Source organism: Coccinella septempunctata, chromosome 3, assembly GCF_907165205.1.
Source record: "Coccinella septempunctata chromosome 3, icCocSept1.1, whole genome shotgun sequence".
In the NCBI taxonomy this organism is placed as follows: Eukaryota; Metazoa; Arthropoda; class Insecta; order Coleoptera; family Coccinellidae; genus Coccinella; species Coccinella septempunctata.
The window spans coordinates 10,440,668-10,584,846 of record NC_058191.1 but is presented as its reverse complement, the minus strand read 5'-3'; the positions used below and the strand labels follow the sequence as shown (position 1 = coordinate 10,584,846).

The window sequence follows — 144,179 nt, the reverse complement described above, 5'->3', positions numbered from 1 at the left end:
AATAATACTATCTGCAGTTCCATATTATTCTCGGAATATTTCAATAAAATTCAAATGTTCTGGAGATAAACAAACGAAACAAGAAAATTAGAATTATGGACAATTTTCGAAATATTTCTGGAACATATTTGTCTCTATCAGATCAAAAAGATCAGTCAAATTTCGACATCTATTCCTAGGGATAAACAATCGCAGTAATAAATTAATTTCAAGAAAAATTTCTGGAATATTTTGTCTGCAATAAGTGGTTAGGTACTTTCAGAGCCAAATGTTTAGTCAAACTCTAAAACTACTTTCTCAATACTATTTTAAATGAAATTCAACTCACCATTTTCAGATATATGCACAAAACACAACACGAAACTTCAAATTTGACAATGAGACAAGCACTTTACTCTTCAAAGTATCGGTATAAAATGAGAAAGCTACCCCTATCTAATTTACTTTTTCTACCTGCCAGCCTTTCGGAGTGGTAGTTACCCCTTCTCTTCTATGACTGTACTGTTAGTAAAGGAATCACTTGTCAGATGCGCTAGCGTATCTTGATTTTGCAAGCTTAACTTTTCTGATAATTTGTTCCCATAATTATTGTTTCTTCTTTTTTTTTAATGAAGTGGAAAGTTACCCAATAAAAATATCTCATTGTTAAATTGGCGAAAATCCTATTGGTTTCTGTACAACACATATTTCATTAGGTACCATTGTTATATTCAATATAAGTCTCTGAAATAATATATAATAACTTTTGAATCTTTTTTATTTCCATCAATTGGAAATATTGATTAATCATTAAAACAACACCTTCCATGTGTTCCACTGTTCCAATTACTGGATTCCATATTTGTCTGTTGAGTAATTATGGATTATACTTTCTGAGCATTCATTTGGAAATATGAATTCGTTTTTGATCAACATAAAAATGTTGATATAGAACAAACTGACTAGAAAATGGATTTCACTGTCGCAGCTTTTTTTAGTGTGTGTTCCGATTAGAAACAAATAAAAAGATACAGATAAAGTATAGAAAAAATTATTTTATTGAAAACAAAGATGAATAGCAAATGTTGAGTTATATTTCTGGAGATATTCCTTCTGTTGTTTCATTATATATTTTTCCATATACTCGTGCAAATAAAAAAAAATTATGGTGTATATACATTTTTTCGATAAAACTGTGATGAAGCATTCCTGTTAGAATTATTCTTTATAACAACTGATATTTCTTATACTGAATTCGAATTTATAAATTGTGAATATGAAACAGAAAACTAACAGAGATAAAATTGAGCAGATGACAGTGTTGTGGTTTCTGAGAAAAAAGTTGCTTCCCAGGTGCCATTTTAAAGGGGCTGCTGAAAAAAATATATAAGTAATTCCCAATAATTATACAGGGTGTCTGTAAACAAATGTGAAGGACTTAGGGAGATGATTCCTCGATGAAAATAAGCAAGGGTAGTTCCTATAAATTTTTTTCGAAATCGACCTCCCAAGACACAGCCTTTGGAAGGCAATGACGAGTTGACAGTTTTTAATTTTTTGTGCGGGTTTCAAAAAACACTCACTCTGACTTATAAAACTGTACATAATATGAAGCAATAAGTAGATGTTACTCACAGAATTTTTTTAGATCTCATAACTTTATTATTACGGTTGGAAAATAACAACCCCTTATGATTTTCTTTTCGTGGGATAGATTTTCGAAAAATAAATTCTCTTATGGTTTCCCATTCAATAATGGAGCAAAAAAGTTTCTTGCAAAATTTCGATAGAGTCGATATTTTTCTCGGAATAAATAAAAATATACAAGCAGTTCTGATCACTGTTAGTTCAATCCATTTCATCGTATAAGTATTCCATATAATGACTACCTCCCGCTAAAATACATGCATCAACTCTCTGCTTCATACACCTTCGCATACTGCTTGTAAGTTTTTACTTATTCCGAGAAATGTATCGACTGTATCGACATTCTGCAGGAGACTTATTTTCTCCAAAATTGAATGGGAAACCATAAGAGAAAACAATTTTTGAAGGAAAATCATAAGGAGTTGTTATTTTCAACCCCTAATAATAAAGTTATGAGATTTAAAAAAAGTGTGTGAGTAATATCTACTCAGTGCTTCATATTATGTATAGTTTTATGACTAACGGCCGGTTTCATGATCAAACCTAAAGTCGCTTTAATTCTAAAGCTTTCTTTAACCCTACTAAAAATGACACTAAAGGAAGCTTTAAGCTTAAAGTGACTTTGAATTTGATTATGAAACTGGACGTCAGTGTTTTCTAGAACCCGTAAAAAAATTAAAAACTGTATCTTGGAAGGGAGGTTGATTTCGAAAAAAATTTATAGGAATCATCTCCGTAAGTCCTCCGCATTTGTTAACAGACACCTAGTATAATTCACTATGTCAAAGCTTGAATATTCATGAATATATTTGCCGCTTCAACAAAACTCAATGATTATTTAAATTTTTAAAAGAAGTGGAAAATGAAATTACTCATATTTTATGCTTGTTTTTCATTCAAAAACCAAAATATATGTACACAACACTTAAAATTAATAGCGAAATGATTCTACACTTACTTTAGATATATACAATTATTTACAAGAATTTTCATGAATCAGGGAACTATTCATTTCTTTTTCTCTTGATTCCGCGGTGCAAATGTGTATTTGCGTGAACGGCAAGGGGTGATAGAGGTTGTTTGAATTTGCAATATCTGTTATTCCTTTTCATTCTGTTGATTCCACATAACTTCGCGATTTCCATGTCCGATGATTTTTTACTTTTGGTCCCCCGGGCGGTATTTTCCAAAATTTGCTTTATAATTCGGGCATTATTCAATTTTTTTGTTAGAATCGCCAATTTTTCGTTTGAATCGATGATGTTTTTCGATTCAGTACTGGCATAATATCTGATGTCTTCTACACGTCTCTGGACACTCTCATTTTGTTTCATTAGGTTTTCTATCACCACCAATTTTTGAAGGTCGTCCTCTTGGCAGTACTCAAGTTTTTCAACGGTGGACAGTGCTATCTTCGTTGGTAGGATGAATGTTTCCCAGCAAGACATTTTCGAAATTTCCAAAGACTGAAATAAACGAAGTAAAAATATTATTTTCCATCATTCACATATTATTTGATAGAATGTGAAAATTCTAGAAATAAACGTTTGAAATGATAACGGAAAGAGTTGTGAAGAAATTTATTTTTGTGTATCCCAAGAATAAAAAGATGAAATAAATCAATTGAATTCAACTCACCAAATTTGTTTTCACAGGACACAAAAGTTCATTTCCAACTTCAACTTCAAGAAAAATATGATCAACTTCACTCATCGAACCATACGAATAGAATTTAAATATGTACCTGAATTTTTCCCTTCAAGTACCTACCTGTCATTTGGCAGTTTACGCGCGAACCCCCACTCTCCTGCAATGATGTAGTAAACGGCGGAGTTCAAATTTATCATTTTTGCTACATTACAAATTGTTTCTAGAATTACAAAATGATAAATATTTTCCAGAATTGCAAAAAGGCATCGAAATTTTAAAGCGACGTTGGACTGATTGTATCACTCTAGAAGGAAATTATTTTGATGAATGACCAAAATAAAATAAATACTATAGTAAATAATAATATATAAGTGAAGCAATAAAACTATATGTGCGATCATTTTAAAAGAAGCATTCGGTGAAACAGATTGATGTATTTTGTTGTGATGACTCGATTCCTGTGAAATCATTAATCCTTGATAAAGGTCCGATTTGATACCGAAACGTCGGTGTTTATGTGAAAAGGAGTATCGATTAATATACAAACTATCCAAATACCTGAAGGAGTTTTCATTATTATATAATACGGATGATAATATAAACCGTAATTTATAATTAGTGCCACACAGATAAATCTTTCCCAGAATTACAGTGACAAATTGTTCCCAGTATTAAAGTCAGATATTATATACTTACTAATTAGTGTTAACTTTTTATTCATATTTATTCTTGCTTTTGAAAGATCGGTTGGGTGGATGAAACTACTATAGATGGTTGAAAATTATATGTATCCTCGACCTGTTTATATCCAACATACAATTCTCAACTGCTGCACAAAACTGCTCCACAGAGATTGTCGTTAAAAAAAACAGATAATCTTAAATAATATAACATTACGATGCATGACATTTAAACTAGAGTTAGTAGATTCAGAAAAATTATAATTCAGCTTAGCAATCTAACGAAGGAGCAAGCTGTTAAATTTGCATATGTTATTATGCCTATACTGAAATTCAGTCAATTTTACTATGGGGAGTTTTTTGTTCATTATTCGAAAAACGATAAACTATCCCAAATCAAAATAGCATAAAATAAATCTCAGTTTTCTGGTTTCTGAAAAAAAATTGAAAATTGCTTTTTTTAATCATCTTTAACTGTGTCAGTGTCCTGGAAATGGAATGTTCAAAATAAATTAATGAAAAACTCACACTTTTTGACATGGAATCATCCCTTAAATTTTCTAACAGCTGCTCATTTATACTCTGTGTTTTATTATATCAGTTCAGCCTTCAACGCTGTCACAAGGGAGCAGAGTAGTTTTATGTGCTTTAATAAAACACTTTTGTAAAAAACTTACCATTGTCTATGAATGCGAATTCGGATTTGAATAATCCCGAATGTTTTTCACATCAATTTCACTTTATTCGAAAAACTCATTATACGTATTATATGTATCAACCTATATTTAAACCATACAAATATTACTGAGAGATTTTTGTATAGGAGAAGTAAATCAGTCAACGTCTTCAGTATTCGTTTTTGAATTCATTTCATCCATCTGGGTATTCATGTTTATTGAACAACAAGTATCTAACCACCTTGAGGGATGCTTTATTCTCTTAATGGTGCTGATAACGCATTTGAAGGAACAAAATTGGGTCCTTCAGTTCTTATTATACAGAGCCATTATATATTTTCAGGAATAGGATAATCAAATATGACTTATTCAGAAAAGAATCCGCAAAAATCAACATATCTTTGATAATTCTCAGAAAAAATCATTCAGATGTTTTGCTTCTAATTTTTTTTTGTAAAATCGAAATAAATGAGCAGTCCCTAAAGTTGAGAGGATGTATATTGAAAAAAAGCATTCAGTATCTTTTCTCGTACTGTTGCATAGTATATTTTTCTTTTCAGAAATTGATAACAGAAATAAAGGAAAAACTGAATTCATTTGATTATTAATGTGATATAGATATTTATATGCAAATTTCGATTCACCACTTTCATATTGACAAGAAGAACTTCTTAGGATTTTGAAGTGGTACACTGCCAACAATATATTTTGAACTTCTCTCTTCAAAGTTTTGGTATACGCTGAAGTATGTTCCTAAAATTTTGCAAATTTTACTTGCCTGACTTTCAATAAACAGCCCCTGCAAAATGTCAGATAAAGCTTCAGATCTGTGCTTAACATCAGAATTATAGATGTACATACAATATTGAATCATTAGATGTATATTTCACTAGTTATCGACTTTGAAAATTATAGTTGATTTACGAAAATTTTGAATGAAACCGATATGAGTCCAAATTTTCTTCTATATCTAGTTAGCTCAGAACTATGGGATATTTTTTATTATGCTACTGTGCTTGAACTGATCGGTTTTGAGATGATTAATACGTTGATTATCTCATATTTTTCTCTTCGTTTTGAAAGGTTCCAATTCGGAATTATATTTTATATCTGATTTTGTTCAACGAAAGTCGGAAATAAATAAAGTGTCTAAATTGTTCGCTTTTTAGCTATACCTTCAGAATGTGTATGCCCTATCCAATTCTTAAACGAATCGTCGAATTTCCATTCCTTATTTCACAAAGTAGACGATAAGATCAATAAATATTTTTGCATGCTGAATTTAGTTGTGATACTTTGGCAAAGTGATAAGCTTAAAAAAATGTGTGTATAACATCGAAATAAAAATCGGGAACAGAGATATTTCTTCCAGTACTGTAATTAATGAACGCTACAATATTCACAAAATAATGAATCCCAAAATTTTGGAAATATTCTGATCTCATCCATGTCTTTTCATTTTCATGTCCTCAACTTAAAAATCAAATCCAAGTTGTGTATGGTAACAACTAACAATTTATCAACATTCTTTCGATTCACCGATTGAGAAATTAATAAATAAAAAAACAACTATATCAACAACTCAGGTGAATTAATTTCTTGAATGGATAAATTAACGGTTGTTTTTAGAAATATTGAATTCAGACATTTTGGTGCAATCCAAATAAAATGAAAGTAAGAAAAATGAAATCAGTCAATGTCTTCATCAGTATTCGTTTGCCACTTCTTTTCATTCAGCTGGGTATTCATGTTTATTGAACAAGTATCTAACCACCTTGGGGGATGCATTATTTTCTCAATGGTGCTGATAACGCATTCGAATAACTTCTGGGAATCACTAATACTTTTATTGCTTCAGCAGGTACTCTGGTAATATGAAGGAACAATATTGGGTCCTTTGAAGCATATCACTAATTGGAATCATAAATCCAAACAAAGAAAATCTTTCTGTCAGTTCGAAAGGAATTCCTAAATTTCATTACTGCATACTTCAATTTATTTTGAATAGTTTCCATGAATTTTCATTTTCAGTTCTTATTATACAGAGCCATTATATTTTTTCAGGAATATTATAATCAAATATGACTTATTCGAAAGAAAAATCCGCAAAGCTCAACATATCTTTTATACTTCATAGAAAAAATTATTTGGATGTTTTGCTCCTAATTTTTTTTTGTATAATCTAAATAGTTGAGCAATCCCTAAAGTTAAGAGAATGTATATTGAAAAAAGTATCTTTTCTGGTACTGTTGAATAGTATATTTTTCTTTTCGAATTTCTCCCTTACTTACCTGCAAGAGCACTTTTTCTTGTATACATTCACATGCCTTCTCGAATTTATTCTATTATAATGTGTACTTCAATGACTAATCTTTGGAATTTCGATTATATATGACGAATTAAATCGCAATGATTCATATCTTTTTGAGGCATTTATATCTTATTTCATGGGGCATAGGGCTGAATTTTTTTTTGCGAAAATTTAAATATCCTTATTGATTTGCAAGAGAGAACAATGCTTTCGATACATATTTGAAATGACACCTAATAACTCAAAATTTTCATATAAGGATTAGTCAATAAATTATATTTTCGTTTCCAGAGAAGCTACTTAAGACTCGATGAACACCAAAAATAAAGCTTCAACTTCAATTGATCAATTTTGATATTATTTCATATATTATTTTTAGAATTCGTGAAAAAAATCATTTTTCATATAAAATTTATTTATAAAACTATGAATAATACAGAACAATATATGTACAATCAATTCAAATACATTATTTACATATTTACAATTCAAATAAAAACCTATCACGAAAAATCATTTGTCAGTTAATTTTTTTCCACTATTTTTTCTGTGCTTCTTCTTTCCTTTTCTTCTGCGATTTGGGCAATTATAAGAAGACGCAGCAAGGGGAGAAGTAGTGGATATAAAATTGTGATGCCTGAATTCAACTTGCTTCTTCCTCTCTTCACATAATTCTGCCAATTCGTTATGCGCCTTTTCTGCATCCCCTTGTACAGCCTCTTCTAAAATACTCTTCATACGTAATGCCTTCTCCAGTTTTTCTTTGAGAAGGCCTGGAGACTTTTTCTTCGTTGCTGAACTGTTCGGTGGGCTTGATAAATTTTTTAGCTCTTTCAGCAGACTCGCCTTATTTTCAATGAAGTTTCCGACAACAACCACATTTCTCAAATTTCCTGCTTTTAAGGTTTCTAAAGTGGAAATTGCCACCTTTGTTAAATTAATGGAAATTTTCGGTTTGCTGATCCCATTCTTCTTCGAGATTTTGGTCGTCTGAAACAAAAATATAAATTATAACATAACTATGAACAAAAAATTGATTTTAAAAGATCCATTCAAAACGACCCATTACAAATTCCAACATCCAAATAATACTATCTGCAGTTCCATATTATTCTCGGAATATTTCAATAAAATTCAAATGTTCTGGAGATAAACAAACGAAACAAGAAAATTAGAATTATGGACAATTTTCGAAATATTTCTGGAACATATTTGTCTCTATCAGATCAAAAAGATCAGTCAAATTTCTACATCTATTCCTAGGGATAAACAATCGCAGTAATAAATTAATTTCAAGAACAATTTCTGGAATATTTTGTCTGCAATAAGTGGTTAGGTACTTTCAGAGCCAAATGTTTAGTCAAACTCTAAAACTACTTTCTCAATACTATTTTAAATGAAATTCAACTCACCATTTTCAGATATATGCACAAAACACAACACGAAACTTCAAATTTGACAATGAGACAAGCACTTTACTCTTCAAAGTATCGGTATAAAATGAGAAAGCTACCCCTATCTAATTTACTTTTTCTACCTGCCAGCCTTTCGGAGTGGTAGTTACCCCTTCTCTTCTATGACTGTACTGTTGGTAAAGGAATCACTTGTCAGATGCGCTAGCGTATCTTAATTTTGCAAGTTTAACTTTTCTGATAATTTGTTCCCATACTTATTGTTTCTTCTTTTTTTTTAATGAAGTGGAAAGTTACCCAATAAAAATATCTCATTGTTAAATTGGCGAAAATCCTACTGGTTTCTGTACATCACATATTTCATTAGGTACCATTGTTATATTCAATATAAGTCTCTGAAATAATATATAATAACTTTTGAATCTTTTTTATTTCCATCAATTGGAAATATTGATTAATCATTAAAACAACACCTTCCACGTGTTCCACTGTTTCAATTACTGGATTCCATATTTGTCTGTTGAGTAATTATGGATTATACTCTCTGAGCATTCATTTGGAAATATGAATTCGTTTTTGATCAACATAAAAATGTTGATATAGAACAAACTGACTAGAAAATGGATTTCACTGTCGCAGCTTTTTTTAGTGTGTGTTCCGATTAGAAACAAATAAAAAAATACAGATAAAGTATAGAAAAAATTATTTTATTGAAAACAAAGATGAATAGCAAATGTTGAGTTATATTTCTGGAGATATTCCTTCTGTTGTTTCATTATATATTTTTCCATATACTCGTGCAAATAAAAAAAAATTATGGTGTATATACATTTTTTCGATAAAACTGTGATGAAGCATTCCTGTTAGAATTATTCTTCATAACAACTGATATTTCTTATACTGAATTCGAATTTATAAATTGTGAATATGAAACAGAAAACTAACAGAGATAAAATTGAGCAGATGACAGTGTTGTGGTTTCTGAGAAAAAAGTTGCTTCCCAGGTGCCATTTTAAAGGGGCTGCTGAAAAAAATATATAAGTAATTCCCAATAATTATACAGGGTGTCTGTAAACAAATGTGAAGGACTTAGGGAGATGATTCCTCGATGAAAATAAGCAAGGGTAGTTCCTATAAATTTTTTTCGAAATCGACCTCCCAAGACACAGCCTTTGGAAGGCAATGACGAGTTGACAGTTTTTAATTTTTTGTGCGGGTTTCAAAAAACACTCACTCTGACTTATAAAACTGTACATAATATGAAGCAATAAGTAGATGTTACTCACAGAATTTTTTTAGATCTCATAACTTTATTATTACGGTTGGAAAATAACAACCCCTTATGATTTTCTTTCAAGAATTGTTTTCGTGGGATAGATTTTCGAAAAATAAATTCTCTTATGGTTTCCCATTCAATAATGGAGCAAAAAAGTTTCTTGCAAAATTTCGATAGAGTCGATATTTTTCTCGGAATAAATAAAAATATACAAGCAGTTCTGATCACTGTTAGTTCAATCCATTTCATCGTATAAGTATTCCATATAATGACTACCTCCCGCTAAAATACATCAATACATGCATCAACTCTCTGCTTCATACACCTTCGCATACTGCTTGTAAGTTTTTACTTATTCCGAGAAATGTATCGACTGTATCGACATTCTGCAAGAGACTTTTTTTCTCCAAAATTGAATGGGAAACCATAAGAGAAAACAATTTTTGAAGGAAAATCATAAGGAGTTGTTATTTTCAACCCCTAATAATAAAGTTATGAGATTTAAAAAAAATGTGTGAGTAATATCTAGTCAGTGCTTCATATTATGTATAGTTTTATGACTAACGGCCGGTTTCATAATCAAACCTAAAGTCGCTTTAATTCTAAAGCTTTCTTTAACCCTACTAAAAATGACACTAAAGGAAGCTTTAAGCTTAAAGTGACTTTGAATTTGATTATGAAACTGGACGTCAGTGTTTTCTAGAACCCGTAAAAAAATTAAAAACTGTATCTTGGAAGGGAGGTTGATTTCGAAAAAAATTTATAGGAATCATCTCCGTAAGTCCTTCGCATTTGTTAACAGACACCTAGTATAATTCACTATGTGAAAGCTTGAATATTCATGAATACATTTGCCGCTTCAACAAAACTCAATGATTATTTAAATTTTTAAAAGAAGTGGAAAATGAAATTACTCATATTTTATGCTTGTTTTTCATTCAAAAACCAAAATATATGTACACAACACTTAAAATTAATAGCGAAATGATTCTACACTTACTTTAGATATATACAATTATTTACAAGAATTTTCATGAATCAGGGAACTATTCATTTCTTTTTCTCTTTATTCCGCGGTGCAAATGTGTATTTGCGTGAACGGCAAGGGGTGATAGAGGTTGTTTGAATTTGCAATATCTGTTATTCCTTTTCATTCTGTTGATTCCACATAACTTCGCGATTTCCATGTCCGATGATTTTTTACTTTTGGTCCCCCGGGCGGTATTTTCCAAAATTTGCTTTATAATTCGGGCATTATTCAATTTTTTTGTTAGAATCGCCAATTTTTCGTTTGAATCGATGATGTTTTTCGATTCAGTACTGGCATAATATCTGATGTCTTCTACACGTCTCTGGACACTCTCATTTTTTTTCATTAGGTTTTCTATCACCACCAATTTTTGAAGGTCATCCTCTTGGCAGTACTCAAGTTTTTCAACGGTGGACAGTGCTATCTTCTTTGGTAGGATGAATGTTTCCCAGCAAGACATTTTCGAAATTTCCAAAGACTGAAATAAACGAAGTAAAAATATTATTTTCCATCATTCACATATTATTTGATAGAATGTGAAAATTCTAGAAATAAACGTTTGAAATGATAACGGAAAGAGTTGTGAAGAAATTTATTTTTGTGTATCCCAAGAATAAAAAGATGAACTTAATCAATTGAATTCAACTCACCAAATTTGTTTTCACAGGACACAAAAGTTCATTTCCAACTTCAACTTCAAGAAAAATATGATCAACTTCACTCATCGAACCATACGAATAGAATTTAAATATGTACCTGAATTTTTCCCTTCAAGTACCTACCTGTCATTTGGCAGTTTACGCGCGAACCCCCACTCTCCTGCAATGATGTAGTAAACGGCGGAGTTCAAATTTATCATTTTTGCTACATTACAAATTGTTTCTAGAATTACAAAATGATAAATATTTTCCAGAATTGCAAAAAGGCATCGAAATTTTAAAGCGACGTTGGACTGATTGTATCACTCTAGAAGGAAATTATTTTGATGAATGACCAAAATAAAATAAATACTATAGTAAATAATAATATATAAGTGAAGCAATAAAACTATATGTGCGATCATTTTAAAAGAAGCATTCGGTGAAACAGATTGATGTATTTTGTTGTGATGACTCGATTCCTGTGAAATCATTAATCCTTGATAAAGGTCCGATTTGATACCGAAACGTCGGTGTTTATGTAAAAAGGAGTATCGATTAATATACAAACTATCGAAATACCTGAAGGAGTTTTCATTATTATATAATACGGATGATAATATAAACCGTAATTTATAATTAGTGCCACGCAGATAAATCTTTCCCAGAATTACAGTGACAAATTGTTCCCAGTATTAAAGTCAGATATTATATACTTACTAATTAGTGTTAACTTTTTATTCATATTTATTCTTGCTTTTGAAAGATCGGTTGGGTGGATGAAACTACTATAGATGGTTGAAAATTATATGTATCCTCGACCTGTTTATATCCAACATACAATTCTCAACTGCTGCACAAAACTGCTCCACAGAGATTGTCGTTAAAAAAAACAGATAATCTTAAATAATATAACATAACGATGCATGACATTTAAACTAGAGTTAGTAGATTCAGAAAAATTATAATTCAGCTTAGCAATCTAACGAAAGAGCAAGCTGTTAAATTTGCATATGTTATTATGCCTATACTGAAATTCAGTCAATTTTACTATGGGGAGTTTTTTGTTCATTATTCGAAAAACGATAAACTATCCCAAATCAAAATGGCATAAAATAAATCTCAGTTTTCTGGTTTCTGAAAAAAAAATTGAAAATTGCTTTTTTTAATCATCTTCAGCTGTGTCAGTGTCCTGGAAATGGAATGTTCAAAATAAATTAATGAAAAACTCGCACTTTTTGACATGGAATCATCCCTTGAATTTTCTAACAGCTGCTCATTTATACTCTGTGTTTTATTATATCAGTTCAGCCTTCAACGCTGTCACAAGGGAGCAGAGTAGTTTTATGTGCTTTAATAAAAGCAATGTAATGCTTTAAAAACTGAGTTTGCTCATCGGCTGAATTTCAAATGTCAAGGCTCGCTGGGGTCGAAAAATAGTTCATTCGAAGTTTAGTTTGGAATTTTTAACACTTTTGTAAAAAACTTACCATTGTCTATGAATGCGAATTCGGATTTGAATAATCCCGAATGTTCATATTTTCACATCAATTTCACTTTATTCGAAAAACTCATTATACGTATTATATGTATCAACCTACATTTAAACCATACAAATATTACTGAGAGATTTTTGTATAGGAGAAGTAAATCAGTCAACGTCTTCAGTATTCGTTTTCGAATTCGTTTCATCCATCTGGGTATTCATGTTTATTGAACAACAAGTATCTAACCATCTTGAGGGATGCTTTATTCTCTTAATGGTGCTGATAACGCATTTGAATAATTTCTGGTATTCACTAATACTTTTATCACTTCAGCAGGTACTCTGACAATATGAAGGAACAAAATTGGGTCCTTCAGTTCTTATTATACAGAGCCATTATATGTTTTCAGGAATAGGATAATCAAATATGACTTATTCAGAAAAGAATCCGCAAAAATCAACATATCTTTGATAATTTTCAGAAAAAATTATTCAGATGTTTTGCTTCTAATTTTTTTTGTAAAATCGAAATAAATGAGCAGTCCCTAAAGTTGAGAGGATGTATATTGAAAAAAAGCATTCAGTATCTTTTCTCTTACTGTTGCATAGTATATTTTTCTTTTCAGAAATTGATAACAGAAATAAAGGAAAAACTGAATTCATTTGATTATTAATGTGATATAGATATTTATATACAAATTTCGATTCACCACTTTCATATTGACAAGAAGAACTTCTTAGGATTTTGAAGTGGTACACTGCCAACAATATATTTTGAACTTCTCTCTTCAAAGTTTTGGTATACGCTGAAGTATGTTCCTAAAATTTTGCAACTTTTACTTGCCTGACTTTCAATAAACAGCCCCTGCAAAATGTCAGATAAAGCTTCAGATCTGTGCTTAACATCAGAATTATAGATGTACATACAATATTGAAACATTAGATGTATATTTAACTAGTTATCGACTTTGAAAATTATAGTTGATTTACGAAAATTTTGAATGAAACCGATATGCGTCCAAATTTTCTTCTATACCTATTTAGCTCAGAACTATGGGATATTTTTTATTATGCTACTGTGCTTGAACTGATCGGTTTTGAGATGATTAATACGTTGATTATCTCATATTTTTCTCTTCGTTTTGAAAGGTTCCAATTCGGAATTATATTTTATATCTGATTTTGTTCAACGAAAGTCGGAAATAAATAAAGTGTCTAAATTGTTCGCTTTTTAGCTATACCTTCAGAATGTGTATGCCCTATCCAATTCTTAAACGAATCGTCGAATTTCAATTCCTTATTTCACAAAGTACACGATAAGATCAATAAATATTTTTGCATGCTGAATTTAGTTGTGATACTTTGGCAAAGTGATAAGCTTAAAAAAATGTGTGTATAACATCGAAATAAAAATCGGGAACAGAGATATTTCTTTCAGTACTGTAATTAATGAACGCTACAATATTCACAAAATAATGAATCCCAAAATTTTGGAAATATTCTGATCTCATCCATGTCTTTTCATTTTCATGTCCTCAACTTAAAAATCAAATCCAAGTTGTGTATGGTAACAACTAACAATTTATCAACATTCTTTCGATTCACCGATTGAGAAATTAATAAATAAAAAAAACAACTGTATCAACAACTCAGGTGAATTAATTTCTTGAATGGATAAATTAACGGTTGTTTTTAGAAATATTGAATTCAGACATTTTGGTTCAATCCAAATAAAATGAAAGTAAGAAAAATGAAATCAGTCAATGTCTTCATCAGTATTCGTTTGCCACTTCTTTTCATTCAGCTGGGTATTCATGTTTATTGAACAAGTATCTAACCACCTTGGGGGATGCATTATTTTCTCAATGGTGCTGATAACGCATTCGAATAACTTCTGGGAATCACTAATACTTTTATTACTTCAGCAGGTACTCTGGTAATATGAAGGAACAATATTGGGTCCTTTGAAGCATATCACTAATTGGAATCATAAATCCAAACAAAGAAAAACTTTCTGTCAGTCCGAAAGGAATTCCTAAATTTCATTACTGCATACTTCAATTTATTTTGAATAGTTTCCATGAATTTTCATTTTCAGTTCTTATTATACAGAGCCATTATATTTTTTCAGGAATATTATAATCAAATATGACTTATTCAAAAAAAAATCCGCAAAGGTCAACATATCTTTTATACTTCATAGAAAAAATTATTTGGATGTTTTACTCCTAATTTTTTTTTTGTACAATCTTAATAATTGAGCAATCCCTAAAGTTAAGAGAATGTATATTCAAAAAAGTATCTTTTCTCGTACTGTTGAATAGTATATTTTTCTTTTCGAATTTCTGCCTTACTTACCTGCAAGAGCATTTTTTCTTGTATACATTCACATGCCTTCTCGAATTTATTCTATTATAATGTGTACCTCAATGACTAATCTTTGAAATTTCGATTATATATGACGAATTAAATCGCAATGATTCACATCTTTTTGAGGCATTTATATCTTATTTCATGAGGCATAGGGCTGAATTTTTTTTTTTGCGAAAATTTAAATATCCTAATTGATCTGCAAGAGAGAACAATGCTTTCGATACATATTTGAAATAACACCTAATAACTCAAAATTTTCAAATAAGGATTAGTCAATAAATTATATTTTCGTTTCCAGAGAAGCTACTTAGACTCGATGAATACCAAAAATAAAGCTTCAACTTCAATTGATCAATTTTGATATTATTTCATATATTAGTTTTAGAATTCGTGAAAAAAAATCATTTTTCATATAAAATTTATTTATAAAACTATGAATAATACAGAACAATATATGTACAATCAATTCAAATACATTATTTACATATTTACAATTCAAATAAAAACCTATCACGAAAAATCATTTGTCAGTTAAGTTTTTTTCCACTATTTTTTCTGTGCTTCTTTTTTCCTTTTCTTCTGCGATTTGGGCAATTATAAGTAGACGCAGCAAGGGGAGAAGTAGTGGATATAAAATTGTGATGCCTGAATTCAACTTGCTTCTTCCTCTCTTCACATAATTCTGCCAATTCGTTATGCGCCTTTTCTGCATCCCCTTGTACAGCCTCTTCTAAAATACTCTTCATACGTAATGCCTTCTCCAGTTTTTCTTTGAGAAGGCCTGGAGACTTTTTCTTCGTTGCTGAACTGTTCGGTGGGCTTGATAAATTTTTTAGCTCTTTCAGCTAGTTATTTTCAATGAAGTTTCCGACAACAACCACATTTCTCAAATTTCCTGCTTTTAAGGTTTCTAAAGTGGAAATTGCCACCTTTGTTGAATTAATGGAAATTTTCGGTTTGCTGATCCCATTCTTCTTCGAGATTTTGGTCGTCTGAAACAAAAATATAAATTATAACATAACTATGAACAAAAAATTGATTTTAAAAGATCCATTCAAAACGACCCATTACAAATTCCAACATCCAAATAATACTATCTGCAGTTCCATATTATTCTCGGAATATTTCAATAAAATTCAAATGTTCTGGAGATAAACAAACGAAACAAGAAAATTAGAATTATGGACAATTTTCGAAATATTTCTGGAACATATTTGTCTCTATCAGATCAAAAAGATCAGTCAAATTTCTACATCTATTCCTAGGGATAAACAATCGCAGTAATAAATTAATTTCAAGAACAATTTCTGGAATATTTTGTCTGCAATAAGTGGTTAGGTACTTTCAGAGCCAAATGTTTAGTCAAACTCTAAAACTACATTCTCAATACTATTTTAAATGAAATTCAACTCACCATTTTCAGATATATGCACAAAACACAACACGAAACTTCAAATTTGACAATGAGACAAGCACTTTACTCTTCAAAGTGTCGGTATAATATGAGAAAGCTACCCCTATCTAATTTACTTTTTCTACCTGCCAGCCTTTCGGAGTGGTAGTTACCCCTTCTCTTCTATGACTGTACTGTTAGTAAAGGAATCACTTGTCAGATGCGCTAGCGTATCTTAATTTTGCAAGTTTAACTTTTCTGATAATTTGTTCCCATACTTATTGTTTCTTCTTTTTTTTTAATGAAGTGGAAAGTTACCCAATAAAAATATCTCATTGTTAAATTGGCGAAAATCCTATTGGTTTCTGTACATCACATATTTCATTAGGTACCATTGTTATATTCAATATAAGTCTCTGAAATAATATATAATAACTTTTGAATCTTTTTTATTTCCATCAATTGGAAATATTGATTAATCATTAAAACAACACCTTCCATGTGTTCCACTGTTTCAATTACTGGATTCCATATTTGTCTGTTGAGTAATTATGGATTATACTCTCTGAGCATTCATTTGGAAATATGAATTCGTTTTTGATCAACATAAAAATGTTGATATAGAACAAACTGACTAGAAAATGGATTTCACTGTCGCAGCTTTATTTAGTGTGTGTTCCGATTAGAAACAAATAAAAAAATACAGATAAAGTATAGAAAAAATTATTTTATTGAAAACTAAGATGAATAGCAAATGTTGAGTTATATTTCTGGAGATATTCCTTCTGTTGTTTCATTATATATTTTTCCATATACTCATGCAAATAAAAAAAAATTATGGTGTATATACATTTTTTCGATAAAACTGTGATGGAGCATTCCTGTTAGAATTATTCTTTATAACAACTGATATTTCTTATACTGAATTCGAATTTATAAATTGTGAATATGAAACAGAAAACTAACAGAGATAAAAATGAGCAGATGACAGTGTTGTGGTTTCTGAGAAAAAAGTTGCTTCCCAGGTGCCATTTTAAAGGGGCTGCTGAAAAAAATATATAAGTAATTCCCAATAATTATACAGGGTGTCTGTAAACAAATGTGAAGGACTTAGGGAGATGATTCCTCGATGAAAATAAGCAAGGGTAGTTCCTATAAATTTTTTTCGAAATCGACCTCCCAGGACACAGCCTTTGGAAAGCAATGACGAGTTGACAGTTTTTAATTTTTTGTGCGGGTTTCAAAAAACACTCACTCTGACTTATAAAACTGTACATAATATGAAGCAATAAGTAGATGTTACTCACAGAATTTTTTTAGATCTCATAACTTTATTATTACGGTTGGAAAATAACAACCCCTTATGATTTTCTTTCAAGAATTGTTTTCGTGGGATAGATTTTCGACAAATAAATTCTCTTATGGTTTCTCATTCAATAATGGAGCAAAAAAGTTTCTTGCAAAATTTCGATAGAGTCGATATTTTTCTCGGAATAAATAAAAATATACAAGCAGTTCTGATCACTGTTAGTTCAATCCATTTCATCGTATAAGTATTCCATATAATGACTACCTCACGCTAAAATACATGCATCAACTCTCTGCTTCATACACCTTCGCATACTGCTTGTAAGTTTTTACTTATTCCGAGAAATGTATCGACTGTATCGACATTCTGCAAGAGACTTTTTTTCTCCAAAATTGAATTGGAAACCATAAGAGAATTTTGTTTTTCGAAAATCTATCTCACGAAAACAATTTTTGAAGGAAAATCATAAGGAGTTGATATTTTCAACCCCTAATAATAAAGTTATGAGATTTAAAAAAAGTGTGTGAGTAATATCTACTCAGTGCTTCATATTATGTATAGTTTTATGACTAACGGCCGGTTTCATAATCAAACCTAAAGTCGCTTTAATTCTAAAGCTTTCTTTAACCCTACTAAAAATGACACTAAAGGAAGCTTTAAGCTTAAAGTGACTTTGAATTTGATTATGAAATTGGACGTCAGTGTTTTCTAGAACCCGTAAAATAATTAAAAACTGTATCTTGGAAGGGAGGTTGATTTCGAAAAAAATTTATAGGAATCATCTCCGTGAGTCCTTCGCATTTGTTAACAGACACCTAGTATAATTCACTATGTCAAAGCTTGAATATTCATGAATACATTTGCCGCTTCAACAAAACTCAATGATTATTTAAATTTTTAAAAAAAGTGGAAAATGAAATTACTCATATTTTATGCTTGTTTTTCATTCAAAAACTAAAATATATGTACACAACACTTAAAATTAATAGCGAAATGATTCTACACTTACTTTAGATATATACAATTATTCACAAGAATTTTCATGAATCAGGGAACTATTCATTTCTTTTTCTCTTGATTCCGCGGTGCAAATGTGTATTTGCGTGAACGGCAAGGGGTGATAGAGGTTGTTTGAATTTGCAATATCTGTTATTCCTTTTCATTCTGTTGATTCCACATAACTTCGCGATTTCCATGTCCGATGATTTTTTACTTTTGGTCCCTCGGGCGGTATTTTCCAAAATTTGCTTTATAATTCGGGCATTATTCAATTTTTTGTTAGAATCGCCAATTTTTCGTTTGAATCGATGATGTTTTTCGATTCAGTACTGGCATAATATCTGATGTCTTCTACACGTCTCTGGACACTCTCATTTTGTTTCATTAGGTTTTCTATCACCACCAATTTTTGAAGGTCGTCCTCTTGGCAGTACTCAAGTTTTTCAACGGTGGACAGTGCTATCTTCGTTGGTAGGATGAATGTTTCCCAGCAAGACATTTTCGAAATTTCCAAACACTGAAATAAACGAAGTAAAAATATTATTTTCCATCATTCACATATTATTTGATAGAATGTGAAAATTCTAGAAATAAACGTTTGAAATGATAACGGAAAGAGTTGTAAAGAAATTTATTTTTGTGTATCCCAAGAATAAAAAGATGAAATTAATCAATTGAATTCAACTCACCAAATTTGTTTTCACAGGACACAAAAGTTCATTTCCAACTTCAACTTCAAGAAAAATATGATCAACTTCACTCATCGAACCATACGAATAGAATTTAAATATGTACCTGAATTTTTCCCTTCAAGTACCTACCTGTCATTTGGCAGTTTACGCGCGAACCCCCACTCTCCTGCATTGATGTAGTAAACGGCGGAGTTCAAATTTATCATTTTTGCTACATTACAAATTGTTTCTAGAATTACAAAATGATAAATATTTTCCAGAATTGCAAAAAGGCATCGAAATTTTAAAGCGACGTTGGACTGATTGTATCACTCTAGAAGGAAATTATTTTGATGAATGACCAAAATAAAATAAATACTATAGCGAATAATAATATATAAGTGAAGCAATAAAACTATATGTGTGTATTTTAAAAGAAGCATTCGGTGAAACAGATTGATGTATTTTGTTGTGATGACTCGATTCCTGTGAAATCATTAATCCTTGATAAAGGTCCGATTTGATACCGAAACGTCGGTGTTTATGTAAAAAGGAGTATCGATTAATATACAAACTATCCAAATACCTGAAGGAGTTTTCATTATTATATAATACGGATGATAATATAAACCGTAATGGAGTCCGATTCGACAGTGATGGTGAACACATGTGAATCTTTCGTTCCGCGTAATTTGCGATATTCTACCTGAATTTGTTTCATAAATACGATAATTTCGACGAAGACCAGTGAAGCAATCGACAGGAATGTAAATCAGTTTTTGGTTTCACATTATTATCGCGCATAGACGCTATAAAGTGATCGCCAATCTTTTGGCTTTGTATTCAGACCTGACTTTTTTGTGATTATTATTGTTATTTATCGGGTGATAAGCGATAACCTCAGCCTATCTCACAGATTCTTTCATTTTCTTTGAATAGGCAACCAACAATACATCTGTGGAGTATTGCTGGTTGTCAAACCAACAATTCATCATTCCGAATAAATTGCCTTTGACTACATCGGCAAAATAATCAAACAAACATGAACTCATCCAATATCTCACCTGTAACCAACAACCAAAACACCTCGTCCTATGTAGCTGCAGCAAAGGCAACCCCAAAACCTAATTTTCCGAAGAAAGAACAAGCAACACTGTTCCATTGTGAAGAGTCTTTGAAACTTTTCGATTATGTAAAAGCTATAGGCAAAATCATCGGCCCCAAAAATATCTGCTTCGCATCTAGAATTTCTAATAATAGAATTTGCATATACCTGAGCAAAATCGAATATGTAGACCAATTAATGGAAAATAATAGAATCATTAAAGTCGAAGAATACGACCTTGCTATCCGAAGACTCGTCACACCAGCCAAAAGAGTGATAATATCCAATGTTTGCCCGTCTATACCTCACAATCTCATAGAAGAAGCCTTAAAAAGCATGGAGCTCCAGTTGGTATCTCCTATAACATTCCTGAGAGCTGGTATTCCAGATGATGAATATAACCATATCCTCTCCTTTAGGCGCCAAGTCTATGTCATTCCGCCATCCGAATCTTTCACCTTACAGACTTCCAAACTAATTAACTTCGAGGAAAACGAACATCGAATTTTCTTCTCCACAGACAAAATGGAATGTTATATATGCAAGCAAACGGGACACATAGCTGCAAATTGTCCAAATACAAATTCAACTAGAGACACCGAAATGCCTCTCACACCAACACCAATATCAAGTACAGAAGTGTTTGCCTCTACATCTCTCCTTACTCCTCAACAAGAGAACCTGCCCGAACCACCTGAAGCAACAGAGACTACCGTCCCAGAAGAATCAGCGACAGTACTCAGCCTAAAAAGAGTACTTTCTAGCTCAACTGAACAAGATGATCCTCCTTCCCCATTGACTCATAGCCCATCAGAAAGTCCTCAGATGCCTCCACCAGTTGCCCCTGCTAAGAAACCTGCCGCAAAACACACCAAGAAGAAAGCAAAAAAAGAGGACTCCAAAATGTCTGATCACTCAAGGCAAACTATCGAACAATTATACAAAAATGACCCTAGCTCTTTCAATATACCCATACAAAACCTTCTAGCTTTTCTTGAAAATTCCCATGGTAGCAACAACCCTTTGAAAGAAGCACAGGAAATAACAAATGATATCAAACTACTACTTATAGATCTCCACATCATATATCAGTCCTTGTCTGACCGATCACTTAAAAATAGAATTACAAGAATGACAAAAAAAATCAGGAAAGAACTGAACATTCCTGAGCTAGATAACAATTACTCAGAATCCTCCCAAGAACCAACAGAAGAGGATTGCTACTCAGACAACTCCCAGATGTGAATTCCAATTAAACAACGCTCTTCAATCTTATTCAGTGGAATTGCGAAGGTTTCTACCCCCGCCTCGAGTATATTCAACACCTAATATCCGAGGCTTCCCCTGATATTTTATGTCTACAGGAAACGAACTTCAAGAAAGAACATAACCCCAAACTAAAAGGATTCCACGGCTACCACCATATAAGAACTGTCTGTAACAGAGCCAGCGGGGGAACCTCCATTTTCGTCACCGACAACATCTACTCTAGTAATATACTACTCAAAACGAGCTTGGAAGCAGTAGCCATATCTGTTTGGAGTCCCTACAAAGTCGCCATATGCTCCCTTTACATCCCACCGGACTATGACCTAGCCTTGACAGAGCTTATAGACCTGATCGATCAACTTCCTTCTCCATTCATTATCGTAGGAGATTTTAATGCACACAATAAAATGTGGGGATCTGAAAAAACGTTTGGCAAAGGCAAGATAATTGAAAGCCTTCTCAACAATTCCTCCATATGCTTACTAAACACTGGCAGTAACACTCATTTCAACCCATCAACAGGAAGTTTCTCTGCTATTGATCTTAGCCTCTGTGACCCCAATCTAACATACAGGTTATCTTGGTGTCCTTTTGACAACCTATTCGGGAGTGATCATTACCCAATCTTGATAACTGACAAAAATGACTCTCAATCAAGGAAAATAATCAAATGGAACATCACAAAAGCTGACTGGAACAACTATAAGGCACACACTGACGAACATCTTGCAGAACTTCAACTATCGGAAGACATTGATGAAGCCCTTTACCGGGTTAATCATTGTATCGTTTCAGCAGCCGAAATGTACGTGGGCACAAGCAGCAGCACTAATAAACGCAGAAGTGTGCCCTGGTGGAACGATAACTGCCATAAAACAGTTAGCGACAGCAAAGCGGCCCTCAACAAATACCGTAGAACCAGAAACGCAGAAGATCTAATCAATTTCAAAAAACTGAGAGCTATAGCAAGGCGCACCCTCAAAAAGAGCAAAAAAGACTCATGGCGCAATTACGTATCCTCAATAACCAGCGACACTCCTGCCTCCGAGGTTTGGCGGAAAATAAAACGGATGAATGGCACTAAAATACATAACACGATACCAGCTATCATACTTCAAAACACAGTACTGAATGATGACCAAGAGATAGCAAACACACTCGCCGATCACTTCCAAGAAAGGTTCAAGAACAGCAACGCGACTGAATACGATCGTATGGACCCAAGTCCAACAACTCTAAACCATGGTGAAGTCGATGACCACACTTTCCTGAATCAACCCATCACCTTCCACGAACTGACAAACGCCCTTAAGAAGTGCAAAAACTCTGCTGCTGGTCCTGACAATATTCCCTTCATTTTTCTGAAGAAACTGTCTGAGAAAGGCCTTGAAAAATTGCTTGAGCTGTTTAACAATATATGGACTAATCAAAAATTCCCAAAACTATGGCAAAAATCGATCATTCTACCAATACATAAGCCCGATCAACCGCCCGACCGCGCTAACTCATACAGACCTATAGCCTTAACCTGCACCATGTGTAAACTTATCGAAAAAATCATTACCCTAAGACTTCAGTGGTTTCTACAAAAATATAATATAATCTCCCCCAACCAATCAGGTTTCCGCCCTCATCGCTGCACACTTGACAACCTGGCATCCCTGCACGATTACATTTCAGAAGCTTTCAACATGAGACAAGATGTAATAGCCGCAATTTTTGATATTGAAAGTGCCTTCGACCGTCTATTCAAACACGTCATTTTAAATTGCCTATCAAAACATCACTTCAGTGGGAACATCTACAAATTCGTGGACAACTTTCTAACAAATCGTAAATTTGTGGTGAATGTTAATGGAAAAACTTCTGTTGAGATGCCGCAAGTACATGGATTACCACAGGGATCTGTCCTTAGCCCAATTCTTTTCATACTGGCCATAAACGACATCTCAAAATCAATTATCTGTCCTGTACAGTTTGGCCTATACGCGGATGACCTAATAATATATTGCCGAGGTAAAAGTACTAAAACCACATCTTTACAGATCCAAGCCACAATAGATCAACTACAACAATGGTCAAATAATATCGGACTAAAATTCTCCACAACCAAATCAAAAATTATCAAGTTCAGCAGAAGAACTACCAGCACAATATCCCCACATATACTTCTAAATGGTGTCCCACTTCCAGTTGTCGAAACCCACAAAATACTCGGTGTGATATTTGACAGCAAACTCACATGGAAAGAGCATATCGTGAATCTCAAAACTAACTGCATGAGGAAACTCAACATCTTAAAGACGCTATCCCACACACAATGGGACTCAGAAGAAGAAGTACTACTAAGATTGTACAGAACCCTCATCAGATCGAAACTCGACTACGGCAGCATAATATACCTCTCAGCCTCCAAAACCAATCTTAAATCACTAGACGCCATTCACAACACCGGACTCCGACTTTGCTTAGGAGCTTTCAGGTCGAGCCCAGCTGAGAGCATTTATATTGAAGCAAACGAACTCCCCCTCCAACTGAGGAGGCAACAACTACTGCTTACATACGCAGCACGCGTATCTGCTGATGCTCACAACCCTCTATACCCCCATCTCTTCTCTTCTGTATCAACGGTTCAAACTCCTGTGCACAACCACCCACTGGCATATACTCTCAAAAGTCTAATACCCGATATTGATTTTTCAAATACCTTACCATACCCAATCCCCCTGACTCCACCATGGCAAAAATCAGTTCCACCTGTTGACACATCCCTATCTAAGCTGCCTAAGCATGTAACACAAAGTCGCCTAATCCAACAGAAATTTATGCAAAAAATTGAAGAGGGGTCATACGACATTGTCTACTTCACTGACGCCTCGAAAAGTGATGCTGGACTGTTTTGCTCTGTGGCTACTGAGAATAGTGTTCTACAACAATACCAACTACCAAACTATGCAAGTGTTCTTACGGGGGAACTATATGCCATCCTCAAAGCAATAAAAAACATAAATACCAACCACCATAATGTTGCTATATGCACCGACTCAGCGTCTTCCGTAGAGCTCATCAAAGACCGACACACTCAGCATCCTATCGCCCAAAATATCCACGACCACTATCAACAGCTAATTAATACCCATCACCGCCTGACAATAATTTGGACACCTTCACATGTAGGCATAGCTGGAAACGAACTCGCCGACAAAGCCGCTAAGAGCGCCTCCAAGCACCTCACCGAAACACCCAACATCACCACACAAAAAGATCTACAAGCACTCCTAACGTCCAAAATTCAGGAAAGATGGCAACAAGAATGGGACCGCAATTCCTCTAAGCTACATGATATCCACCCAAGCGTGAAACCTCTCAAGTTCACCATATCAGACAGACGGACCACAGTCATAATGAGAAGACTCAGAATTGGACACACCAGATACACCCACGGTTACCTTATGGCTTCATCTGCGCCCCCGCTATGTGAACACTGCAACACAGTGCTCACTGTCAAGCACATCCTAATGGACTGCTCCTTCCACTCTGCGAACCGAGAATTACATGGCCTCCAGGGAAACTTAAGTGCAGACCTCACCAAGCCGGACTTCAGTGTTAACATAGTGAACTTTCTTGATAGTCTATCCATTGCTCATTGTATTTAATTTACCTCATTGTTGATTTTAATGTCCCTTTGTGTCAATGACCATAGCAGTCGAGACACCTTCTTTTAATAAAAAAAAAAAAAAATAAACCGTAATTTATAATTAGTGCCACACAGATAAATCTTTCCCAGAATTACAGTGACAAATTGTTCCCAGTATTAAAGTCAGATATTATATACTTACTAATTAGTGTTAACTTTTTATCCATATTTATTCTTGCTTTTGAAAGATCGGTTGGGTGGATAAAACTACTATAGATGGTTGAAAATTATATGTATCCTCGACCTGTTTATATCCAACATACAATTCTCAACTGCTGCACAAAACTGCTCCACAGAGATTGTCGTTAAAAAAAACAGATAATCTTAAATAATATAACATTACGATGCATGACATTTAAACTAGAGTTAGTAGATTCAGAAAAATTATAATTCAGCTTAGCAATCTAACGAAGGAGCAAGCTGTTAAATTTGCATATGTTATTATGCCTATACTGAAATTCAGTCAATTTTACTATGGGGAGTTTTTTGTTCATTATTCGAAAAACGATAAACTATCCCAAATCAAAATGGCATAAAATAAATCTCAGTTTTCTGGTTTCTGAAAAAAAAATTGAAAATTGCTTTTTTTAATCATCTTTAGCTGTGTCAGTGTCCTGGAAATGGAATGTTCAAAATAAATTAATGAAAAACTCACACTTTTTGACATGGAATCATCCCTTAAATTTTCTAACAGCTGCTCATTTATACTCTGTGTTTTATTATATCAGTTCAGCCTTCAACGCTGTCACAAGGGAGCAGAGTAGTTTTATGTGCTTTAATAAAAGCAATGTAATGCTTTAAAAACTGAGTTTGCTCATCGGCTGAATTTCAAATGTCAAGGCTCGCTGGGGTCGAAAAATAGTTCATTCGAAGTTTAGTTTGGAATTTTTAACACTTTTGTAAAAAACTTACCATTGTCTATGAATGCGAATTCGGATTTGAATAATCCCGAATGTTCATATTTTCACATAAATTTCACTTTATTCGAAAAACTCATTATACGTATTATATGTATCAACCTACATTTAAACCATACAAATATTACTTAGAGATTTTTGTATAGGAGAAGTAAATCAGTCAACGTCTTCAGTATTCGTTTTTGAATTCGTTTCATCCATCTGGGTATTCATGTTTATTGAACAACAAGTATCTAACCACCTTGAGGGATGCTTTATTCTCTTAATGGTGCTGATAACGCATTTGAATAACTTCTGGTATTCACTAATACTTTTATCACTTCAGCAGGTACTCTGACAATATGAAGGAACAAAATTGGGTCCTTCAGTACTTATTATACAGAGCCATTATATATTTTCAGGAATAGGATAATCAAATATGACTTATTCAGAAAAGAATCCGCAAAAATCAACATATCTTTGATAATTCTCAGAAAAAATTATTCAGATGTTTTGCTTCCAATTTTTTTTTGTAAAATCGAAATAAATGAGCAGTCCCTAAAGTTGAGAGGATGTATATTGAAAAAAAGCATTCAGTATCTTTTCTCGTACTGTTGCATAGTATATTTTTCTTTTCAGAAATTGATAACAGAAATAAAGGAAAAACTGAATTCATTTGATTATTAAGGTGATATAGATATTTATATACAAATTTCGATTCACCACTTTCATATTGACAAGAAGAACTTCTTAGGATTTTGAAGTGGTACACTGCCAACAATATATTTTGAACTTCTCTCTTCAAAGTTTTGGTATACGCTGAAGTATGTTCCTAAAATTTTGCAACTTTTACTTGCCTGACTTTCAATAAACAGCCCCTGCAAAATGTCAGATAAAGCTTCAGATCTGTGCTTAACATCAGAATTATAGATGTACATAAAATATTGAATCATTAGATGTATATTTAACTAGTTATCGACTTTGAAAATTATAGTTGATTTACGAAAATTTTGAATGAAACCGATATGCGTCCAAATTTTCTTCTATACCTATTTAGCTCAGAACTATGGGATATTTTTTATTATGCTACTGTGCTTGAACTGATCGGTTTTGAGATGATTAATACGTTGATTATCTCATATTTTTCTCTTCGTTTTGAAACGTTCCAATTCGGAATTATATTTTATATCTGATTTTGTTCAACGAAAGTCGGAAATAAAGTGTCTAAATTGTTCGCTTTTTAGCTATACCTTCAGAATGTGTATGCCCTATCCAATTCTTAAACGAATCGTCGAATTTCAATTCCTTATTTCACAAAGTACACGATAAGATCAATAAATATTTTTGCATGCTGAATTTAGTTGTGATACTTTGGCAAAGTGATAAGCTTAAAAAAATGTGTGTATAACATCGAAATAAAAATCGGGAACAGAGATATTTCTTCCAGTACTGTAATTAATGAACGCTACAATATTCACAAAATAATGAATCCCAAAATTTTGGAAATATTCTGATCTCATCCATGTCTTTTCATTTTCATGTCCTCAACTTAAAAATCAAATCCAAGTTGTGTATGGTAACAACTAACAATTTATCAACATTCTTTCGATTCACCGATTGAGAAATTAATAAATAAAAAAAACAACTATATCAACAACTCAGGTGAATTAATTTCTTGAATGGATAAATTAACGGTTGTTTTTAGAAATATTGAATTCAGACATTTTGGTTCAATCCAAATAAAATGAAAGTAAGAAAAATGAAATCAGTCAATGTCTTCATCAGTATTCGTTTGCCACTTCTTTTCATTCAGCTGGGTATTCATGTTTATTGAACAAGTATCTAACCACCTTGGGGGATGCATTATTTTCTCAATGGTGCTGATAACGCATTCGAATAACTTCTGGGAATCACTAATACTTTTATTACTTCAGCAGGTACTCTGGTAATATGAAGGAACAATATTGGGTCCTTTGAAGCATATCACTAATTGGAATCATAAATCCAAACAAAGAAAAACTTTCTGTCAGTTCGAAAGGAATTCCTAAATTTCATTACTGCATACTTCAATTTATTTTGAATAGTTTCCATGAATTTTCATTTTCAGTTCTTATTATACAGAGCCATTATATTTTTTCAGGAATATTATAATCAAATATGACTTATTCAAAAAAAAAATCCGCAAAGGTCAACATATCTTTTATACTTCATAGAAAAAATTATTTGGATGTTTTGCTCCTAATTTTTTTTTTGTATAATCTTAATAATTAAAGTTAAGAGAATGTATATTCAAAAAAGTATCTTTTCTCGTACTGTTGAATAGTATATTTTTCTTTTCGAATTTCTCCCTTACTTACCTGCAAGAGCATTTTTTCTTGTATACATTCACATGCCTTCTCGAATTTATTCTATTATAATGTGTACCTCAATGACTAATCTTTGAAATTTCGATTATATATGACGAATTAAATCGCAATGATTCACATCTTTTTGAGGCATTTATATCTTATTTCATGAGGCATAGGGCTGAATTTTTTTTTGCGAAAATTTAAATATCTTAATTGATTTGCAAGAGAGAACAATGCTTTCGATACATATTTGAAATGACACCTAATAACTCAAAATTTTCAAATAAGGATTAGTCAATAAATTATATTTTCGTTTCCAGAGAAGCTACTTAGACTCGATGAATACCAAAAATAAAGCTTCAACTTCAATTGATCAATTTTGATATTATTTCATATATTAGTTTTAGAATTCGTGAAAAAAAATCATTTTTCATATAAAATTTATTTATAAAACTATGAATAATACAGAACAATATATGTACAATCAATTCAAATACATTATTTACATATTTACAATTCAAATAAAAACCTATCACGAAAAATCATTTGTCAGTTAAGTTTTTTTCCACTATTTTTTCTGTGCTTCTTTTTTCCTTTTCTTCTGCGATTTGGGCAATTATAAGTAGACGCAGCAAGGGGAGAAGTAGTGGATATAAAATTGTGATGCCTGAATTCAACTTGCTTCTTCCTCTCTTCACATAATTCTGCCAATTCGTTATGCGCCTTTTCTGCATCCCCTTGTACAGCCTCTTCTAAAATACTCTTCATACGTAATGCCTTCTCCAGTTTTTCTTTGAGAAGGCCCGGAGACTTTTTCTTCGTTGCTGAACTGTTCGGTGGGCTTGATAAATTTTTTAGCTCTTTCAGCAGACTCGCCTTATTTTCAATGAAGTTTCCGACAACAACCACATTTCTCAAATTTCCTGCTTTTAAGGTTTCTAAAGTGGAAATTGCCACCTTTGTTAAATTAATGGAAATTTTCGGTTTGCTGATCCCATTCTTCTTCGAGATTTTGGTCGTCTGAAACAAAAATATAAATTATAACATAACTATGAACAAAAAATTGATTTTAAAAGATCCATTCAAAACGACCCATTACAAATTCCAACATCCAAATAATACTTTCTGCAGTTCCATATTATTCTCGGAATATTTCAATAAAATTCAAATGTTCTGGAGATAAACAAACGAAACAAGAAAATTAGAATTATGGACAATTTTCGAAATATTTCAGGAACATATTTGTCTCTATCAGATCAAAAAGATCAGTCAAATTTCTACATCTATTCCTAGGGATAAACAATCGCAGTAATAAATTAATTTCAAGAACAATTTCTGGAATATTTTGTCTGCAATAAGTGGTTAGGTACTTTCAGAGCCAAATGTTTAGTCAAACTCTAAAACTACTTTCTCAATACTATTTTAAATGAAATTCAACTCACCATTTTCAGATATATGCACAAAACACAACACGAAACTTCAAATTTGACAATGAGACAAGCACTTTACTCTTCAAAGTATCGGTATAAAATGAGAAAGCTACCCCTATCTAATTTACTTTTTCTACCTGCCAGCCTTTCGGAGTGGTAGTTACCCCTTCTCTTCTATGACTGTACTGTTAGTAAAGGAATCACTGTCAGATGCGCTAGCGTATCTTAATTTTGCAAGTTTAACTTTTCTGATAATTTGTTCCCATACTTATTGTTTCTTCTTTTTTTTAATGAAGTGGAAAGTTACCCAATAAAAATATCTCATTGTTAAATTGGCGAAAATCCTACTGGTTTCTGTACATCACATATTTCATTAGGTACCATTGTTATATTCAATATAAGTCTCTGAAATAATATATAATAACTTTTGAATCTTTTTTATTTCCATCAATTGGAAATATTGATTAATCATTAAAACAACACCTTCCACGTGTTCCACTGTTTCAATTACTGGATTCCATATTTGTCTGTTGAGTAATTATGGTGATACTCTCTGAGCATTCATTTGGAAATATGAATTCGTTTTTGATCAACATAAAAATGTTGATATAGAACAAACTGACTAGAAAATGGATTTCACTGTCGCAGCTTTCTTTAGTGTGTGTTCCGATTAGAAACAAATAAAAAAATACAGATAAAGTATAGAAAAAATTATTTTATTGAAAACAAAGATGAATAGCAAATGTTGAGTTATATTTCTGGAGATATTCCTTCTGTTGTTTCATTATATATTTTTCCATATACTCGTGCAAATAAAAAAAAATTATGGTGTATATACATTTTTTCGATAAAACTGTGATGAAGCATTCCTGTTAGAATTATTCTTCATAACAACTGATATTTCTTATACTGAATTCGAATTTATAAATTGTGAATATGAAACAGAAAACTAACAGAGATAAAATTGAGCAGATGACAGTGTTGTGGTTTCTGAGAAAAAAGTTGCTTCCCAGGTGCCATTTTAAAGGGGCTGCTGAAAAAAATATATAAGTAATTCCCAATAATTATACAGGGTGTCTGTAAACAAATGTGAAGGACTTAGGGAGATGATTCCTCGATGAAAATAAGCAAGGGTAGTTCCTATAAATTTTTTTCGAAATCGACCTCCCAAGACACAGCCTTTGGAAGGCAATGACGAGTTGACAGTTTTTAATTTTTTGTGCGGGTTTCAAAAAACACTCACTCTGACTTATAAAACTGTACATAATATGAAGCAATAAGTAGATGTTACTCACAGAATTTTTTTAGATCTCATAACTTTATTATTACGGTTGGAAAATAACAACCCCTTATGATTTTCTTTCAAGAATTGTTTTCGTGGGATAGATTTTCGAAAAATAAATTCTCTTATGGTTTCCCATTCAATAATGGAGCAAAAAAGTTTCTTGCAAAATTTCGATAGAGTCGATATTTTTCTCGGAATAAATAAAAATATACAAGCAGTTCTGATCACTGTTAGTTCAATCCATTTCATCGTATAAGTATTCCATATAATGACTACCTCCCGCTAAAATACATGCATCAACTCTCTGCTTCATACACCTTCGCATACTGCTTGTAAGTTTTTACTTATTCCGAGAAATGTATCGACTGTATCGACATTCTGCAGGAGACTTATTTTCTCCAAAATTGAATGGGAAACCATAAGAGAAAACAATTTTTGAAGGAAAATCATAAGGAGTTGTTATTTTCAACCCCTAATAATAAAGTTATGAGATTTAAAAAAAGTGTGTGAGTAATATCTACTCAGTGCTTCATATTATGTATAGTTTTATGACTAACGGCCGGTTTCATAATCAAACCTAAAGTCGCTTTAATTCTAAAGCTTTCTTTAACCCTACTAAAAATGACACTAAAGGAAGCTTTAAGCTTAAAGTGACTTTGAATTTGATTATGAAACTGGACGTCAGTGTTTTCTAGAACCCGTAAAAAAATTAAAAACTGTATCTTGGAAGGGAGGTTGATTTCGAAAAAAATTTATAGGAATCATCTCCGTAAGTCCTCCGCATTTGTTAACAGACACCTAGTATAATTCACTATGTCAAAGCTTGAATATTCATGAATATATTTGCCGCTTCAACAAAACTCAATGATTATTTAAATTTTTAAAAGAAGTGGAAAATGAAATTACTCATATTTTATGCTTGTTTTTCATTCAAAAACCAAAATATATGTACACAACACTTAAAATTAATAGCGAAATGATTCTACACTTACTTTAGATATATACAATTATTTACAAGAATTTTCATGAATCAGGGAACTATTCATTTCTTTTTCTCTTGATTCCGCGGTGCAAATGTGTATTTGCGTGAACGGCAAGGGGTGATAGAGGTTGTTTGAATTTGCAATATCTGTTATTCCTTTTCATTCTGTTGATTCCACATAACTTCGCGATTTCCATGTCCGATGATTTTTTACTTTTGGTCCCCCGGGCGGTATTTTCCAAAATTTGCTTTATAATTCGGGCATTATTCAATTTTTTTGTTAGAATCGCCAATTTTTCGTTTGAATCGATGATGTTTTTCGATTCAGTACTGGCATAATATCTGATGTCTTCTACACGTCTCTGGACACTCTCATTTTGTTTCATTAGGTTTTCTATCACCACCAATTTTTGAAGGTCGTCCTCTTGGCAGTACTCAAGTTTTTCAACGGTGGACAGTGCTATCTTCGTTGGTAGGATGAATGTTTCCCAGCAAGACATTTTCGAAATTTCCAAAGACTGAAATAAACGAAGTAAAAATATTATTTTCCATCCTTCACATATTATTTGATAGAATGTGAAAATTCTAGAAATAAACGTTTGAAATGATAACGGAAAGAGTTGTGAAGAAATTTATTTTTGTGTATCCCAAGAATAAAAAGATGAAATAAATCAATTGAATTCAACTCACCAAATTTGTTTTCACAGGACACAAAAGTTCATTTCCAACTTCAACTTCAAGAAAAATATGATCAACTTCACTCATCGAACCATACGAATAGAATTTAAATATGTACCTGAATTTTTCCCTTCAAGTACCTACCTGTCATTTGGCAGTTTACGCGCGAACCCCCACTCTCCTGCAATGATGTAGTAAACGGCGGAGTTCAAATTTATCATTTTTGCTACATTACAAATTGTTTCTAGAATTACAAAATGATAAATATTTTCCAGAATTGCAAAAAGGCATCGAAATTTTAAAGCGACGTTGGACTGATTGTATCACTCTAGAAGGAAATTATTTTGATGAATGACCAAAATAAAATAAATACTATAGTAAATAATAATATATAAGTGAAGCAATAAAACTATATGTGCGATCATTTTAAAAGAAGCATTCGGTGAAACAGATTGATGTATTTTGTTGTGATGACTCGATTCCTGTGAAATCATTAATCCTTGATAAAGGTCCGATTTGATACCGAAACGTCGGTGTTTATGTGAAAAGGAGTATCGATTAATATACAAACTATCCAAATACCTGAAGGAGTTTTCATTATTATATAATACGGATGATAATATAAACCGTAATTTATAATTAGTGCCACACAGATAAATCTTTCCCAGAATTACAGTGACAAATTGTTCCCAGTATTAAAGTCAGATATTATATACTTACTAATTAGTGTTAACTTTTTATTCATATTTATTCTTGCTTTTGAAAGATCGGTTGGGTGGATGAAACTACTATAGATGGTTGAAAATTATATGTATCCTCGACCTGTTTATATCCAACATACAATTCTCAACTGCTGCACAAAACTGCTCCACAGAGATTGTCGTTAAAAAAAACAGATAATCTTAAATAATATAACATTACGATGCATGACATTTAAACTAGAGTTAGTAGATTCAGAAAAATTATAATTCAGCTTAGCAATCTAACGAAGGAGCAAGCTGTTAAATTTGCATATGTTATTATGCCTATACTGAAATTCAGTCAATTTTACTATGGGGAGTTTTTTGTTCATTATTCGAAAAACGATAAACTATCCCAAATCAAAATAGCATAAAATAAATCTCAGTTTTCTGGTTTCTGAAAAAAAAATTGAAAATTGCTTTTTTTAATCATCTTTAGCTGTGTCAGTGTCCTGGAAATGGAATGTTCAAAATAAATTAATGAAAAACTCACACTTTTTGACATGGAATCATCCCTTAAATTTTCTAACAGCTGCTCATTTATACTCTGTGTTTTATTATATCAGTTCAGCCTTCAACGCTGTCACAAGGGAGCAGAGTAGTTTTATGTGCTTTAATAAAACACTTTTGTAAAAAACTTACCATTGTCTATGAATGCGAATTCGGATTTGAATAATCCCGAATGTTTTTCACATCAATTTCACTTTATTCGAAAAACTCATTATACGTATTATATGTATCAACCTATATTTAAACCATACAAATATTACTGAGAGATTTTTGTATAGGAGAAGTAAATCAGTCAACGTCTTCAGTATTCGTTTTTGAATTCATTTCATCCATCTGGGTATTCATGTTTATTGAACAACAAGTATCTAACCACCTTGAGGGATGCTTTATTCTCTTAATGGTGCTGATAACGCATTTGAATAATTTCTGGTATTCACTAATACTTTTATCACTTCAGCAGGTACTCTGACAATATGAAGGAACAAAATTGGGTCCTTCAGTTCTTATTATACAGAGCCATTATATATTTTCAGGAATAGGATAATCAAATATGACTTATTCAGAAAAGAATCCGCAAAAATCAACATATCTTTGATAATTCTCAGAAAAAATCATTCAGATGTTTTGCTTCTAATTTTTTTTTGTAAAATCGAAATAAATGAGCAGTCCCTAAAGTTGAGAGGATGTATATTGAAAAAAAGCATTCAGTATCTTTTCTCGTACTGTTGCATAGTATATTTTTCTTTTCAGAAATTGATAACAGAAATAAAGGAAAAACTGAATTCATTTGATTATTAATGTGATATAGATATTTATATGCAAATTTCGATTCACCACTTTCATATTGACAAGAAGAACTTCTTAGGATTTTGAAGTGGTACACTGCCAACAATATATTTTGAACTTCTCTCTTCAAAGTTTTGGTATACGCTGAAGTATGTTCCTAAAATTTTGCAAATTTTACTTGCCTGACTTTCAATAAACAGCCCCTGCAAAATGTCAGATAAAGCTTCAGATCTGTGCTTAACATCAGAATTATAGATGTACATACAATATTGAATCATTAGATGTATATTTCACTAGTTATCGACTTTGAAAATTATAGTTGATTTACGAAAATTTTGAATGAAACCGATATGAGTCCAAATTTTCTTCTATATCTAGTTAGCTCAGAACTATGGGATATTTTTTATTATGCTACTGTGCTTGAACTGATCGGTTTTGAGATGATTAATACGTTGATTATCTCATATTTTTCTCTTCGTTTTGAAAGGTTCCAATTCGGAATTATATTTTATATCTGATTTTGTTCAACGAAAGACGGAAATGAAGTGTCTAAATTGTTCGCTTTTTAGCTATACCTTCAGAATGTGTATGCCCTATCCAATTCTTAAACGAATCGTCGAATTTCCATTCCTTATTTCACAAAGTAGACGATAAGATCAATAAATATTTTTGCATGCTGAATTTAGTTGTGATACTTTGGCAAAGTGATAAGCTTAAAAAATGTGTGTATAACATCGAAATAAAAATCGGGAACAGAGATATTTCTTCCAGTACTGTAATTAATGAACGCTACAATATTCACAAAATAATGAATCCCAAAATTTTGGAAATATTCTGATCTCATCCATGTCTTTTCATTTTCATGTCCTCAACTTAAAAATCAAATCCAAGTTGTGTATGGTAACAACTAACAATTTATCAACATTCTTTCGATTCACCGATTGAGAAATTAATAAATAAAAAAACAACTATATCAACAACTCAGGTGAATTAATTTCTTGAATGGATAAATTAACGGTTGTTTTTAGAAATATTGAATTCAGACATTTTGGTGCAATCCAAATAAAATGAAAGTAAGAAAAATGAAATCAGTCAATGTCTTCATCAGTATTCGTTTGCCACTTCTTTTCATTCAGCTGGGTATTCATGTTTATTGAACAAGTATCTAACCACCTTGGGGGATGCATTATTTTCTCAATGGTGCTGATAACGCATTCGAATAACTTCTGGGAATCACTAATACTTTTATTGCTTCAGCAGGTACTCTGGTAATATGAAGGAACAATATTGGGTCCTTTGAAGCATATCACTAATTGGAATCATAAATCCAAACAAAGAAAATCTTTCTGTCAGTTCGAAAGGAATTCCTAAATTTCATTACTGCATACTTCAATTTATTTTGAATAGTTTCCATGAATTTTCATTTTCAGTTCTTATTATACAGAGCCATTATATTTTTTCAGGAATATTATAATCAAATATGACTTATTCGAAAGAAAAATCCGCAAAGGTCAACATATCTTTTATACTTCATAGAAAAAATTATTTGGATGTTTTGCTCCTAATTTTTTTTTGTATAATCTAAATAGTTGAGCAATCCCTAAAGTTAAGAGAATGTATATTGAAAAAAGTATCTTTTCTGGTACTGTTGAATAGTATATTTTTCTTTTCGAATTTCTCCCTTACTTACCTGCAAGAGCACTTTTTCTTGTATACATTCACATGCCTTCTCGAATTTATTCTATTATAATGTGTACTTCAATGACTAATCTTTGGAATTTCGATTATATATGACGAATTAAATCGCAATGATTCATATCTTTTTGAGGCATTTATATCTTATTTCATGGGGCATAGGGCTGAATTTTTTTTTGCGAAAATTTAAATATCCTTATTGATTTGCAAGAGAGAACAATGCTTTCGATACATATTTGAAATGACACCTAATAACTCAAAATTTTCATATAAGGATTAGTCAATAAATTATATTTTCGTTTCCAGAGAAGCTACTTAAGACTCGATGAACACCAAAAATAAAGCTTCAACTTCAATTGATCAATTTTGATATTATTTCATATATTATTTTTAGAATTCGTGAAAAAAATCATTTTTCATATAAAATTTATTTATAAAACTATGAATAATACAGAACAATATATGTACAATCAATTCAAATACATTATTTACATATTTACAATTCAAATAAAAACCTATCACGAAAAATCATTTGTCAGTTAATTTTTTTCCACTATTTTTTCTGTGCTTCTTCTTTCCTTTTCTTCTGCGATTTGGGCAATTATAAGTAGACGCAGCAAGGGGAGAAGTAGTGGATATAAAATTGTGATGCCTGAATTCAACTTGCTTCTTCCTCTCTTCACATAATTCTGCCAATTCGTTATGCGCCTTTTCTGCATCCCCTTGTACAGCCTCTTCTAAAATACTCTTCATACGTAATGCCTTCTCCAGTTTTTCTTTGAGAAGGCCTGGAGACTTTTTCTTCGTTGCTGAACTGTTCGGTGGGCTTGATAAATTTTTTAGCTCTTTCAGCAGACTCGCCTTATTTTCAATGAAGTTTCCGACAACAACTACATTCTCAATACTAAACGAATTAATTCAGATGCACAACATCCGCAGATAATTAAATCAACGAATGTTACGATCTAAATCGAACTAACAAACATCGTAACATTCGTTGATTTAATTATCTGCGGATGTTGTGCATCTGAATTAATTCGTTTATTATTTACCTGCCTTACTGTGAAGGCGTGATCCATTTCTTATTCTCAATACTATTTTAAATGAAATTCAACTCACCATTTTCAGATATATGCACAAAACACAACACGAAACTTCAAATTTGACAATGAGACAAGCACTTTACTCTTCAAAGTATCGGTATAATATGAGAAAGCTACCCCTATCTAATTTACTTTTTCTACCTGCCAGCCTTTCGGAGTGGTAGTTACCCCTTCTCTTCTATGACTGTACTGTTAGTAAAGGAATCACTTGTCAGATGCGCTAGCGTATCTTAATTTTGCAAGTTTAACTTTTCTGATAATTTGTTCCCATACTTATTGTTTCTTCTTTTTTTTTAATGAAGTGGAAAGTTACCCAATAAAAATATCTCATTGTTAAATTGGCGAAAATCCTATTGGTTTCTGTACATCACATATTTCATTAGGTACCATTGTTATATTCATAGATTAGAGTTATGTAGATTGGAAACTTCCATACTACGAGACGAAACCGTTTTTTTGCGCCCTCTCTTAACCTGGGGTGAATTAATGGGTGTTTCTTTCAATATACAATTAATAGATGACGCTGGAAAAAGTAGATTTCCTTTAACCTTCAACTTCATTCACAGGACAAGGAGAGATTTGTGTTCTGTCATTTGAAATTTTGAAGATTAATCTTTTTGAATTGAAATGTTTGAAAATATTTTATATATCCTAGTTTAGGCAGCGAGTTATTATTCCCATGATTTTGTGAGGTTTTTTCATCCCCTTCAGGTAATGCGAAGAACATTTTTAGTCAACTGTTTTATTTTTACCTATTGAATTATGCATTTTCAAAAGGACTTGTTAACATTCGATACATTGGAGTTGTAACGAACGATACTACCAATTTTACTCACTTATGAAATGACTTAATTTTAATATTTTTCAACTATTGATCAATAAGGTATCGGAAAGAGTAAATATCAAAAGGGAAAATATCAAACTATATTTCCGGATATCCGATTAGAAAAAAAAATTCATTTCCGTGCTGGAGAAGGCGTAATTCTACGTGAAAGTTACGATTGTGGCGACTGTGAAATAGCTTATCAGGAAAAACTTTCCTATACCTACTAAAATGGTTCGAATTTAAGACTGGAGTCCTGGTATAAACGAAAAAATAAATAACCTTTATAGAGTATATTTTATTGCTTGTTGATCCATGCAATTAATAAAATAATACAATAAAGAATGCCATATTATCCTTATTTTTTCCTTTGCATTAATCGGTTTTTCACTTTGAAAATTATGCGAATGAAAGAATACTACTGCGGTGATTTATTCGTATCATAAAAATACTAAACTACTGATATTTCATCTGAACTAAATACCAGTACATTGGTGTTTATATTATTTGATACTAATAAATTGTCAAGTAGTTTTCTTGCGTTCACATGGACAACTCGAATTTCCTACAATGTATGGAGAATATACAGAAAACACAGAAATTATACTCGTTCTTTTTGTTTGACAACACACAGCTTTTTTTTCAAAACCAGATCTACTCAAGCTTCACCCCAGTCCACCAGAGGTCGCGGTGAACAATGTTTCAAAATATTGTGAGAGTTTCCTATCTACACTACCTTAATCTATGGTTATATTCAATATAAGTCTCTGAAATAATATATAATAACTTTTGAATCTTTTTTATTTCCATCAATTGGAAATATTGATTAATCATTAAAACAACACCTTCCATGTGTTCCACTGTTTCAATTACTGGATTCCATATTTGTCTGTTGAGTAATTATGGATTATACTCTCTGAGCATTCATTTGGAAATATGAAATCGTTTTTGATCAACATAAAAATGTTGATATAGAACAAACTGACTAGAAAATGGATTTCACTGTCGCAGCTTTTTTTAGTGTGTGTTCCGATTAGAAACAAATAAAAAAATACAGATAAAGTATAGAAAAAATTATTTTATTGAAAACTAAGATGAATAGCAAATGTTGAGTTATATTTCTGGAGATATTCCTTCTGTTGTTTCATTATATATTTTTCCATATACTCATGCAAATAAAAAAAAATTATGGTGTATATACATTTTTTCGATAAAACTGTGATGGAGCATTCCTGTTAGAATTATTCTTTATAACAACTGATATTTCTTATACTGAATTCGAATTTATAAATTGTGAATATGAAACAGAAAACTAACAGAGATAAAAATGAGCAGATGACAGTGTTGTGGTTTCTGAGAAAAAAGTTGCTTCCCAGGTGCCATTTTAAAGGGGCTGCTGAAAAAAATATATAAGTAATTCCCAATAATTATACAGGGTGTCTGTAAACAAATGTGAAGGACTTAGGGAGATGATTCCTCGATGAAAATAAGCAAGGGTAGTTCCTATAAATTTTTTTCGAAATCGACCTCCCAGGACACAGCCTTTGGAAAGCAATGACGAGTTGACAGTTTTTAATTTTTTGTGCGGGTTTCAAAAAACACTCACTCTGACTTATAAAACTGTACATAATATGAAGCAATAAGTAGATGTTACTCACAGAATTTTTTTAGATCTCATAACTTTATTATTACGGTTGGAAAATAACAACCCCTTATGATTTTCTTTCAAGAATTGTTTTCGTGGGATAGATTTTCGAAAAATAAATTCTCTTATGGTTTCTCATTCAATAATGGAGCAAAAAAGTTTCTTGCAAAATTTCGATAGAGTCGATATTTTTCTCGGAATAAATAAAAATATACAAGCAGTTCTAATCACTGTTAGTTCAATCCATTTCATCGTATAAGTATTCCATATAATGACTACCTCACGCTAAAATACATGCATCAACTCTCTGCTTCATACACCTTCGCATACTGCTTGTAAGTTTTTACTTATTCCGAGAAATGTATCGACTGTATCGACATTCTGCAAGAGATTTTTTTTCTCCAAAATTGAATTGGAAACCATAAGAGAATTTTGTTTTTCGAAAATCTATCTCACGAAAACAATTTTTGAAGGAAAATCATAAGGAGTTGTTATTTTCAACCCCTAATAATAAAGTTATGAGATTTAAAAAAAGTGTGCGAGTAATATCTACTCAGTGCTTCATATTATGTATAGTTTTATGACTAACGGCCGGTTTCATAATCAAACCTAAAGTCGCTTTAATTCTAAAGCTTTCTTTAACCCTACTAAAAATGACACTAAAGGAAGCTTTAAGCTTAAAGTGACTTTGAATTTGATTATGAAATTGGACGTCAGTGTTTTCTAGAACCCGTAAAATAATTAAAAACTGTATCTTGGAAGGGAGGTTGATTTCGAAAAAAATTTATAGGAATCATCTCCGTGAGTCCTTCGCATTTGTTAACAGACACCTAGTATAATTCACTATGTCAAAGCTTGAATATTCATGAATACATTTGCCGCTTCAACAAAACTCAATGATTATTTAAATTTTTAAAAAAAGTGGAAAATGAAATTACTCATATTTTATGCTTGTTTTTCATTCAAAAACTAAAATATATGTACACAACACTTAAAATTAATAGCGAAATGATTCTACACTTACTTTAGATATATACAATTATTCACAAGAATTTTCATGAATCAGGGAACTATTCATTTCTTTTTCTCTTGATTCCGCGGTGCAAATGTGTATTTGCGTGAACGGCAAGGGGTGATAGAGGTTGTTTGAAATATCTGTTATTCCTTTTCATTCTGTTGATTCCACATAACTTCGCGATTTCCATGTCCGATGATTTTTTACTTTTGGTCCCTCGGGCGGTATTTTCCAAAATTTGCTTTATAATTCGGGCATTATTCAATTTTTTGTTAGAATCGCCAATTTTTCGTTTGAATCGATGATGTTTTTCGATTCAGTACTGGCATAATATCTGATGTCTTCTACACGTCTCTGGACACTCTCATTTTGTTTCATTAGGTTTTCTATCACCACCAATTTTTGAAGGTCGTCCTCTTGGCAGTACTCAAGTTTTTCAACGGTGGACAGTGCTATCTTCGTTGGTAGGATGAATGTTTCCCAGCAAGACATTTTCGAAATTTCCAAACACTGAAATAAACGAAGTAAAAATATTATTTTCCATCATTCACATATTATTTGATAGAATGTGAAAATTCTAGAAATAAACGTTTGAAATGATAACGGAAAGAGTTGTAAAGAAATTTATTTTTGTGTATCCCAAGAATAAAAAGATGAAATTAATCAATTGAATTCAACTCACCAAATTTGTTTTCACAGGACACAAAAGTTCATTTCCAACTTCAACTTCAAGAAAAATATGATCAACTTCACTCATCGAACCATACGAATAGAATTTAAATATGTACCTGAATTTTTCCCTTCAAGTACCTACCTGTCATTTGGCAGTTTACGCGCGAACCCCCACTCTCCTGCATTGATGTAGTAAACGGCGGAGTTCAAATTTATCATTTTTGCTACATTACAAATTGTTTCTAGAATTACAAAATGATAAATATTTTCCAGAATTGCAAAAAGGCATCGAAATTTTAAAGCGACGTTGGACTGATTGTATCACTCTAGAAGGAAATTATTTTGATGAATGACCAAAATAAAATAAATACTATAGTGAATAATAATATATAAGTGAAGCAATAAAACTATATGTGCGATCATTTTAAAAGAAGCATTCGGTGAAACAGATTGATGTATTTTGTTGTGATGACTCGATTCCTGTGAAATCATTAATCCTTGATAAAGGTCCGATTTGATACAGAAACGTCGGTGTTTATGTAAAAAGGAGTATCGATTAATATACAAACTATCCAAATACCTGAAGGAGTTTTCATTATTATATAATACGGATGATAATATAAACCGTAATTTATAATTAGTGCCACACAGATAAATCTTTCCCAGAATTACAGTGACAAATTGTTCCCAGTATTAAAGTCAGATATTATATACTTACTAATTAGTGTTAACTTTTTATTCATATTTATTCTTGCTTTTGAAAGATCGGTTGGGTGGATAAAACTACTATAGATGGTTGAAAATTATATGTATCCTCGACCTGTTTATATCCAACATACAATTCTCAACTGCTGCACAAAACTGCTCCACAGAGATTGTCGTTAAAAAAAACAGATAATCTTAAATAATATAACATTACGATGCATGACATTTAAACTAGAGTTAGTAGATTCAGAAAAATTATAATTCAGCTTAGCAATCTAACGAAGGAGCAAGCTGTTAAATTTGCATATGTTATTATGCCTATACTGAAATTCAGTCAATTTTACTATGGGGAGTTTTTTGTTCATTATTCGAAAAACGATAAACTATCCCAAATCAAAATGGCATAAAATAAATCTCAGTTTTCTGGTTTCTGAAAAAAAAATTGAAAATTGCTTTTCTTAATCATCTTTAGCTGTGTCAGTGTCCTGGAAATGGAATGTTCAAAATAAATTAATGAAAAACTCACACTTTTTGACATGGAATCATCCCTTAAATTTTCTAACAGCTGCTCATTTATACTCTGTGTTTTATTATATCAGTTCAGCCTTCAACGCTGTCACAAGGGAGCAGAGTAGTTTTATGTGCTTTAATAAAAGCAATGTAATGCTTTAAAAACTGAGTTTGCTCATCGGCTGAATTTCAAATGTCAAGGCTCGCTGGGGTCGAAAAATAGTTCATTCGAAGTTTAGTTTGGAATTTTTAACACTTTTGTAAAAAACTTACCATTGTCTATGAATGCGAATTCGGATTTGAATAATCCCGAATGTTCATATTTTCACATAAATTTCACTTTATTCGAAAAACTTATTATACGTATTAGATGTATCAACCTACATTTAAACCATACAAATATTACTGAGAGATTTTTGTATAGGAGAAGTAAATCAGTCAACGTCTTCAGTATTCGTTTTTGAATTCGTTTCATCCATCTGGGTATTCATGTTTATTGAACAACAAGTATCTAACCACCTTGAGGGATGCTTTATTCTCTTAATGGTGCTGATAACGCATTTGAATAACTTCTGGTATTCACTAATACTTTTATCACTTCAGCAGGTACTCTGACAATATGAAGGAACAAAATTGGGTCCTTCAGTACTTATTATACAGAGCCATTATATATTTTCAGGAATAGGATAATCAAATATGACTTATTCAGAAAAGAATCCGCAAAAATCAACATATCTTTGATAATTCTCAGAAAAAATTATTCAGATGTTTTGCTTCCAATTTTTTTTTGTAAAATCGAAATAAATGAGCAGTCCCTAAAGTTGAGAGGATGTATATTGAAAAAAAGCATTCAGTATCTTTTCTCGTACTGTTGCATAGTATATTTTTCTTTTCAGAAATTGATAACAGAAATAAAGGAAAAACTGAATTCATTTGATTATTAAGGTGATATAGATATTTATATACAAATTTCGATTCACCACTTTCATATTGACAAGAAGAACTTCTTAGGATTTTGAAGTGGTACACTGCCAACAATATATTTTGAACTTCTCTCTTCAAAGTTTTGGTATACGCTGAAGTATGTTCCTAAAATTTTGCAACTTTTACTTGCCTGACTTTCAATAAACAGCCCCTGCCAAATGTCAGATAAAGCTTCAGATCTGTGCTTAACATCAGAATTATAGATGTACATACAATATTGAATCATTAGATGTATATTTAACTAGTTATCGACTTTGAAAATTATAGTTGATTTACGAAAATTTTGAATGAAACCGATATGCGTCCAAATTTTCTTCTATACCTATTTAGCTCAGAACTATGGGATATTTTTTATTATGCTACTGTGCTTGAACTGATCGGTTTTGAGATGATTAATACGTTGATTATCTCATATTTTTCTCTTCGTTTTGAAAGGTTCCAATTCGGAATTATATTTTATATCTGATTTTGTTCAACGAAAGTCGGAAATAAAGTGTCTAAATTGTTCGCTTTTTAGCTATACCTTCAGAATGTGTATGCCCTATCCAATTCATAAACGAATCGTCGAATTTCAATTCCTTATTTCACAAAGTACACGATAAGATCAATAAATATTTTTGCATGCTGAATTTAGTTGTGATACTTTGGCAAAGTGATAAGCTTAAAAAAATGTGTGTATAACATCGAAATAAAAATCGGGAACAGAGATATTTCTTTCAGTACTGTAATTAATGAACGCTACAATATTCACAAAATAATGAATCCCAAAATTTTGGAAATATTCTGATCTCATCCATGTCTTTTCATTTTCATGTCCTCAACTTAAAAATCAAATCCATGTTGTGTATGGTAACAACTAACAATTTATCAACATTCTTTCGATTCACCGATTGAGAAATTAATAAATAAAAAAAACAACTATATCAACAACTCAGGTGAATTAATTTCTTGAATGGATAAATTAACGGTTGTTTTTAGAAATATTGAATTCAGACATTTTGGTTCAATCCAAATAAAATGAAAGTAAGAAAAATGAAATCAGTCAATGTCTTCATCAGTATTCGTTTGCCACTTCTTTTCATTCAGCTGGGTATTCATGTTTATTGAACAAGTATCTAACCACCTTGGGGGATGCATTATTTTCTCAATGGTGCTGATAACGCATTCGAGTAACTTCTGGGAATCACTAATACTTTTATTACTTCAGCAGGTACTCTGGTAATATGAAGGAACAATATTGGGTCCTTTGAAGCATATCACTAATTGGAATCATAAATCCAAACAAAGAAAAACTTTCTGTCAGTCCGAAAGGAATTCCTAAATTTCATTACTGCATACTTCAATTTATTTTGAATAGTTTCCATGAATTTTCATTTTCAGTTCTTATTATACAGAGCCATTATATTTTTTCAGGAATATTATAATCAAATATGACTTATTCAAAAAAAAAATCCGCAAAGGTCAACATATCTTTTATACTTCATAGAAAAAATTATTTGGATGTTTTGCTCCTAATTTTTTTTTTTGTATAATCTTAATAATTAAAGTTAAGAGAATGTATATTCAAAAAAGTATCTTTTCTCGTACTGTTGAATAGTATATTTTTCTTTTCGAATTTCTCCCTTACTTACCTGCAAGAGCATTTTTTCTTGTATACATTCACATGCCTTCTCGAATTTATTCTATTATAATGTGTACCTCAATGACTAATCTTTGAAATTTCGATTATATATGACGAATTAAATCGCAATGATTCACATCTTTTTGAGGCATTTATATCTTATTTCATGAGGCATAGGGCTGAATTTTTTTTTGCGAAAATTTAAATATCTTAATTGATTTGCAAGAGAGAACAATGCTTTCGATACATATTTGAAATGACACCTAATAACTCAAAATTTTCAAATAAGGATTAGTCAATAAATTATATTTTCGTTTCCAGAGAAGCTACTTAGACTCGATGAATACCAAAAATAAAGCTTCAACTTCAATTGATCAATTTTGATATTATTTCATATATTAGTTTTAGAATTCGTGAAAAAAAATCATTTTTCATATAAAATTTATTTATAAAACTATGAATAATACAGAACAATATATGTACAATCAATTCAAATACATTATTTACATATTTACAATTCAAATAAAAACCTATCACGAAAAATCATTTGTCAGTTAAGTTTTTTTCCACTATTTTTTCTGTGCTTCTTTTTTCCTTTTCTTCTGCGATTTGGGCAATTATAAGTAGACGCAGCAAGGGGAGAAGTAGTGGATATAAAATTGTGATGCCTGAATTCAACTTGCTTCTTCCTCTCTTCACATAATTCTGCCAATTCGTTATGCGCCTTTTCTGCATCCCCTTGTACAGCCTCTTCTAAAATACTCTTCATACTGTAACGTTTTCTTCGCTTGATTAAAACGTCCAACTTATTAAAATTATTTATTTACACTTAATACACATATAACTCACAAACTAACTATTACACTACTATTTATTTCCACTCGCATTTATTTTCACTAGTCCCTTGCACTGTAACTGTACTTGTACTTTTACTTGCGTACCTGCTCCTCCGCTGGGCTTATATAGGCGCCGGAAACATTCAGGTAGATTCCCGGTTATTCTGGAATCTTTCGCGACCGCTCTGGTTCTCGAAAGGTCCGACCGCAAGGGCCGGACTGGTTACACTGTCCCCTCCTTAAGCCTGTTCTGTCCCAGAACAGATTTAGTGAATTTCTCCGAGGACCGTGGCGAAACTTGCAGTCATCACCATTCCTACAGTAGCCATTCTGATGGAAGTAGCACTCCACAGTTTTTCCAGACTCCCTGGCCTGCTTTGGGTTGAAACTGCACACCAGGATCCGTATACCAGTCCCCTGAAATACCACCTCCAGCATGCTTCGCACAACTCGCCAATTCAGCTGGTCCAATCCACAACCGAGCTTGGGAACAGCTAATTTCCTAACTCCGAAGCGTTGAAGGTCTTCTTTCAAGCTATGCAGTGCCGTCCATAGATTCTGATAGGTTGGCTTCTGGTAGGAATGTTGCTTGGTGACTAGGTAATAAATGAACCGACCTTCAGCCTTCAATTTCAAAACTTTTCCGATTTTTGGCTGCTGTCGCGATAGTTGTTCCTGACGTCCAAATTTATTTCTGAATACTCTTGCTATTCCTTTGCTCATACGAAGGTCCTCCGCTACGCAATGAGCGAGAGAGTATTCCTCAGACACGGTAAAGAGATCTTGATGTACTTCCTGTGTAACGCCGAACCGTGCAACGCGTGTCTCACCATAACAATCCATAAACCTCTGGTAATCGCTGCTACCTTGTATCGGGGCTTCCACAAGACGTACTTCTTCTTTGTTCTGCGCGTACGGGGCTAATCGGTTGAAATGGACAACCTTCGGTTTTCCTCTGGGGAGCTTCCTTATCCGGTAAACTACATCATTTATCCTCTTGATTATTTCATACGGTCCCTCCCACTGTCTCTGCAGCTTTGGTGAAAAACCTTTCCTCCTTTGTGGATTATGTAGCCATACCAGATCTCCAGTGGTGAATCCACCTTCAATAGCCTTGATGTCGTAGCGCATTTTCATTCGGTCACTTGCTTGCTGCATTTGATTGCGTACCTTGTCATGAATGTAATCCAGCTTGTTCCTTAATTTACTAACGTAGTCCTCCCCAGCTACGTCTTCTCCAGGCTTACATCCAAACTCTAAGTCGCAAGGCAGCCTTATTTCTCGGCCGAACATTATACTGGCTGGAGTTTCCTTGGTAGATTCTTGAACCGAAGATCTATATGCCATGGTGAATAGATGTAAATATTCATCCCAATCCCGCTGGTGATCAGAAACTACTTTGGCCAGATGTTTTCCCATGGTCCGATTCATTCGTTCGACCATGCCGTCTGATTGTGGATGAAGAGGTGTAGTCCTTGTTTTATGAATCCCCAATTTGCTGCATACTTCTTGGAATAACTTCGACTCAAAATTTCGGCCTTGATCACAATGCAGCTCCAGAGGTATTCCAAATCTGCAGAAGAATTCTCTGACCAATTTATCAGCTACCGTACTTGCCTCTTGATTAGGAATACCGTAGGCTTCCACCCATTTCGTGAAATAGTCCATCGCTACCAAAATGTACTTGTTTCCATGGTCTGTTTCGGGAAAGGGGCCAGCGATGTCGATAGCTACTCGTTCCATGGGAGATCCGACGTTATATTGCTTCATTGGTGCTTTTCCTCTACCATAAGGTCCGTTAGCAGCAGCGCAAACCTTGCATCTTCTACACCAATCTTTAACGTCCCTCTTACAATTTGGCCAATAAAATCGCTGCCTGACTTTTTCCAACGTCTTGGTTATTCCGAAATGTCCACCTGAAGTTCCATTATGTAGTCTGGTCAGAATGTCTGTCACACGGCTCTTTGGCACAACCAACTGAAGTCTCTGCTCAGTTCCATCTTCATTTTCCCAGCAACGTTTCAGAAGACCTCCATCAATCTTCAATGTTTCCCATTGTGCCCAATACGACTTTACATTCTGGCTCAGTCTGGATACCTCTTCCCAAGTAGGTCGTCTATCGCTTTTCTTCCAACTCAGGATTACTTTCAAGTCGTTATCTTCCTCTTGTGCTCTTTGAATTTCTTCAGGTAGCCAGTCGTCTTCGATTACGGTGGTTCGCCTTAAATCGATCTTTTCTTCCAGGCGCGAACAATTGCTGGAATTCTGGGGACACTCAATGGTTTTGGTCGAACCATTGTCCACCACAGCGACTCCTTTTATTTTCCCAGCTGTAGCCCTTTCAAATTCTGGAAGATTTTGCTTGAAATGCCTCCTTTTGTTGCAGTTCCAGCACACAGCATCCTTTTTCCTAGCAAGCAATATTCTGCGGACTTTTTCTCTGACAATCTCCTCAACAGATCGATCTGTTTCTTGCTCTTGTCTTACACGAAGGTGTCCCCTATGCGACGCTTGCTTCGCTGCTTCGATTTCCAAAGCCTGGGCTAAGGCATCATCTATGGTTCTAGGGCGTGCTAGTCTTAGGGCTTGTTGTATTTCACTATCCTTTATCCCATCCACGAATGTCTGGATTGATAGCTGTTCCAGGAAGCTATCTGGAGCAGATGGATAAGCCAGCCTGACTAATCTCGCCACATCAGCTTCAAACTCCTGGAGATTTTCCCCTGTTTTCTGCACTCGGTTCTTTATTTGTGCATGGTATACTTGTTGCAGATGAGCATCGCCATATCTCATCTGAAGTTTCGATGTAAGAACTTCGTAACAGGCTTGTTGACTCTCCGGAATTGTTTGCAGAATGTTGAGTGCCTCTCCTCGTAGAGCTATTATCAATGCCGTGGCTTTTTCGTTATCGTTCCAATTGTTCGCCAGCGCAGCAGCTTCAAACTGTTTTTGATATGTCGACCAGGGTATTTTTCCATCAAAAGTTGGAGGCTTGATCTTCATTCTACTACCTTCGCCGTCATTTTCCGCTTTCGCTGTGCTGTAGGGTGTTGAAGCCAGAATATCTGTTCTGTTTGACAGTCTTTTCAAGGAATCTATCAATTTGGAATGATGTTCAATTATTCCTGCCATTTCCTCCAATTTTCCATTAACGTCGTCATAAACTTTGTCAAACTTTTCGTCAACTCTTTCATAAACTTTGTCAAACTTTTCATGAACACTTTCATAAACTTCGTAAAATTTCTCGTTCACTATATCAAACTTCTCGTCTACTTTTTCAAATTTTTCATTTATGGTTTCCAGTTTCTTATCCAATTTATCTGTAAGTTGACTCACCACATCGTTACAATTTTCCCTAATCTGGTCCATTTTCTCGTTCAATTTCTCATCAATTTTCTCATTCAATCTTCTAGAATTTTCTTCCAATTGTTCATTCAATTTTCGAGAATTTTCTTCATTTTGGACCATTTGTTCATTCAACTTACAAGAATTCTCGTCCATTTTCTCATTTAATTTTCGAGAATTTTCTTCCATTCTTTCGTTCATCTTACTCAAAAGGTCCATTACAGCTTGAGTCTCCATTGCGTTCTATAATCTTGTGGTCACTGGCATGAACTCCAAATATCCAAAATTATTTATTTAATTCGAGCGATGTTGAACCGCACACTTGACACCAATGTAACGTTTTCTTCGCTTGATTAAAACGTCCAACTTATTAAAATTATTTATTTACACTTAATACACATATAACTCACAAACTAACTATTACACTACTATTTATTTCCACTCGCATTTATTTTCACTAGTCCCTTGCACTGTAACTGTACTTGTACTTTTACTTGCGTACCTGCTCCTCCGCTGGGCTTATATAGGCGCCGGAAACATTCAGGTAGATTCCCGGTTATTCTGGAATCTTTCGCGACCGCTCTGGTTCTCGAAAGGTCCGACCGCAAGGGCCGGACTGGTTACAATACGTAATGCCTTCTCCAGTTTTTCTTTGAGAAGGCCTGGAGACTTTTTCTTCGTTGCTGAACTGTTCGGTGGGCTTGATAAATTTTTTAGCTCTTTCAGCAGACTCGCCTTATTTTCAATGAAGTTTCCGACAACAACCACATTTCTCAAATTTCCTGCTTTTAAGGTTTCTAAAGTGGAAATTGCCACCTTTGTTAAATTAATGGAAATTTTCGGTTTGCTGATCCCATTCTTCTTCGAGATTTTGGTCGTCTGAAACAAAAATATAAATTATAACATAACTATGAACAAAAAATTGATTTTAAAAGATCCATTCAAAACGACCCATTACAAATTCCAACATCCAAATAATACTATCTGCAGTTCCATATTATTCTCGGAATATTTCAATAAAATTCAAATGTTCTGGAGATAAACAAACGAAACAAGAAAATTAGAATTATGGACAATTTTCGAAATATTTCTGGAACATATTTGTCTCTATCAGATCAAAAAGATCAGTCGAATTTCTACATCTATTCCTAGGGATAAACAATCGCAGTAATAAATTAATTTCAAGAACAATTTCTGGAATATTTTGTCTGCAATAAGTGGTTAGGTACTTTCAGAGCCAAATGTTTAGTCAATCTCTAAAACTATTTCTCAATACTATTTTAAATGAAATTCAACTCACCATTTTCAGATATATGCACAAAACACAACACGAAACTTCAAATTTGACAATGAGACAAGCACTTTACTCTTCAAAGTATCGGTATAAAATGAGAAAGCTACCCCTATCTAATTTACTTTTTCTACCTGCCAGCCTTTCGGAGTGGTAGTTACCCCTTCTCTTCTATGACTGTACTGTTAGTAAAGGAATTACTTGTCAGATGCGCTAGCGTATCTTAATTTTGCAAGTTTAACTTTTCTGATAATTTGTTCCCATACTTATTGTTTCTTCTTTTTTTTTAATGAAGTGGAAAGTTACCCAATAAAAATATCTCATTGTTAAATTGGCGAAAATCCTACTGGTTTCTGTACATCACATATTTCATTAGGTACCATTGTTATATTCAATATAAGTCTCTGAAATAATATATAATAACTTTTGAATCTTTTTTATTTCCATCAATTGGAAATATTGATTAATCATTAAAACAACACCTTCCACGTGTTCCACTGTTTCAATTACTGGATTCCATATTTGTCTGTTGAGTAATTATGGTGATACTCTCTGAGCATTCATTTGGAAATATGAATTCGTTTTTGATCAACATAAAAATGTTGATATAGAACAAACTGACTAGAAAATGGATTTCACTGTCGCAGCTTTCTTTAGTGTGTGTTCCGATTAGAAACAAATAAAAAAATACAGATAAAGTATAGAAAAAATTATTTTATTGAAAACAAAGATGAATAGCAAATGTTGAGTTATATTTCTGGAGATATTCCTTCTGTTGTTTCATTATATATTTTTCCATATACTCGTGCAAATAAAAAAAATTATGGTGTATATACATTTTTTCGATAAAACTGTGATGAAGCATTCCTGTTAGAATTATTCTTCATAACAACTGATATTTCTTATACTGAATTCGAATTTATAAATTGTGAATATGAAACAGAAAACTAACAGAGATAAAATTGAGCAGATGACAGTGTTGTGGTTTCTGAGAAAAAAGTTGCTTCCCAGGTGCCATTTTAAAGGGGCTGCTGAAAAAAATATATAAGTAATTCCCAATAATTATACAGGGTGTCTGTAAACAAATGTGAAGGACTTAGGGAGATGATTCCTCGATGAAAATAAGCAAGGGTAGTTCCTATAAATTTTTTTCGAAATCGACCTCCCAAAACACAGCCTTTGGAAGGCAATGACGAGTTGACAGTTTTTAATTTTTTGTGCGGGTTTCAAAAAACACTCACTCTGACTTATAAAACTGTACATAATATGAAGCAATAAGTAGATGTTACTCACAGAATTTTTTTAGATCTCATAACTTTATTATTACGGTTGGAAAATAACAACCCCTTATGATTTTCTTTCAAGAATTGTTTTCGTGGGATAGATTTTCGAAAAATAAATTCTCTTATGGTTTCCCATTCAATAATGGAGCAAAAAAGTTTCTTGCAAAATTTCGATAGAGTCGATATTTTTCTCGGAATAAATAAAAATATACAAGCAGTTCTGATCACTGTTAGTTCAATCCATTTCATCGTATAAGTATTCCATATAATGACTACCTCCCGCTAAAATACATGCATCAACTCTCTGCTTCATACACCTTCGCATACTGCTTGTAAGTTTTTACTTATTCCGAGAAATGTATCGACTGTATCGACATTCTGCAGGAGACTTATTTTCTCCAAAATTGAATGGGAAACCATAAGAGAAAACAATTTTTGAAGGAAAATCATAAGGAGTTGTTATTTTCAACCCCTAATAATAAAGTTATGAGATTTAAAAAAAGTGTGTGAGTAATATCTACTCAGTGCTTCATATTATGTATAGTTTTATGACTAACGGCCGGTTTCATAATCAAACCTAAAGTCGCTTTAATTCTAAAGCTTTCTTTAACCCTACTAAAAATGACACTAAAGGAAGCTTTAAGCTTAAAGTGACTTTGAATTTGATTATGAAACTGGACGTCAGTGTTTTCTAGAACCCGTAAAAAAATTAAAAACTGTATCTTGGAAGGGAGGTTGATTTCGAAAAAAATTTATAGGAATCATCTCCGTAAGTCCTCCGCATTTGTTAACAGACACCTAGTATAATTCACTATGTCAAAGCTTGAATATTCATGAATATATTTGCCGCTTCAACAAAACTCAATGATTATTTAAATTTTTAAAAGAAGTGGAAAATGAAATTACTCATATTTTATGCTTGTTTTTCATTCAAAAACCAAAATATATGTACACAACACTTAAAATTAATAGCGAAATGATTCTACACTTACTTTAGATATATACAATTATTTACAAGAATTTTCATGAATCAGGGAACTATTCATTTCTTTTTCTCTTGATTCCGCGGTGCAAATGTGTATTTGCGTGAACGGCAAGGGGTGATAGAGGTTGTTTGAATTTGCAATATCTGTTATTCCTTTTCATTCTGTTGATTCCACATAACTTCGCGATTTCCATGTCCGATGATTTTTTACTTTTGGTCCCCCGGGCGGTATTTTCCAAAATTTGCTTTATAATTCGGGCATTATTCAATTTTTTTGTTAGAATCGCCAATTTTTCGTTTGAATCGATGATGTTTTTCGATTCAGTACTGGCATAATATCTGATGTCTTCTACACGTCTCTGGACACTCTCATTTTGTTTCATTAGGTTTTCTATCACCACCAATTTTTGAAGGTCGTCCTCTTGGCAGTACTCAAGTTTTTCAACGGTGGACAGTGCTATCTTCGTTGGTAGGATGAATGTTTCCCAGCAAGACATTTTCGAAATTTCCAAAGACTGAAATAAACGAAGTAAAAATATTATTTTCCATCATTCACATATTATTTGATAGAATGTGAAAATTCTAGAAATAAACGTTTGAAATGATAACGGAAAGAGTTGTGAAGAAATTTATTTTTGTGTATCCCAAGAATAAAAAGATGAAATAAATCAATTGAATTCAACTCACCAAATTTGTTTTCACAGGACACAAAAGTTCATTTCCAACTTCAACTTCAAGAAAAATATGATCAACTTCACTCATCGAACCATACGAATAGAATTTAAATATGTACCTGAATTTTTCCCTTCAAGTACCTACCTGTCATTTGGCAGTTTACGCGCGAACCCCCACTCTCCTGCAATGATGTAGTAAACGGCGGAGTTCAAATTTATCATTTTTGCTACATTACAAATTGTTTCTAGAATTACAAAATGATAAATATTTTCCAGAATTGCAAAAAGGCATCGAAATTTTAAAGCGACGTTGGACTGATTGTATCACTCTAGAAGGAAATTATTTTGATGAATGACCAAAATAAAATAAATACTATAGTAAATAATAATATATAAGTGAAGCAATAAAACTATATGTGCGATCATTTTAAAAGAAGCATTCGGTGAAACAGATTGATGTATTTTGTTGTGATGACTCGATTCCTGTGAAATCATTAATCCTTGATAAAGGTCCGATTTGATACCGAAACGTCGGTGTTTATGTGAAGAGGAGTATCGATTAATATACAAACTATCCAAATACCTGAAGGAGTTTTCATTATTATATAATACGGATGATAATATAAACCGTAATTTATAATTAGTGCCACACAGATAAATCTTTCCCAGAATTACAGTGACAAATTGTTCCCAGTATTAAAGTCAGATATTATATACTTACTAATTAGTGTTAACTTTTTATTCATATTTATTCTTGCTTTTAAAAGATCGGTTGGGTGGATGAAACTACTATAGATGGTTGAAAATTATATGTATCCTCGACCTGTTTATATCCAACATACAATTCTCAACTGCTGCACAAAACTGCTCCACAGAGATTGTCGTTTAAAAAAAACAGATAATCTTAAATAATATAACATTACGATGCATGACATTTAAACTAGAGTTAGTAGATTCAGAAAAATTATAATTCAGCTTAGCAATCTAACGAAGGAGCAAGCTGTTAAATTTGCATATGTTATTATGCCTATACTGAAATTCAGTCAATTTTACTATGGGGAGTTTTTTGTTCATTATTCGAAAAACGATAAACTATCCCAAATCAAAATAGCATAAAATAAATCTCAGTTTTCTGGTTTCTGAAAAAAAAATTGAAAATTGCTTTTTTTAATCATCTTTAGCTGTGTCAGTGTCCTGGAAATGGAATGTTCAAAATAAATTAATGAAAAACTCACACTTTTTGACATGGAATCATCCCTTAAATTTTCTAACAGCTGCTCATTTATACTCTGTGTTTTATTATATCAGTTCAGCCTTCAACGCTGTCACAAGGGAGCAGAGTAGTTTTATGTGCTTTAATAAAACACTTTTGTAAAAAACTTACCATTGTCTATGAATGCGAATTCGGATTTGAATAATCCCGAATGTTTTTCACATCAATTTCACTTTATTCGAAAAACTCATTATACGTATTATATGTATCAACCTACATTTAAACCATACAAATATTACTGAGAGATTTTTGTATAGGAGAAGTAAATCAGTCAACGTCTTCAGTATTCGTTTTTGAATTCATTTCATCCATCTGGGTATTCATGTTTATTGAACAACAAGTATCTAACCACCTTGAGGGATGCTTTATTCTCTTAATGGTGCTGATAACGCATTTGAATAATTTCTGGTATTCACTAATACTTTTATCACTTCAGCAGGTACTCTGACAATATGAAGGAACAAAATTGGGTCCTTCAGTTCTTATTATACAGAGCCATTATATATTTTCAGGAATAGGATAATCAAATATGACTTATTCAGAAAAGAATCCGCAAAAATCAACATATCTTTGATAATTCTCAGAAAAAATCATTCAGATGTTTTGCTTCTAATTTTTTTTTGTAAAATCGAAATAAATGAGCAGTCCCTAAAGTTGAGAGGATGTATATTGAAAAAAAGCATTCAGTATCTTTTCTCGTACTGTTGCATAGTATATTTTTCTTTTCAGAAATTGATAACAGAAATAAAGGAAAAACTGAATTCATTTGATTATTAATGTGATATAGATATTTATATGCAAATTTCGATTCACCACTTTCATATTGACAAGAAGAACTTCTTAGGATTTTGAAGTGGTACACTGCCAACAATATATTTTGAACTTCTCTCTTCAAAGTTTTGGTATACGCTGAAGTATGTTCCTAAAATTTTGCAAATTTTACTTGCCTGACTTTCAATAAACAGCCCCTGCAAAATGTCAGATAAAGCTTCAGATCTGTGCTTAACATCAGAATTATAGATGTACATACAATATTGAATCATTAGATGTATATTTCACTAGTTATCGACTTTGAAAATTATAGTTGATTTACGAAAATTTTGAATGAAACCGATATGAGTCCAAATTTTCTTCTATATCTAGTTAGCTCAGAACTATGGGATATTTTTTATTATGCTACTGTGCTTGAACTGATCGGTTTTGAGATGATTAATACGTTGATTATCTCATATTTTTCTCTTCGTTTTGAAAGGTTCCAATTCGGAATTATATTTTATATCTGATTTTGTTCAACGAAAGACGGAAATGAAGTGTCTAAATTGTTCGCTTTTTAGCTATACCTTCAGAATGTGTATGCCCTATCCAATTCTTAAACGAATCGTCGAATTTCCATTCCTTATTTCACAAAGTAGACGATAAGATCAATAAATATTTTTGCATGCTGAATTTAGTTGTGATACTTTGGCAAAGTGATAAGCTTAAAAAAATGTGTGTATAACATCGAAATAAAAATCGGGAACAGAGATATTTCTTCCAGTACTGTAATTAATGAACGCTACAATATTCACAAAATAATGAATCCCAAAATTTTGGAAATATTCTGATCTCATCCATGTCTTTTCATTTTCATGTCCTCAACTTAAAAATCAAATCCAAGTTGTGTATGGTAACAACTAACAATTTATCAACATTCTTTCGATTCACCGATTGAGAAATTAATAAATAAAAAAACAACTATATCAACAACTCAGGTGAATTAATTTCTTGAATGGATAAATTAACGGTTGTTTTTAGAAATATTGAATTCAGACATTTTGGTGCAATCCAAATAAAATGAAAGTAAGAAAAATGAAATCAGTCAATGTCTTCATCAGTATTCGTTTGCCACTTCTTTTCATTCAGCTGGGTATTCATGTTTATTGAACAAGTATCTAACCACCTTGGGGGATGCATTATTTTCTCAATGGTGCTGATAACGCATTCGAATAACTTCTGGGAATCACTAATACTTTTATTGCTTCAGCAGGTACTCTGGTAATATGAAGGAACAATATTGGGTCCTTTGAAGCATATCACTAATTGGAATCATAAATCCAAACAAAGAAAATCTTTCTGTCAGTTCGAAAGGAATTCCTAAATTTCATTACTGCATACTTCAATTTATTTTGAAAAGTTTCCATGAATCTTCATTTTCAGTTCTTATTATACAGAGCCATTATATTTTTTCAGGAATATTATAATCAAATATGACTTATTCAAAAAAAAAATCCGCAAAGGTCAACATATCCTCCTAACGATGACGTAGACAAGCTGTGGAAGACTTTTTCGGATCGTGTCAATCAAATAGTCTCTTCTAACACTCATACAATAATAGAAAGACGTAACCTCCTGAAACCCTGGATCAACGATCACTCATTACGGCTCATCAGAAAGAAGAGGTCTCTGTGGCAAAGATACTTGCGGACCAGATCCACACTCGACTATTCCGTCCACCGAAACTATTCCAATTATGTTTCGACCTTGCTACAGAGGTCTAAAAGAAACTTTGAGAATAAACTAGCCGCTTCCAAGAACAAGAAGAAATTCTTCAAATATGTGAGATCTTCCTTGTGCACCAGCGTGAGCGTTCCTGTTGTCAGAGGTGACTCGGGCGGCCTGAGTGGTGGTTGCGAGGAGTCGGCCGACATTCTCGCGAAATCTTTCTCTCGATCTTTCTCCCCCGAGCCACCGGGTGCGTGTCCGGCCCCTCGGGGCCCTCGATCCTGCACAGAGATAGTAGACATCCAGATTGATGAGGTGATGGTGGAGCGCCACCTTTCAAAGCTCAACGTTTCCTCTGCTCCTGGTGTTGACGGTATCACCCCATTCCTTCTGAAACGATGTGCTGCTGCCCTGTCTGCCCCACTCTCCGTCATATTTCGTAGATCCATGGCTACCCAATCACTTCCTTCCGACTGGCTCTACGCAGCTGTTACTCCAATCTACAAGAGCGGAGATAAGCTCTCACCTGACAACTATCGCCCCATTAGCCTTCTGTCGTCTGTTTCAAAGGTGCTGGAAAGAATTATAAGCGAACAACTTCTTGAGTTCTCCCTTTCGACTGGGCTGATCCCTGACGAGCAGCACGGATTTGTCCCCGGGAGATCTACCACCACAAATCTTCTCTCTTGCATATCCGATTGGACGAGGGCACTTGACTCTGGTCGGCCCACAGATGTTATATACCTTGATTTCTCCAAGGCTTTCGACAGGGTGCCGCACAACCGATTATTGGCAAAGCTGGAGCACGTTGGTATCCGGGGGAGGCTGCTCAGCTGGATTAGAGCCTTCTTATCTGGCCGTACCTACCGAGTGCGTGTGGGCGACGCGCTCTCTTCATCCTCTTGGTCCGTACTTTCCGGCGTGCCCCAGGGTTCCGTTTTAGGGCCCCTGCTCTTTCTCCTCTACACCTCCGACCTGCCTCGACAGTTCGGTTCCACCCTGTCACAGTTTGCCGATGACCTAAAGCTCTATAATGATCCCATAACGGAACACGGTACTCTTCAGTCTGACCTGGATACTTTGCAGGGGTGGTGCGAGGAGTGGTTACTCCCCCTCAACATCAGTAAATGCGTCGTCCTCCACATCGGAAAGAACAACCCCCGAAAGAGATACACCATTGGTGGAGTTAACTTGTCCCCAGTCTCTCAAATCAAGGACCTCGGCGTTACAGTTTCGGAAGATCTCAGCTGGTCCGCCCACATACAAAGCATAGCAGCCAAAGCCAAACAACTTGCATATATATTGAACAAATCCTTTAGAGGCTGCGACGATCGAGCTTTCGGATTAATATACAGGACATATATTCGTCCAGTACTTGAATACGCTGGTCCGGTCTGGTGGTGTTCCACGAGGGCCGCTTCCGAGGTCCTTGAGCGAGTGCAGCGATGGGCCACTCGTATACACTATGGCCCGAGCCGACCCCCGTACGAGCGGCGACTTGGTGCAATGGGTTTGACACTATTCGAGGATAGGCGTGTGCGTGGCGATCTGATTTTCACTTTTCGAGCTGTGACGGGTCAATTCGGTGTGAGGGTTCGCGATATGTTCCCTCTGAACAGAAACGATCTACGAGGGCATATCTACAAACTGAGACGGGAGAATTTCAAGTGCGCCCAACGTCAACACTTTCTCCCTAATCGTGTGTTTCATAACTGGAACCGATTGCCCGGGGAGGTTGTTCAGTCATCATCAATAAACTCCTTCAAGAACAATTACGATAGGTGGAGGTCCTCTCGGTGAGGGACCTCTGGTGTGCTGTCGGTGTGCGGACTGTGCTGTGGCGGGTGCATTCGAGTGTTGTGTTCATGCTGCGGTTTTAAGGTAGCTTTGTTTGATCCTAGACTCTATTTACCCGCGCCCGTTTGTACGCATTAGATGTTTATTTTTCCAGACTTTGTGAATCGAGTGTATAGGTTTGTCCTCTACTCGTTACTGTTGTTAAATAAATAAATGAATAAATAAATATCTTTTATACTTCATAGAAAAAATTATTTGGATGTTTTGCTCCTAATTTTTTTTTTGTATAATCTTAATAATTAAAGTTAAGAGAATGTATATTCAAAAAAGTATCTTTTCTCGTACTGTTGAATAGTATATTTTTCTTTTCGAATTTCTCCCTTACTTACCTGCAAGAGCACTTTTTCTTGTATACATTCACATGCCTTCTCGAATTTATTCTATTATAATGTGTACTTCAATGACTAATCTTTGGAATTTCGATTATATATGACGAATTAAATCGCAATGATTCATATCTTTTTGAGGCATTTATATCTTATTTCATGGGGCATAGGGCTGAATTTTTTTTTGCGAAAATTTAAATATCCTTATTGATTTGCAAGAGAGAACAATGCTTTCGATACATATTTGAAATGACACCTAATAACTCAAAATTTTCATATAAGGATTAGTCAATAAATTATATTTTCGTTTCCAGAGAAGCTACTTAAGACTCGATGAACACCAAAAATAAAGCTTCAACTTCAATTGATCAATTTTGATATTATTTCATATATTATTTTTAGAATTCGTGAAAAAAATCATTTTTCATATAAAATTTATTTATAAAACTATGAATAATACAGAACAATATATGTACAATCAATTCAAATACATTATTTACATATTTACAATTCAAATAAAAACCTATCACGAAAAATCATTTGTCAGTTAAGTTTTTTCCACTATTTTTTCTGTGCTTCTTCTTTCCTTTTCTTCTGCGATTTGGGCAATTATAAGTAGACGCAGCAAGGGGAGAAGTAGTGGATATAAAATTGTGATGCCTGAATTCAACTTGTTTTTTCCTCTCTTCACATAATTCTGCCAATTCGTTATGCGCTTTTCCTGCATCCCCTTGTACAGCCTCTTCTAAAATACTCTTCATACGTGATGCCTTCTCCAGTTTTTCTTTGAGAAGGCCTGGAGACTTTTTCTTCGTGGCTGAACTGTTCGGTGGGCTTGATAAATTTTTTAGCTCTTTCAGCAGACTCGCCTTATTTTCAATGAAGTTTCCGACAACAACCACATTTCTCAAATTTCCTGCTTTTAAGGTTTCTAAAGTGGAAATTGCCACCTTTGTTAAATTAATGGAAATTTTCGTTTTGCTGATCCCATTCTTCTTCGAGATTTTGGTCGTCTGAAACAAAAATATAAATTATAACATAACTATAAACAAAAAATTGATTTTAAAAGATCCATTCAAAACGACCCATTACAAATTCAAACATCCAAATAATACTATCTGCAGTTCCGTATTATTCTCGGAATATTTCAATAAAATTCAAATGTTCTGGAGATAAACAAACGAAACAAGAAAATTAGAATTATGGACAATTTTCGAAATATTTCTGGAACATATTTGTCTCTATCAGATCAAAAAGATCAGTCAAATTTCTACATCTATTCCTAGGGATAAACAATCGCAGTAATAAATTAATTTCAAGAACAATTTCTGGAATATTTTGTCTGCAATAAGTGGTTAGGTACTTTCAGAGCCAAATGTTTAGTCAAACTCTAAAACTACTTTCTCAATACTATTTTAAATGAAATTCAACTCACCATTTTCAGATATATGCACAAAACACAACACGAAACTTCAAATTTGACAATGAGACAAGCACTTTACTCTTCAAAGTATCGGTATAAAATGAGAAAGCTACCCCTATCTAATTTACTTTTTCTACCTGCCAGCCTTTCGGAGTGGTAGTTACCCCTTCTCTTCTATGACTGTACTGTTAGTAAAGGAATCACTTGTCAGATGCGCTAGCGTATCTTAATTTTGCAAGTTTAACTTTTCTGATAATTTGTTCCCATACTTATTGTTTCTTCTTTTTTTTTAATTAAGTGGAAAGTTACCCAATAAAAATATCTCATTGTTAAATTGGCGAAAATTACATCACATATTTCATTAGGTACCATTGTTATATTCAATATAAGTCTCTGAAATAATATATAATAACTTTTGAATCTTTTTTATTTCCATCAATTGGAAATATTGATTAATCATTAAAACAACACCTTCCACGTGTTCCACTGTTTCAATTACTGGATTCCATATTTGTCTGTTGAGTAATTATGGATTATACTTTCTGAGCATTCATTTGGAAATATGAATTCGTTTTTGATCAACATAAAAATGTTGATATAGAACAAACTGACTAGAAAATGGATTTCACTGTCGCAGCTTTTTTTAGTGTGTGTTCCGATTAGAAACAAATAAAAAAATACAGATAATGTATAGAAAAAATTATTTTATTGAAAACAAAGATGAATAGCAAATGTTGAGTTATATTTCTGGAGATATTCCTTCTGTTGTTTCATTATATATTTCTTATACTGAATTCGAATTTATAAATTGTGAATATGAAACAGAAAACTAACAGAGATAAAATTGAGCAGATGACAGTGTTGTGGTTTCTGAGAAAAAAGTTGCTTCCCAGGCGCCATTTTAAAGGGGCTGCTGAAAAAAATATATAAGTAATTCCCAATAATTATACAGGGTGTCTGTAAACAAATGTGAAGGACTTAGGGAGATGATTCCTCGATGAAAATAAGCAAGGGTAGTTCCTATAAATTTTTTTCGAAATCGACCTCCCAAGACACAGCCTTTGGAAGGCAATGACGAGTTGACAGTTTTTAATTTTTTATGCGGGTTTCAAAAAACACTCACTCTGACTTATAAAACTGTACATAATATGAAGCAATAAGTAGATGTTACTCACAGAATTTTTTTAGATCTCATAACTTTATTATTACGGTTGGAAAATAACAACCCCTTATGATTTTCTTTTCGTGGGATAGATTTTCGAAAAATAAATTCTCTTATGGTTTCCCATTCAATAATGGAGCAAAAAAGTTTCTTGCAAAATTTCGATAGAGTCGATATTTTTCTCGGAATAAATAAAAATATACAAGCAGTTCTGATCACTGTTAGTTCAATCCATTTCATCGTATAAGTATTCCATATAATGACTACCTCCCGCTAAAATACATGCATCAACTCTCTGCTTCATACACCTTCGCATACTGCTTGTAAGTTTTTACTTATTCCGAGAAATGTATCGACTGTATCGACATTCTGCAAGAGACTTTTTTTCTCCAAAATTGAATGGGAAACCATAAGAGAAAACAATTTTTGAAGGAAAATCATAAGGAGTTGTTATTTTCAACCCCTAATAATAAAGTTATGAGATTTAAAAAAAATGTGTGAGTAATATCTAGTCAGTGCTTCATATTATGTATAGTTTTATGACTAACGGCCGGTTTCATAATCAAACCTAAAGTCGCTTTAATTGTAAAGCTTTCTTTAACCCTACTAAAAATGACACTAAAGGAAGCTTTAAGCTTAAAGTGACTTTGAATTTGATTATGAAACTGGACGTCAGTGTTTTCTAGAACCCGTAAAAAAATTAAAAACTGTATCTTGGAAGGGAGGTTGATTTCGAAAAAAATTTATAGGAATCATCTCCGTAAGTCCTTCGCATTTGTTAACAGACACCTAGTATAATTCACTATGTCAAAGCTTGAATATTCATGAATACATTTGCCGCTTCAACAAAACTCAATGATTATTTAAATTTTTAAAAGAAGTGGAAAATGAAATTACTCATATTTTATGCTTGTTTTTCATTCAAAAACCAAAATATATGTACACAACACTTAAAATTAATAGCGAAATGATTCTACACTTACTTTAGATATATACAATTATTTACAAGAATTTTCATGAATCAGGGAACTATTCATTTCTTTTTCTCTTGATTCCGCGGTGCAAATGTGTATTTGCGTGAACGGCAAGGGGTGATAGAGGTTGTTTGAATTTGCAATATCTGTTATTCCTTTTCATTCTGTTGATTCCACATAACTTCGCGATTTCCATGTCCGATGATTTTTTACTTTTGGTCCCCCGGGCGGTATTTTCCAAAATTTGCTTTATAATTCGGGCATTATTCAATTTTTTTGTTAGAATCGCCAATTTTTCGTTTGAATCGATGATGTTTTTCGATTCAGTACTGGCATAATATCTGATGTCTTCTACACGTCTCTGGACACTCTCATTTTGTTTCATTAGGTTTTCTATCACCACCAATTTTTGAAGGTCATCCTCTTGGCAGTACTCAAGTTTTTCAACGGTGGACAGTGCTATCTTCGTTGGTAGGATGAATGTTTCCCAGCAAGACATTTTCGAAATTTCCAAAGACTGAAATAAACGAAGTAAAAATATTATTTTCCATCATTCACATATTATTTGATAGAATGTGAAAATTCTAGAAATAAACGTTTGAAATGATAACGGAAAGAGTTGTGAAGAAATTTATTTTTGTGTATCCCAAGAATAAAAAGATGAACTTAATCAATTTAATTCAACTCACCAAATTTGTTTTCACAGGACACAAAAAATCATTTCCAACTTCAACTTCAAGAAAAATATGATCAACTTCACTCATCGAACCATACGAATAGAATTTAAATATGTACCTGAATTTTTCCCTTCAAGTACCTACCTGTCATTTGGCAGTTTACGCGCGAACCCCCACTCTCCTGCAATGATGTAGTAAACGGCGGAGTTCAAATTTATCATTTTTGCTACATTACAAATTGTTTCTAGAATTACAAAATGATAAATATTTTCCAGAATTGCAAAAAGGCATCGAAATTTTAAAGCGACGTTGGACTGATTGTATCACTCTAGAAGGAAATTATTTTGATGAATGACCAAAATAAAATAAATACTATAAAAAATAATAATATATAAGTGAAGCAATAAAACTATATGTGCGATCATTTTAAAAGAAGCATTCGGTGAAACAGATTGATGTATTTTGTTGTGATGACTCGATTCCTGTGAAATCATTAATCCTTGATAAAGGTCCGATTTGATACCGAAACGTCGGTGTTTATGTAAAAAGGAGTATCGATTAATATACAAACTATCCAAATACCTGAAGGAGTTTTCATTATTATATAATACGGATGATAATATAAACCGTAATTTATAATTAGTGCCACACAGATAAATCTTTCCCAGAATTACAGTGACAAATTGTTCCCAGTATTAAAGTCAGATATTATGTATATACTTACTAATTAGTGTTAACTTTTTATTCATATTTATTCTTGCTTTTGAAAGATCGGTTGGGTGGATGAAACTACTATAGATGGTTGAAAATTATATGTATCCTCGACCTGTTTATATCCAACATACAATTCTCAACTGCTGCACAAAACTGCTCCACAGAGATTGTCGTTGAAAAAAACAGATAATCTTAAATAATATAACATTACGATGCATGACATTTACTCTAGAGTTAGTAGATTCAGAAAAATTATAATTCAGCTTAGCAATCTAACGAAGGAGCAAGCTGTTAAATTTGCATATGTTATTATGCCTATACTGAAATTCAGTCAATTTTACTATGGGGAGTTTTTTGTTCATTATTCGAAAAACGATAAACTATCCCAAATCAAAATGGCATAAAATAAATCTCAGTTTTCTGGTTTCTGAAAAAAAAATTGAAAATTGCTTTTTTTAATCATCTTTAGCTGTGTCAGTGTCCTGGAAATGGAATGTTCAAAATAAATTAATGAAAAACTCGCACTTTTTGACATGGAATCATCCCTTGAATTTTCTAACAGCTTCTCATTTATACTCTGTGTTTTATTATATCAGTTCAGCCTTCAACGCTGTCACAAGGGAGCAGAGTAGTTTTATGTGCTTTAATAAAAGCAATGTAATGCTTTAAAAACTGAGTTTGCTCATCGGCTGAATTTCAAATGTCAAGGCTCGCTGGGGTCGAAAAATAGTTCATTCGAAGTTTAGTTTGGAATTTTTAACACTTTTGTGAAAAACTTACCATTGTCTATGAATGCGAATTCGGATTTGAATAATCCCGAATGTTCATATTTTCACATCAATTTCACTTTATTCGAAAAACTCATTATACGTATTATATGTATCAACCTACATTTAAACCATACAAATATTACTGAGAGATTTTTGTATAGGAGAAGTAAATCAGTCAACGTCTTCAGTATTCGTTTTTGAATTCGTTTCATCCATCTGGGTATTCATGTTTATTGAACAACAAGTATCTAACCACCTTGAGGGATGCTTTATTCTCTTAATGGTGCTGATAACGCATTTGAATAATTTCTGGTATTCACTAATACTTTTATCACTTCAGCAGGTACTCTGACAATATGAAGGAACAAAATTGGGTCCTTCAGTTCTTATTATACAGAGCCATTATATATTTTCAGGAATAGGATAATCAAATATGACTTATTCAGAAAAGAATCCGCAAAAATCAACATATCTTTGATAATTCTCAGAAAAAATCATTCAGATGTTTTGCTTCTAATTTTTTTTTTGTAAAATCGAAATAAATGAGCAGTCCCTAAAGTTGAGAGGATGTATATTGAAAAAAAGCATTCAGTATCTTTTCTCTTACTGTTGAATAGTATATTTTTCTTTTCAGAAATTGATAACAGAAATAAAGGAAAAACTGAATTCATTTGATTATTAATGTGATATAGATATTTATATACAAATTTCGATTCACCACTTTCATATTGACAAGAAGAACTTCTTAGGATTTTGAAGTGGTACACTGCCAACAATATATTTTGAACTTCTCTCTTCAAAGTTTTGGTATACGCTGAAGTATGTTCCTAAAATTTTGCAACTTTTACTTGCCTGACTTTCAATAAACAGCCCCTGCAAAATGTCAGATAAAGCTTCAGATCTGTGCTTAACATCAGAATTATAGATGTACATACAATATTGAATCATTAGATGTATATTTAACTAGTTATCGACTTTGAAAATTATAGTTGATTTACGAAAATTTTGAATGAAACCGATATGCGTCCAAATTTTCTTCTATACCTATTTAGCTCAGAACTATGGGATATTTTTTATTATGCTACTGTGCTTGAACTGATCGGTTTTGAGATGATTAATACGTTGATTATCTCATATTTTTCTCTTCGCTTTGAAACGTTCCAATTCGGAATTATATTTTATATCTGATTTTGTTCAACGAAAGTCGGAAAAAAAGTGTCTAAATTGTTCGCTTTTTAGCTATACCTTCAGAATGTGTATGCCCTATCCAATTCTTAAACGAATCGTCGAATTTCAATTCCTTATTTTACAAAGTACACGATAAGATCAATAAATATTTTTGCATGCTGAATTTAGTTGTGATACTTTGGCAAAGTGATAAGCTTAAAAAAATGTGTGTATAACATCGAAATAAAAATCGGGAACAGAGATATTTCTTCCAGTACTGTAATTAATGAACGCTACAATATTCACAAAATAATGAATCCCAAAATTTTGGAAATATTCTGATCTCATCCATGTCTTTTCATTTTCATGTCCTCAACTTAAAAATCAAATCCAAGTTGTGTATGGTAACAACTAACAATTTATCAACATTCTTTCGATTCACCGATTGAGAAATTAATAAATAAAAAAAACAACTATATCAACAACTCAGGTGAATTAATTTCTTGAATGGATAAATTAACGGTTGTTTTTAGAAATATTGAATTCAGACATTTTGGTTCAATCCAAATAAAATGAAAGTAAGAAAAATGAAATCAGTCAATGTCTTCATCAGTATTCGTTTGCCACTTCTTTTCATTCAGCTGGGTATTCATGTTTATTGAACAAGTATCTAACCACCTTGGGGGATGCATTATTTTCTCAATGGTGCTGATAACGCATTCGAATAACTTCTGGGAATCACTAATACTTTTATTACTTCAGCAGGTACTCTGGTAATCAGAGGCGTAGCAAGCTCTTGTGACACCCGGGGCGGAATTTCAACTTGTCGCCCCCCAACATTACATAACATTGTTGAGCCTTTTTTGTTTGTTAACAAAATTACAAGTTTTTATTTGAAGTGTTTGAAACATGGGCATAGAGGTGTGAAGGGCAACACGTAAAATATTATATTTCAATGAAAAAAAAATAAGTTTTTTGCACAAATTCAACAAATTATCAGCATCTCTTCTTTCAGAACTTCTTTTTTCTGACTTTGCTCTCTGCAAACTGAGAAATAGTCTCATCAAAGACGATCCCTCTGGCTACACCATGCTCATTGGATAAAATAGCCAAGCAAGATAGTCGACCTTGGCTCACAGTAGATCTGAGATAACTTTGGATAAGCTTAGTTTTGGAAAAACTCAGAAACACATAATGTAAGGTAAATCCCAAGTGCTAACGTTAAATTTGGAACAGAATCTGGAAGCTCATACTCGACATTAAACTGCAATAGTCACAAAGAACTCCACTTCAGAGCTTCTTCTTCAGGAACGCTAGCCGCACTTTTAAAAACCTCCTCAGACGTGGGATTTCTTTCAACATGTCTTCTGAAGATATTTCTTCATAACTCCAAACTAAACTGCCAACTAATTCTAGCAATTCAGTTTCTGAACTCTTCAGCAAGTTCTTGGTCTGCAAGATAACACACCTGACTGATATCACTTCCATGCCTTGGCAACGAGTATTTTTTGTTGAAACGTGTCAATGCACCCTAACATCGATCGTCCGATATCTTTCTCTCCGGCATAGATTTCCTTCTTCTGAAGGTTCTTCTTTTGACGGTAGGAATTTTTATCTCGTCACAAATACCTTTCGCAAATTCCATTGCCTTTTCCACAAGAATTTCCCTGTTTTCAATCAAAAAGGCCATTAAACTTCTCATTCTGATGAGGCACTTTTCGACACTGTAGGAATAAGTGTCAAAAAGTTCCTCATAAGAATGAGAAGTTTAAAAGCCTTTTTTCTTCTAGTGCACTATTCCATAGACTCAAATAGCACAAGAATGAAAAATCACATTCTGCAGTTAATAAAGTTTGAGCTGCTCTTCAAGTGCGGATAGTTTCTGAAGGGTCACAAAGTTCCTCAATGCTATATCGGCAATCTTCTTGGAACTTTGGAATACAGTTTTAACAGCTTCATACTGAGTACTCCACCTTGTCAGTCCTCCTGCTACTTCTCAACAAATCGACCTTCACTAAATTGCGAAAGTGTGCCTATGTAGATTACCTACCTCTGCTCCTCATCCTATCACATTTCAAACTATCAAAACGCATGGGAAAACAAAACTCACCCAAATTCCTAAATAGCTGCCAGATCGAAGAGGTAGAATAATATGGACCACTGATTCAATATTTTATTTCTGTACGATTATACGTACACCACGGCACCAATAACACAGCTAGTCTAGATTCCCACAAAGAAGCACAAACAATAAACGAGTAAACAGCGCTTGCGTATTATTGCAGTCGAATTTAGGTACTGACGCAGACGCACTGAGGATGAATGATAAAATTAAACTACTGGAAGAGGCAGGCGCAGTGGAAATATAATGGGTCATAAATCACTCCAGCCGGACACTGGCTGCTCCTACTCTATTCAGCCCTGACTACAAGTTTCCTTCTCGACGCGATCGTACTCGTTGCTCACTGTTCCGCTCCTCGCTTAGTAGCCATTTTCAAAGATTAACCTTCCTCTTTGCCATTATACGATATCTATCCTAATATATAATTGTACTTCACCCACAATTTTAGCGATCGTACGTAAACTATATCTAAAATCAATCCGACTTAGATTCTTTGCTAGGAAAATACGCTCTAATCAAATATAAGCCTGTTAAGATACATTTTTGTCACCCCCACAGGGCTGGCACCCGGGGCGGTCCGCCCCCTCCGCACCCCCCTTCCTACGCCTCTGCTGGTAATATGAAGGAACAATATTGGGTCCTTTGAAGCATATCACTAATTGGAATCATAAATCCAAACAAAGAAAAACTTTCTGTCAGTTCGAAAGGAATTCCTAAATTTCATTACTGCATACTTCAATTTATTTTGAATAGTTTTCATGAATTTTCATTTTCAGTTCTTATTATACAGAGCCATTATATTTTTTCAGGAATATTATAATCAAATATGACTTATTCAAAAAAAAAATCCGCAAAGGTCAACATATCTTTAATACTTCATAGAAAAAATTATTTGGATGTTTTACTCCTAATTTTTTTTTTTTACAATCTTAATAATTGAGCAATCCCTAAAGTTAAGAGAATGTATATTCAAAAAAGTATCTTTTCTCGTACTGTTGAATAGTATATTTTTCTTTTCGAATTTCTGCCTTACTTACCTGCAAGAGCATTTTTTCTTGTATACATTCACATGCCTTCTCGAATTTATTCTATTATAATGTGTACCTCAATGACTAATCTTTGAAATTTCGATTATATATGACGAATTAAATCGCAATGATTCACATCTTTTTGAGGCATTTATATCTTATTTCATGAGGCATAGGGCTGAATTTTTTTTTTGCGAAAATTTAAATATCCTAATTGATCTGCAAGAGAGAACAATGCTTTCGATACATATTTGAAATGACACCTAATATCTCAAAATTTTCAAATAAGGATTAGTCAATAAATTATATTTTCGTTTCCAGAGAAGCTACTTAGACTCGATGAATACCAAAAATAAAGCTTCAACTTCAATTGATCAATTTTGATATTATTTCATATATTATTTTTAGAATTCGTGAAAAAAAATCATTTTTCATATAAAATTTATTTATAAAACTATGAATAATACAGAACAATATATGTACAATCAATTCAAATACATTATTTACATATTTACAATTCAAATAAAAACCTATCACGAAAAATCATTTGTCAGTTAAGTTTTTTTCCACTATTTTTTCTGTGCTTCTTTTTTCCTTTTCTTCTGCGATTTGGGCAATTATAAGTAGACGCAGCAAGGGGAGAAGTAGTGGATATAAAATTGTGATGCCTGAATTCAACTTGCTTCTTCCTCTCTTCACATAATTCTGCCAATTCGTTATGTGCCTTTTCTGCATCCCCTTGTACAGCCTCTTCTAAAATACTCTTCATACGTAATGCCTTCTCCAGTTTTTCTTTGAGAAGGCCTGGAGACTTTTTCTTCGTGGCTGAACTGTTCGGTGGGCTTGATAAATTTTTTAGCTCTTTCAGCAGACTCGCCTTATTTTCAATGAAGTTTCCGACAACAACTACATTTCTCAAATTTCCTGCTTTTAAGGTTTCTAAAGTGGAAATTGCCACCTTTGTTAAATTAATGGAAATTTTCGTTTTGCTGATCCCATTCTTCTTCGAGATTTTGGTCGTCTGAAACAAAAATATAAATTATAACATAACTATGAACAAAAAATTGATTTTAAAAGATCCATTCAAAACGACCCATTACAAATTCCAACATCCAAATAATACTATCTGCAGTTCCATATTATTCTCGGAATATTTCAATAAAATTCAAATGTTCTGGAGATAAACAAACGAAACAAGAAAATTAGAATTATGGACAATTTTCGAAATATTTCTGGAACATATTTGTCTCTATCAGATCAAAAAGATCAGTCAAATTTCTACATCTATTCCTAGGGATAAACAATCGCAGTAATAAATTAATTTCAAGAACAATTTCTGGAATATTTTGTCTGCAATAAGTGGTTAGGTACTTTCAGAGCCAAATGTTTAGTCAAACTCTAAAACTACATTCTCAATACTATTTTAAATGAAATTCAACTCACCATTTTCAGATATATGCACAAAACACAACACGACACTTCAAATTTGACAATGAGACAAGCACTTTACTCTTCAAAGTATCGGTATAATATGAGAAAGCTACCCCTATCTAATTTACTTTTTCTACCTGCCAGCCTTTCGGATTGGTAGTTACCCCTTCTCTTCTATGACTGTACTGTTAGTAAAGGAATCACTTGTCAGATGTGCTAGCGTATCTTAATTTTGCAAGTTTAACTTTTCTGATAATTTGTTCCCATACTTATTGTTTCTTCTTTTTTTTTAATGAAGTGGAAAGTTAACCAATAAAAATATCTCATTGTTAAATTGGCGAAAATCCTATTGGTTTCTGTACATCACATATTTCATTAGGTACCATTGTTATATTCAATATAAGTCTCTGAAATAATATATAATAAAATCTGGTAATAGTCCATCGGTGGAGTTTTTAATAATAGTTACAAACAAACAAATGGTCTACTCCACTATATATTTAAATTATGCACTATGCATTTCGGCAAGGTAACTTGCCATCATCAGGTGCTCTAAAATCAAACAATTTGTCAAACAAATGAAAAGATCTTAAATTGAACAAATTATAACCTACCGATGCAGTTGTTAAGACGTCAACGATGTAATATGAGCAAAATGGAACAAAAATAAACAAAATCATCGAGAAAACACACTAATAACGACATCTATGTTTAACAATTAAAATCAAATTAAACATATCCACAATCACATGTTCAACAAAAAGGGGGAACATGAGAAAACACACGCATTAAAGAAAGAAAACCTAGATGTCGTCCCGTTCTTCGATATTGTCTAAAATTACAAAAATGAACAGTCCACGAACAAACAAAAACAATAAAATAATAAAACTCAGCAAAAATCAGGCACCTCGTATAGAATTGAAAAAAGTTGAACAGTCAAAGTTAATCTGCTCATTGACGCAGTTATATTCTTGAGACCTCAACGCTCTGTTGATTTCCAAGATCTCCAGAAGATCCAATTGAAGACTCTTCTCACAAACATGCAAAACTTTGACACCAGTTCTTGGATCGAAAGTATGGCCTGACTCTAATATGTGGTTGGCGAACTGTGATGGGGTGTTGACGATATCTTTATCTCTGTTTTTCTCTATATGTTTCAGATGTTCACCAACCCTTGTTTCTATTCTCCTCCCACTTTGACCTACGTAAGTGATATTGCATTGGGGTTGGGAGCAAAAAAGTTGGTAAACTCCAGACCTTTGTGTGATGGGTATTTTATCTTTAGTGTTGAGTAGATGTTTAGCCAGGGTATTAACCGTTTTGAAGGTAATCAGAGTATTTTCTGTGTGAGCACTAAACAGTTTTGCGATGCTTACTGATATCTGTCCAAAAAACCTCAAGCTTCTATAGGTCTTCTGTTGAATTCCATCTGTGAGAGACCTATTCAGCGGCCTGTTCATGTGTCTTCGGTATATTCTCTCAATTGCGCGCTCAGGGTAACCATTTCCTTCCGCAATCTGTCTTATAATTGACAATTCCTTTTGAAAATTGGAGGGACTAAGAGGGATGTTGAACAATCTATGGAACATGGAATGAAATGAAGAGAATTTTTGACTGTACGGGTGGTTGGATGTGAAAGGTATTACGGAATCAGTAGTTGTTGGCTTCCGGAAAATATCAAAATTCAAACTGCAATTATCCCTCTCAATAATCAGATCTAAAAAAGGCAAACGGTCATTCACCTCCAGCTCGCACGTAAATTTGATGGAGGGGTGAAGACTATTCAACAAGTCGAGGAAACTCATCAGTTGACCATGGGTGCCCCTAAAAATGGCAAAAACATCATCGACATAACGGTACCACTTCAAGATGTGCTTAAGGAATAAACTTGTTCTAGACAAGTTTTGTTCAAATTTTGACATGAATGCTTCGGATAAAAACGGTGATATGTTGGAACCCATAGACAACCCATCAACTTGACAGTAATATTTATTCTCGAACTGAAAGAAGTTCTGTTTAAGGACAAGGTCTAATAAAGTACACAAATCTAAAATTACATGAGTGTGAAGGCCAGATTTTTCAAAGAGTAATTGTCGTACTATCTCCAAACATTCATCTGGAGGGATACTAGGGAAAAGGTTAACGACATCAAAAGAAACGAGCACGCAATCCGAAGGAATAGTAAAGTTCACCAACCTAGAAGAAAGCTCTAACGAATTTTCAATCGAAAACGTGCTTTCAAACTTCAAACATGATGGGAGAAAGGTAGAAAACATGTGAGACAACTTGGAGGCCGGGGAACCTGTGAAGGATACAATAGGTCTGACCGGGCAATTGGGTTTATGGATTTTAGGTAAGCAATAAAGGAGTGGGGTTGTGGGGTTCATCGGGAGGATATTTTGTCTACTGGGGTTTAACAAGTGTGAAGCTTCTTGACAGGTTTTTAAAGTCAACTTCATCTTGGCTATGAATTTGTTGGTCGGGTTATACGGTAATTCGTGAAATTTGTTTTCATTAAGTAGATGGTAGACTTTCTCTCTATAATCCACCCTCGACATCAGAATAATGCAATTACCTTTATCTGCCTTTGTTATAATGAGTTCATTATCTATTACCTTCTTTTTTAAAGATTTCACCTTCTCAATCATGACATCTCGACCCCTTCTCGTGGTGGAACACTCACCAACCCGAAACTTGTTGAGTTTGCTAGTGATCTGGGCTCTTAAAGCATTCGATTCTTCGACTGTCGTACTCTGAATGACCCTCTCGCAGTCAACCATCAGCTGTTCAATGCAAAAATCAGTTCTATGGTGGTAGAAATTGAACTTCAAGCCAAGGTTCAGCACCTGAACGTCACCCTCAGAAAGTGACACACTGCTCAAGTTAAGAAATCTAGGGTGGAACTGATGGGGTGGATCGTGTTGCCTGGACCTTCTATCTTCTGTCCTGGTAGACTGAGTGTAAATTAAATTGTCAATCTTCAAATTTAAGGACCTCTTGTGAACTCTACCCTTTCTCGAAACGTGCTCATCAATGTGCTCAAATAAACATGAAAATTCAGCATTATGCAGTCTCTTCGCCAACTCAAAGTAGAGAAACTTCAGCTTTTGTTCTAAGGAAGCTAAGGTTGAGTAGTGTCTTCTTATTTCATGTTGAATCCATAACTTTGTCGCCAAAGAGACAGCTCTACGGGCGCTGTGTGAGCTAGATTTACAATTCAAGGTGACGTACTTTGGTGTCAGATTCATGTCCAAGCATCGGTGGTTGAACCAAATATTCTGGTGCAATATTCGTCTTCTGACGGAAAACTTACGAAACTGGCGGACTAAGTATGCTCGACTGGCATTTCTTAAAATCTGGTAATAGTCCATCGGTGGAGTTTTTAATAATAGTTACAAACAAACAAATGGTCTACTCCACTATATATTTAAATTATGCACTATGCATTTCGGCAAGGTAACTTGCCATCATCAGGTGCTCTAAAATCAAACAATTTGTCAAACAAATGAAAAGATCTTAAATTGAACAAATTATAACCTACCGATGCAGTTGTTAAGACGTCAACGATGTAATATGAGCAAAATGGAACAAAAATAAACAAAATCATCGAGAAAACACACTAATAACGACATCTATGTTTAACAATTAAAATCAAATTAAACATATCCACAATCACATGTTCAACAAAAAGGGGGAACCTACTGCATCGGTAGGTTATAATTTGTTCAATTTAAGATCTTTTCATTTGTTTGACAAATTGTTTGATTTTAGAGCACCTGATGATGGCAAGTTACCTTGCCGAAATGCATAGTGCATAATTTAAATATATAGTGGAGTAGACCATTTGTTTGTTTGTAACTATTATTAAAAACTCCACCGATGGACTATTACCAGATTTTAAGAAATGCCAGTCGAGCATACTTAGTCCGCCAGTTTCGTAAGTTTTCCGTCAGAAGACGAATATTGCACCAGAATATTTGGTTCAACCACCGATGCTTGGACATGAATCTGACACCAAAGTACGTCACCTTGAATTGTAAATCTAGCTCACACAGCGCCCGTAGAGCTGTCTCATTGGCGACAAAGTTATGGATTCAACATGAAATAAGAAGACACTACTCAACCTTAGCTTCCTTAGAACAAAAGCTGAAGTTTCTCTACTTTGAGTTGGCGAAGAGACTGCATAATGCTGAATTTTCATGTTTATTTAAGCACATTGATGAGCACGTTTCGAGAAAGGGTAGAGTTCACAAGAGGTCCTTAAATTTGAAGATTGACAATTTAATTTACACTCAGTCTACCAGGACAGAAGATAGAAGGTCCAGGCAACACGATCCACCCCATCAGTTCCACCCTAGATTTCTTAACTTGAGCAGTGTGTCACTTTCTGAGGGTGACGTTCAGGTGCTGAACCTTGGCTTGAAGTTCAATTTCTACCACCATAGAACTGATTTTTGCATTGAACAGCTGATGGTTGACTGCGAGAGGGTCATTCAGAGTACGACAGTCGAAGAATCGAACGCTTTAAGAGCCCAGATCACTAGCAAACTCAACAAGTTTCGGGTTGGTGAGTGTTCCACCACGAGAAGGGGTCGAGATGTCATGATTGAGAAGGTGAAATCTTTAAAAAAGAAGGTAATAGATAATGAACTCATTATAACAAAGGCAGATAAAGGTAATTGCATTATTCTGATGTCGAGGGTGGATTATAGAGAGAAAGTCTACCATCTACTTAATGAAAACAAATTTCACGAATTACCGTATAACCCGACCAACAAATTCATAGCCAAGATGAAGTTGACTTTAAAAACCTGTCAAGAAGCTTCACACTTGTTAAACCCCAGTAGACAAAATATCCTCCCGATGAACCCCACAACCCCACTCCTTTATTGCTTACCTAAAATCCATAAACCCAATTGCCCGGTCAGACCTATTGTATCCTTCACAGGTTCCCCGGCCTCCAAGTTGTCTCACATGTTTTCTACCTTTCTCCCATCATGTTTGAAGTTTGAAAGCACGTTTTCGATTGAAAATTCGTTAGAGCTTTCTTCTAGGTTGGTGAACTTTACTATTCCTTCGGATTGCGTGCTCGTTTCTTTTGATGTCGTTAACCTTTTCCCTAGTATCCCTCCAGATGAATGTTTGGAGATAGTACGACAATTACTCTTTGAAAAATCTGGCCTTCACACTCATGTAATTTTAGATTTGTGTACTTTATTAGACCTTGTCCTTAAACAGAACTTCTTTCAGTTCGAGAATAAATATTACTGTCAAGTTGATGGGTTGTCTATGGGTTCCAACATATCACCGTTTTTATCCGAAGCATTCATGTCAAAATTTGAACAAAACTTGTCTAGAACAAGTTTATTCCTTAAGCACATCTTGAAGTGGTACCGTTATGTCGATGATGTTTTTGCCATTTTTAGGGGCACCCATGGTCAACTGATGAGTTTCCTCGACTTGTTGAATAGTCTTCACCCCTCCATCAAATTTACGTGCGAGCTGGAGGTGAATGACCGTTTGCCTTTTTTAGATCTGATTATTGAGAGGGATAATTGCAGTTTGAATTTTGATATTTTCCGGAAGCCAACAACTACTGATTCCGTAATACCTTTCACATCCAACCACCCGTACAGTCAAAAATTCTCTTCATTTCATTCCATGTTCCATAGATTGTTCAACATCCCTCTTAGTCCCTCCAATTTTCAAAAGGAATTGTCAATTATAAGACAGATTGCGGAAGGAAATGGTTACCCTGAGCGCGCAATTGAGAGAATATACCGAAGACACATGAACAGGCAGCTGAATAGGTCTCTCACAGATGGAATTCAACAGAAGACCTATAGAAGCTTGAGGTTTTTTGGACAGATATCAGTAAGCATCGCAAAACTGTTTAGTGCTCACACAGAAAACACTCTGATTACCTTCAAAACGGTTAATACCCTGGCTAAACATCTACTCAACACTAAAGATAAAATACCCATCACACAAAGGTCTGGAGTTTACCAACTTTTTTGCTCCCAACCCCAATGCAATATCACTTACGTAGGTCAAAGTGGGAGGAGAATAGAAACAAGGGTTGGTGAACATCTGAAACATATAGAGAAAAACAGAGATAAAGATATCGTCAACACCCCATCACAGTTCGCCAACCACATCTTAGAGTCAGGCCATACTTTCGATCCAAGAACTGGTGTCAAAGTTTTGCATGTTTGTGAGAAGAGTCTTCAATTGGATCTTCTGGAGATCTTGGAAATCAACAGAGCGTTGAGGTCTCAAGAATATAACTGCGTCAATGAGCAGATTAACTTTGACTGTTCAACTTTTTTCAATTCTATACGAGGTGCCTGATTTTTGCTGAGTTTTATTATTTTATTGTTTTTGTTTGTTCGTGGACTGTTCATTTTTGTAATTTTAGACAATATCGAAGAACGGGACGACATCTAGGTTTTCTTTCTTTAATGCGTGTGTTTTCTCATGTTCCCCCTTTTTGTTGAACATGTGATTGTGGATATGTTTAATTTGATTTTAATTGTTAAACATAGATGTCGTTATTAGTGTGTTTTCTCGATGATTTTGTTTATTTTTGTTCCATTTTGCTCATATTACATCGTTGACGTCTTAACAACTGCATCGGTAGGTTATAATTTGTTCAATTTAAGATCTTTTCATTTGTTTGACAAATTGTTTGATTTTAGAGCACCTGATGATGGCAAGTTACCTTGCCGAAATGCATAGTGCATAATTTAAATATATAGTGGAGTAGACCATTTGTTTGTTTGTAACTATTAATATATAATAACTTTTGAATCTTTTTTATTTCCATCAATTGGAAATATTGATTAATCATTAAAACAACACCTTCCATGTGTTCCACTGTTTCAATTACTGGATTCCATATTTGTCTGTTGAGTAATTATACTCTCTGAGCATTCATTTGGAAATATGAATTCGTTTTTGATCAACATAAAAATGTTGATATAGAACAAACTGACTAGAAAATGGATTTCACTGTCGCAGCTTTTTTTAGTGTGTGTTCCGATTAGAAACAAATAAAAAAATACAGATAAAGTATAGAAATAATTATTTTATTGAAAACTAAGATGAATAGCAAATGTTGAGTTATATTTCTGGAGATATTCCTTCTGTTGTTTCATTATATATTTTTCCATATACTCATGCAAATAAAAAAAAATTATGGTGTATATACATTTTTTCGATAAAACTGTGATGGAGCATTCCTGTTAGAATTATTCTTTATAACAACTGATATTTCTTATACTGAATTCGAATTTATAAATTGTGAATATGAAACAGAAAACTAACAGAGATAAAATTGAGCAGATGACAGTGTTGTGGTTTCTGAGAAAAAAGTTGCTTCCCAGGTGCCATTTTAAAGGGGCTGCTAAAAAAAATATATAAGTAATTCCCAATAATTATACAGGGTGTCTGTAAACAAATGTGAAGGACTTAGGGAGATGATTCCTCGATGAAAATAAGCAAGGGTAGTTCCAATAAATTTTTTTCGAAATCGACCTCCCAGGACACAGCCTTTGGAAGGCAATGACGAGTTGACAGTTTTTAATTTTTTGTGCGGGTTTCAAAAAACACTCACTCTGACTTATGAAACTGTACATAATATGAAGCAATAAGTAGATGTTACTCACAGAATTTTTTTAGATCTCATAACTTTATTATTACGGTTGGAAAATAACAACCCCTTATGATTTTCTTTCAAGAATTGTTTTCGTGGGATAGATTTTCGAAAAATAAATTCTCTTATGGTTTCTCATTCAATAATGGAGCAAAAAAGTTTCTTGCAAAATTTCGATAGAGTCGATATTTTTCTCGGAATAAATAAAAATATACAAGCAGTTCTAATCACTGTTAGTTCAATCCATTTCATCGTATAAGTATTCCATATAATGACTACCTCACGCTAAAATACATGCATCAACTCTCTGCTTCATACACCTTCGCATACTGCTTGTAAGTTTTTACTTATTCCGAGAAATGTATCGACTGTATCGACATTCTGCAAGAGACTTTTTTTCTCCAAAATTGAATTGTAACCCATAAGAGAATTTTGTTTTTCGAAAATCTATCTCACGAAAACAATTTTTGAAGGAAAATCATAAGGAGTTGTTATTTTCAACCCCTAATAATAAAGTTATGAGATTTAAAAAAAGTGTGTGAGTAATATCTACTCAGTGCTTCATATTATGTATAGTTTTATGACTAACGGCCGGTTTCATAATCAAACCTAAAGTCGCTTTAATTCTAAAGCTTTCTTTAACCCTACTAACGGCCGGTTTCATAATCAAACCTAAAGCCGCTTTAACTTTAAAGCTTCCTTTAACCCTACTAAAAATGACATTAAAGGAAGCTTCAAGCTTAAAGACACTTTAAATTTGATTATGAAACTGGACGTAAAAATGACACTAAAGGAAGCTTTAAGCTTAAAGTGACTTTGAATTTGATTATGAAATTGGACGTCAGTGTTTTCTAGAACCCGTAAAATAATTAAAAACTGTATCTTGGAAGGGAGGTTGATTTCGAAAAAAATTTATAGGAATCATCTCCGTAAGTCCTTCGCATTTGTTAACAGACACCTAGTATAATTCACTATGTCAAAGCTTGAATATTCATGAATACATTTGCCGCTTCAACAAAACTCAATGATTATTTAAATTTTTAAAAAAAGTGGAAAATGAAATTACTCATATTTTATGCTTGTTTTTCATTCAAAAACTAAAATATATGTACACAACACTTAAAATTAATAGTGAAATGATTCTACACTTACTTTAGATATATACAATTATTCACAAGAATTTTCATGAATCAAGGAACTATTCATTTCTTTTTCTCTTGATTCCGCGGTGCAAATGTGTATTTGCGTGAACGGCAAGGGGTGATAGAGGTTGTTTGAATTTGCAATATCTGTTATTCCTTTTCATTCTGTTGATTCCACATAACTTCGCGATTTCCATGTCCGATGATTTTTTACTTTTGGTCCCTCGGGCGGTATTTTCCAAAATTTGCTTTATAATTCGGGCATTATTCAATTTTTTTGTTAGAATCGCCAATTTTTCGTTTGAATCGATGATGTTTTTCGATTCAGTACTGGCATAATATCTGATGTCTTCTACACGTCTCTGGACACTCTCATTTTGTTTCATTAGGTTTTCTATCACCACCAATTTTTGAAGGTCGTCCTCTTGGCAGTACTCAAGTTTTTCAACGGTGGACAGTGCTATCTTCGTTGGTAGGATGAATGTTTCCCAGCAAGACATTTTCGAAATTTCCAAAGACTGAAATAAACGAAGTAAAAATATTATTTTCCATCATTCACATATTATTTGATAGAATGTGAAAATTCTAGAAATAAACGTTTGAAATGATAACGGAAAGAGTTGTGAAGAAATTTATTTTTGTGTATCCCAAGAATAAAAAGATGAAATAAATCAATTGAATTCAACTCACCAAATTTGTTTTCACAGGACACAAAAGTTCATTTCCAACTTCAACTTCAAGAAAAATATGATCAACTTCACTCATCGAACCATACGAATAGAATTTAAATATGTGTTAACTTTTTATTCATATTTATTCTTGCTTTTGAAAGATCGGTTGGGTGGATGAAACTACTATAGATGGTTGAAAATTATATGTATCCTCGACCTGTTTATATCCAACATACAATTCTCAACTGCTCCACAAAACTGCTCCACAGAGATTGTCGTTGAAAAAAACAGATAATCTTAAATAATATAACATTACGATGCATGACATTTAAACTAGAGTTAGTAGATTCAGAAAAATTATAATTCAGCTTAGCAATCTAACGAAAGAGCAAGCTGTTAAATTTGCATATGTTATTATGCCTATACTGAAATTCAGTCAATTTTACTATGGGGAGTTTTTTGTTCATTATTCGAAAAACGATAAACTATCCCAAATCAAAATGGCATAAAATAAATCTCAGTTTTCTGGTTTCTGAAAAAAAAATTGAAAATTGCTTTTTTTAATCATCTTTAGCTGTGTCAGTGTCCTGGAAATGGAATGTTCAAAATAAATTAATGAAAAACTCGCACTTTTTGACATGGAATCATCCCTTGAATTTTCTAACAGCTGCTCATTTATACTCTGTGTTTTATTATATCAGTTCAGCCTTCAACGCTGTCACAAGGGAGCAGAGTAGTTTTATGTGCTTTAATAAAAGCAATGTAATGCTTTAAAAACTGAGTTTGCTCATCGGCTGAATTTCAAATATCAAGGCTCGCTGGGGTCGAAAAATAGTTCATTCGAAGTTTAGTTTGGAATTTTTAACACTTTTGTAAAAAACTTATAATTGTCTATGAATGCGAATTCGGATTTGAATAATCCCGAATGTTCATTTTTTCACATCAATTTCACTTTATTCGAAAAACTCATTATACGTATTATATGTATCAACCTACATTTAAACCATACAAATATTACTGAGAGATTTTTGTATAGGAGAAGTAAATCAGTCAACGTCTTCAGTATTCGTTTTTTAATTCGTTTCATCCATCTGGGTATTCATGTTTATTGAACAACAAGTATCTAACCACCTTGAGGGATGCTTTATTCTCTTAATGGTGCTGATAACGCATTTGAATAATTTCTGGTATTCACTAATACTTTTATCACTTCAGCAGGTACTCTGACAATATGAAGGAACAAAATTGGGTCCTTCAGTTCTTATTATACAGAGCCATTATATATTTTCAGGAATAGGATAATCAAATATGACTTATTCAGAAAAGAATCCGCAAAAATCAACATATCTTTGATAATTCTCAGAAAAAATCATTCAGATGTTTTGCTTCTAATTTTTTTTTGTAAAATCGAAATAAATGAGCAGTCCCTAAAGTTGAGAGGATGTATATTGAAAAAAAGCATTCAGTATCTTTTCTCGTACTGTTGCATAGTATATTTTTCTTTTCAGAAATTGATAACAGAAATAAAGGAAAAACTGAATTCATTTGATTATTAATGTGATATAGATATTTATATGCAAATTTCGATTCACCACTTTCATATTGACAAGAAGAACTTCTTAGGATTTTGAAGTGGTACACTGCCAACAATATATTTTGAACTTCTCTCTTCAAAGTTTTGGTATACGCTGAAGTATGTTCCTAAAATTTTGCAAATTTTACTTGCCTGACTTTCAATAAACAGCCCTGCAAAATGTCAGATAAAGCTTCAGATCTGTGCTTAACATCAGAATTATAGATGTACATACAATATTGAATCATTAGATGTATATTTCACTAGTTATCGACTTTGAAAATTATAGTTGATTTACGAAAATTTTGAATGAAACCGATATGAGTCCAAATTTTCTTCTATATCTAGTTAGCTCAGAACTATGGGATATTTTTTATTATGCTACTGTGCTTGAACTGATCGGTTTTGAGATGATTAATACGTTGATTATCTCATATTTTTCTCTTCGTTTTGAAAGGTTCCAATTCGGAATTATATTTTATATCTGATTTTGTTCAACGAAAGACGGAAATGAAGTGTCTAAATTGTTCGCTTTTTAGCTATACCTTCAGAATGTGTATGCCCTATCCAATTCTTAAACGAATCGTCGAATTTCCATTCCTTATTTCACAAAGTAGACGATAAGATCAATAAATATTTTTGCATGCTGAATTTAGTTGTGATACTTTGGCAAAGTGATAAGCTTAAAAAAATGTGTGTATAACATCGAAATAAAAATCGGGAACAGAGATATTTCTTCCAGTACTGTAATTAATGAACGCTACAATATTCACAAAATAATGAATCCCAAAATTTTGGAAATATTCTGATCTCATCCATGTCTTTTCATTTTCATGTCCTCAACTTAAAAATCAAATCCAAGTTGTGTATGGTAACAACTAACAATTTATCAACATTCTTTCGATTCACCGATTGAGAAATTAATAAATAAAAAAACAACTATATCAACAACTCAGGTGAATTAATTTCTTGAATGGATAAATTAACGGTTGTTTTTAGAAATATTGAATTCAGACATTTTGGTGCAATCCAAATAAAATGAAAGTAAGAAAAATGAAATCAGTCAATGTCTTCATCAGTATTCGTTTGCCACTTCTTTTCATTCAGCTGGGTATTCATGTTTATTGAACAAGTATCTAACCACCTTGGGGGATGCATTATTTTCTCAATGGTGCTGATAACGCATTCGAATAACTTCTGGGAATCACTAATACTTTTATTGCTTCAGCAGGTACTCTGGTAATATGAAGGAACAATATTGGGTCCTTTGAAGCATATCACTAATTGGAATCATAAATCCAAACAAAGAAAAACTTTCTGTCAGTTCGAAAGGAATTCCTAAATTTCATTACTGCATACTTCAATTTATTTTGAATAGTTTCCATGAATTTTCATTTTCAGTTCTTATTATACAGAGCCATTATATTTTTTCAGGAATATTATAATCAAATATGACTTATTCAAAAAAAAAATCCGCAAAGGTCAACATATCTTTTATACTTCATAGAAAAAATTATTTGGATGTTTTGCTCCTAATTTTTTTTTTGTATAATCTTAATAATTAAAGTTAAGAGAATGTATATTCAAAAAAGTATCTTTTCTCGTACTGTTGAATAGTATATTTTTCTTTTCGAATTTCTCCCTTACTTACCTGCAAGAGCATTTTTTCTTGTATACATTCACATGCCTTCTCGAATTTATTCTATTATAATGTGTACCTCAATGACTAATCTTTGAAATTTCGATTATATATGACGAATTAAATCGCAATGATTCACATCTTTTTGAGGCATTTATATCTTATTTCATGAGGCATAGGGCTGAATTTTTTTTTGCGAAAATTTAAATATCTTAATTGATTTGCAAGAGAGAACAATGTTTTCGATACATATTTGAAATGACACCTAATAACTCAAAATTTTCAAATAAGGATTAGTCAATAAATTATATTTTCGTTTCCAGAGAAGCTACTTAGACTCGATGAATACCAAAAATAAAGCTTCAACTTCAATTGATCAATTTTGATATTATTTCATATATTAGTTTTAGAATTCGTGAAAAAAAATCATTTTTCATATAAAATTTATTTATAAAACTATGAATAATACAGAACAATATATGTACAATCAATTCAAATACATTATTTACATATTTACAATTCAAATAAAAACCTATCACGAAAAATCATTTGTCAGTTAAGTTTTTTCCACTATTTTTTCTGTGCTTCTTTTTTCCTTTTCTTCTGCGATTTGGGCAATTATAAGTAGACGCAGCAAGGGGAGAAGTAGTGGATATAAAATTGTGATGCCTGAATTCAACTTGCTTCTTCCTCTCTTCACATAATTCTGCCAATTCGTTATGCGCCTTTTCTGCATCCCCTTGTACAGCCTCTTCTAAAATACTCTTCATACGTAATGCCTTCTCCAGTTTTTCTTTGAGAAGGCCTGGAGACTTTTTCTTCGTTGCTGAACTGTTCGGTGGGCTTGATAAATTTTTTAGCTCTTTCAGCAGACTCGCCTTATTTTCAATGAAGTTTCCGACAACAACCACATTTCTCAAATTTTCTGCTTTTAAGGTTTCTAAAGTGGAAATTGCCACCTTTGTTAAATTAATGGAAATTTTCGGTTTGCTGATCCCATTCTTCTTCGAGATTTTGGTCGTCTGAAACAAAAATATAAATTATAACATAACTATGAACAAAAAATTGATTTTAAAAGATCCATTCAAAACGACCCATTACAAATTCCAACATCCAAATAATACTATCTGCAGTTCTATATTATTCTCGGAATATTTCAATAAAATTCAAATGTTCTGGAGATAAACAAACGAAACAAGAAAATTAGAATTATGGACAATTTTCGAAATATTTCTGGAACATATTTGTCTCTATCAGATCAAAAAGATCAGTCAAATTTCTACATCTATTCCTAGGGATAAACAATCGCAGTAATAAATTAATTTCAAGAAAAATTTCTGGAATATTTTGTCTGCAATAAGTGGTTAGGTACTTTCAGAGCCAAATAATTAGTCAAACTCTAAAACTACTTTCTCAATACTATTTTAAATGAAATTCAACTCACCATTTTCAGATATATGCACAAAACACAACACGAAACTTCAAATTTGACAATGAGACAAGCACTTTACTCTTCAAAGTATCGGTATAAAATGAGAAAGCTACCCCTATCTAATTTACTTTTTCTACCTGCCAGCCTTTCGGAGTGGTAGTTACCCCTTCTCTTCTATGACTGTACTGTTAGTAAAGGAATCACTTGTCAGATGCGCTAGCGTATCTTAATTTTGCAAGTTTAACTTTTCTGATAATTTGTTCCCATACTTATTGTTTCTTCTTTTTTTTTAATGAAGTGGAAAGTTACCCAATAAAAATATCTCATTGTTAAATTGGCGAAAATCCTACTGGTTTCTGTACATCACATATTTCATTAGGTACCATTGTTATATTCAATATAAGTCTCTGAAATAATATATAATAACTTTTGAATCTTTTTTATTTCCATCAATTGGAAATATTGATTAATCATTAAAACAACACCTTCCACGTGTTCCACTGTTTCAATTACTGGATTCCATATTTGTCTGTTGAGTAATTATGGATTATACTCTCTGAGCATTCATTTGGAAATATGAATTCGTTTTTGATCAACATAAAAATGTTGATATAGAACAAACTGACTAGAAAATGGATTTCACTGTCGCAGCTTTTTTTAGTGTGTGTTCCGATTAGAAACAAATAAAAAAATACAGATAAAGTATAGAAAAAATTATTTTATTGAAAACAAAGATGAATAGCAAATGTTGAGTTATATTTCTGGAGATATTCCTTCTGTTGTTTCATTATATATTTTTCCATATACTCGTGCAAATAAAAAAAAATTATGGTGTATATACATTTTTTCGATAAAACTGTGATGAAGCATTCCTGTTAGAATTATTCTTTATAACAACTGATATTTCTTATACTGAATTCGAATTTATAAATTGTGAATATGAAACAGAAAACTAACAGAGATAAAATTGAGCAGATGACAGTGTTGTGGTTTCTGAGAAAAAAGTTGCTTCCCAGGTGCCATTTTAAAGGGGCTGCTGAAAAAAATATATAAGTAATTCCCAATAATTATACAGGGTGTCTGTAAACAAATGTGAAGGACTTAGGGAGATGATTCCTCGATGAAAATAAGCAAGGGTAGTTCCTATAAATTTTTTTCGAAATCGACCTCCCAAGACACAGCCTTTGGAAGGCAATGACGAGTTGACAGTTTTAAATTTTTTGTGCGGGTTTCAAAAAACACTCACTCTGACTTATAAAACTGTACATAATATGAAGCAATAAGTAGATGTTACTCACAGAATTTTTTTAGATCTCATAACTTTATTATTACGGTTGGAAAATAACAACCCCTTATGATTTTCTTTTCGTGGGATAGATTTTCGAAAAATAAATTCTCTTATGGTTTCCCATTCAATAATGGAGCAAAAAAGTTTCTTGCAAAATTTCGATAGAGTCGATATTTTTCTCGGAATAAATAAAAATATACAAGCAGTTCTGATCACTGTTAGTTCAATCCATTTCATCGTATAAGTATTCCATATAATGACTACCTTCCGTTAAAATACATCAATACATGCATCACCTCTCTGCTTCATACACCTTCGCATACTGCTTGTAAGTTTTTACTTATTCCGAGAAATGTATCGACTGTATCGACATTCTGCAAGAGACTTTTTTTCTCCAAAATTGAATGGGAAACCATAAGAGAAAACAATTTTTGAAGGAAAATCATAAGGAGTTGTTATTTTCAACCCCTAATAATAAAGTTATGAGATTTAAAAAAAATGTGTGAGTAATATCTAGTCAGTGCTTCATATTATGTATAGTTTTATGACTAACGGCCGGTTTCATAATCAAACCTAAAGTCGCTTTAATTCTAAAGCTTTCTTTAACCCTACTAAAAATGACACTAAAGGAAGCTTTAAGCTTAAAGTGACTTTGAATTTGATTATGAAACTGGACGTCAGTGTTTTCTAGAACCCGTAAAAAAATTAAAAACTGTATCTTGGAAGGGAGGTTGATTTCGAAAAAAATTTATAGGAATCATCTCCGTAAGTCCTTCGCATTTGTTAACAGACACCTAGTATAATTCACTATGTCAAAGCTTGAATATTCATGAATACATTTGCCGCTTCAACAAAACTCAATGATTATTTAAATTTTTAAAAGAAGTGGAAAATGAAATTACTCATATTTTATGCTTGTTTTTCATTCAAAAACCAAAATATATGTACACAACACTTAAAATTAATAGCGAAATGATTCTACACTTACTTTAGATATATACAATTATTTACAAGAATTTTCATGAATCAGGGAACTATTCATTTCTTTTTCTCTTGATTCCGCGGTGCAAATGTGTATTTGCGTGAACGGCAAGGGGTGATAGAGGTTGTTTGAATTTGCAATATCTGTTATTCCTTTTCATTCTGTTGATTCCACATAACTTCGCGATTTCCATGTCCGATGATTTTTTACTTTTGGTCCCCCGGGCGGTATTTTCCAAAATTTGCTTTATAATTCGGGCATTATTCAATTTTTTTGTTAGAATCGCCAATTTTTCGTTTGAATCGATGATGTTTTTCGATTCAGTACTGGCATAATATCTGATGTCTTCTACACGTCTCTGGACACTCTCATTTTGTTTCATTAGGTTTTCTATCACCACCAATTTTTGAAGGTCGTCCTCTTGGCAGTACTCAAGTTTTTCAACGGTGGACAGTGCTATCTTCGTTGGTAGGATGAATGTTTCCCAGCAAGACATTTTCGAAATTTCCAAAGACTGAAATAAACGAAGTAAAAATATTATTTTCCATCATTCACATATTATTTGATAGAATGTGAAAATTCTAGAAATAAACGTTTGAAATGATAACGGAAAGAGTTGTAAAGAAATTTATTTTTGTGTATCCCAAGAATAAAAAGATGAAATTAATCAATTGAATTCAACTCACCAAATTTGTTTTCACAGGACACAAAAGTTCATTTCCAACTTCAACTTCAAGAAAAATATGATCAACTTCACTCATCGAACCATACGAATAGAATTTAAATATGTACCTGAATTTTTCCCTTCCAGTACCTACCTGTCATTTGGCAGTTTACGCGCGAACCCCCACTCTCCTGCAATGATGTAGTAAACGGCGGAGTTCAAATTTATCATTTTTGCTACATTACAAATTGTTTCTAGAATTACAAAATGATAAATATTTTCCAGAATTGCAAAAAGGCATCGAAATTTTAAAGCGACGTTGGACTGATTGTATCACTCTAGAAGGAAATTATTTTGATGAATGACCAAAATAAAATAAATACTATAGTAAATAATAATATATAAGTGAAGCAATAAAACTATATGTGCGATCATTTTAAAAGAAGCATTCGGTGAAACAGATTGATGTATTTTGTTGTGATGACTCGATTCCTGTGAAATCATTAATCCTTGATAAAGGTCCGATTTGATACCGAAACGTCGGTGTTTATGTAAAAAGGAGTATCGATTAATATACAAACTATCCAAATACCTGAAGGAGTTTTCATTATTATATAATACGGATGATAATATAAACCGTAATTTATAATTAGTGCCACACAGATAAATCTTTCCCAGAATTACAGTGACAAATTGTTCCCAGTATTAAAGTCAGATATTATATACTTACTAATTAGTGTTAACTTTTTATTCATATTTATTCTTGCTTTTGAAAGATCGGTTGGGTGGATGAAACTACTATAGATGGTTGAAAATTATATGTATCCTCGACCTGTTTATATCCAACATACAATTCTCAACTGCTGCACAAAACTGCTCCACAGAGATTGTCGTTGAAAAAAACAGATAATCTTAAATAATATAACATTACGATGCATGACATTTAAACTAGAGTTAGTAGATTCAGAAAAATTATAATTCAGCTTAGCAATCTAACGAAAGAGCAAGCTGTTAAATTTGCATATGTTATTATGCCTATACTGAAATTCAGTCAATTTTACTATGGGGAGTTTTTTGTTCATTATTCGAAAAACGATAAACTATCCCAAATCAAAATGGCATAAAATAAATCTCAGTTTTCTGGTTTCTGAAAAAAAAATTGAAAATTGCTTTTTTTAATCATCTTTAGCTGTGTCAGTGTCCTGGAAATGGAATGTTCAAAATTAATTAATGAAAAACTCGCACTTTTTGACATGGAATCATCCCTTGAATTTTCTAACAGCTGCTCATTTATACTCTGTGTTTTATTATATCAGTTCAGCCTTCAACGCTGTCACAAGGGAGCAGAGTAGTTTTATGTGCTTTAATAAAAGCAATGTAATGCTTTAAAAACTGAGTTTGCTCATCGGCTGAATTTCAAATGTCAAGGCTCGCTGGGGTCGAAAAATAGTTCATTCGAAGTTTAGTTTGGAATTTTTAACACTTTTGTAAAAAACTTACCATTGTCTATGAATGCGAATTCGGATTTGAATAATCCCGAATGTTCATATTTTCACATCAATTTCACTTTATTCGAAAAACTCATTATACGTATTATATGTATCAACCTACATTTAAACCATACAAATATTACTGAGAGATTTTTGTATAGGAGAAGTAAATCAGTCAACGTCTTCAGTATTCGTTTTTGAATTCGTTTCATCCATCTGGGTATTCATGTTTATTGAACAACAAGTATCTAACCACCTTGAGGGATGCTTTATTCTCTTAATGGTGCTGATAACGCATTTGAATAATTTCTGGTATTCACTAATACTTTTATCACTTCAGCAGGTACTCTGACAATATGAAGGAACAAAATTGGGTCCTTCAGTTCTTATTATACAGAGCCATTATATATTTTCAGGAATAGGATAATCAAATATGACTTATTCAGAAAAGAATCCGCAAAAATCAACATATCTTTGATAATTCTCAGAAAAAATCTTTCAGATGTTTTGCTTCTAATTTTTTTTTGTAAAATCGAAATAAATGAGCAGTCCCTAAAGTTGAGAGGATGTATATTGAAAAAAAGCATTCAGTATCTTTTCTCTTACTGTTGCATAGTATATTTTTCTTTTCAGAAATTGATAACAGAAATAAAGGAAAAACTGAATTCATTTGATTATTAATGTGATATAGATATTTATATACAAATTTCGATTCACCACTTTCATATTGACAAGAAGAACTTCTTAGGATTTTGAAGTGGTACACTGCCAACAATATATTTTGAACTTCTCTCTTCAAAGTTTTGGTATACGCTGAAGTATGTTCCTAAAATTTTGCAACTTTTACTTGCCTGACTTTCAATAAACAGCCCCTGCAAAATGTCAGATAAAGCTTCAGATCTGTGCTTAACATCAGAATTATAGATGTACATACAATATTGAATCATTAGATGTAGGGGAGACTAGGGAGCATTGATACATGGGGAGGCTTGATACAGGCTTATATCCGCGATCTGTAGCCGTTTTCAAAAGTATTATACTAGTGAACACTATTCTTTGGCAGAGGGCATTGCGTGACGTTAATATGTAAGGCTAACAGTAGTTTGTTTGTGAAATATTCAACGAAGAGTGTTCCGAGGTGAGAAATTGTAAGTTTTTACTCAAGTTACCTAAGGGTTTTATGATCATGCATTAATTCTTCGGCATAAACAAACATTTCACTGGAAAATATGCATAAAACTACTCAATTTACAGTTTTATTCGCTTTTCAAAATATATGGGTATAAGATGAAAACATAAATCACTTTAAAAATTGCTTTCAGGGAGGTTTGAGACATTTGTCGTGGGGAGGCCTGATACATGTATAATCTTCAAAAAATATTCCGTAGCTAGTTGGATAGGCCTACATGAAGGCGTCTTCACCATCCAACATATCAAAGGGATTTTTAAAAACCGTACAATCCCCATATATTTAACGAGGCCGACTTTTCTTGTGTGGAAGTGACTAACTGACAATTTCCTGATTTTTCTACACCTATAGGACCAAAGCAAGCCAGTATCATTGCTGACCTACCTACTGAGCTGAATAATCCTCTCGATTACTCTCCCAGTACATCGTATCAATCCTCCCATATGTGGGGAGGCTTGAGACAGTTTGCATGTTTCTGTGTTCAACGTTCTGTACAGAATAAGATGTTTATGTTTTGCGACTTCTATATTTATTTTGTTGAACGATTAATTGAAGAATTATATAATATAAGGAAAGTCCTGCTTCTTCATATAATTCAGTTTCCAGAATAAAAATTCCAAAAAACGTATCAACCCTCCCCAGTCTCCCCTATATTTAACTAGTTATCGACTTTGAAAATTATAGTTGATTTACGAAAATTTTGAATGAAACCGATATGCGTCCAAATTTTCTTCTATACCTATTTAGCTCAGAACTATGGGATATTTTTTATTATGCTACTGTGCTTGAACTGATCGGTTTTGAGATGATTAATACGTTGATTATCTCATATTTTTCTCTTCGTTTTGAAATGTTCCAATTCGGAATTATATTTTATATCTGATTTTGTTCAACGAAAGTCGGAAATAAAGTGTCTAAATTGTTCGCTTTTTAGCTATACCTTCAGAATGTGTATGCCCTATCCAATTCTTAAACGAATCGTCGAATTTCAATTCCTTATTTCACAAAGTACACGATAAGATCAATAAATATTTTTGCATGCTGAATTTAGTTGTGATACTTTGGCAAAGTTATAAACTTAAAAAAATGTGTGTATAACATCGAAATAAAAATCGGGAACAGAGATATTTCTTTCAGTACTGTAATTAATGAACGCTACAATATTCACAAAATAATGAATCCCAAAATTTTGGAAATATTCTGATCTCATCCATGTCTTTTCATTTTCATGTCCTCAACTTAAAAATCAAATCCAAGTTGTGTATGGTAACAACTAACAATTTATCAACATTCTTTCGATTCACCGATTGAGAAATTAATAAATAAAAAAAACAACTATATCAACAACTCAGGTGAATTAATTTCTTGAATGGATAAATTAACGGTTGTTTTTAGAAATATTGAATTCAGACATTTTGGTTCAATCCAAATAAAATGAAAGTAAGAAAAATGAAATCAGTCAATGTCTTCATCAGTATTCGTTTGCCACTTCTTTTCATTCAGCTGGGTATTCATGTTTATTGAACAAGTATCTAACCACCTTGGGGGATGCATTATTTTCTCAATGGTGCTGATAACGCATTCGAATAACTTCTGGGAATCACTAATACTTTTATTACTTCAGCAGGTACTCTGGTAATATGAAGGAACAATATTGGGTCCTTTGAAGCATATCACTAATTGGAATCATAAATCCAAACAAAGAAAAACTTTCTGTCAGTTCGAAAGGAATTCCTAAATTTCATTACTGCATACTTCAATTTATTTTGAATAGTTTCCATGAATTTTCATTTTCAGTTCTTATTATACAGAGCCATTATATTTTTTCAGGAATATTATAATCAAATATGACTAATTCAAAAAAAAAAAATCCGCAAAGGTCAACATATCTTTTATACTTCATAGAAAAAATTATTTGGATGTTTTGCTCCTAATTTTTTTTTTGTATAATCTAAATAGTTGAGCAATCCCTAAAGTTAAGAGAATGTATATTGAAAAAAGTATCTTTTCTGGTACTGTTGAATAGTATATTTTTCTTTTCGAAGTTCTCCCTTACTTACCTGCAAGAGCACTTTTTCTTGTATACATTCACATGCCTTCTCGAATTTATTCTATTATAATGTGTACTTCAATGACTAATCTTTGGAATTTCGATTATATATGACGAATTAAATCGCAATGATTCATATCTTTTTGAGGCATTTATATCTTATTTCATGGGGCATAGGGCTGAATTTTTTTTTTGCGAAAATTTAAATATCCCTATTGATTTGCAAGAGGAAACAATGCTTTCGATACATATTTGAAATGACACCTAATAACTCAAAATTTTCATATAAGGATTAGTCAATAAATTATATTTTCGTTTCCAGAGAAGCTACTTAAGACTCGATGAACACCAAAAATAAAGCTTCAACTTCAATTGATCAATTTTGATATTATTTCATATATTATTTTTAGAATTCGTGAAAAAAATCATTTTTCATATAAAATTTATTCATAAAACTATGAATAATACAGAACAATATATGTACAATCAATTCAAATACATTATTTACATATTTACAATTCAAATAAAAACCTATCACGAAAAATCATTTGTCAGTTAATTTTTTTCCACTATTTTTTCTGTGCTTCTTCTTTCCTTTTCTTCTGCGATTTGGGCAATTATAAGTAGACGCAGCAAGGGGAGAAGTAGTGGATATAAAATTGTGATGCCTGAATTCAACTTGTTTCTTCCTCTCTTCACATAATTCTGACAATTCGTTATGCGCTTTTTCTGCATCCCCTTGTACAGCCTCTTCTAAAATACTCTTCATACGTGATGCCTTCTCCAGTTTTTCTTTGAGAAGGCCTGGAGACTTTTTCTTCGTTGCTGAACTGTTCGGTGGGCTTGATAAATTTTTTAGCTCTTTCAGCAGACTCGCCTTATTTTCAATGAAGTTTCCGACAACAACCACATTTCTCAAATTTCCTGCTTTTAAGGTTTCTAAAGTGGAAATTGCCACCTTTGTTAAATTAATGGAAATTTTCGGTTTGCTGATCCCATTCTTCTTCGAGATTTTGGTCGTCTGAAACAAAAATATAAATTATAACATAACTATGAACAAAAAATTGATTTTAAAAGATCCATTCAAAACGACCCATTACAAATTCCAACATCCAAATAATACTATCTGCAGTTCCATATTATTCTCGGAATATTTCAATAAAATTCAAATGTTCTGGAGATAAACAAACGAAACAAGAAAATTAGAATTATGGACAATTTTCGAAATATTTCTGGAACATATTTGTCTCTATCAGATCAAAAAGATCAGTCAAATTTCTACATCTATTCCTAGGGATAAACAATCGCAGTAATAAATTAATTTCAAGAACAATTTCTGGAATATTTTGTCTGCAATAAGTGGTTAGGTACTTTCAGAGCCAAATGTTTAGTCAAACTCTAAAACTACTTTCTCAATACTATTTTAAATGAAATTCAACTCACCATTTTCAGATATATGCACAAAACACAACACGAAACTTCAAATTTGACAATGAGACAAGCACTTTACTCTTCAAAGTATCGGTATAAAATGAGAAAGCTACCCCTATCTAATTTACTTTTTCTACCTGCCAGCCTTTCGGAGTGGTAGTTACCCCTTCTCTTCTATGACTGTACTGTTAGTAAAGGAATCACTTGTCAGATGCGCTAGCGTATCTTAATTTTGCAAGTTTAACTTTTCTGATAATTTGTTCCCATACTTATTGTTTCTTCTTTTTTTTTAATGAAGTGGAAAGTTACCCATTAAAAATATCTCATTGTTAAATTGGCGAAAATCCTACTGGTTTCTGTACATCACATATTTCATTAGGTACCATTGTTATATTCAATATAAGTCTCTGAAATAATATATAATAACTTTTGAATCTTTTTTATTTCCATCAATTGGAAATATTGATTAATCATTAAAACAACACCTTCCACGTGTTCCACTGTTTCAATTACTGGATTCCATATTTGTCTGTTGAGTAATTATGGATTATACTCTCTGAGCATTCATTTGGAAATATGAATTCGTTTTTGATCAACATAAAAATGTTGATATAGAACAAACTGACTAGAAAATGGATTTCACTGTCGCAGCTTTTTTTAGTGTGTGTTCGGATTAGAAACAAATAAAAAGATACAGATAAAGTATAGAAAAAATTATTTTATTGAAAACAAAGATGAATAGCAAATGTTGAGTTATATTTCTGGAGATATTCCTTCTGTTGTTTCATTATATATTTTTCCATATACTCATGCAAATAAAAAAAAATTATGGTGTATATACTTTTTTTCGATAAAACTGTGATGGAGCATTCCTGTTAGAATTATTCTTTATAACAACTGATATTTCTTATACTGAATTCGAATTTATAAATTGTGAATATGAAACAGAAAACTAACAGAGATAAAATTGAGCAGATGACAGTGTTGTGGTTTCTGAGAAAAAAGTTGCTTCCCAGGTGCCAATTTAAAGGGGCTGCTGAAAAAAATATATAAGTAATTCCCAATAATTATACAGGGTGTCTGTAAACAAATGTGAAGGACTTAGGGAGATGATTCCTCGATGAAAATAAGCAAGGGTAGTTCCTATAAATTTTTTTCGAAATCGACCTCCCAAGACACAGCCTTTGGAAGGCAATGACGAGTTGACAGTTTTTAATTTTTTGTGCGGGTTTCAAAAAACACTCACTCTGACTTATAAAACTGTACATAATATGAAGCAATAAGTAGATGTTACTCACAGAATTTTTTTAGATCTCATAACTTTATTATTACGGTTGGAAAATAACAACCCCTTATGATTTTCTTTTCGTGGGATAGATTTTCGAAAAATAAATTCTCTTATGGTTTCCCATTCAATAATGGAGCAAAAAAGTTTCTTGCAAAATTTCGATAGAGTCGATATTTTTCTCGGAATAAATAAAAATATACAAGCAGTTCTGATCACTGTTAGTTCAATCCATTTCATCGTATAAGTATTCCATATAATGACTACCTCCCGCTAAAATATGTACATGCATCAACTCTCTGCTTCATACACCTTCGCATACTGCTTGTAAGTTTTTACTTATTCCGAGAAATGTATCGACTGTATCGACATTCTGCAAGAGACTTTTTTTCTCCAAAATTGAATGGGAAAATATAAGAGAAAACAATTTTTGAAGGAAAATCATAAGGAGTTGTTATTTTCAACCCCTAATAATAAAGTTATGAGATTTAAAAAAAATGTGTGAGTAATATCTAGTCAGTGCTTCATATTATGTATAGTTTTATGACTAACGGCCGGTTTCATAATCAAACCTAAAGTCGCTTTAATTCTAAATATTTCTTTAACCCTACTAAAAATGACACTAAAGGAAGCTTTAAGCTTAAAGTGACTTTGAATTTGATTATGAAACTGGACGTCAGTGTTTTCTAGAACCCGTAAAAAAATTAAAAACTATGTCTTGGAAGGGAGGTTGATTTCGAAAAAAATTTATAGGAATCATCTCCGTAAGTCCTTCGCATTTGTTAACAGACACCTAGTATAATTCACTATGTCAAAGCTTGAATATTCATGAATACATTTGCCGCTTCAACAAAACTCAATGATTATTTAAAATTTTAAAAGAAGTGGAAAATGAAATTACTCATATTTTATGCTTGTTTTTCATTCAAAAACCAAAATATATGTACACAACACTTAAAATTAATAGCGAAATGATTCTACACTTACTTTAGATATATACAATTATTTACAATAATTTTCATGAATCAGGGAACTATTCATTACTTTTTCTCTTGATTCCGCGGTGCAAATGTGTATTTGCGTGAACGGCAAGGGGTGATAGAGGTTGTTTGAATTTGCAATATCTGTTATTCCTTTTCATTCTGTTGATTCCACATAACTTCGCGATTTCCATGTCCGATGATTTTTTACTTTTGGTCCCCCGGGCGGTATTTTCCAAAATTTGCTTTATAATTCGGGCATTATTCAATTTTTTTGTTAGAATCGCCAATTTTTCGTTTGAATCGATGATGTTTTTCGATTCAGTACTGGCATAATATCTGATGTCTTCTACACGTCTCTGGACACTCTCATTTTGTTTCATTAGGTTTTCTATCACCACCAATTTTTGAAGGTCGTCCTCTTGGCAGTACTCAAGTTTTTCAACGGTGGACAGTGCTATCTTCGTTGGTAGGATGAATGTTTCCCAGCAAGACATTTTCGAAATTTCCAAAGACTGAAATAAACGAAGTAAAAATATTATTTTCCATCATTCACATATTATTTGATAGAATGTGAAAATTCTAGAAATAAACGTTTGAAATGATAACGGAAAGAGTTGTAAAGAAATTTATTTTTGTGTATCCCAAGAATAAAAAGATGAAATTAATCAATTGAATTCAACTCACCAAATTTGTTTTCACAGGACACAAAAGTTCATTTCCAACTTCAACTTCAAGAAAAATATGATCAACTTCACTCATCGAACCATACGAATAGAATTTAAATATGTACCTGAATTTTTCCCTTCCAGTACCTACCTGTCATTTGGCAGTTTACGCGCGAACCCCCACTCTCCTGCAATGATGTAGTAAACGGCGGAGTTCAAATTTGTCATTTTTGCTACATTACAAATTGTTTCTAGAATTACAAAATGATAAATATTTTCCAGAATTGCAAAAAGGCATCGAAATTTTAAAGCGACGTTGGACTGATTGTATCACTCTAGAAGGAAATTATTTTGATGAATGACCAAAATAAAATAAATACTATAGTAAATAATAATATATAAGTGAAGCAATAAAACTATATGTGCGATCATTTTAAAAGAAGCATTCGATGAAACAGATTGATGTATTTTGTTGTGATGACTCGATTCCTGTGAAATCATTAATCCTTGATAGAGGTCCGATTTGATACCGAAACGTCGGTGTTTATGTAAAAAGGAGTATCGATTAATATACAAACTATCCAAATACCTGAAGGAGTTTTCATTATTATATAATACGGATGATAATATAAACCGTAATTTATAATTAGTGCCACACAGATAAATCTTTCCCAGAATTACAGTGACAAATTGTTCCCAGTATTAAAGTCAGATATTATATACTTACTAATTAGTGTTAACTTTTTATTCATATTTATTCTTGCTTTTGAAAGATCGGTTGGGTGGATGAAACTACTATAGATGGTTGAAAATTATATGTATCCTCGACCTGTTTATATCCAACATACAATTCTCAACTGCTGCACAAAACTGCTCCACAGAGATTGTCGTTAAAAAAAACAGATAATCTTAAATAATATAACATTACGATGCATGACATTTAAACTAGAGTTAGTAGATTCAGAAAAATTATAATTCAGCTTAGCAATCTAACGAAAGAGCAAGCTGTTAAATTTGCATATGTTATTATGCCTATACTGAAATTCAGTCAATTTTACTATGGGGAGTTTTTTGTTCATTATTCGAAAAACGATAAACTATCCCAAATCAAAATGGCATAAAATAAATCTCAGTTTTCTGGTTTCTGAAAAAAAAATTGAAAATTGCTTTTTTTAATCATCTTTAGCTGTGTCAGTGTCCTGGAAATGGAATGTTCAAAATAAATTAATGAAAAACTCGCACTTTTTGACATGGAATCATCCCTTGAATTTTCTAACAGCTGCTCATTTATACTCTGTGTTTTATTATATCAGTTCAGCCTTCAACGCTGTCACAAGGGAGCAGAGTAGTTTTATGTGCTTTAATAAAAGCAATGTAATGCTTTAAAAACTGAGTTTGCTCATCGGCTGAATTTCAAATGTCAAGGCTCGCTGGGGTCGAAAAATAGTTCATTCGAAGTTTAGTTTGGAATTTTTAACACTTTTGTAAAAAACTTACCATTGTCTATGAATGCGAATTCGGATTTGAATAATCCCGAATGTTCATATTTTCACATCAATTTCACTTTATTCGAAAAACTCATTATACGTATTATATGTATCAACCTACATTTAAACCATACACATATTACTGAGAGATTTTTGTATAGGAGAAGTAAATCAGTCAACGTCTTCAGTATTCGTTTTTGAATTCGTTTCATCCATCTGGGTATTCATGTTTATTGAACAACAAGTATCTAACCACCTTGAGGGATGCTTTATTCTCTTAATGGTGCTGATAACGCATTTGAATAATTTCTGGTATTCACTAATACTTTTATCACTTCAGCAGGTACTCTGACAATATGAAGGAACAAAATTGGGTCCTTCAGTTCTTATTATACAGAGCCATTATATATTTTCAGGAATAGGATAATCAAATATGACTTATTCAGAAAAGATTCCGCAAAAATCAACATATCTTTGATAATTCTCAGAAAAAATCATTCAGATGTTTTGCTTCTAATTTTTTTTTGTAAAATCGAAATAAATGAGCAGTCCCTAAAGTTGAGAGGATGTATATTGAAAAAAAGCATTCAGTATCTTTTCTCTTACTGTTGCATAGTATATTTTTCTTTTCAGAAATTGATAACAGAAATAAAGGAAAAACTGAATTCATTTGATTATTAATGTGATATAGATATTTATATACAAATTTCGATTCACCACTTTCATATTGACAAGAAGAACTTCTTAGGATTTTGAAGTGGTACACTGCCAACAATATATTTTGAACTTCTCTCTTCAAAGTTTTGGTATACGCTGAAGTATGTTCCTAAAATTTTGCAACTTTTACTTGCCTGACTTTCAATAAACAGCTCCTGCAAAATGTCAGATAAAGCTTCAGATCTGTGCTTAACATCAGAATTATAGATGTACATACAATATTGAATCATTAGATGTATATTTAACTAGTTATCGACTTTGAAAATTATAGTTGATTTACGAAAATTTTGAATGAAACCGATATGCGTCCAAATTTTCTTCTATACCTATTTAGCTCAGAACTATGGGATATTTTTTATTATGCTACTGTGCTTGAACTGATCGGTTTTGAGATGATTAATACGTTGATTATCTCATATTTTTCTCTTCGTTTTGAAAGGTTCCAATTCGGAATTATATTTTATATCTGATTTTGTTCAACGAAAGTCGGAAATAAAGTGTCTAAATTGTTCGCTTTTTAGCTATACCTTCAGAATGTGTATGCCCTATCCAATTCTTAAACGAATCGTCGAATTTCAATTCCTTATTTCACAAAGTACACGATAAGATCAATAAATATTTTTGCATGCTGAATTTAGTTGTGATACTTTGGCAAAGTGATAAGCTTAAAAAAATGTGTGTATAACATCGAAATAAAAATCGGGAACAGAGATATTTCTTTCAGTACTGTAATTAATTTTTTTTATTTTATTTTATTTCGAATTAACGTGTCTCGACATCGAGATCATTGACACGAGGTACAGTACACATTAACTTATTCTAAATATAAATCTAGTTATTCGGAGCTTGAAGAACTAACATTTGAGAATTCATATATCATTGTAAAGTTGACATTTTTTGAGAAATTTAAGAGTTAATTCAATTTGATTTTGTGAATTGAGGATATTTCCAAGATTCTCTCTCAGCCCAAGTCGTCGTCGGTCATCTCCGTAATATGGGCAGATACATAGTAGGTGTTCAACAGTTAGACGGGTATTGTGACAGTGTTCGCATTTGGGCTGATTTTCTGAAGACATCAGATAGCTGTGGGTTAGCTTGGTGTGGCCTATTCGAAGTCTTCTCACTACGGTTTTGTCTTTTCTGCCCAAACTAATTTGTGGTGGATTATGTATTTTGGGTTGTATCATATGTAGTCCAGTGCTAGCTCCTTCCCATTGGACTTGCCATTCCTGTAAGGATCTCAGCTTTATGGCATTTTTGAGGTCTGTATGAAGTTGGATTTGGGTCACAGGAAGGTCGGAAGTTCGTGCTTGATTTGCGGCCTGATCTGCAGCTTCGTTTCCTGTTATACCAATATGTGATGGGATCCAGATTATAGTGGTGGAAATATTCTCCTTCGCTTTAAGGGTATGGCATCGTTCTAGAATTCGCTGTACCAGAGGGTTCTTCGAGTAAATGTTGTCTATGGATTCAATTGAAGATAAAGAGTCTGTGAGTATTGCGAGCTTTTGACCTGGGATAAGAGGACTGCAAAGGGATTTATAAATTGCGAAGAGTTCACCAGTGTGGATGCTGCAGATGGATGGGAGTTTGTAGGACACCGGGGCATTCGATTCATTGATGATCGAGCATGCTATTCCCTGCTCGTCTTTGGAGGCGTCGGTGTATAGTTCTTCGTCGAACTTTTCATGCTCAATTAGTTCAAATAAGTGTTGCTTAATAATTATTCCCAAAGTTTCTAGTTTGCTGTGTCTATGCAGAGAGGTATTTAGCCTTGGGTGGTGTCTAGACCATGGGGTGTGTTTCGGAAACGTAATGGGAGATGTTAAGGAAACATCTATAGGCCCCAAATTTTGCTTTGCAATTTGTGGAATTGAGAGCAAGGTCATGGGCTTCATAGTAGGTGGCTCTTGTGAAGTTTCAAGCAGGTGTCGCACTGGGTGATTCGGAAGAGCAGACACTTTGGATATGTAAGTAAGGAGAGTTTGCTGTCGGCGAAAGTTGAGCGGAAGTTCTTGTGCTTCAACGTGTAAACTTATTGATGGGCTGGATCTGAATGCTCCAAGGGAGAGGCGCAGAGCAGTGTTGGGTATGCTGTTGAGCAATTTTAAATTTGATTTACTAGATGTGGAATAAAGCATACTGCCGTAGTCAAGTCTTGAACGAATGAGTGATCTGTAGATTTTGAGTAGTATTTCTTCGTCACATCCCCAGTGATGGTGAGACAATGTTCGTAGGATGTTCATGGTATTCATACAGGAGCCTTTGATTTTCTTGATATGAAGTGACCACGTTAGCTTCTGGTCAAATGTCATTCCGAGATAGTGTAGGTGATCAACGAGTTCTATGGGTGTATCGTATATCGTTAATTGTGGTGGGACTGTAAGGTGTCTTCTAGTAAACTTGATTAGTTTGGATTTAGAAGGAGAGAAATTGAATCCTATTGTCTTAGCCCATGTGGTGATACTATTCAGAGCCCGTTGCAAAAGTTTACATGTACTTTTGGTACTTTTGCCCGAGCAGAAGAGAAGCAGGTCATCGGCGTATAAGACGAATTTGATTGGGGCCTCAATAACGGTACAGATATCATTGATGGCTAGTATAAATAGCGTCGTGCTCAACACTGAGCCTTGCGGGATGCCGTTATGGGTGACAAAAGAGTCAGAGGACTTGCCATTCACTAACACCTTGAAACTTCTATCGGTCAGAAAGTTCTCCAGAAAACAGTAAATATTTCCGTCAAGTTTGATATCATGTAGCTTGTTCAAAATCGCTTCTCGACTTGTAGTGTCAAAGGCACTATCGATGTCTATCAATGCAGCTATAAGGTCTTGTTGGTTTGCAAATGCATGAGCTATTTCTGTCTGAAGCATGACGAGGTTATCTGTTGTGCTGCGGTTTTGTCTGAAGCCTGATTGGGCGGGATGTAAGAGATTGCATTTTTCCAGATACCAAATCAGTCTCGCATTGACCATCTTTTCAAGAACTTTGCACAGTGTGCAGGTCAATGAAATTGGTCGGAATACATTAGGAGTGGGTTTTGTTTTGCCTGGTTTTTTAATTGGTATGATGTGTGATTGTTGCCACTGTTTGGGAAATTGATGACTTGTCCAGATATTATTGTACAACTTCAGTAGTTTTGGCAGTGTCTCATCCTTCAGTTTTTTTAGGAATATCATTGGAATTTCGTCCGGGCCTGCTGCAGTGTTCCTCATAGAGGAAAGGGCTAATTTAAGTTCTTGTAAGGTAAAGGGGTGATTGATAGTCTTTTCAGACTGTCCTATATTCATCGTTCGTTTCTTGGGGTGTTGTGGAATATCTTGATTGACTGTTTTTTCAAAATAATGTTTCGCCAACGTGTTTGCTATGTCTTGACTCCTAGTGATGGGTTCGTCTTTCTCGTCAAGGATGGAAGGAATGCTGTAGGTTGTATTCTGACCTTTTATTTGTTTTATTTTGGTCCAAACTTGAGTAGGTGTTGTATTCGGGGAGATTGAAGATACAAAATTCATCCAAGATTTCCGTTTGCTTTCCTTAAGAATTCTTCTAGAGATTGCCTTGAGTTTTTTGAAATTTAGCAAGTCTTCTTGATGTCGTGTTCTTCTGTAACGGTTCAGTGCACTCTTACATTGTTTTACGGCGAGTTTGCAGGCTTCATTCCACCATGGGACTATCTTCTTGTTTGTTTTTATTGTGATTCGTCCGATATGTTTTTCCGCTGCTGATATTAAGATGTTTGTGAACTGGTGGACAGCTTGATCTATGTTATTCATGAATTCTGCAGCTGTTACTTGAGAGTTCACCTCTTCCGCGTAGGAATCCCAGTCAGCACTGGTCATTCTCCACTTTATAACATTATCTGAGGGGTTGGATATGCTATCTGTTACAACAATGGGAAAATGATCGCTATCATATAGACTGTCCAGAGTGGTCCAGGAGAGATGAGTCGCTGTAGTAGGATCGCACAAAGAGAGGTCAATAGATGAAAATTCCCCGGTTGACACATTGAAATATGTGTTTTCTCCCGTATTAAGTATGTTGAGGTCGAGATCTGTTATCACATCTCCAACCACTTTTCCTTTACCAAATGTTGTTTCTGAGCCCCATGCCGTATTGTGAGCATTGAAGTCGCCTACCATGATGAAAGGGGTAGGCAATTGGTTCACGAGATCTGTTAATTCGGAGTAAGAGAGGTTGTGTTTCGGCGGAATATAAACGTTGCAAATAGTAATTTTTTTGGGGCACCAGGTAGTAACGGCTACGGCCTCGAGAGAGGTATGTAGGTTAATTTCTCTGTGGTAAATTTCTGTTGAGATGAATATAGTTGCACCGCCGCTAGCTTTGGTGTTTGTTCTTCTGATGAAGTGATGACCTGAATAGTTTTTTAGGTGAGGATTATGACTGGTTTTGAAATTCGTCTCTTGCAGGCATAGAATGTCAGGAAGAGTATCGGAGACAAGTTGTTGAATCCGTTCTAGTCGTGGGTAAAACCCTTTGCAATTCCATTGTAATAATTTGAAGGTGGATGGTTATTATTGGTAGTGTGTAGATACTTGGGAAGAACTGTCTGAAGGGTCGTCGTCTTCTGTATTTATGTCAAGGCTATTGAGACTTTCAACTTCAATTTCTTCATCCTTAAGTTTTTCTTTGATTTTCTTTGAAATTCTGGTGATTCGGTTTTTGCTTGCTCTTTCTACGTATGGGTAAATATTATGTAGGTCCTGTAGTAGTGCTTTCACATTCGTTGTGAATTTTTCAGCTTCGTTATATGGTGAGGGGCTTCCATAAGAATTTTCTAGAAACGCAATTAGGTTATCATAGGGTACATGGAAGGATTCTGGGTTTTCTTGATAAGCAGTTGAAATTGTTGTTTTGGTGGAGTCGCTCAGGGTGTGGTCCTCAGGTACCTCTATTTTGCGCTTCTTCCTGACTCTTTTGTTATCGGGAATCCTTTTCATTGAAGTTTGTGGGGGTGGCATGGAATTCTCACTTACAGGGTCAGAATCGGTGGTAGGTTCTTGTTGACTGGTTTGATCACAAGATGATAAGATCTCCGAGAGCCCTCTCTTGGGAGCGGGAATCTCACCCGCTTGTGGTATCGTAGAGGACGGATGATGAGCTTGGACATAGTTTGTTGGGGCTTGTGTCTGTGGTTGGGTGTTATGTACTTGTATTGTTTGAGGGTTAGGGCAAGTTGATGCTACGTGGCCAGTTTGGCGGCAAATAAAGCACTCCATTTTGTCTGTTGAAAGGAAAATCCTATATTCATTACCGTCGTATTGGACTAAGGTGGATGTTTGCAGTTCGTAATTTTCGTTAGGGGGGAAAATATATACTTGTCTTCGGAAACTAAGTATATGGGAGTACTCATCTCCAGGTATACCAGCTTTCAAGAATGAAACGGGGGAAGCCAATTGTAGTCCGATGTCAGTTAAGACTTCTGTTACGAGATCGTGTGGGATGCATGGTGAAATATTCGAAATCACAATCCTCTTTGTTGGTGAAACTAGCCTTCTTACATTCAAATTTGTGTCACCTATAGTTACAGTTGGGTGGGTTTTAATAAGTTGGTCTACTAGTTCTATGTTGGCTAGGTATACGCAGATCCTGTTGTTAGATATTCTGGAAGCGAAACAGATATTTTTCGGTTGGATAATGTTACCTATAGCCTGGACGTAGTCGAATAGTTTCAGGTTGTCCTCTGCATGTAGCACTATAGCTTGTTCTCTTTTAGGAAAATTGATTTTTGGAATTGTTTTAGCAGCAGCTACGTAGGATTGGGAGCTCATTGTATGTCCAGTGTTTTTCGACATTGTTGTATTGTGTTCAGCAGGGTTCATGGATGCCATGCTTAACACCCTTGTACTCAAGAGTGTTCGGTTTGAAGTTTGTGTTTAGGTGTTAACTATCAGCGTATATGTAGTTTTATATACATCATAATGTATTATTGGTTGCCTATTAGTAGGCAGTAAAGAATCCGTTTATACTATCAGCCGTGTGTTTATGCTGACAGAATAAAGTGGGTGAAAAACTCGTTTGTTTACAAACGAAGTCGGGGTAGAAAAGGTCTCTCAAATTTTTGATGAGTAACTCAAAGTAAGTATCACTTACGTATACTATTATAGCACACTCGTTGATAACTACTTATTTCGTAATTAGGTATATTCAATTGGTAGCCACAAAAGAACGATGCAAACACCGTGGGTGTAGACTCGCGAATCCTCTGTAATTAATGAACGCTACAATATTCACAAAATAATGAATCCGAAAATTTTGGAAATATTCTGATCTCATCCATGTCTTTTCATTTTCATGTCCTCAACTTAAAAATCAAATCCAAGTTGTGTATGGTAACAACTAACAATTTATCAAAATTCTTTCGATTCACCGATTGAGAAATTAATAAATAAAAAAAACAACTATATCAACAACTCAGGTGAATTAATTTCTTGAATGGATAAATTAACGGTTGTTTTTAGAAATATTGAATTCAGACATTTTGGTTCAATCCAAATAAAATGAAAGTAAGAAAAATGAAATCAGTCAATGTCTTCATCAGTATTCGTTTGCCACTTCTTTTCATTCAGCTGGGTATTCATGTTTATTGAACAACAAGTACCTAACCACCTTGGGGGATGCATTATTTTCTCAATGGTGCTGATAACGCATTCGAATAACTTCTGGGAATCACTAATACTTTTATTACTTCAGCAGGTACTCTGGTAATATGAAGGAACAATATTGGGTCCTTTGAAGCATATCACTAATTGGAATCATAAATCCAAACAAAGAAAAACTTTCTGTCAGTTCGAAAGGAATTCCTTAATTTCATTACTGCATACTTCAATTTATTTTGAATAGTTTCCATGAATTTTCATTTTCAGTTCTTATTATACAGAGCCATTATATTTTTTCAGGAATATTATAATCAAATATGACTTATTCAAAAAAAAAATCCGCAAAGGTCAACATATCTTTTATACTTCATAGAAAAAATTATTTGGATGTTTTGCTCCTAATTTTTTTTTTGTATAATCTTAATAATTAAAGTTAAGAGAATGTATATTCAAAAAAGTATCTTTTCTCGTACTGTTGAATAGTATATTTTTCTTTTCGAATTTCTCCCTTACTTACCTGCAAGAGCATTTTTTCTTGTATACATTCACATGCCTTCTCGAATTTATTCTATTATAATGTGTACCTCAATGACTAATCTTTGAAATTTCGATTATATATGACGAATTAAATCGCAATGATTCACATCTTTTTGAGGCATTTATATCTTATTTCATGAGGCATAGGGCTGAATTTTTTTTTGCGAAAATTTAAATATCTCAATTGATTTGCAAGAGAGAACAATGCTTTCGATACATATTTGAAATGACACCTAATAACTAAAAATTTTCAAATAAGGATTAGTCAATAAATTATATTTTCGTTTCCAGAGAAGCTACTTAGACTCGATGAATACCAAAAATAAAGCTTCAACTTCAATTGATCAATTTTGATATTATTTCATATATTAGTTTTAGAATTCGTGAAAAAAAATCATTTTTCATATAAAATTTATTTATAAAACTATGAATAATACAGAACAATATATGTACAATCAATTCAAATACATTATTTACATATTTACAATTCAAATAAAAACCTATCACGAAAAATCATTTGTCAGTTAAGTTTTTTTCCACTATTTTTTCTGTGCTTCTTTTTTCCTTTTCTTCTGCGATTTGGGCAATTATAAGTAGACGCAGCAAGGGGAGAAGTAGTGGATATAAAATTGTGATGCCTGAATTCAACTTGCTTCTTCCTCTCTTCACATAATTCTGCCAATTCGTTATGCGCCTTTTCTGCATCCCCTTGTACAGCCTCTTCTAAAATACTCTTCATACGTAATGCCTTCTTCAGTTTTTCTTTGAGAAGGGCTGGAGACTTTTTCTTCGTTGCTGAACTGTTCGGTGGGCTTGATAAATTTTTTAGCTCTTTCAGCAGACTCGCCTTATTTTCAATGAAGTTTCCGACAACAACCACATTTCTCAAATTTCCTGCTTTTAAGGTTTCTAAAGTGGAAATTGCCACCTTTGTTAAATTAATGGAAATTTTCGGTTTGCTGATCCCATTCTTCTTCGAGATTTTGGTCGTCTGAAACAAAAATATAAATTATAACATAACTATGAACAAAAAATTGATTTTAAAAGATCCATTCAGAACGACCCATTACAAATTCCAACATCCAAATAATACTATCTGCAGTTCCATATTATTCTCGGAATATTTCAATAAAATTCAAATGTTCTGGAGATAAACAAACGAAACAAGAAAATTAGAATTATGGACAATTTTCGAAATATTTCTGGAACATATTTGTCTCTATCAGATCAAAAAGATCAGTCAAATTTCTACATCTACTCCTAGGGATAAACAATCGCAGTAATAAATTAATTTCAAGAACAATTTCTGGAATATTTTGTCTGCAATAAGTGGTTAGGTACTTTCAGAGCCAAATGTTTAGTCAAACACTAAAACTACTTTCTCAATACTATTTTAAATGAAATTCAACTCACCATTTTCAGATATATGCACAAAACACAACACGAAACTTCAAATTTGACAATGAGACAAGCACTTTACTCTTCAAAGTATCGGTATAAAATGAGAAAGCTACCCCTATCTAATTTACTTTTTCTACCTGCCAGCCTTTCGGAGTGGTAGTTACCCCTTCTCTTCTATGACTGTACTGTTAGTAAAGGAATCACTTGTCAGATGCGCTAGCGTATCTTAATTTTGCAAGTTTAACTTTTCTGATAATTTGTTCCCATACTTATTGTTTCTTCTTTTTTTTTAATGAAGTGGAAAGTTACCCAATAAAAATATCTCATTGTTAAATTGGCGAAAATCCTACTGGTTTCTGTACATCACATATTTCATTAGGTACCATTGTTATATTCAATATAAGTCTCTGAAATAATATATAATAACTTTTGAATCTTTTTTATTTCCATCAATTGGAAATATTGATTAATCATTAAAACAACACCTTCCACGTGTTCCACTGTTTCAATTACTGGATTCCATATTTGTCTGTTGAGTAATTATGGATTATACTCTCTGAGCATTCATTTGGAAATATGAATTCGTTTTTGATCAACATAAAAATGTTGAAATAGAACAAACTGACTAGAAAATGGATTTCACTGTCGCAGCTTTTTTTAGTGTGTGTTCCGATTAGAAACAAATAAAAAAATACAGATAAAGTATAGAAAAAATTATTTTATTGAAAACAAAGATGAATAGCAAATGTTGAGTTATATTTCTGGAGATATTCCTTCTGTTGTTTCATTATATATTTTTCCATATACTCGTGCAAATAAAAAAAAATTATGGTGTATATACATTTTTTCGATAAAACTGTGATGAAGCATTCCTGTTAGAATTATTCTTTATAACAACTGATATTTCTTATACTGAATTCGAATTTATAAATTGTGAATATGAAACAGAAAACTAACAGAGATAAAATTGAGCAGATGACAGTGTTGTGGTTTCTGAGAAAAAAGTTGCTTCCCAGGTGCCATTTTAAAGGGGCTGCTGAAAAAAATATATAAGTAATTCCCAATAATTATACAGGGTGTCTGTAAACAAATGTGAAGGACTTAGGGAGATGATTCCTCGATGAAAATAAGCAAGGGTAGTTCCTATAAATTTTTTTCGAAATCGACCTCCCAAGACACAGCCTTTGGAAGGCAATGACGAGTTGACAGTTTTTAATTTTTTGTGCGGGTTTCAAAAAACACTCACTCTGACTTATAAAACTGTACATAATATGAAGCAATAAGTAGATGTTACTCACAGAATTTTTTTAGATCTCATAACTTTATTATTACGGTTGGAAAATAACAACCCCTTATGATTTTCTTTTCGTGGGATAGATTTTCGAAAAATAAATTCTCTTATGGTTTCCCATTCAATAATGGAGCAAAAAAGTTTCTTGCAAAATTTCGATAGAGTCGATATTTTTCTCGGAATAAATAAAAATATACAAGCAGTTCTGATCACTGTTAGTTCAATCCATTTCATCGTATAAGTATTCCATATAATGACTACCTCCCGCTAAAATACATCAATACATGCATCAACTCTCTGCTTCATACACCTTCGCATACTGCTTGTAAGTTTTTACTTATTCCGAGAAATGTATCGACTGTATCGACATTCTGCAAGAGACTTTTTTTCTCCAAAATTGAATGGGAAACCATAAGAGAAAACAATTTTTGAAGGAAAATCATAAGGAGTTGTTATTTTCAACCCCTAATAATAAAGTTATGAGATTTAAAAAAAATGTGTGAGTAATATCTAGTCAGTGCTTCATATTATGTATAGTTTTATGACTAACGGCCGGTTGCATAATCAAACCTAAAGTCGCTTTAATTCTAAAGCTTTCTTTAACCCTACTAAAAATGACACTAAAAGAAGCTTTAAGCTTAAAGTGACTTTGAATTTGATTATGAAACTGGACGTCAGTGTTTTCTAGAACCCGTAAAAAAATTAAAAACTGTATCTTGGAAGGGAGGTTGATTTCGAAAAAAATTTATAGGAATCATCTCCGTAAGTCCTTCGCATTTGTTAACAGACACCTAGTATAATTCACTATGTCAAAGCTTGAATATTCATGAATACATTTGCCGCTTCAACAAAACTCAATGATTATTTAAATTTTTAAAAGAAGTGGAAAATGAAATTACTCATATTTTATGCTTGTTTTTCATTCAAAAACCAAAATATATGTACACAACACTTAAAATTAATAGCGAAATGATTCTACACTTACTTTAGATATATACAATTATTTACAAGAATTTTCATGAATCAGGGAACTATTCATTTCTTTTTCCCTTGATTCCGCGGTGCAAATGTTTATTTGCGTGAACGGCAAGGGGTGATAGAGGTTGTTTGAATTTGCAATATCTGTTATTCCTTTTCATTCTGTTGATTCCACATAACTTCGCGATTTCCATGTCCGATGATTTTTTACTTTTGGTCCCCCGGGCGGTATTTTCCAAAATTTGCTTTATAATTCGGGCATTATTCAATTTTTTTGTTAGAATCGCCAATTTTTCGTTTGAATCGATGATGTTTTTCGATTCAGTACTGGCATAATATCTGATGTCTTCTACACGTCTCTGGACACTCTCATTTTGTTTCATTAGGTTTTCTATCACCACCAATTTTTGAAGGTCGTCCTCTTGGCAGTACTCAAGTTTTTCAACGGTGGACAGTGCTATCTTCGTTGGTAGGATGAATGTTTCCCAGCAAGACATTTTCGAAATTTCCAAAGACTGAAATAAACGAAGTAAAAATATTATTTTCCATCATTCACATATTATTTGATAGAATGTGAAAATTCTAGAAATAAACGTTTGAAATGATAACGGAAAGAGTTGTAAAGAAATTTATTTTTGTGTATCCCAAGAATAAAAAGATGAAATTAATCAATTGAATTCAACTCACCAAATTTGTTTTCACAGGACACAAAAGTTCATTTCCAACTTCAACTTCAAGAAAAATATGATCAACTTCACTCATCGAACCATACGAATAGAATTTAAATATGTACCTGAATTTTTCCCTTCCAGTACCTACCTGTCATTTGGCAGTTTACCCCCACTCTCCTGCAATGATGTAGTAAACGGCGGAGTTCAAATTTATCATTTTTGCTACATTACAAATTGTTTCTAGAATTACAAAATGATAAATATTTTCCAGAATTGCAAAAAGGCATCGAAATTTTAAAGCGACGTTGGACTGATTTTATCACTCTAGAAGGAAATTATTTTGATGAATGACCAAAATAAAATAAATACTATAGTAAATAATAATATATAAGTGAAGCAATAAAACTATATGTGCGATCATTTTAAAAGAAGCATTCGGTGAAACAGATTGATGTATTTTGTTGTGATGACTCGATTCCTGTGAAATCATTAATCCTTGATAAAGGTCCGATTTGATACCGAAACGTCGGTGTTTATGTAAAAAGGAGTATCGATTAATATACAAACTATCCAAATACCTGAAGGAGTTTTCATTATTATATAATACGGATGATAATATAAACCGTAATTTATAATTAGTGCCACACAGATAAATCTTTCCCAGAATTACAGTGACAAATTGTTCCCAGTATTAAAGTCAGATATTATATACTTACTAATTAGTGTTAACTTTTTATTCATATTTATTCTTGCTTTTGAAAGATCGGTTGGGTGGATGAAACTACTATAGATGGTTGAAAATTATATGTATCCTCGACCTGTTTATATCCAACATACAATTCTCAACTGCTGCACAAAACTGCTCCACAGAGATTGTCGTTGAAAAAAACAGATAATCTTAAATAATATAACATTACGATGCATGACATTTAAACTAGAGTTAGTAGATTCAGAAAAATTATAATTCAGCTTAGCAATCTAACGAAAGAGCAAGCTGTTAAATTTGCATATGTTATTATGCCTATACTGAAATTCAGTCAATTTTACTATGGGGAGTTTTTTGTTCATTATTCGAAAAACGATAAACTATCCCAAATCAAAATGGCATAAAATAAATCTCAGTTTTCTGGTTTCTGAAAAAAAAATTGAAAATTGCTTTTTTTAATCATCTTTAGCTGTGTCAGTGTCCTGGAAATGGAATGTTCAAAATAAATTAATGAAAAACTCGCACTTTTTGACATGGAATCATCCCTTGAATTTTCTAACAGCTGCTCATTTATACTCTGTGTTTTATTATATCAGTTCAGCCTTCAACGCTGTCACAAGGGAGCAGAGTAGTTTTATGTGCTTTAATAAAAGCAATGTAATGCTTTAAAAACTGAGTTTGCTCATCGGCTGAATTTCAAATGTCAAGGCTCGCTGGGGTCGAAAAATAGTTCATTCGAAGTTTAGTTTGGAATTTTTAACACTTTTGTAAAAAACTTACCATTGTCTATGAATGCGAATTCGGATTTGAATAATCCCGAATGTTCATATTTTCACATCAATTTCACTTTATTCGAAAAACTCATTATACGTATTATATGTATCAACCTACATTTAAACCATACAAATATTACTGAGAGATTTTTGTATAGGAGAAGTAAATCAGTCAACGTCTTCAGTATTCGTTTTTGAATTCGTTTCATCCATCTGGGTATTCATGTTTATTGAACAACAAGTATCTAACCACCTTGAGGGATGCTTTATTCTCTTAATGGTGCTGATAACGCATTTGAATAATTTCTGGTATTCACTAATACTTTTATCACTTCAGCAGGTACTCTGACAATATGAAGGAACAAAATTGGGTCCTTCAGTTCTTATTATACAGAGCCATTATATATTTTCAGGAATAGGATAATCAAATATGACTTATTCAGAAAAGAATCCGCAAAAATCAACATATCTTTGATAATTCTCAGAAAAAATCTTTCAGATGTTTTGCTTCTAAATTTTTTTTGTAAAATCGAAATAAATGAGCAGTCCCTAAAGTTGAGAGGATGTATATTGAAAAAAAGCATTCAGTATCTTTTCTCTTACTGTTGCATAGTATATTTTTCTTTTCAGAAATTGATAACAGAAATAAAGGAAAAACTGAATTCATTTGATTATTAATGTGATATAGATATTTATATACAAATTTCGATTCACCACTTTCATATTGACAAGAAGAACTTCTTAGGATTTTGAAGTGGTACACTGCCAACAATATATTTTGAACTTCTCTCTTCAAAGTTTTGGTATACGCTGAAGTATGTTCCTAAAATTTTGCAACTTTTACTTGCCTGACTTTCAATAAACAGCCCCTGCAAAATGTCAGATAAAGCTTCAGATCTGTGCTTAACATCAGAATTATAGATGTACATACAATATTGAATCATTAGATGTACCTATATTTAACTAGTTATCGACTTTGAAAATTATAGTTGATTTACGAAAATTTTGAATGAAACCGATATGCGTCCAAATTTTCTTCTATACCTATTTAGCTCAGAACTATGGAATATTTTTTATTATGCTACTGTGCTTGAACTGATCGGTTTTGAGATGATTAATACGTTGATTATCTCATATTTTTCTCTTCGTTTCGAAAGGTTCCAATTCGGAATTATATTTTATATCTGATTTTGTTCAACGAAAGTCGGAAATAAAGTGTCTAAATTGTTCGCTTTTTAGCTATACCTTCAGAATGTGTATGCCCTATCCAATTCTTAAACGAATCGTCGAATTTCAATTCCTTATTTCACAAAGTACACGATAAGATCAATAAATAAATTTGCATGCTGAATTTAGTTGTGATACTTTGGCAAAGTGATAAGCTTAAAAAAATGTGTGTATAACATCGAAATAAAAATCGGGAACAGGGATATTTCTTTCAGTACTGTAATTAATGAACGCTACAATATTCACAAAATAATGAATCCCAAAATTTTGGAAATATTCTGATCTCATCCATGTCTTTTCATTTTCATGTCCTCAACTTAAAAATCAAATCCAAGTTGTGTATGGTAACAACTAACAATTTATCAACATTCTTTCGATTCACCGATTGAGAAATTAATAAATAAAAAAAACAACTATATCAACAACTCAGGTGAATTAATTTCTTGAATGGATAAATTAACGGTTGTTTTTAGAAATATTGAATTCAGACATTTTGGTTCAATCCAAATAAAATGAAAGTAAGAAAAATGAAATCAGTCAATGTCTTCATCAGTATTCGTTTGCCACTTCTTTTCATTCAGCTGGGTATTCATGTTTATTGAACAAGTATCTAACCACCTTGGGGGATGCATTATTTTCTCAATGGTGCTGATAACGCATTCGAATAACTTCTGGGAATCACTAATACTTTTATTACTTCAGCAGGTACTCTGGTAATATGAAGGAACAATATTGGGTCCTTTGAAGCATATCACTAATTGGAATCATAAATCCAAACAAAGAAAAACTTTCTGTCAGTCCGAAAGGAATTCCTAAATTTCATTACTGCATACTTCAATTTATTTTGAATAGTTTCCATGAATTTTCATTTTCAGTTCTTATTATACAGAGCCATTATATTTTTTCAGGAATATTATAATCAAATATGACTTATTCAAAAAAAAAATCCGCAAAGGTCAACATATCTTTTATACTTCATAGAAAAAATTATTTGGATGTTTTGCTCCTAATTTTTTTTTGTATAATCTTAATAATTAAAGTTAAGAGAATGTATTTTCAAAAAAGTATCTTTTCTCGTACTGTTGAATAGTATATTTTTCTTTTCGAATTTCTCCCTTACTTACCTGCAAGAGCATTTTTTCTTGTATACATTCACATGCCTTCTCGAATTTATTCTATTATAATGTGTACCTCAATGACTAATCTTTGAAATTTCGATTATATATGACGAATTAAATCGCAATGATTCACATCTTTTTGAGGCATTCATATCTTATTTCATGAGGCATAGGGCTGAATTTTTTTTTGCGAAAATTTAAATATCTTAATTGATCTGCAAGAGAGAATTAGTCAATAAATTATATTTTCGTTTCCAGAGAAGCTACTTAGACTCGATGAATACCAAAAATAAAACTTCAACTTCAATTGATCAATTTTGATATTATTTCATATATTAGTTTTAGAATTCGTGAAAAAAAATCATTTTTCATATAAAATTTATTTATAAAACTATGAATAATACAGAACAATATATGTACAATCAATTCAAATACATTATTTACATATTTACAATTCAAATAAAAACCTATCACGAAAAATCATTTGTTAGTTAAGTTTTTTTCCACTATTTTTTCTGTGCTTCTTTTTTCCTTTTCTTCTGCGATTTGGGCAATTATAAGTAGACGCAGCAAGGGGAGAAGTAGTGGATATAAAATTGTGATGCCTGAATTCAACTTGCTTCTTCCTCTCTTCACATAATTCTGCCAATTCGTTATGCGCCTTTTCTGCATCCCCTTGTACAGCCTCTTCTAAAATACTCTTCATACGTAATGCCTTCTCCAGTTTTTCTTTGAGAAGGCCTGGAGACTTTTTCTTCGTTGCTGAACTGTTCGGTGGGCTTGATAAATTTTTTAGCTCTTTCAGCAGACTCGCCTTATTTTCAATGAAGTTTCCGACAACAACCACATTTCTCAAATTTCCTGCTTTTAAGGTTTCTAAAGTGGAAATTGCCACCTTTGTTAAATTAATGGAAATTTTCGGTTTGCTGATCCCATTCTTCTTCGAGATTTTGGTCGTCTGAAACAAAAATATAAATTATAACATAACTATGAACAAAAAATTGATTTTAAAAGATCCAATCAGAACGACCCATTACAAATTCCAACATCCAAATAATACTATCTGCAGTTCCATATTATTCTCGGAATATTTCAATAAAATTCAAATGTTCTGGAGATAAACAAACGAAACAAGAAAATTAGAATTATGGACAATTTTCGAAATATTTCTGGAACATATTTGTCTCTATCAGATCAAAAAGATCAGTCAAATTTCTACATCTATTCCTAGGGATAAACAATCGCAGTAATAAATTAATTTCAAGAACAATTTCTGGAATATTTTGTCTGCAATAAGTGGTTAGGTACTTTCAGAGCCAAATGTTAAGTCAATCTCTAAAACTACTTTCTCAATACTATTTTAAATGAAATTCAACTCAACTTCTGATAATTTGCTCCCATACTTATTGTTTCTTCTTTTTTTTTAATGAAGTGGAAAGTTACCCAATAAAAATATCTCATTGTTAAATTGGCGAAAATCCTATTGGTTTCTGTACATCACATATTTCATTAGGTACCATTGTTATATTCAATATAAGTCTCTGAAATAATATATAATAACTTTTGAATCTTTTTTATTTCCATCAATTGGAAATATTGATTAATCATTAAAACAACACCTTCCATGTGTTCCTCTGTTTCAATTACTGGATTCCATATTTGTCTGTTGGGTAATTATGGATTATACTCTCTGAGCATTCATTTGGAAATATGAATTCGTTTTTGATCAACATAAATATGTTGATACAGAACAATATGACTAGAAAATGGATTTCACCGTCGCAGCTTTTTTTAGTGTGTGTTCCGATTAGAAACGAATAAAAAAATACGAAGAATAGAAATGAATAAACAGAACATTGATAACAGAAATAAAGGAAAAACTGAATTCATTTGATTATTAAGGTGATATAGATATTTATATACAAATTTCGATTCACCACTTTCATATTGACAAGAAGAACTTCTTAGGATTTTGAAGTGGTACACTGCCAACAATATATTTTGAACTTCTCTCTTCAAAGTTTTGGTATACGCTGAAGTATGTTCCTAAAATTTTGCAACTTTTACTTGCCTGACTTTCAATAAACAGCCCCTGCAAAATGTCAGATAAAGCTTCAGATCTGTGCTCAACATCAGAATTATAGATGTACATACAATATTGAATCATTAGATGTATATTTAACTAGTTATCGACTTTGAAAATTATAGTTGATTTACGAAAATTTTGAATGAAACCGATATGCGTCCAAATTTTCTTCTATACCTATTTAGCTCAGAACTATGGGATATTTTTTATTATGCTACTGTGCTTGAACTGATCGGTTTTGAGATGATTAATACGTTGATTATCTCATATTTTTCTCTTCGTTTTGAAACGTTCCAATTCGGAATTATAATTTATATCTGATTTTGTTCAACGAAAGACGGAAATAAAAAATAAAGTGTCTAAATTGTTCGCTTTTTAGCTATACCTTCAGAATGTGTATGCCCTATCCAATTCTTAAACGAATCGTCGAATTTCCATTCCTTATTTCACAAAGTAGACGATAAGATCAATAAATATTTTTGCATGCTGAATTTAGTTGTGATACTTTGGCAAAGTGATAAGCTTAAAAAAATGTGTGTATAACATCGAAATAAAAATCGGGAACAGAGATATTTCTTCCAGTACTGTAATTAATGAACGCTACAATATTCACAAAATAATGAATCCCAAAATTTTGGAAATATTCTGATCTCATCCATGTCTTTTCATTTTCATGTCCTCAACTTAAAAATCAAATCCAAGTTGTGTATAATAACAACTAACAATTTATCAACATTCTTTCGATTCACCGATTGAGAAATTAATAAATAAAAAAACAACTATATCAACAACTCAGGTGAATTAATTTCTTGAATGGATAAATTAACGGTTGTTTTTAGAAATATTGAATTCAGACATTTTGGTTCAATCCAAATAAAATGAAAGTAAGAAAAATGAAATCAGTCAATGTCTTCATCAGTATTCGTTTGCCACTTCTTTTCATTCAGCTGGGTATTCATGTTTATTGAACAAGTATCTAACCACCTTGGGGGATGCATTATTTTCTCAATGGTGCTGATAACGCATTCGAATAACTTCTGGGAATCACTAATACTTTTATTACTTCAGCAGGTACTCTGGTAATATGAAGGAACAATATTGGGTCCTTTGAAGCATATCACTAATTGGAATCATAAATCCAAACAAAGAAAAACTTTCTGTCAGTTCGAAAGGAATTCCTAAATTTCATTACTGCATACTTCAATTTATTTTGAATAGTTTCCATGAATTTTCATTTTCAGTTCTTATTATACAGAGCCATTATATTTTTTCAGGAATATTATAATCAAATATGACTTATTCAAAAAAAAAATCCGCAAAGGTCAACATATCTTTTATACTTCATAGAAAAAATTATTCGGATGTTTTGCTCCTAATTTTTTTTTGTATAATCTAAATAGTTGAGCAATCCCTAAAGTTAAGAGAATGTATATTGAAAAAAGTATCTTTTCTGGTACTGTTGAATAGTATATTTTTCTTTTCGAATTTCTCCCTTACTTACCTGCAAGAGCACTTTTTCTTGTATACATTCACATGCCTTCTCGAATTTATTCTATTATAATGTGTACTTCAATGACTAATCTTTGGAATTTCGATTATATATGACGAATTAAATCGCAATGATTCATATCTTTTTGAGGCATTTATATCTTATTTCATGGGGCATAGGGCTGAATTTTTTTTTGCGAAAATTTAAATATCCTTATTGATTTGCAAGAGAGAACAATGCTTTCGATACATATTTGAAATGACACCTAATAACTCAAAATTTTCATATAAGGATTAGTCAATAAATTATATTTTCGTTTCCAGAGAAGCTACTTAAGACTCGATGAACACCAAAAATAAAGCTTCAACTTCAATTGATCAATTTTGATATTATTTCATATATTATTTTTAGAATTCGTGAAAAAAATCATTTTTCATATAAAATTTATTTATAAAACTATGAATAATACAGAACAATATATGTACAATCAATTCAAATACATTATTTACATATTTACAATTCAAATAAAAACCTATCACGAAAAATCATTTGTCAGTTAATTTTTTTCCACTATTTTTTCTGTGCTTCTTCTTTCCTTTTCTTCTGCGATTTGGGCAATTATAAGTAGACGCAGCAAGGGGAGAAGTAGTGGATATAAAATTGTGATGCCTGAATTCAACTTGTTTTTTCCTCTCTTCACATAATTCTGCCAATTCGTTATGCGCTTTTCCTGCATCCCCTTGTACAGCCTCTTCTAAAATACTCTTCATACGTGATGCCTTCTCCAGTTTTTCTTTGAGAAGGCCTGGAGACTTTTTCTTCGTGGCTGAACTGTTCGGTGGGCTTGATAAATTTTTTAGCTCTTTCAGCAGACTCGCCTTATTTTCAATGAAGTTTCCGACAACAACCACATTTCTCAAATTTCCTGCTTTTAAGGTTTCTAAAGTGGAAATTGCCACCTTTGTTAAATTAATGGAAATTTTCGGTTTGCTGATCCCATTCTTCTTCGAGATTTTGGTCGTCTGAAACAAAAATATAAATTATAACATAACTATGAACAAAAAATTGATTTTAAAAGATCCATTCAGAACGACCCATTACAAATTCCAACATCCAAATAATACTATCTGCAGTTCCATATTATTCTCGGAATATTTCAATAAAATTCAAATGTTCTGGAGATAAACAAACGAAACAAGAAAATTAGAATTATGGACAATTTTCGAAATATTTCTGGAACATATTTGTCTCTATCAGATCAAAAAGATCAGTCAAATTTCTACATCTATTCCTAGGGATAAACAATCGCAGTAATAAATTAATTTCAAGAACAATTTCTGGAATATTTTGTCTGCAATAAGTGGTTAGGTACTTTCAGAGCCAAATGTTTAGTCAAACTCTAAAACTACTTTCTCAATACTATTTTAAATGAAATTCAACTCACCATTTTCAGATATATGCACAAAACACAACACGAAACTTCAAATTTGACAATGAGACAAGCACTTTACTCTTCAAAGTATCGGTATAAAATGAGAAAGCTACCCCTATCTAATTTACTTTTTCTACCTGCCAGCCTTTCGGAGTGGTAGTTACCCCTTCTCTTCTATGACTGTACTGTTAGTAAAGGAATCACTTGTCAGATGCGCTAGCGTATCTTAATTTTGCAAGTTTAACTTTTCTGATAATTTGTTCCCATACTTATTGTTTCTTCTTTTTTTTTAATGAAGTGGAAAGTTACCCAATAAAAATATCTCATTGTTAAATTGGCGAAAATCCTACTTGTTTCTGTACATCACATATTTCATTAGGTACCATTGTTATATTCAATATAAGTCTCTGAAATAATATATAATAACTTTTGAATCTTTTTTATTTCCATCAATTGGAAATATTGATTAATCATTAAAACAACACCTTCCACGTGTTCCACTGTTTCAATTACTGGATTCCATATTTGTCTGTTGAGTAATTATGGATTATACTCTCTGAGCATTCATTTGGAAATATGAATTCGTTTTTGATCAACATAAAAATGTTGATATAGAACAAACTGACTAGAAAATGGATTTCACTGTCGCAGCTTTTTTTAGTGTGTGTTCCGATTAGAAACAAATAAAAAAATACAGATAAAGTATAGAAAAAATTATTTTATTGAAAACAAAGATGAATAGCAAATGTTGAGTTATATTTCTGGAGATATTCCTTCTGTTGTTTCATTATATATTTTTCCATATACTCGTGCAAATAAAAAAAAATTATGGTGTATATACATTTTTTCGATAAAACTGTGATGAAGCATTCCTCTTAGAATTATTCTTCATAACAACTGATATTTCTTATACTGAATTCGAATTTATAAATTGTGAATATGAAACAGAAAACTAACAGAGATAAAATTGAGCAGATGACAGTGTTGTGGTTTCTGAGAAAAAAGTTGCTTCCCAGGTGCCATTTTAAAGGGGCTGCTGAAAAAAATATATAAGTAATTCCCAATAATTATACAGGGTGTCTGTAAACAAATGTGAAGGACTTAGGGAGATGATTCCTCGATGAAAATAAGCAAGGGTAGTTCCTATAAATTTTTTTCGAAATCGACCTCCCAAGACACAGCCTTTGGAAGGCAATGACGAGTTGACAGTTTTTAATTTTTTGTGCGGGTTTCAAAAAACACTCACTCTGACTTATAAAACTGTACATAATATGAAGCAATAAGTAGATGTTACTCACAGAATTTTTTTAGATCTCATAACTTTATTATTACGGTTGGAAAATAACAACCCCTTATGATTTTCTTTTCGTGGGATAGATTTTCGAAAAATAAATTCTCTTATGGTTTCCCATTCAATAATGGAGCAAAAAAGTTTCTTGCAAAATTTCGATAGAGTCGATATTTTTCTCGGAATAAATAAAAATATACAAGCAGTTCTGATCACTGTTAGTTCAATCCATTTCATCGTATAAGTATTCCATATAATGACTACCTCCCGCTAAAATACATCAATACATGCATCAACTCTCTGCTTCATACACCTTCGCATACTGCTTGTAAGTTTTTACTTATTCCGAGAAATGTATCGACTGTATCGACATTCTGCAAGAGACTTTTTTTCTCCAAAATTGAATGGGAAACCATAAGAGAAAACAATTTTTGAAGGAAAATCATAAGGAGTTGTTATTTTCAACCCCTAATAATAAAGTTATGAGATTTAAAAAAAATGTGTGAGTAATATCTACTCAGTGCTTCATATTATGTATAGTTTTATGACTAACGGCCGGTTTCATAATCAAACCTAAAGTCGCTTTAAATCTAAAGCTTTCTTTAACCCTACTAAAAATGACACTAAAGGAAGCTTTAAGCTTAAAGTGACTGAATTTGATTATGAAACTGGACGTCAGTGTTTTCTAGAACCCGTAAAAAAATTAAAAACTGTATCTTGGAAGGGAGGTTGATTTCGAAAAAAATTTATAGGAATCATCTCCGTAAGTCCTTCGCATTTGTTAACAGACACCTAGTATAATTCACTATGTCAAAGCTTGAATATTCATGAATACATTTGCCGCTTCAACAAAACTCAATGATTATTTAAATTTTTAAAAGAAGTGGAAAATGAAATTACTCATATTTTATGCTTGTTTTTCATTCAAAAACCAAAATATATGTACACAACACTTAAAATTAATAGCGAAATTATTCTACACTTACTTTAGATATATACAATTATTTACAAGAATTTTCATGAATCAGGGAACTATTCATTTCTTTTTCTCTTGATTCCGCGGTGCAAATGTGTATTTCCGTGAACGGCAAGGGGTGATAGAGGTTGTTTGAATTTGCAATATCTGTTATTCCTTTTCATTCTGTTGATTCCACATAACTTCGCGATTTCCATGTCCGATGATTTTTTACTTTTGGTCCCCTGGGCGGTATTTTCCAAAATTTGCTTTATAATTCGGGCATTATTCAATTTTTTTGTTAGAATCGCCAATTTTTCGTTTGAATCGATGATGTTTTTCGATTCAGTACTGGCATAATATCTGATGTCTTCTACACGTCTCTGGACACTCTCATTTTGTTTCATTAGGTTTTCTATCACCACCAATTTTTGAAGGTCGTCCTCTTGGCAGTACTCAAGTTTTTCAACGGTGGACAGTGCTATCTTCGTTGGTAGGATGAATGTTTCCCAGCAAGACATTTTCGAAATTTCCAAAGACTGAAATAAACGAAGTAAAAATATTATTTTCCATCATTCACATATCATTTGATAGAATGTGAAAATTCTAGAAATAAACGTTTGAAATGATAACGGAAAGAGTTGTAAAGAAATTTATTTTTGTGTATCCCAAGAATAAAAAGATGAAATTAATCAATTGAATTCAACTCACCAAATTTGTTTTCACAGGACACAAAAGTTCATTTCCAACTTCAACTTCAAGAAAAATATGATCAACTTCACTCATCGAACCATACGAATAGAATTTAAATATGTACCTGAATTTTTCCCTTCCAGTACCTACCTGTCATTTGGCAGTTTACGCGCGAACCCCCACTCTCCTGCAATGATGTAGTAAACGGCGGAGTTCAAATTTATCATTTTTGCTACATTACAAATTGTTTCTAGAATTACAAAATGATAAATATTTTCCAGAATTGCAAAAAGGCATCGAAATTTTAAAGCGACGTTGGACTGATTGTATCACTCTAGAAGGAAATTATTTTGATGAATGACCAAAATAAAATAAATACTATAGTAAATAATAATATATAAGTGAAGCAATAAAACTATATGTGCGATCATTTTAAAAGAAGCATTCGGTGAAACAGATTGATGTATTTTGTTGTGATGACTCGATTCCTGTGAAATCATTAATCCTTGATAAAGGTCCGATTTGATACCGAAACGTCGGTGTTTATGTAAAAAGGAGTATCGATTAATATACAAACTATCCAAATACCTGAAGGAGTTTTCATTATTATATAATACGGATGATAATATAAACCGTAATTTATAATTAGTGCCACACAGATAAATCTTTCCCAGAATTACAGTGACAAATTGTTCCCAGTATTAAAGTCAGATATTATATACTTACTAATTAGTGTTAACTTTTTATTCATATTTATTCTTGCTTTTGAAAGATCGGTTGGGTGGATGAAACTACTATAGATGGTTGAAAAGTATATGTATCCTCGACCTGTTTATATCCAACATACAATTCTCAACTGCTGCACAAAACTGCTCCACAGAGATTGTCGTTGAAAAAAACAGATAATCTTAAATAATATAACATTACGATGCATGACATTTAAACTAGAGTTAGTAGATTCAGAAAAATTATAATTCAGCTTAGCAATCTAACGAAAGAGCAAGCTGTTAAATTTGCATATGTTATTATGCCTATACTGAAATTCAGTCAATTTTACTATGGGGAGTTTTTTGTTCATTATTCGAAAAACGATAAACTATCCCAAATCAAAATGGCATAAAATAAATCTCAGTTTTCTGGTTTCTGAAAAAAAAATTGAAAATTGCTTTTTTTAATCATCTTTAGCTGTGTCAGTGTCCTGGAAATGGAATGTTCAAAATAAATTAATGAAAAACTCGCACTTTTTGACATGGAATCATCCCTTGAATTTTCTAACAGCTGCTCATTTATACTCTGTGTTTTATTATATCAGTTCAGCCTTCAACGCTGTCACAAGGGAGCAGAGTAGTTTTATGTGCTTTAATAAAAGCAATGTAATGCTTTAAAAACTGAGTTTGCTCATCGGCTGAATTTCAAATGTCAAGGCTCGCTGGGGTCGAAAAATAGTTCATTCGAAGTTTAGTTTGGAATTTTTAACACTTTTGTAAAAAACTTACCATTGTCTATGAATGCGAATTCGGATTTGAATAATCCCGAATGTTCATATTTTCACATCAATTTCACTTTATTCGAAAAACTCATTATACGTATTATATGTATCAACCTACATTTAAACCATACAAATATTACTGAGAGATTTTTGTATAGGAGAAGTAAATCAGTCAACGTCTTCAGTATTCGTTTTTGAATTCGTTTCATCCATCTGGGTATTCATGTTTATTGAACAACAAGTATCTAACCACCTTGAGGGATGCTTTATTCTCTTAATGGTGCTGATAACGCATTTGAATAATTTCTGGTATTCACTAATACTTTTATCACTTCAGCAGGTACTCTGACAATATGAAGGAACAAAATTGGGTCCTTCAGTTCTTATTATACAGAGCCATTATATATTTTCAGGAATAGGATAATCAACATATCTTTGATAATTCTCAGAAAAAATCTTTCAGATGTTTTGCTTCTAATTTTTTTTTGTAAAATCGAAATAAATGAGCAGTCCCTAAAGTTGAGAGGATGTATATTGAAAAAAAGCATTCAGTATCTTTTCTCTTACTGTTGCATAGTATATTTTTCTTTTCAGAAATTGATAACAGAAATAAAGGAAAAACTGAATTCATTTGATTATTAATGTGATATAGATATTTATATACAAATTTCGATTCACCACTTTCATATTGACAAGAAGAACTTCTTAGGATTTTGAAGTGGTACACTGCCAACAATATATTTTGAACTTCTCTCTTCAAAGTTTTGGTATACGCTGAAGTATGTTCCTAAAATTTTGCAACTTTTACTTGCCTGACTTTCAATAAACAGCCCCTGCAAAATGTCAGATAAAGCTTCAGATCTGTGCTTAACATCAGAATTATAGATGTACATACAATATTGAATCATTAGATGTACCTATATTCAACTAGTTATCGACTTTGAAAATTATAGTTGATTTACGAAAATTTTGAATGAAACCGATATGCGTCCAAATTTTCTTCTATACCTATTTAGCTCAGAACTATGGGATATTTTTTATTATGCTACTGTGCTTGAACTGATCGGTTTTGAGATGATTAATACGTTGATTATCTCATATTTTTCTCTTCGTTTTGAAAGGTTCCAATTCGGAATTATATTTTATATCTGATTTTGTTCAACGAAAGTCGGAAATAAAGTGTCTAAATTGTTCGCTTTTTAGCTATACGTTCAGAATGTGTATGCCCTATCCAATTCTTAAACGAATCGTCGAATTTCAATTCCTTATTTCACAAAGTACACGATAAGATCAATAAATATTTTTGCATGCTGAATTTAGTTGTGATACTTTGGCAAAGTGATAAGCTTAAAAAAATGTGTGTATAACATCGAAATAAAAATCGGGAACAGAGATATTTCTTTCAGTACTGTAATTAATGAACGCTACAATATTCACAAAATAATGAATCCCAAAATTTTGGAAATATTCTGATCTCATCCATGTCTTTTCATTTTCATGTCCTCAACTTAAAAATCAAATCCAAGTTGTGTATGGTAACAACTAACAATTTATCAACATTCTTTCGATTCACCGATTGAGAAATTAATAAATAAAAAAACAACTATATCAACAACTCAGGTGAATTAATTTCTTGAATGGATAAATTAACGGTTGTTTTTAGAAATATTGAATTCAGACATTTTGGTGCAATCCAAATAAAATGAAAGTAAGAAAAATGAAATCAGTCAATGTCTTCATCAGTATTCGTTTGCCACTTCTTCTCATTCAGCTGGGTATTCATGTTTATTGAACAAGTATCTAACCACCTTGGGGGATGCATTATTTTCTCAATGGTGGTGATAACGCATTCGAATAACTTCTGGGAATCACTAATACTTTTATTGCTTCAGCAGGTACTCTGGTAATATGAAGGAACAATATTGGGTCCTTTGAAGCATATCACTAATTGGAATCATAAATCCAAACAAAGAAAAACTTTCTGTCAGTTCGAAAGGAATTCCTAAATTTCATTACTGCATACTTCAATTTATTTTGAATAGTTTCCATGAATTTTCATTTTCAGTTCTTATTATACAGAGCCATTATATTTTTTCAGGAATATTATAATCAAATATGACTTATTCGAAAAAAAAATCCGCAAAGGTCAACATATCTTTTATACTTCATAGAAAAAATTATTTGGATGTTTTGCTCCTAATTTTTTTTTGTATAATCTTAATAATTGAAGTTAAGAGAATGTATATTCAAAAAAGTATCTTTTCTCGTACTGTTGAATAGTATATTTTTCTTTTCGAATTTCTCCCTTACTTACCTGCAAGAGCATTTTTTCTTGTATACATTCACATGCCTTCTCGAATTTATTCTATTATAATGTGTACCTCAATGACTAATCTTTGAAATTTCGATTATATATGACGAATTAAATCGCAATGATTCACATCTTTTTGAGGCATTTATATCTTATTTCATGAGGCATAGGGCTGAATTTTTTTTTGCGAAAATTTAAATATCTTAATTGATTTGCAAGAGAGAACAATGCTTTCGATACATATTTGAAATGACACCTAATAACTCAAAATTTTCAAATAAGGATTAGTCAATAAATTATATTTTCGTTTCCAGAGAAGCTACTTAGACTCGATGAATACCAAAAATAAAGCTTCAACTTCAATTGATCAATTTTGATATTATTTCATATATTAGTTTTAGAATGCGTGAAAAAAAATCATTTTTCATATAAAATTTATTTATAAAACTATGAATAATACAGAACAATATATGTACAATCAATTCAAATACATTATTTACATATTTACAATTCAAATAAAAACCTATCACGAAAAATCATTTGTCAGTTAAGTTTTTTCCACTATTTTTTCTGTGCTTCTTTTTTCCTTTTCTTCTGCGATTTGGGCAATTATAAGTAGACGCAGCAAGGGGAGAAGTAGTGGATATAAAATTGTGATGCCTGAATTCAACTTGCTTCATCCTCTCTTCACATAATTCTGCCAATTCGTTATGCGCCTTTTCTGCATCCCCTTGTACAGCCTCTTCTAAAATACTCTTCATACGTAATGCCTTCTCCAGTTTTTCTTTGAGAAGGCCTGGAGACTTTTTTTTCGTTGCTGAACTGTTCGGTGGGCTTGATAAATTTTTTAGCTCTTTCAGCAGACTCGCCTTATTTTCAATGAAGTTTCCGACAACAACCACATTTCTCAAATTTCCTGCTTTTAAGGTTTCTAAAGTGGAAATTGCCACCTTTGTTAAATTAATGGAAATTTTCGGTTTGCTGATCCCATTCTTCTTCGAGATTTTGGTCGTCTGAAACAAAAATATAAATTATAACATAACTATGAACAAAAAATTGATTTTAAAAGATCCATTCAGAACGACCCATTACAAATTCCAACATCCAAATAATACTATCTGCAGTTCCATATTATTCTCGGAATATTTCAATAAAATTCAAATGTTCTGGAGATAAACAAACGAAACAAGAAAATTAGAATTATGGACAATTTTCGAAATATTTCTGGAACATATTTGTCTCTATCAGATCAAAAAGATCAGTCAAATTTCTACATCTATTCCTAGGGATAAACAATCGCAGTAATAAATTAATTTCAAGAACAATTTCTGGAATATTTTGTCTGCAATAAGTGGTTAGGTACTTTCAGAGCCAAATGTTTAGTCAATCTCTAAAACTACTTTCTCAATACTATTTTAAATGAAATTCAACTCAACTTCTGATAATTTGCTCCCATACTTATTGTTTCTTCTTTTTTTTTAATGAAGTGGAAAGTTACCCAATAAAAATATCTCATTGTTAAATTGGCGAAAATCCTACTGGTTTCTGTACATCACATATTTCATTAGGTACCATTGTTATATTCAATATAAGTCTCTGAAATAATATATAATAACTTTTGAATCTTTTTTATTTCCATCAATTGGAAATATTGATTAATCATTAAAACAACACCTTCCACGTGTTCCACTGTTTCAATTACTGAATTCCATATTTGTCTGTTGAGTAATTATGGATTATACTCTCTGAGCATTCATTTGGAAATATGAATTCGTTTTTGATCAACATAAAAATGTTGATATAGAACAAACTGACTAGAAAATGGATTTCACTGTCGCAGCTTTTTTTAGTGTGTGTTCCGATTAGAAACAAATAAAAAAATACAGATAAAGTATAGAAAAAATTATTTTATTGAAAACAAAGATGAATAGCAAATGTTGAGTTATATTTCTGGAGATATTCCTTCTGTTGTTTCATTATATATTTTTCCATATACTCGTGCAAATAAAAAAAAATTATGGTGTATATACATTTTTTCGATAAAACTGTGATGAAGCATTCCTGTTAGAATTATTCTTCATAACAACCTCTATTTCTTATACTGAATTCGAATTTATAAATTGTGAATATGAAACAGAAAACTAACAGAGATAAAATTGAGCAGATGACAGTGTTGTGGTTTCTGAGAAAAAAGTTGCTTCCCAGGTGCCATTTTAAAGGGGCTGCTGAAAAAAATATATAAGTAATTCCCAATAATTATACAGGGTGTCTGTAAACAAATGTGAAGGACTTAGGGAGATGATTCCTCGATGAAAATAAGCAAGGGTAGTTCCTATAAATTTTTTTCGAAATCGACCTCCCAAGACACAGCCTTTGGAAGGCAATGACGAGTTGACAGTTTTTAATTTTTTGTGCGGGTTTCAAAAAACACTCACTCTGACTTATAAAACTGTACATAATATGAAGCAATAAGTAGATGTTACTCACAGAATTTTTTTAGATCTCATAACTTTATTATTACGGTTGGAAAATAACAACCCCTTATGATTTTCTTTTCGTGGGATAGATTTTCGAAAAATAAATTCTCTTATGGTTTCCCATTCAATAATGGAGCAAAAAAGTTTCTTGCAAAATTTCGATAGAGTCGATATTTTTCTCGGAATAAATAAAAATATACAAGCAGTTCTGATCACTGTTAGTTCAATCCATTTCATCGTATAAGTATTCCATATAATGACTACCTCCCGCTAAAATACATCAATACATGCATCAACTCTCTGCTTCATACACCTTCGCATACTGCTTGTAAGTTTTTACTTATTCCGAGAAATGTATCGACTGTATCGACATTCTGCAGGAGACTTATTTTCTCCAAAATTGAATGGGAAACCATAAGAGAAAACAATTTTTGAAGGAAAATCATAAGGAGTTGTTATTTTCAACCCCTAATAATAAAGTTATGAGATTTAAAAAAAGTGTGTGAGTAATATCTACTCAGTGCTTCATATTATGTATAGTTTTATGACTAACGGCCGGTTTCATAATCAAACCTAAAGTCGCTTTAATTCTAAAGCTTTCTTTAACCCTACTAAAAATGACACTAAAGGAAGCTTTAAGCATAAAGTGACTTTGAATTTGATTATGAAACTGGACGTCAGTGTTTTCTAGAACCCGTAAAAAAATTAAAAACTGTATCTTGGAAGGGAGGTTGATTTCGAAAAAAATTTATAGGAATCATCTCCGTAAGTCCTCCGCATTTGTTAACAGACACCTAGTATAATTCACTATGTCAAAGCTTGAATATTCATGAATATATTTGCCGCTACAACAAAACTCAATGATTATTTAAATTTTTAAAAGAAGTGGAAAATGAAATTACTCATATTTTATGCTTGTTTTTCATTCAAAAACCAAAATATATGTACACAACACTTAAAATTAATAGCGAAATGATTCTACACTTACTTTAGATATATACAATTATTTACAAGAATTTTCATGAATCAGGGAACTATTCATTTCTTTTTCTCTTGATTCCGCGGTGCAAATGTGTATTTGCGTGAACGGCAAGGGGTGATAGAGGTTGTTTGAATTTGCAATATCTGTTATTCCTTTTCATTCTGTTGATTCCACATAACTTCGCGATTTCCATGTCCGATGATTTTCTACTTTTGGTCCCCCGGGCGTAATTTTCCAAAATTTGCTTTATAATTCGGGCATTATTCAATTTTTTTGTTAGAATCGCCAATTTTTCGTTTGAATCGATGATGTTTTTCGATTCAGTACTGGCATAATATCTGATGTCTTCTACACGTCTCTGGACACTCTCATTTTGTTTCATTAGGTTTTCTATCACCAACAATTTTTGAAGGTCGTCCTCTTGGCAGTACTCAAGTTTTTCAACGGTGGACAGTGCTATCTTCGTTGGTAGGATGAATGTTTCCCAGCAAGACATTTTCGAAATTTCCAAAGACTGAAATAAACGAAGTAAAAATATTATTTTCCATCATTCACATATTATTTGATAGAATGTGAAAATTCTAGAAATAAACGTTTGAAATGATAACGGAAAGAGTTGTGAAGAAATTTATTTTTGTGTATCCCAAGAATAAAAAGATGAAATTAATCAATTGAATTCAACTCACCAAATTTGTTTTCACAGGACACAAAAGTTCATTTCCAACTTCAACTTCAAGAAAAATATGATCAACTTCACTCATCGAACCATACGAATAGAATTTAAATATGTACCTGAATTTTTCCCTTCAAGTACCTACCTGTCATTTGGCAGTTTACGCGCGAACCACCACTCTCCTGCAATGATGTAGTAAACGGCGGAGTTCAAATTTATCATTTTTGCTACATTACAAATTGTTTCTAGAATTACAAAATGATAAATATTTTCCAGAATTGCAAAAAGGCATCGAAATTTTAAAGCGACGTTGGACTGATTGTATCACTCTAGAAGGAAATTATTTTGATGAATGACCAAAATAAAATAAATACTATAGTAAATAATAATATATAAGTGAAGCAATAAAACTATATGTGCGATCATTTTAAAAGAAGCATTCGGTGAAACAGATTGATGTATTTTGTTGTGATGACTCGATTCCTGTGAAATCATTAATCCTTGATAAAGGTCCGATTTGATACCGAAACGTCGGTGTTTATGTGAAAAGGAGTATCGATTAATATACAAACTATCCAAATACCTGAAGGAGTTTTCATTATTATATAATACGGATGATAATATAAACCGTAATTTATAATTAGTGCCACACAGATAAATCTTTCCCAGAATTACAGTGACAAACTGTTCCCAGTATTAAAGTCAGATATTATATACTTACTAATTAGTGTTAACTTTTTATTCATATTTATTCTTGCTTTTGAAAGATCGGTTGGGTGGATGAAACTACTATAGATGGTTGAAAATTATATGTATCCTCGACCTGTTTATATCCAACATACAATTCTCAACTGCTGCACAAAACTGCTCCACAGAGATTGTCGTTAAAAAAAACAGATAATCTTAAATAATATAACATTACGATGCATGACATTTAAACTAGAGTTAGTAGATTCAGAAAAATTATAATTCAGCTTAGCAATCTAACGAAAGAGCAAGCTGTTAAATTTGCATATGTTATTATGCCTATACTGAAATTCAGTCAATTTTACTATGGGGAGTTTTTTGTTCATTATTCGAAAAATGATAAACTATCCCAAATCAAAATGTCATAAAATAAATCTCAGTTTTCTGGTTTCTGAAAAAAAAATTGAAAATTGCTTTTTTTAATCATCTTTAGCTGTGTCAGTGTCCTGGAAATGGAATGTTCAAAATAAATTAATGAAAAACTCGCACTTTTTGACATGGAATCATCCCTTAAATTTTCTAACAGCTGCTCATTTATACTCTGTGTTTTATTATATCAGTTCAGCCTTCAACGCTGTCACAAGGGAGCAGAGTAGTTTTATGTGCTTTAATAAAACACTTTTGTAAAAAACTCACCATTGTCTATGAATGCGAATTCGGATTTGAATAATCCCGAATGTTTTTCACATCAATTTCACTTTATTCGAAAAACTCATTATACGTATTATATGTATCAACCTACATTTAAACCATACAAATATTACTGAGAGATTTTTGTATAGGAGAAGTAAATCAGTCAACGTCTTCAGTATTCGTTTTTGAATTCATTTCATCCATCTGGGTATTCATGTTTATTGAACAACAAGTATCTAACCACCTTGAGGGATGCTTTATTCTCTTAATGGTGCTGATAACGCATTTGAATAATTTCTGGTATTCACTAATACTTTTATCACTTCAGCAGGTACTCTGACAATATGAAGGAACAAAATTGGGTCCTTCAGTTCTTATTATACAGAGCCATTATATATTTTCAGGAATAGGATAATCAAATATGACTTATTCAGAAAAGAATCCGCAAAAATCAACATATCTTTGATAATTCTCAGAAAAAATCATTCAGATGTTTTGCTTCTAATTTTTTTTTGTAAAATCGAAATAAATGAGCAGTCCCTAAAGTTGAGAGGATGTATATTGAAAAAAAGCATTCAGTATCTTTTCTCTTACTGTTGCATAGTATATTTTTCTTTTCAGAAATTGATAACAGAAATAAAGGAAAAACTGAATTCATTTGATTATTAATGTGATATAGATATTTATATACAAATTTCGATTCACCACTTTCATATTGACAAGAAGAACTTCTTAGGATTTTGAAGTGGTACACTGCCAACAATATATTTTGAACTTCTCTCTTCAAAGTTTTGGTATACGCTGAAGTATGTTCCTAAAATTTTGCAACTTTTACTTGCCTGACTTTCAATAAACAGCCCCTGCAAAATGTCAGATAAAGCTTCAGATCTGTGCTTAACATCAGAATTATAGATGTACATACAATATTGAATCATTAGATGTATATTTAACTAGTTATCGACTTTGAAAATTATAGTTGATTTACGAAAATTTTGAATGAAACCGATATGCGTCCAAATTTTCTTCTATACCTATTTAGCTCAGAACTATGGGATATTTTTTATTATGCTACTGTGCTTGAACTGATCGGTTTTGAGATGATTAATACGTTGATTATCTCATATTTTTCTCTTCGTTTTGAAACGTTCCAATTCGGAATTATAATTTATATCTGATTTTGTTCAACGAAAGTCGGAAATAAAGTGTCTAAATTGTTCGCTTTTTAGCTATACCTTCAGAATGTGTATGCCCTATCCAATTCTTAAACGAATCGTCGAATTTCAATTCCTTATTTCACAAAGTACACGATAAGATCAATAAATATTTTTGCATGCTGAATTTAGTTGTGATACTTTGGCAAAGTGATAAGCTTAAAAAAATGTGTGTATAACATCGAAATAAAAATCGGGAACAGAGATATTTCTTCCAGTACTGTAATTAATGAACGCTACAATATTCACAAAATAATGAATCCCAAAATTTTGGAAATATTCTGATCTCATCCATGTCTTTTCATTTTCATGTCCTCAACTTAAAAATCAAATCCAAGTTGTGTATGGTAACAACTAACAATTTATCAACATTCTTTCGATTCACCGATTGAGAAATTAATAAATAAAAAAAACAACTATATCAACAACTCAGGTGAATTAATTTCTTGAATGGATAAATTAACGGTTGTTTTTAGAAATATTGAATTCAGACATTTTGGTTCAATCCAAATAAAATGAAAGTAAGAAAAATGAAATCAGTCAATGTCTTCATCAGTATTCGTTTGCCACTTCTTTTCATTCAGCTGGGTATTCATGTTTATTGAACAAGTATCTAACCACCTTGGGGGATGCATTATTTTCTCAATGGTGCTGATAACGCATTCGAATAACTTCTGGGAATCACTAATACTTTTATTACTTCAGCAGGTACTCTGGTAATATGAAGGAACAATATTGGGTCCTTTGAAGCATATCACTAATCGGAATCATAAATCCAAACATAGAAAAACTTTCTGTCAGTTCGAAAGGAATTCTTAAATTTCATTACTGCAACTTCAATTTATTTTGAATAGTTTCCATGAATTTTCATTTTCAGTTCTTATTATACAGAGCCATTATATTTTTTCAGGAATATTTTAATCAAATATGACTTATTCAAAAAAAAAATCCGCAAAGGTCAACATATCTTTTATACTTCATAGAAAAAATTATTTGGATGTTTTACTCCTAATTTTTTTTTTTGTACAATCTTAATAATTGAGCAATCCCTAAAGTTAAGAGAATGTATATTCAAAAAAGTATCTTTTCTCATACTGTTGAATAGTATATTTTTCTTTTCGAATTTCTGCCTTACTTACCTGCAAGAGCATTTTTTCTTGTATACATTCACATGCCTTCTCGAATTTATTCTATTATAATGTGTACCTCAATGACTAATCTTTGAAATTTCGATTATATATGACGAATTAAATCGCAATGATTCACATCTTTTTGAGGCATTTATATCTTATTTCATGAGGCATAGGGCTGAATTTTTTTTTTGCGAAAATTTAAATATCCTAATTGATCTGCAAGAGAGAACAATGCTTTCGATACATATTTGAAATGACACCTAATAACTCAAAATTTTCAAATAAGGATTAGTCAATAAATTATATTTTCGTTTCCAGAGAAGCTACTTAGACTCGATGAATACCAAAAATAAAGCTTCAACTTCAATTGATCAATTTTGATATTATTTCATATATTATTTTTAGAATTCGTGAAAAAAAATCATTTTTCATATAAAATTTATTTATAAAACTATGAATAATACAGAACAATATATGTACAATCAATTCAAATACATTATTTACATATTTACAATTCAAATAAAAACCTATCACGAAAAATCATTTGTCAGTTAAGTTTTTTTCCACTATTTTTTCTGTGCTTCTTTTTTCCTTTTCTTCTGCGATTTGGGCAATTATAAGTAGACGCAGCAAGGGGAGAAGTAGTGGATATAAAATTGTGATGCCTGAATTCAACTTGCTTCTTCCTCTCTTAACATAATTCTGCCAATTCGTTATGCGCCTTTTCTGCATCCCCTTGTACAGCCTCTTCTAAAATACTCTTCATACGTAATGCCTTCTCCAGTTTTTCTTTGAGAAGGCCTGGAGACTTTTTCTTCGTTGCTGAACTGTTCGGTGGGCTTGATAAATTTTTTAGCTCTTTCAGCAGACTCGCCTTATTTTCAATGAAGTTTCCGACAACAACCACATTTCTCAAATTTCCTGCTTTTAAGGTTTCTAAAGTGGAAATTGCCACCTTTGTTAAATTAATGGAAATTTTCGGTTTGCTGATCCCATTCTTCTTCGAGATTTTGGTCGTCTGAAACAAAAATATAAATTGTAACATAACTATGAACAAAAAATTGATTTTAAAAGATCCATTCAAAACGACCCATTACAAATTCCAACATCCAAATAATACTATCTGCAGTTCCATATTATTCTCGGAATATTTCAATAAAATTCAAATGTTCTGGAGATAAACAAACGAAACAAGAAAATTAGAATTATGGACAATTTTCGAAATATTTCTGGAACATATTTGTCTCTATCAGATCAAAAAGATCAGTCAAATTTCTACATCTATTCCTAGAGATAAACAATCGCAGTAATAAATTAATTTCAAGAACAATTTCTGGAATATTTTGTCTGCAATAAGTGGTTAGGTACTTTTAGAGCCAAATGTTTAGTCAAACTCTAAAACTAATTTCTCAATACTATTTTAAATGAAATTCAACTCACCATTTTCAGATATATGCACAAAACACAAGACGAAACTTCAAATTTGACAATGACACTTTACTCCTCAAAGTATCGGTATAAAATGAGAAAGCTACCCCTATCTAATTTACTTCTTCTACCTGCCAGCCTTTCGGAGTGGTAGTTACCCCTTCTCTTCTATGACTGTACTGTTAGTAAAGGAATCACTTGTCAGATGTGCTAGCGTATCTTAATTTTGCAAGTTTAACTTTTCTGATAATTTGTTCCCATACTTATTGTTTCTTCTTTTTTTTTAATGAAGTGGAAAGTTACCCAATAAAAATATCTCATTGTTAAATTGGCGAAAATCCTATTGGTTTCTGTACATCACATATTTCATTAGGTACCATTGTTATATTCAATATAAGTCTCTGAAATAATATATAATAACTTTTGAATCTTTTTTATTTCCATCAATTGGAAATATTGATTAATCATTAAAACAACACCTTCCATGTGTTCCTCTGTTTCAATTACTGGATTCCATATTTGTCTGTTGGGTAATTATGGATTATACTCTCTGAGCATTCATTTGGAAATATGAATTCGTTTTTGATCAACATAAATATGTTGATACAGAACAATATGACTAGAAAATGGATTTCACCGTCGCAGCTTTTTTTAGTGTGTGTTCCGATTAGAAACGAATAAAAAAATACGAAGAATAGAAATGAATAAACAGAACATTGATAACAGAAATAAAGGAAAAACTGAATTCATTTGATTATTAAGGTGATATAGATATTTATATACAAATTTCGATTCACCACTTTCATATTGACAAGAAGAACTTCTTAGGATTTTGAAGTGTTACACTGCCAACAATATATTTTGAACTTCTCTCTTCAAAGTTTTGGTATACGCTGAAGTATGTTCCTAAAATTTTGCAACTTTTACTTGCCTGACTTTCAATAAACAGCCCCTGCAAAATGTCAGATAAAGCTTCAGATCTGTGCTCAACATCAGAATTATAGATGTACATACAATATTGAATCATTAGATGTATATTTAACTAGTTATCGACTTTGAAAATTATAGTTGATTTACGAAAATTTTGAATGAAACCGATATGCGTCCAAATTTTCTTCTATACCTATTTAGCTCAGAACTATGGGATATTTTTTATTATGCTACTGTGCTTGAACTGATCGGTTTTGAGATGATTAATACGTTGATTATCTCATATTTTTCTCTTCGTTTTGAAACGTTCCAATTCGGAATTATAATTTATATCTGATTTTGTTCAACGAAAGTCGGAAATAAAGTGTCTAAATTGTTCGCTTTTTAGCTATACCTTCAGAATGTGTATGCCCTATCCAATTCTTAAACGAATCGTCGAATTTCAATTCCTTATTTCACAAAGTACACGATAAGATCAATAAATATTTTTGCATGCTGAATTTAGTTGTGATACTTTGGCAAAGTGATAAGCTTAAAAAAATGTGTGTATAACATCGAAATAAAAATCGGGAACAGAGATATTTCTTCCAGTACTATAATTAATGAACGCTACAATATTCACAAAATAATGAATCCCAAAATTTTGGAAATATTCTGATCTCATCCATGTCTTTTCATTTTCATGTCCTCAACTTAAAAATCAAATCCAAGTTGTGTATGGTAACAACTAACAATTTATCAACATTCTTTCGATTCACCGATTGAGAAATTAATAAATAAAAAAAACAACTATATCAACAACTCAGGTGAATTAATTTCTTGAATGGATAAATTAACGGTTGTTTTTAGAAATATTGAATTCAGACATTTTGGTTCAATCCAAATAAAATGAAAGTAAGAAAAATGAAATCAGTCAATGTCTTCATCAGTATTCGTTTGCCACTTCTTTTCATTCAGCTGGGTATTCATGTTTATTGAACAAGTATCTAACCACCTTGGGGGATGCATTATTTTCTCAATGGTGCTGATAACGCATTCGAATAACTTCTGGGAATCACTAATACTTTTATTACTTCAGCAGGTACTCTGGTAATATGAAGGAACAATATTGGGTCCTTTGAAGCATATCACTAATTGGAATCATAAATCCAAACAAAGAAAAACTTTCTGTCAGTTCGAAAGGAATTCCTAAATTTCATTACTGCATACTTCAATTTATTTTGAATAGTTTCCATGAATTTTCATTTTCAGTTCTTATTATACAGAGCCATTATATTTTTTCAGGAATATTATAATCAAATATGACTTATTCAAAAAAAAAATCCGCAAAGGTCAACATATCTTTTATACTTCATAGAAAAAATTATTCGGATGTTTTGCTCCTAATTTTTTTTTGTATAATCTAAATAGTTGAGCAATCCCTAAAGTTAAGAGAATGTATATTGAAAAAAGTATCTTTTCTGGTACTGTTGAATAGTATATTTTTCTTTTCGAATTTCTCCCTTACTTACCTGCAAGAGCACTTTTTCTTGTATACATTCACATGCCTTCTCGAATTTATTCTATTATAATGTGTACTTCAATGACTAATCTTTGGAATTTCGATTATATATGACGAATTAAATCGCAATGATTCATATCTTTTTGAGGCATTTATATCTTATTTCATGGGGCATAGGGCTGAATTTTTTTTTGCGAAAATTTAAATATCCTTATTGATTTGCAAGAGAGAACAATGCTTTCGATACATATTTGAAATGACACCTAATAACTCAAAATTTTCATATAAGGATTAGTCAATAAATTATATTTTCGTTTCCAGAGAAGCTACTTAAGACTCGATGAACACCAAAAATAAAGCTTCAACTTCAATTGATCAATTTTGATATTATTTCATATATTATTTTTAGAATTCGTGAAAAAAATCATTTTTCATATAAAATTTATTTATAAAACTATGAATAATACAGAACAATATATGTACAATCAATTCAAATACATTATTTACATATTTACAATTCAAATAAAAACCTATCACGAAAAATCATTTGTCAGTTAATTTTTTTCCACTATTTTTTCTGTGCTTCTTCTTTCCTTTTCTTCTGCGATTTGGGCAATTATAAGTAGACGCAGCAAGGGGAGAAGTAGTGGATATAAAATTGTGATGCCTGAATTCAACTTGTTTTTTCCTCTCTTCACATAATTCTGCCAATTCGTTATGCGCTTTTCCTGCATCCCCTTGTACAGCCTCTTCTAAAATACTCTTCATACGTGATGCCTTCTCCAGTTTTTCTTTGAGAAGGCCTGGAGACTTTTTCTTCGTGGCTGAACTGTTCGGTGGGCTTGATAAATTTTTTAGCTCTTTCAGCAGACTCGCCTTATTTTCAATGAAGTTTCCGACAACAACCACATTTCTCAAATTTCCTGCTTTTAAGGTTTCTAAAGTGGAAATTGCCACCTTTGTTAAATTAATGGAAATTTTCGGTTTGCTGATCCCATTCTTCTTCGAGATTTTGGTCGTCTGAAACAAAAATATAAATTATAACATAACTATGAACAAAAAATTGATTTTAAAAGATCCATTCAGAACGACCCATTACAAATTCCAACATCCAAATAATACTATCTGCAGTTCCATATTATTCTCGGAATATTTCAATAAAATTCAAATGTTCTGGAGATAAACAAACGAAACAAGAAAATTAGAATTATGGACAATTTTCGAAATATTTCTGGAACATATTTGTCTCTATCAGATCAAAAAGATCAGTCAAATTTCTACATCTATTCCTAGGGATAAACAATCGCAGTAATAAATTAATTTCAAGAACAATTTCTGGAATATTTTGTCTGCAATAAGTGGTTAGGTACTTTCAGAGCCAAATGTTTAGTCAAACTCTAAAACTACTTTCTCAATACTATTTTAAATGAAATTCAACTCACCATTTTCAGATATATGCACAAAACACAACACGAAACTTCAAATTTGACAATGAGACAAGCACTTTACTCTTCAAAGTATCGGTATAAAATGAGAAAGCTACCCCTATCTAATTTACTTTTTCTACCTGCCAGCCTTTCGGAGTGGTAGTTACCCCTTCTCTTCTATGACTGTACTGTTAGTAAAGGAATCACTTGTCAGATGCGCTAGCGTATCTTAATTTTGCAAGTTTAACTTTTCTGATAATTTGTTCCCATACTTATTGTTTCTTCTTTTTTTTTAATGAAGTGGAAAGTTACCCAACAAAAATATCTCATTGTTAAATTGGCGAAAATCCTACTTGTTTCTGTACATCACATATTTCATTAGGTACCATTGTTATATTCAATATAAGTCTCTGAAATAATATATAATAACTTTTGAATCTTTTTTATTTCCATCAATTGGAAATATTGATTAATCATTAAAACAACACCTTCCACGTGTTCCACTGTTTCAATTACTGGATTCCATATTTGTCTGTTGAGTAATTATGGATTATACTCTCTGAGCATTCATTTGGAAATATGAATTCGTTTTTGATCAACATAAAAATGTTGATATAGAACAAACTGACTAGAAAATGGATTTCACTGTCGCAGCTTTTTTTAGTGTGTGTTCCGATTAGAAACAAATAAAAAAATACAGATAAAGTATAGAAAAAATTATTTTATTGAAAACAAAGATGAATAGCAAATGTTGAGTTATATTTCTGGAGATATTCCTTCTGTTGTTTCATTATATATTTTTCCATATACTCGTGCAAATAAAAAAAAATTATGGTGTATATACATTTTTTCGATAAAACTGTGATGAAGCATTCCTGTTAGAATTATTCTTCATAACAACTGATATTTCTTATACTGAATTCGAATTTATAAATTGTGAATATGAAACAGAAAACTAACAGAGATAAAATTGAGCAGATGACAGTGTTGTGGTTTCTGAGAAAAAAGTTGCTTCCCAGGTGCCATTTTAAAGGGGCTGCTGAAAAAAATATATAAGTAATTCCCAATAATTATACAGGGTGTCTGTAAACAAATGTGAAGGACTTAGGGAGATGATTCCTCGATGAAAATAAGCAAGGGTAGTTCCTATAAATTTTTTTCGAAATCGACCTCCCAAGACACAGCCTTTGGAAGGCAATGACGAGTTGACAGTTTTTAATTTTTTGTGCGGGTTTCAAAAAACACTCACTCTGACTTATAAAACTGTACATAATATGAAGCAATAAGTAGATGTTACTCACAGAATTTTTTTAGATCTCATAACTTTATTATTACGGTTGGAAAATAACAACCCCTTATGATTTTCTTTTCGTGGGATAGATTTTCGAAAAATAAATTCTCTTATGGTTTCCCATTCAATAATGGAGCAAAAAAGTTTCTTGCAAAATTTCGATAGAGTCGATATTTTTCTCGGAATAAATAAAAATATACAAGCAGTTCTGATCACTGTTAGTTCAATCCATTTCATCGTATAAGTATTCCATATAATGACTACCTCCCGCTAAAATACATGCATCAACTCTCTGCTTCATACACCTTCGCATACTGCTTGTAAGTTTTTACTTATTCCGAGAAATGTATCGACATTCTGCAAGAGACTTTTTTTCTCCAAAATTGAATGGGAAACCATAAGAGAAAACAATTTTTGAAGGAAAATCATAAGGAGTTGTTATTTTCAACCCCTAATAATAAAGTTATGAGATTTAAAAAAAATGTGTGAGTAATATCTAGTCAGTGCTTCATATTATGTATAGTTTTATGACTAACGGCCGGTTTCATAATCAAACCTAAAGTCGCTTTAATTCTAAAGCTTTCTTTAACCCTACTAAAAATGACACTAAAGGAAGCTTTAAGCTTAAAGTGACTTTGAATTTGATTATGAAACTGGACGTCAGTGTTTTCTAGAACCCGTAAAAAAATTAAAAACTGTATCTTGGAAGGGAGGTTGATTTCGAAAAAAATTTATAGGAATCATCTCCGTAAGTCCTTCGCATTTGTTAACTGACACCTAGTATAATTCACTATGTCAAAGCTTGAATATTCATGAATACATTTGCCGCTTCAACAAAACTCAATGATTATTTAAATTTTTAAAAGAAGTGGAAAATGAAATTACTCATATTTTATGCTTGTTTTTCATTCAAAAACCAAAATATATGTACACAACACTTAAAATTAATAGCGAAATGATTCTACACTTACTTTAGATATATACAATTATTTACAAGAATTTTCATGAATCAGGGAACTATTCATTTCTTTTTCTCTTGATTCCGCGGTGCAAATGTTTATTTGCGTGAACGGCAAGGGGTGATGGAGGTTGTTTGAATTTGCAATATCTGTTATTCCTTTTCATTCTGTTGATTCCACATAACTTCGCGATTTCCATGTCCGATGATTTTTTACTTTTGGTCCCCCGGGCGGTATTTTCCAAAATTTGATTTATAATTCGGGCATTATTCACTTTTTTTGTTAGAATCGCCAATTTTTCGTTTGAATCGATGATGTTTTTCGATTCAGTACTGGCATAATATCTGATGTCTTCTACACGTCTCTGGACACTCTCATTTTGTTTCATTAGGTTTTCTATCACCACCAATTTTTGAAGGTCGTCCTCTTGGCAGTACTCAAGTTTTTCAACGGTGGACAGTGCTATCTTCGTTGGTAGGATGAATGTTTCCCAGCAAGACATTTTCGAAATTTCCAAAGACTGAAATAAACGAAGTAAAAATATTATTTTCCATCATTCACATATTATTTGATAGAATGTGAAAATTCTAGAAATAAACGTTTGAAATGATAACGGAAAGAGTTGTAAAGAAATTTATTTTTGTGTATCCCAAGAATAAAAAGATGAAATTAATCAATTGAATTCAACTCACCAAATTTGTTTTCACAGGACACAAAAGTTCATTTCCAACTTCAACTTCAAGAAAAATATGATCAACTTCACTCATCGAACCATACGAATAGAATTTAAATATGTACCTGAATTTTTCCCTTCCAGTACCTACCTGTCATTTGGCAGTTTACGCGCGAACCCCCACTCTCCTGCAATGATGTAGTAAACGGCGGAGTTCAAATTTATCATTTTTGCTACATTACAAATTGTTTCTAGAATTACAAAATGATAAATATTTTCCAGAATTGCAAAAAGGCATCGAAATTTTAAAGCGACGTTGGACTGATTTTATCACTCTAGAAGGAAATTATTTTGATGAATGACCAAAATAAAATAAATACTATAGTAAATAATAATATATAAGTGAAGCAATAAAACTATATGTGCGATCATTTTAAAAGAAGCATTCGGTGAAACAGATTGATGTATTTTGTTGTGATGACTCGATTCCTGTGAAATCATTAATCCTTGATAAAGGTCCGATTTGATACCGAAACGTCGGTGTTTATGTAAAAAGGAGTATCGATTAATATACAAACTATCCAAATACCTGAAGGAGTTTTCATTATTATATAATACGGATGATAATATAAACCGTAATTTATAATTAGTGCCACACAGATAAATCTTTCCCAGAATTACAGTGACAAATTGTTCCCAGTATTAAAGTCAGATATTATATACTTACTAATTAGTGTTAACTTTTTATTCATATTTATTCTTGCTTTTGAAAGATCGGTTGGGTGGATGAAACTACTATAGATGGTTGAAAATTATATGTATCCTCGACCTGTTTATATCCAACATACAATTCTCAACTGC

The 144,179-nt window shown here is 32.4% G+C and overlaps 16 protein-coding genes across 20 annotated transcripts in view; 2 read left to right on the top strand and 14 right to left on the bottom strand.

Annotated features, from left to right (window-relative positions):
- LOC123310160 overlaps positions 1-535 on the bottom strand; it is a 1,163-nt gene extending 628 nt beyond the window's left edge. Inside the window, exon 1 of the mRNA XM_044893570.1 lies at positions 329-535. Coding sequence (XP_044749505.1) covers positions 329-331 — 3 coding nt within the window. The 5' untranslated portion in view covers positions 332-535. The remainder of the gene's footprint in view (positions 1-328) is intronic.
- A 1,939-nt stretch (positions 536-2,474) lies between these two features.
- Positions 2,475-4,202, bottom strand: LOC123310159. Its single transcript, XM_044893569.1, has 2 exons — positions 3,265-4,202; positions 2,475-3,092 (listed from the first exon to the last, which is right to left on the bottom strand). The coding sequence occupies exons 1-2, from the start codon at positions 3,337-3,339 to the stop codon at positions 2,631-2,633; spliced, it is 537 nt and encodes a 178-aa protein (XP_044749504.1). The 5' UTR covers positions 3,340-4,202; the 3' UTR covers positions 2,475-2,630.
- Positions 4,203-5,282: 1,080 nt separating this feature from the next.
- On the bottom strand, positions 5,283-12,970 carry LOC123309579. Its single transcript, XM_044892765.1, has 3 exons — positions 12,791-12,970; positions 7,484-7,934; positions 5,283-5,386 (listed from the first exon to the last, which is right to left on the bottom strand). The coding sequence occupies exons 1-3, from the start codon at positions 12,791-12,793 to the stop codon at positions 5,283-5,285; spliced, it is 558 nt and encodes a 185-aa protein (XP_044748700.1). The 5' UTR covers positions 12,794-12,970.
- A 7,603-nt stretch (positions 12,971-20,573) lies between these two features.
- LOC123309578 lies at positions 20,574-25,561 on the top strand. The gene is made up of 2 exons (XM_044892764.1): positions 20,574-21,877; positions 22,081-25,561. Exons 1-2 carry the CDS (start codon positions 20,574-20,576, stop codon positions 25,559-25,561), a joined length of 4,785 nt encoding a protein of 1,594 aa, XP_044748699.1.
- Positions 25,562-29,663: 4,102 nt separating this feature from the next.
- Positions 29,664-34,169, bottom strand: LOC123310126. Of its 2 annotated transcripts, XM_044893518.1 has the most exons (3): positions 33,234-34,169; positions 32,554-33,061; positions 29,664-29,866 (listed from the first exon to the last, which is right to left on the bottom strand). In XM_044893518.1, exons 1-2 carry the CDS (start codon positions 33,306-33,308, stop codon positions 32,600-32,602), a joined length of 537 nt encoding a protein of 178 aa, XP_044749453.1. In that variant the 5' UTR covers positions 33,309-34,169; the 3' UTR covers positions 29,664-29,866; positions 32,554-32,599. The 2 variants fall into 2 exon arrangements, with proteins under 2 accessions (XP_044749453.1, XP_044749452.1); XM_044893517.1 differs by lacking the exon at positions 29,664-29,866 and having other exon boundaries at positions 32,444-33,061.
- A 16,687-nt stretch (positions 34,170-50,856) lies between these two features.
- On the bottom strand, positions 50,857-54,971 carry LOC123310128. 2 transcript variants are annotated; one of them, XM_044893520.1, is made up of 3 exons: positions 54,458-54,971; positions 53,778-54,285; positions 50,857-51,090 (listed from the first exon to the last, which is right to left on the bottom strand). In XM_044893520.1, exons 1-2 carry the CDS (start codon positions 54,530-54,532, stop codon positions 53,824-53,826), a joined length of 537 nt encoding a protein of 178 aa, XP_044749455.1. In that variant the 5' UTR covers positions 54,533-54,971; the 3' UTR covers positions 50,857-51,090; positions 53,778-53,823. The 2 variants fall into 2 exon arrangements, with proteins under 2 accessions (XP_044749455.1, XP_044749454.1); XM_044893519.1 differs by lacking the exon at positions 50,857-51,090 and having other exon boundaries at positions 53,668-54,285.
- An 8,668-nt stretch (positions 54,972-63,639) lies between these two features.
- LOC123309740 lies at positions 63,640-64,649 on the bottom strand. The gene is made up of 2 exons (XM_044892979.1): positions 64,630-64,649; positions 63,640-64,457 (listed from the first exon to the last, which is right to left on the bottom strand). Exon 2 carries the CDS (start codon positions 64,437-64,439, stop codon positions 63,996-63,998), a length of 444 nt encoding a protein of 147 aa, XP_044748914.1. The 5' UTR covers positions 64,440-64,457; positions 64,630-64,649; the 3' UTR covers positions 63,640-63,995.
- Positions 64,650-72,748: 8,099 nt separating this feature from the next.
- LOC123309576 lies at positions 72,749-75,097 on the bottom strand. The gene has a single exon (XM_044892761.1). The coding sequence runs from the start codon at positions 75,095-75,097 to the stop codon at positions 72,749-72,751; it is 2,349 nt and encodes a 782-aa protein (XP_044748696.1).
- Positions 75,098-75,851: 754 nt separating this feature from the next.
- LOC123309575 lies at positions 75,852-78,200 on the top strand. The gene has a single exon (XM_044892760.1). The coding sequence runs from the start codon at positions 75,852-75,854 to the stop codon at positions 78,198-78,200; it is 2,349 nt and encodes a 782-aa protein (XP_044748695.1).
- A 2,501-nt stretch (positions 78,201-80,701) lies between these two features.
- Positions 80,702-81,432, bottom strand: LOC123309574. Its single transcript, XM_044892759.1, has 2 exons — positions 81,336-81,432; positions 80,702-81,163 (listed from the first exon to the last, which is right to left on the bottom strand). Exons 1-2 carry the CDS (start codon positions 81,408-81,410, stop codon positions 80,702-80,704), a joined length of 537 nt encoding a protein of 178 aa, XP_044748694.1. The 5' UTR covers positions 81,411-81,432.
- Positions 81,433-85,465: 4,033 nt separating this feature from the next.
- On the bottom strand, positions 85,466-90,101 carry LOC123309739. 2 transcript variants are annotated; one of them, XM_044892977.1, is made up of 3 exons: positions 88,917-90,101; positions 88,237-88,744; positions 85,466-85,550 (listed from the first exon to the last, which is right to left on the bottom strand). In XM_044892977.1, the coding sequence occupies exons 1-2, from the start codon at positions 88,989-88,991 to the stop codon at positions 88,283-88,285; spliced, it is 537 nt and encodes a 178-aa protein (XP_044748912.1). In that variant the 5' UTR covers positions 88,992-90,101; the 3' UTR covers positions 85,466-85,550; positions 88,237-88,282. The 2 variants fall into 2 exon arrangements, with proteins under 2 accessions (XP_044748912.1, XP_044748911.1); XM_044892976.1 differs by lacking the exon at positions 85,466-85,550 and having other exon boundaries at positions 87,925-88,744.
- Positions 90,089-95,350, bottom strand: LOC123309573. The gene is made up of 3 exons (XM_044892758.1): positions 95,067-95,350; positions 94,194-94,644; positions 90,089-90,096 (listed from the first exon to the last, which is right to left on the bottom strand). Exons 1-3 carry the CDS (start codon positions 95,067-95,069, stop codon positions 90,089-90,091), a joined length of 462 nt encoding a protein of 153 aa, XP_044748693.1. The 5' UTR covers positions 95,070-95,350.
- Positions 95,351-97,372: 2,022 nt separating this feature from the next.
- LOC123309572 lies at positions 97,373-98,111 on the bottom strand. The gene is made up of 2 exons (XM_044892757.1): positions 98,007-98,111; positions 97,373-97,834 (listed from the first exon to the last, which is right to left on the bottom strand). Exons 1-2 carry the CDS (start codon positions 98,079-98,081, stop codon positions 97,373-97,375), a joined length of 537 nt encoding a protein of 178 aa, XP_044748692.1. The 5' UTR covers positions 98,082-98,111.
- A 10,022-nt stretch (positions 98,112-108,133) lies between these two features.
- Positions 108,134-111,807, bottom strand: LOC123310479. Of its 2 annotated transcripts, XM_044893951.1 has the most exons (3): positions 111,703-111,807; positions 111,023-111,530; positions 108,134-108,336 (listed from the first exon to the last, which is right to left on the bottom strand). In XM_044893951.1, exons 1-2 carry the CDS (start codon positions 111,775-111,777, stop codon positions 111,069-111,071), a joined length of 537 nt encoding a protein of 178 aa, XP_044749886.1. In that variant the 5' UTR covers positions 111,778-111,807; the 3' UTR covers positions 108,134-108,336; positions 111,023-111,068. The 2 variants fall into 2 exon arrangements, with proteins under 2 accessions (XP_044749886.1, XP_044749885.1); XM_044893950.1 differs by lacking the exon at positions 108,134-108,336 and having other exon boundaries at positions 110,711-111,530.
- A 6,688-nt stretch (positions 111,808-118,495) lies between these two features.
- LOC123309569 lies at positions 118,496-125,325 on the bottom strand. The gene is made up of 3 exons (XM_044892751.1): positions 124,950-125,325; positions 119,755-120,107; positions 118,496-118,610 (listed from the first exon to the last, which is right to left on the bottom strand). The coding sequence occupies exons 1-3, from the start codon at positions 124,950-124,952 to the stop codon at positions 118,496-118,498; spliced, it is 471 nt and encodes a 156-aa protein (XP_044748686.1). The 5' UTR covers positions 124,953-125,325.
- A 14,372-nt stretch (positions 125,326-139,697) lies between these two features.
- Positions 139,698-143,627, bottom strand: LOC123309725. The gene is made up of 3 exons (XM_044892958.1): positions 143,338-143,627; positions 142,658-143,165; positions 139,698-139,988 (listed from the first exon to the last, which is right to left on the bottom strand). Exons 1-2 carry the CDS (start codon positions 143,410-143,412, stop codon positions 142,704-142,706), a joined length of 537 nt encoding a protein of 178 aa, XP_044748893.1. The 5' UTR covers positions 143,413-143,627; the 3' UTR covers positions 139,698-139,988; positions 142,658-142,703.
- Between the last annotated feature and the right edge of the window lie 552 nt (positions 143,628-144,179).

Excerpts from the sequence above, each read along its gene's own strand:
- LOC123310159 (XM_044893569.1), bottom strand. The coding sequence starts at position 3,339 with ATGAGTGAAGTTGATCATATTTTTCTTGAAGTTGAAGTTGGAAATGAA. Across the intron at positions 3,093-3,264 it reads GTCCTGTGAAAACAAATTTG|TCTTTGGAAATTTCGAAAAT; the intron begins GTGAGTTGAATT and ends CGTTTATTTCAG.
- LOC123309579 (XM_044892765.1), bottom strand. Across the intron at positions 5,387-7,483 it reads GAAGAAGCACAGAAAAAATA|GAACATACTTCAGCGTATAC; the intron begins GTGGAAAAAAAT and ends GCAAAATTTTAG.
- LOC123309578 (XM_044892764.1), top strand. The coding sequence starts at position 20,574 with ATGAACTCATCCAATATCTCACCTGTAACCAACAACCAAAACACCTCG. Across the intron at positions 21,878-22,080 it reads TACTCAGACAACTCCCAGAT|AGCCAGCGGGGGAACCTCCA; the intron begins GTGAATTCCAAT and ends TGTCTGTAACAG.
- LOC123310126 (XM_044893518.1), bottom strand. The coding sequence starts at position 33,308 with ATGAGTGAAGTTGATCATATTTTTCTTGAAGTTGAAGTTGGAAATGAA. Across the intron at positions 33,062-33,233 it reads GTCCTGTGAAAACAAATTTG|TCTTTGGAAATTTCGAAAAT; the intron begins GTGAGTTGAATT and ends CGTTTATTTCAG.
- LOC123310128 (XM_044893520.1), bottom strand. The coding sequence starts at position 54,532 with ATGAGTGAAGTTGATCATATTTTTCTTGAAGTTGAAGTTGGAAATGAA. Across the intron at positions 54,286-54,457 it reads GTCCTGTGAAAACAAATTTG|TCTTTGGAAATTTCGAAAAT; the intron begins GTGAGTTGAATT and ends CGTTTATTTCAG.
- LOC123309740 (XM_044892979.1), bottom strand. The coding sequence starts at position 64,439 with ATGTCTTGCTGGGAAACATTCATCCTACCAACGAAGATAGCACTGTCC.
- LOC123309576 (XM_044892761.1), bottom strand. The coding sequence starts at position 75,097 with ATGAATCTGACACCAAAGTACGTCACCTTGAATTGTAAATCTAGCTCA.
- LOC123309575 (XM_044892760.1), top strand. The coding sequence starts at position 75,852 with ATGAATCTGACACCAAAGTACGTCACCTTGAATTGTAAATCTAGCTCA.
- LOC123309574 (XM_044892759.1), bottom strand. The coding sequence starts at position 81,410 with ATGAGTGAAGTTGATCATATTTTTCTTGAAGTTGAAGTTGGAAATGAA. Across the intron at positions 81,164-81,335 it reads GTCCTGTGAAAACAAATTTG|TCTTTGGAAATTTCGAAAAT; the intron begins GTGAGTTGAATT and ends CGTTTATTTCAG.
- LOC123309739 (XM_044892977.1), bottom strand. The coding sequence starts at position 88,991 with ATGAGTGAAGTTGATCATATTTTTCTTGAAGTTGAAGTTGGAAATGAA. Across the intron at positions 88,745-88,916 it reads GTCCTGTGAAAACAAATTTG|TCTTTGGAAATTTCGAAAAT; the intron begins GTGAGTTGAATT and ends CGTTTATTTCAG.
- LOC123309572 (XM_044892757.1), bottom strand. The coding sequence starts at position 98,081 with ATGAGTGAAGTTGATCATATTTTTCTTGAAGTTGAAGTTGGAAATGAA. Across the intron at positions 97,835-98,006 it reads GTCCTGTGAAAACAAATTTG|TCTTTGGAAATTTCGAAAAT; the intron begins GTGAGTTGAATT and ends CGTTTATTTCAG.
- LOC123310479 (XM_044893951.1), bottom strand. The coding sequence starts at position 111,777 with ATGAGTGAAGTTGATCATATTTTTCTTGAAGTTGAAGTTGGAAATGAA. Across the intron at positions 111,531-111,702 it reads GTCCTGTGAAAACAAATTTG|TCTTTGGAAATTTCGAAAAT; the intron begins GTGAGTTGAATT and ends CGTTTATTTCAG.
- LOC123309569 (XM_044892751.1), bottom strand. Across the intron at positions 118,611-119,754 it reads AAAAAACAAGTTGAATTCAG|CACCATTGAGAAAATAATGC; the intron begins GCATCACAATTT and ends ATGCGTTATCAG.
- LOC123309725 (XM_044892958.1), bottom strand. The coding sequence starts at position 143,412 with ATGAGTGAAGTTGATCATATTTTTCTTGAAGTTGAAGTTGGAAATGAA. Across the intron at positions 143,166-143,337 it reads GTCCTGTGAAAACAAATTTG|TCTTTGGAAATTTCGAAAAT; the intron begins GTGAGTTGAATT and ends CGTTTATTTCAG.